The 121,896-nt window shown below is 42.8% G+C and overlaps 1 protein-coding gene, 2 long non-coding RNA genes and 1 other non-coding gene across 5 annotated transcripts; 2 read left to right on the top strand and 2 right to left on the bottom strand.

Annotated features, from left to right (window-relative positions):
* The first annotated feature begins 718 nt into the window (after positions 1 to 718).
* Positions 719 to 99,861, top strand: LOC128625988 (uncharacterized). Its single transcript, XR_008389859.1, has 2 exons — positions 719 to 801; positions 99,312 to 99,861. It is a non-coding gene; the product is annotated as an uncharacterized LOC128625988 (long non-coding RNA).
* On the bottom strand, positions 15,698 to 59,405 carry SLC16A1 (solute carrier family 16 member 1). 2 transcript variants are annotated; one of them, XM_037152431.2, is made up of 5 exons: positions 59,216 to 59,405; positions 32,342 to 32,602; positions 24,797 to 24,940; positions 18,979 to 19,845; positions 15,698 to 16,768 (listed from the first exon to the last, which is right to left on the bottom strand). In XM_037152431.2, exons 2-5 carry the CDS (start codon positions 32,556 to 32,558, stop codon positions 16,497 to 16,499), a joined length of 1,500 nt encoding a protein of 499 aa, XP_037008326.2. In that variant the 5' UTR covers positions 32,559 to 32,602; positions 59,216 to 59,405; the 3' UTR covers positions 15,698 to 16,496. The 2 variants fall into 2 exon arrangements, with proteins under 2 accessions (XP_037008326.2, XP_053511982.1); XM_053656007.1 differs by lacking the exon at positions 59,216 to 59,405 and adding an exon at positions 38,202 to 38,505.
* LOC119054535 (uncharacterized) lies at positions 59,517 to 64,562 on the top strand. The gene is made up of 3 exons (XR_005083531.2): positions 59,517 to 59,826; positions 63,146 to 63,223; positions 64,212 to 64,562. It is a non-coding gene; the product is annotated as an uncharacterized LOC119054535 (long non-coding RNA).
* A 1,150-nt stretch (positions 99,862 to 101,011) lies between the features above and the next one.
* On the bottom strand, positions 101,012 to 101,172 carry LOC119054608 (U1 spliceosomal RNA). The gene has a single exon (XR_005083549.2). It is a non-coding gene; the product is annotated as a U1 spliceosomal RNA (small nuclear RNA).
* Positions 101,173 to 121,896: the final 20,724 nt, after the last annotated feature.

Here is a 121,896-nt window from a genome sequence, read left to right as displayed (position 1 = left end):
TGTCACAAAAAGACAAAAACTGTAAGATTCCATTTATATAAAATACTTAGCCCTGGCTCAGTGCCAGCCTGTGATCTGAAAGGTCACGGGTTCAATTCCCAGTCAGGGCACATCCCTAGGTTGCCGGCCAGGTCCCCAGCTGGGGGTGGATCAGAGGGAACCGATGGATTATCCTTGTTTCTTTCTCTCTTTTTCTCCTTCCCTTTCCCTGCCTCTAAAAATAGATAAATAAAATCTTTAAAAAAGTACTTAGTGTGGTCAGATGCATAGAGACAAAAGGCAGCCTGGCGATTGCCAGGGTCGAGGGGAAGGTGGGAGGGAAAGTGTGACAAACACGACCACAGGCCCCAAACGGAGTCGCTTGTGCTGAGCTCCACGTCAGTCGCCAAACAGAGACGTGACTTCAGGACAGTCCTGGCCGTCCCAGCAGTGGGGTCTAAACCAGTCAGTCCAGGGCCGCCCGCCCGAGTTCCCCGCCATCCTCCGAGGGACGGGGACTTTGCAACAAGCAGCCTGCTTCCCGCCACCATAGCCTCCTTGTTCCCACGCCCGTCTGCCCCCCAAGTCTTTCACTTTGTGCACCTCCTTTCTGTTTGCGGGATTGAGAGCTGCCCACTTTAAATCGACTTCTGCTCAGATGGACTCTTTAAAAATGTCACTGTGCCCCCATTTATCATTTACCAAGAGTTACTGTTTAATGGGCAGAGTCTCAGTTCACGCGATGAGGAGAGTCCGGGAGGCGGGCGGCGGTGACGGCCACTCAACACTGGGAGCTTCGAGCCCCCAACCACGGCTAACGCGGTGAGATTTATGTTGTGTGTATTTTACCACCATGAGAGTTTTCGATAAAAAGGAGAGAAACAGTAAAAGCAAGGAAAACATGAAATTTAGGACAGGGTAACCTCTTGATGGGCAGACAGGAGGGAGTGGAGGGGAAGAAGTATCAGTTATTCGGTGACGTTTCAGCTCTCGTGGGTGGCAGGGCCGGGGTTGCTAACTGCATTATGCTTTGTACCTAACCATTTGTAAAATGCATTTTTATATGCACAGAATGTTGTATTTTAAAATGTGTTAGAAACTATTCAGAGACAAAAGAAGGAGGGAGTCCAGGTTGGAGGCAGGCCAGTCGGTAGTAGTGAACGTGGGCCGAGGCACCGTCGTGGCACCTGTGGGGGTGCAGCTCCGAGAGCTCCGGGAGGAGGGCAGCCTGGGGGCCCCAGGACCGGCCTCGCCCGCCTGAGGGCGGTCGCACTGCCCGAGGCGGGGTGGAGGACGAGTGTGAGGAAGACGGGGAGGAGAGCTGGGGGGGGCAGGCGGCAGAGTGTGCCCCTCCCTCCAGGCTTCCTGCCTGGTGCAGATGCGAGGGCCAGTGCGGAGTCCCTCTGGCGACCGAAACACGGTGGGCTTCAGGCCCCCAGGAACCCATGCGTCCGCATTGCAGTCAGGCCGCCTGCCAGGGGGCGGGGAGTGTTTGTTGAGGTGTGAGCGGTGCGCCTGTGCCCCGTGTTGGGAGTGACTGTCTCTAGGGGTGTGGGTGTGTGGGTTTCTCCGTGAATACAGTGGAGGGCAGGGGCGGGGCGGGGTGCGTGTGGGAAGGGCAGTTCCAGCCTGCCAGGCCTGGGCCTGGTACTGATGAGAAGGGAAACCTGAAGCAAGCTGGCCTTCCCTAGTACAGGAGCCCCCAGTCAGGAGGGGGCCAAAGCCTCGGCCTTCAGCCTGGCCCAGTAGGACTGCACTGTGGGGATGTCCCTGTGGGACTGTGGGTCCCCGGGCCTTCTCGTGCAGGCCGTTAAACACCCCCACGGTCAAGGCCACACAGCGACTGGCTGTCCCCTGCCCCGGGCTGCTGCTCCTGGGGGCCTGCTGCTGACCACGATGTGGCCGGGGGGCAGCGCCCAGCAGAGGTCTTGTGACCCAAGAGACACCCAAGGTCTCATTTTAGACAAGAACATCTTTTCTTCTGCAAATGGCCTGCGTGGTGTGGGGAGCCCAGGTTCGGGGGTAGCAGAATAGGCTACTCTGAAATCTGCGTCTCGGGCACGATGATGATTCTGAGAAACAGCAGACCCGGGACAAGTGCTGGAAACAGCATAGATTACTCTTTTGAAAAGGGAACTTATATTTATAAAAAAATCTTAATTTGTAAGGGTATCTCCCTTTCTCTGCTAGGAAGAGAAAATGACTTTAGATTGTAAGAGAGCATTACCGGTGGAGGGGGCGGCGACCTACGTCTCCTTCACAAACCTTCCCCCTGTTTACCCTGATTTTCCTGGTGACCTTCCATGACAGGCCTCCCCTCCACTCCACCTCTCTCTCTCTCTCTCTCTCTCTCTCTCTCTCTCGTCTTTAGCTGAAGATAGCATGAAAGTTGCTGGTTTAGGCCACCTGGGAGAATTAACTCATTTTCCCTGGGTACTTTCCATGTATACATGAGGTAAATATCTACAAACCTGCTCATTTTTCTCCTTTTATTCTGGCTTTTAATCCAGGAGTCTTAGCCAGGAACTCAGAAGGGAAAATTGCCTTTCCTTCCCTTCAGGGGGAACAGTGACCAGGGGCCTGGTCTTCTCCCCCCTCCACTGTGGTCGCCGGACAGTTGCTGCACGTGAATGAGCTCTGTCGGCTGTGCCCTGGCCTGGCGTCTCAGCCGGGGATTTCAGAGCATTAGGGCTGGTGGAACGCAAGCCCAGGGTGGCAGCCTCGGGCCAGCAGGCTGAGCCCTGGACGGTGTCCCAGTGCAGGGTGAAGACGAAGTCTTGAGGCTTCTCAGAGCCAGACTAGGAAGAGGAACAGCAAGCCCAGGTGTCCTGGGGTCTTGAAACACGGGGACAGGAGCAGGGTGCTGCACACCAAGGTGACCCCCGCTGGGGAGAGGAGACCGAGAACGGAGCCTCACAGGACTCGGGTTGGTCTCCGTCCTCGCCCGGCCTCCTCCCCAGCAGACCTTCCCTCCGTGGCCTGGGCTCGGGTCAGTGCGCCCCATCATTCCCAGGTGGCCACTCTCGGGAGTGTTGGGGTCCAGGAGCAAGGCTCGGTGACTGTGCAGTTGAAGGAAGCAGAGTTTGCCCCCTCCGAATACGGCTTTTGGGGTAATATTTTAAGCTGGTTATTTTAAAGTAACAAAAGACTCAGGAAAAAAAAAACAACTTTGACCTTACCCTCTTTGCCTAACAGAATTTGGACAGAGACCCTGCTCCAGGAAGGACACTGTCTCCACAGGGAACTGTCCTTTACCGTGAGCCGAGTGTGACAGGCACGGAGGAGCCGCCTGGCCCCCTTGGTCGGAGTCTTGCTCACTGGCCCGTCCGTCTGTCTTTCCTGGGAGTCCCGTTGTTAAGGACGGCACAGCCAGCGCTGGTCCCTGGCCTTTGCTTCCCCATCTCTGCGGCGTCTCAGCTGCTGTCACTGCTCGATCAGTCCTGAGGTCCCGTGTACTTCTGTACATCCGTACCCGGGGTACGGATGTAATGAATTCGGTTATTCCTCTGATTAACCTGCCGTGTTGACTTGGTTATTAGACCAGCCGGAGGAGCTCAGAAGGGCAGAGAGAGAGCCGCTTCTCTTTCCTCGTGTGGTCATTAAGTAGCAGGCACCACGTCAGGCCTGGGTCGATTAAAATTCCAGCTCAGCCACCTAGCAGCCACGTGACCTTAATGAGAACACTGCTTAACCTAACAGAACCTCATCTGCCAAATGGGAACAGTAATCACCTTGCAGAATGGTGACGGTTTAGAATCCAGGCTGTAGGGGCCTCAGTCAGTAGGAAATGCCGTCCTGTCACTATTTGCCAATGTCCAGACCCACTTCGGCTGATCCAGCTCCCTCTTCTCAGCCCAGACAAGAGCAGACCTGCAATTTACCTGCACGACTGTCAGAGTGAATGAACAGGAAGTCACTATGCAACCCAGGCAGTAATGGGACAAGAGCCTCTGGGAAGAGTGCCTTGAATCCAAGGACTGAATCTGCTCGGTGGCCGCAGCAGGGTGGCCGCAGCAGAGACCCGCTGGGGTCTCACAGAGGAAGGGATGCAGAACTTGCAGAGCAGAAGGAGACCGGGGGAGACTGCCTGCTCCCGCAGATTTGGGGCCCCGGGGCTTTGTCTAAGGCTCTGCTGGTGCCCCTTGTACCTTTCCTGTCATGGGGGTGACGGGTCAGGGGTCACGTTCTTCCAGTGCTTGCAGAGGAGAGGGCGCCTGAATGTAGGCTGTGTGTCCGTGGCCTTTACCTTCTGTTCGTGCGCCTGCGACATCCGGTCCCTGCTCCAAGCCTCCTCCAGCCACCCAGTTAAAATTCACTTAGGTGAGAAGCCTCTTTGGTTCCTGGCACAGGATAGCTGCTTAATAAGTGTTGGGGGCCCTCAGATGTGTGCCGGCCATGAGGGTGATGGGAGGGAAGGGGCTTTTATGAATTCAGCTCAGAGGCAGGGAATCTGGGGGTGGGCACCATCCTGGGACCAAGTGCCAGAAGTGCAGAGGGTCCCCGCCCCTCCGGAGTGCCCTCTTTCAGCCGATCACGCAGACTGCCTCAAAGTGGCATTTCTGAAACCAGAGCGGTAGTGATCCTTCTCTCTGCCAGATACCTGCTGTAGCTCCCCTTGGCCCACAGTGGTGTCCATGGCCCTGCCTTGCTCAACAGCTTCCTTTCTCACCCACGGGTCTGTGTCCTGGTCAGGCTGAACTGCCACCTGTGGACAATGCCAAGCACCCTTCACCTGCCAGGGTTCTATGTAAGTGTGTGGTCCCTTGAGGTAGTACTTAGCATCGTCACACACACGTACACCCCTTGTTTCCCCCTGCTTAGTTCAGTTAATTTCTAGTTCTTCCTTCAAGCCTCTGATGCCATACTACTGGATATCCGGGTACTACTGGGAAGCCGTCAGTGACCTCCTTACCATTGGCCTGCATGCTCCTCTCTGCCCGCCCAGCTCTCTGAGCTCCTGGGCTCATGTGACACACACTGACCATTTTCCTCTGTGATTCCACTTCACGCTCCCCAGCCTCCTCACTTCTCCAGGGGAGCGCCCTGTCCTGCCCGCTGCTGTGTGTCCTGGGGCCTGGCCCAGTGCTGGCATGTGGCAGGCATGGAGCCCCGACCACTGCAGGGCTCTGGGAGCCCACCTCCACTGTGCAGGCGCCGTGAGCCAGGAGCTGTGAGAGTGCTCTCCCCACACCAATGCCATGGACCCTTCTGCAGCTGAGGGGCACCCAGGACCCATTCCCACCCGTGTCCTGCCCTTTGGGGGCAGAAAGCTGAAGCTGCATTTTCCAGACGGACTCTTGGTGGGCTGGGTGCACATGGTGATCCAAGGCTTAGACCCTCCAGTGGGATGTGGAAGGTGGAAGGAGCCGGTGGCCCCTCCCTCCTGCTTTGGCTGCTCCCTTCTGGCAAGCAGGGTCCCACAGGCGTGCATCTTTTCCTGCAGTGTGCCCAGAGTGCACCCCCTCCCCGGCCGCTCCCCAGATCACAGCCATGCCAGCGCACCCCGGAACTCAGTAGTGCCAGTGACAACCTCCAGGTGCCCAGCTTCCTGTTCTGCCCAGGCCCAGGGAGCAGGTGCTCCAGAGATTCAGCCTCCCCTCCCCGCCCCCCCCCCCAGTCTCCCCAACTGCCCCACAAGCACCTAACCCTCTGTATCACATCATCACCGTTTCCTGCACTGAACTCTGGCTGCTGTGACTCTTACTCTCCTTATGTCCCAGATGAGCAAACTGAGGCACAGAGCCACACAGCCAGTGGGCGGTGGAGCCAGGGTATGAAGCCAGGTCTTTCTGTGCCCAGAGCCGTGGACCCATCTTGCTTTGGGGCAGGTGTGGTGTGCTGGGCGTGGGAGGAGGCCCAGCCGGCTCTCAGACCCTGTGCTGGGCTGGGCTGGGCTGGGCTGATCCAGGGCGGGGCCTGAGCAGGTTCCCAAGGTGTCTGCCCCTTCCTGAGGCACAAGCAGCTCAGGCTCCTGGTGGCTGTCCCCAGGCTGGGGCTGACCCAGATGGGATGCGTGGGGCAGGGGGGCAGCTCAGACAGGGCAGGTGTCTGGGTACCACATCAGTACCTCTGATGGTTGGGCCCGGGTTTGTCAACTCAGACAGGCAGTGTCTGCAGAGATCAGTGTGGAATCCAAAAGAAGCGGAGGTGAGGTGAGGTGAGGAGGCCCGTGGGTCTAAAGGCCAACTTGGGCAGCGCCTTGTTGGCGAACCAACAGAGATGTGGTCTGGGCAGTTTGTCAGGGTGGAACGGAGCCTGGGGTCCTGACACAAGTCTGACCCAGTGTGTACCAGAATCTGTGGGTGGCTGTGGCCAGCACTCGATTTGGAGTGTTCCTGCCAGTCTGCTGAGTATATTCTTTCCTGTTGGGCAGGTCAGAGTACCGGGGAGGCCAAGGGGCTGCCTAGTGAGGATCAAAGGAAGCCAGAGGAATCGTTTGGTGCCTCAGATATTTCAAGGACACCAGTCTTTAGTCTGAGCAGGGCAGCCCGTGTGTCTGCCCCCATCTCTCATTCATTCATTTGTATATTCAGCAAATGAGTGCTGTCCATAACAAGTCCATAACATACTCCCTGCCTCACGGAATTTACATTCCAGGGGAGAACACATTTCACTGAGTTTCCTTGTTGATTAGTCCTCTTTTCCAAATACTGCCTTTCAGCATATAAACACCACTTACTGTGCAATAACTTTGTGTGCTGACTCCCAAAGTGACTGTTTCAGACGCTGCAGGGTCGCCCCTGCCAGTAATGAGGACTTCCATCCCGAGAGAGCTGAGGGAAATCAGATACTAACTCTCACCGCAACCCGTCTGCCAGTAAAAGTCCAGCCTCCAGGAAGGAAGGGAGTGGGTCTGCGATGGGTGTAGCACAGACACTTTTCATTCATTCCTCCGGGGCCGCCCAGACGCTCACAGGCCTGTCCTCTGTCTTTGTCAGCCTGAGCTTGGGAACAACTCTGTCCTCACATCCTTGACATTAGGCTTCTGGGTTTTTCAGGCCCTCTCACACCATGTTTGATAGCGTTATGATTTTTCTGTTGCCCGAGCAGACAGAGCGTCTCAAACACAGAGGCCAGACTTCACCTCTTTCCCCACTGAGCCCAGGGCCTGGCATGTGTCTGTGTGCGACTCATTCCTGCCGGTTGGGTCTGCCACACAGCTCTCCCTGGATGTCCTTTTCCAAGAGAAACGTAGCCTTTTCTTTCTCCACCCTTTTCTTACAGAAGCTTCCCCAGTCCCTGAAGTCAAGCGGGATCTCTCACTGTGCGCGTCATTTCCTCTCATCTCAAGAAGCTCACTGTCCGGTAGGGGTTTACCAATGCAGACGACTGAGTACCGTCCACTGTGGTGCTAGAACAAACAGTGAAAGACCTAGAAACGTGCAGAGGGCCACTGGACGCTCTGTCGGCGGAGGGCTGCGTGTCCGTTGTCCAGGGTTCCAGGTTACCCAGTTCGCAAGGGCCTGCACGCCGGGTCCTCCTTTGCTGGGTCGTTTTGTGACTGCGGAGGTGGACGTTAACTTGGGGAGGGCTCGAGGGCGCGCAGGTGTTTCCTGTCTTACGTGTGATGCAATTGTTTTGGTTTGTGTCAGAGTGCACGAATTTTGGCCAGAAGAGAACAAGTCCAGTTTTCACTTGAAACAGTTGTAAAATCTTACTGGTTCCCTCCTTAATTAATGAGTTGTATGAACTTACATGTTCATTTTATCTACGGGAGAGTCACGATCGTACCAATTTGAAAGTTGTCCTGTAACAGCAGTCAGAGCTGTCTGAGGCGGAGGTAGTGGTAACACTTACTGAGCATTTATTCTGTGTCGGGTGCTGCCCAAGGATGTTATGGGCTTTGCTTAATTTAAGTCTCAGGGCAACGCCGTAAGGCCTTCTATTGCTGGTCTCACTTCACACATGTGGAAACCGAGTCCTGCAGGGGAAGTAACTTACCTGACTCAGAGTTAGTAACCGATCTGGAATTGGTGTCAGAGACCTGGGGTTCGACACAGAGACCCACACTCGGCCTGCGCTGTAGACAGAACGGCTGTGGAGAACAGACCGGGGCATCAGGTCAGGCCTGCTGCAGGCGGCCACGTGAGCCTCGTTGAAGGGTGGACGAGTGGGTGTGGAGGAGAAGGGAGGGAGGGGTTTGCGGGCACAAGTTAGCGCGTAGGAAGGCAGAGAGGTCTGAACCGAGGCCCGTGGAGCGGGGCGTGGGCGGAGGGCAGCGCAGAAAAAACTGGAGAGTTCAACAGCTGCTGATCCGAGGGCACCACGGACCAAACCGAGGAGTTTACCTTCACACTATAAAATTTTAAGCAGAGGAGTGACATAATTAGATGAGTTTCTTATTATTATCTTTATTGTTTTTATTAGAGTTCTACAAGCAACTGAGAGGTTTGGCCTTTAACGTTTTTTTAACTTATTTTTAGAGAGAAACATCAGTTTGTTGTTCCATTTATTTATGCATTCATTGGGACGACATTCTCACCAACTGAGCCAGCTGGCCAGGGTTGAGATTTGGCCTTTTTATTGTTTATTTTAACCTTGCCCAAGGACATTTTTTCATTGCTTTTAGAGAGGAAGGGAGAGAAACATCAGTGGGAGAGAGAAGCATCAGTTGGTTGCCTCCCATACACGCCGGGCCAGGGATCATACATGCCCAGACTAGGGGGGGGGGTCGAACCCACAACCTAGCTATGTGCCCTGGCCAGGAATCGAACCCGCAGCCCTTTGGTTAGGGCACAATGCTGAGTGACTCCCACCAGAGGTGAGATTTGGCCTTTGTAGAGAAATCATTCTGGCAGCACTACTGAGGCAGAACCGGAGGCGCTGAAAACAGAGGCAGGGGGCCGTTAGGAACCCAGCCCGGCTGGTGTGACTACAGGCCAGGTCTGGGCTAGCGAGAGGCGGCTGGTCGATATCTCTCACACATCGATATTTCTCTCCCCCTCTTTCTCCCTCCCTTCCCATCTCTCTTAAAGCAAATAAGTAAAATCTTTAAACAAGAAAGAAACCAAGCCTGTGGCAGGGAAAAGAACAGGAGGGGGTGGAAAGGAGGAAGAGTGAAGCAGTTTAACTACACACTTGGGCAGCTGCTGAAGTACATGGGTGGGGAAGGCCGGGGCCCGGTGGAAGGTAGGAGCCCTGGTTAGTGCCTCGCTCGGGAAACCCGCCGCAGGCCTGTTCTCGTTCACTCTTAGCCTTTGAGAAACAGGATGGCACTTGGGACTGAGAAGGGACAGGGCTGTTGTTGGGAAGCTGCTGCAGCTGCCATGCAGACGGACGAGCGGGTATTCGTGGGGCTGGGCACCGAGCACCCAGGCTCCACGGAAAGAAGCAACGTGGGGGAAGGAAAAGACAAACCACAATGATGACGAACATCTTGAGCCTGCCCCTGGTAATTCTGCATGTACAGATTGTTAGCACACCAGGTGATTTTTAAATCCCAGCCCAGTTCCCCTCCTGGCCTCTTAATGGCTACTGGCCACTTCCTCTTGGGACTGGGCCAGAGTGAGCTCAGGAAATGCAAACTTTTAATTCTGGAATCAGTAAAGTATATTAGAAGAGGAAATCCCCGAGTGAAGAAATCACATTTTGAATCCTAAAGCCAAGGAAAAAGATTGTTAGGATTGTGAATTTGTGAGGGATAAGACCATTTTACTCATTTTGGTGAGGGACCCCAGTGATTCGTTTGGCTATTTTTCACCTTCCAAGGTTACCCGGGACTCAGGCTCTTCCATTCCCGAGGGTGCCCAACTCGCATCCACTGCAGCCTGCGCTCCAGCCACCGAGCCGCCTGCAGTCATGCTTCTCCTGAGGGCGGCAGGGAGGTGGCCTGGGAGGAAAAGGCCCACCCACCTGGGGTTTTGCACGAACCAGATGAATGGATACCCTTGACAGGCCTTTGTGAACTCTGATGAGCTGTACAAACATTACCAGTTCTTCTGTCTCGTTCTGGTTAGTGATTTAACTGACACTTGCTACACTGCATTACAGAATATTCAAGTAGGTTCAGATTTTATTTTTAAAACCGCCGTCTGCTCAGTATACCGCTCCTATGCGGTCTGCGGTATGCTGTGTGCTTCCATGTTTAATCCTCACAGTAACTTCATTGTTTGCCAAGGAGGCAGCCAAGGAGGCTCACAGAAATCAGCTGGCTCAGGAATCTCCTTCTGAGGCCCTCCTGGTGCTGTGTTAGAGATCGTGGGTGCGCTGCCCCTCACAGCACCTACCGCACACCCTTCCCCACCACCCTGGAAGCTGTGGGTGCCGGGGGCGGGGTTTTGTTCATTGTTACGTCCCCTCTATCCATAGGTGGGCACATCAGATGTACTCCAACAACACTGTTTAGACAAGAGAATGAATGAATGAATGAATGCGTGGATGCATGAAGGCTGACCTCGTGGCCACCATTTTGTCCCCAACACAGCTGTTGCCTTGTAACCAACCAGGCACTGTCCTCCCCTCCCAGAATGTGAAGTGCGTGGTGTTAAAAAACAAAATTAAGCCAGGTATTTGAATATCTAACTGGCTATTCTTCCCATCTAACAACTGGAAGGGTGCTCGGATGAGTTGTACAAAACGAAAGGTTTTATAGGCAGAAAGAGGGTGGGACTGAGAAGTTAACAGACTGGATTTCAGGCAAGGCCAAGTCTTAGCGGACACCCGGGTCTTTTCAGGCAGATTGCTTCACAAGCATTGATCAGGAAATTCCAGGCTAATGGGTTAAAATTCCACACCGGGGAGAAGCTGAAACTGTGGTTAGTTACTGTGTTTGGGCTTCGCGATGTGGCCTAACAAAAGTGACCCCAGTTTGGCTCGCTGTTTCTGTTTCGACGATGGGAAGACTCAGTGTTTTCTTCGTGGCTGGACTCTCAAAGCCTTGACTAGTGCTGAGGACACAGTTAAGGGCCCAGTGAATGCTCGCTGGTGAATAAACAAGTGATAGATGGGCAGACAGGCAGGCTCTACCCCTGGCTTTTCCGTATGTGTGTGTGAGACAGTGGGTACTTTCCTGACGCTGATTCCAGGAAGACAACGTTCAGGACCGCAGTGCCGTGACCTGGGTAACTGGTGAACATGCTGGCTTCCCGAGTTCAACGGGCACTCGTGGCTGAGTGATGAAATCCTAACGAGACTACTGTGCTCGAGTCTACCTCCCTTTCTCAGGTACGACTCTTGAAGAGACAACAAACAAAATAACCTGCTTGTAATAATCATCAGCTTCATTTTCTATATCAAATGTAGTGTTTTATTTCCTTTGTAAACCAGCAGTATGTGCTACATTAAATGTTTTCTTTTAGTATACAAGTAACCATCGTATTAATAACATTTGGAAAGTGGAGAAAGTACAGGAAAAAAGTCACCCCCGACTTCCCTAGGCTCACAGAATGACCAGCGTGTCTGTGCATGACCTTTTCTCCCCGTGCTTGTGCGGGGCTGTTACGTGTAAGTCCATGGACACACGGCAGGGTGGGCTTACAGACTCCTCCTTCGTTTAGGATTGTGCGGTGTTTACCGCACACGGATCCATTTCAGTAGTTACTCATATACATTTTAGGATTTTTCCAAATAAATTGATAATTTCAAAGACAAAATTTTCTTTCTTTATTTTTAGAGAGGGGAAGGGAGAGAGAAAGAGAGAGAGACATCAGTTGGTTGCCTCTTGCACCCCCCAACTGGGGACTTGGCTGGTAACTCAGGTGGGCACCCTGACTGGGAATCGAACCAGTGACCTTTTGGTTCATAGGCAGGTACTGAGTCCACTGAGCCACACCAGCCAGAGCCAGACATAATTTTCCTGGCCTGGAATTATAAGTAAAAAAATGTGCAGTAATGGTTAACTTGACACAGATTGTGAAATTGCTTTGCCAATGCCATGCCAATTGATTCAGCTACCACCTGATTATAATTTAAATGTTATCAGCGTGTAGTATGGAAAATAAAAACCTCATCGGTCTTTCAGTTTGCATTTCAGAGCATTGCTAGGGGAAGAGAACCTGGATCATGACTGGTTACTAGTGGTATTTTAGATGACTCTCTTCTAGAATCATCAGACACTGAGGGGAAAGTCTGTCTGCTAGTTGGGCCCCTGTCCCTTCGCTGCGAGGCGAGCAGTTAGGAGCACACAGAGCGAGGGCTCTGGGATTCAAACCCACGTTCCTGAAGGAGCTGGACGTGCGTGCACCAGCCTGCGAGTGGTTACGTTTCTATGCATTTAGACTAAAGGGGGGGGTGACCAAAAACGAGAATGTGACCGTTTAGCTAATGTTCTTGTCTTCAGGGGTCTCTTGCACTCTCTCTGCAAGTGAGGGTCCGTCTTAGGAATTAGAAGAGCTCACTTTTTCCTCAAGTATTAATATTTTTAATCAAATTTTTTAATTGATTTTTTTTTTTTAGAGAGAGAAGGGAGGGAGGGAGGGAGAGAGGAAGGGAAGGAGGGGGTGGGACAGAGAGAGGGAGACACATGCGTGTGCTGTCCCACCCAGGTGTGCACCCACTGGGGATTCTCGCAACCAGCAACTGTGGGCATCAGGGCAGTGCTCTAACCAACCACACTGCCCAGCCAGGGCAAGTTTTATTATTATTTTGATTTTTAAAAGTGAGACGCTCACACTCATCATTAAGCCCTTGCTGAACATGTGATGTGACAGATAACTAGCCTTCACGACAACCCCAGGGAGGTTAATACTAATTATTACCAACACCTCCTAGAAGAACAAACCGGAGGCTTAGGGAGGCCAAGTAACTTGAGGTCACGTAGCCGCCTGTCTCTGAACCTCGTGCGCCCGTATCGTTAAGCAGCCAGTAGGCTGATTCCTTTGCAGCCAGCAAAGGACACTTAGTCCTAGCCTTCTCTGGCGAGTCCGGGTACAGCCAGCAAAATAAGTAAATAAAGCACTGCTGTCATACCAAGGAGAAAGACACCCTACCAGTCACTCTTAGGTGAATGCTTGTCACCACAGCCCAGGCTGGGTGGAGGAAGGGGTGACTGGATCTTAAACTCTAAAGCTGGAACACATTTCCGGAGTGATGATGTACCTGGAATCCTCTCAGATCACGGGTGGAAAGTAAACACAAGGCCTGTGGCCGACTCCTACCCTCCACCTTGTTTATCCGGCTCAGCACCTTGTTTCTACCCGGGGGCAGGGCTGAGCTCTCACTTCACTGTTAAGGAGCAGTTACGTTCTTCCAGTCCTGACATTACATTCGACCCTTTGAGGGCAACCGCAAGGCTGCTGTGGCCCCCGGTGGCAATGAGTGTGACAGCCCTGCCTTATTTAACTGAAGTTGCTTGGTTTACCTGCTCGCATTTGGGCAAGTCAGGCAACCTGCTGTCAGGCACTGGAGGGGGCTGTCAGCTGCTGTCAGGCACTGGAGGGATTTTCACAGTGACAGTCCACCATTGACCTCTTCAAACAGGCCACTTGCAAAGGGGGTGATTTGGTGTTAACCTGTCCTCATCTTCCCAACCAAAGGCGGGGGGAAGGGGACATGATTGGTTAAGGTTGTTATTATACTGAGAACCATTTGCTACGGAGGTGAGATCCAGACATTCAGATTTCTCAGACAAACCAATACCCAGTTTATCAGTCTGAAATTCAATACAACACAACATTGGCTTATACAAAAATATTAAATGGCTATTTTTTCCTTATTAAAATGCAGGATTAATACTCTGCACTAACATATATATATATCTGTGGTACAAACATAAAATTCCAATTTCAGAGAACCCAAGAATCCAGAGGCTTATTCGTGATTTAATCAGGAATAAAATACCTCTCTGAATTTTCCACAACTTGTCTTACCATCGTCCTTCCCTCAACTTCTTGCACAAATTATGCACTGACCTTGGCCAGCTAAGGTCACTGAGGCTGCCCACAGACCGAGCGTGGCCTGCGGGGATGTGCGGTGCCGTGAGCATCCTCAGGCATCTGACCTGCTGGTTTCCTGCCTTCCAGCTCTAACTTGGGACCGGTTCCTGCGTGTTACTCTTGAAGCCTTTTGGGGCATTACGACAATGTAAGAGCTGCGTGTGTTTTCTCGGACTGTCAGAAGGTGCAGGGCAGAGAAAAGAAAGGCGGGTACCCTGCATACACCTATTTTCCCAAAGCAGCCACTGAGACTGTGTGAACTGAAATAAAACTCTGTTCTCACATAGAGCAAGGGACACCGGACTGAATCCGGAGCCTCAGGGGCTAAATTGTTGAACGCAACACTGTAACACAGCGGATTAGCTGCCTGTGACCTGGAATAGATGGCACAGAGTAGACCTACGTTGGGTTTCAGTGTTGGCTCTGTTAGCCAAACTTAATGAATCCCTCAAGCCTGTATCTTCAGTGGGAGAAAGTCAGGGTTAGACTCGGCAATAAACAGTTTAGTCCCAGCTTTGAGCCAGTTTGTAACCCTTGCTTTTAATACAGTAGCTTCAGAAACTTTCCTTCTAGTGAGTGGTAATTAATCTGCATCACGGACCCCTCCCTTCACTAATGAGATTCAGTTATTGACCAAAGACCAACATAGCTCAACAAGTGGGACAGAGGAAAACAATCCTACACATGCACTTTATTCATTTCTCCTCCCCTCCCCTCCCCCATTTCCTTTACTTATATCCCCTCACTGACAGCGTTCCTCACTTTTATAGAAGGGGAAAGAGGCACGAGGTAGGTTATGGACTCAGGTCCATGGAAAATGGCAGAATCCAAACCAGAGCGAAGCTTCCCCCCTAAATGCCTCCTGCCTCCGCCTCAACACTCAGGCACAGGAAGGGGGTTTCACCGTGTCCTTGTGGGTGACTGCTCTGGACGCCTTCAGAGAGACTGTTTCAAAACTGCCCTTTCTTGCCTTTAAATAAAGAGGAAAGGAGAAAATAAAAATAAACCATATACACAAAGCCCAGAGCAGATAAACTGGATGATTTAATTTAATATTAGCAAGGGTCAAATTGAATCTTAGTAATGAAAATAAACACAGTAATATTTCCCTCAAATAAAACATTGGGAGGAAGAAGCATTTCTAAAAAAAGGGGAAAAAAGTTTATTTGGAAAAGCAAGCCTCTTCTTATACAAAGTTTTTAATCTATACTCTCACTCTGTCAATTACAATACTTTAAAATACATTGAATACAATATATAATTCAGTGAATGTCTATTACTACTGTTCTACCTCAGTTTAAAAGGTATTAGGTTAAAAAATATTTACTTTTTATTCTGGTCCTTCTTCCCTCCTATCTTTATACTAAATCCATTTCTCTACTTTTCAAATAAGTGAAAAGGGGTCAAAATATTTGTGGGGAGATTAAGAATGTGTCCAGTAATTCTAACCAAAACATAATTTTCCTTAAGAACGTCTCAGAAAAAGGGAGCTACTTATTGAACTAAAAATACTTCGCAGCATCCCTCCCAATCCTATCCTTACACATTTGCCTGAGGCCAAACCTCTGACCATATTTAATTAGCAGGCATTAAAAAAAAACAAAAAAAAGCAAAACCTAAACACTCTAAGACTGAATATTTCACACAGCTCTAAGCTAGACACAGATATAAATGGAACCACTATGAATCAAAGGGGAGAAATTACAGGAAAAACAACAACAAAAAGATTCTAAGTCTCACAGTTTAACTGAGGTTTTAGAAAAATCTAAGCTGAATTCAGCTGCTGTTTGAAATGTCTGTCTACATTTAATTAGATATATGTTGGATTTACTAAGGAGGCACAAATATATAGTTTTGTATATTTTAATACTAATTTTTACAGTGAAAAACAATACTTAGTGATCTCAAAAGGGACAATGATCTATAAACACACACACAAAAAAGTCTTTGAAAAGGGGTGCAAAAATAGTAATTTAATGAACTCAAGAACTGGGCTTCTAAAAAGCATCCTAAGAAGAGGTACCGGAAGGGTGTTGGTGAGCACAAGTGTCCAGAATAGCCAGCCAGGATATGTCCAAGGTTTTATGCCTTAAGTTTCCTAAATATATAGCAGGCCAGGCAACTACTGATGCTGGGAAAATACCTTCGCCAGGATTTTATAAAACTTTCAACCACTATTTCTAGTCAACCTTTCAGTGGTAATAATGTCTGACAATATGTTACAAATAACACTGAAGCAAGATTAATTTTAAATTTTAGATTTGCTTCAAACAAGTTATTTTTCTTTGTAACGGAATGCAGATAACTCAGCAGAATGGTTGAAAAAGTTAAGGCTCCCTAAAGATTCTAAAGACTAAAACTTAAGGCACATATGAAATCTTCATGACGCTGTTAAAAGCTAAGATTAAAAAAAAAATCCAACTTCTTCCCCTCCTTCTCTGCCAACCACTCCCTCCCCAAAGGATATGGCATCTTAAATTTGGGACAATGGTAAGGAGTGAAAGAAAAATTTCTTCAAGGAACACCCGGCAGGGTTTCCAGGCAAATGCCCACTGTTTGCATTGAGCACCACTGGGAGGCTGCAGGCCAGACGGTTTTCCGGTGTCTTGGGTCACAAGCTGCCTCATTCACCTTCGGCCCCGTGGTTCAGACTGGACTCTCCTCCTCTGCAGGGCTCCCCTCTGTGCCCTTCTGCTCTGGAGCTTCTGCTGCGTTGGTAACTTCTTTTGGCTTCTCAGTATCAACATTGGCCTCTTCCTCTCTTTCCTTTTTCCGCTGCCTCTCTGCTTCCTGTTCCTTTGCCACAAGCCAATAATTGATGCCCATGCCGATGAAGAGGTAGATGCCTGCGGCGATGAGAATGACGCCGCAGGCCCAGTATGTATATTTGTAGTCCCCGTACATGTCATTGAAGCGACCTAAAGATGTCCAAAAAAGACAGAAAACAACCACCAATAAATAGTTACGGGGATAAAAGTAATACCCGGTCCCAAATGAAGCTCAAAGATCTACACGGAAAGATGTCAACCCAATTTTCAAATGACAAATTAGTTTACAAAGGAACTGCTAACGGTGATCTGCCCTTTTCTTTACAATGTCACAGTGGATTTTGGATGGCCTTGCGCATTGTTATTTTTAACAACTTCACTCGTCCTGTGCTAAAAACTGCCTAACAGCAATACCTTCACAGCATTCACAGTGCTCAAACCTCACAACAGGCCGATTCTATCATCATTGTGCGGGAGCCTTAAGTAACTTGTCCAAGGTCACAGAGTTAGTAACAGGCTGGTTCTAGAGCCAGGAAGTCTGAAGCTGCAACTGTAACCTCTGTGCTACAGGATACCTCCCTAATGTTCCCAAAGTCAATTGAGGAAATGGCATAGCTTATTTTCTATTACGGATTCACAATGCATATTAGCACGTCGAGAGCTTTGCAAGGTCTTGTAGTAAAGAAATCTATTTAACTTGGTGTTTCCAAGGTTTTTTTGTTGTTGTTATAAAATCCTTGTTAACCCCTGTTACAGTAAAATTCATTAGTATCTCATCAGATTGGCATCTCACACAATCAACTCTGGACAATCCTACTCTACACTATCCAAAGAACCAATTCAAATACGATTCCACGTGTTTCTAACTCAGAGCATCACTTGCTCAGAATAAGAGTACTTATTGTGCCTCTCCATACACCAGACACTGGGTCTGCTGGGCCCTGAGGAGAAAGGTGAGCAAAGGATACATCTACAGTTTAGTGGAGGAGAGAAGTGTTACTCTAAAGAATTACACTGACTGTGACAAGTGCTATCGGGAAGGTTTGAAAGCAGAAAACAGTGTTGGGATCAGTCAGCAGAGTCAGGAAGGTTTCTCGAGAGTAAACTAAGGCCCAGACTTACAGGAGGAAGGAGCTACTGGGGAGAGAGGGATGGGTCAGGGATCCAGGCAGAGAACAGGAAGTACAAAGGCAGGTGGTAGGAGGCAGGCCAGGAGGTGAAGGGGGAAGGGAGAAGGGCCGGGCTGCTGGAGGAGAACACAGACTGGTGGTGGGGGCAAATGAGGCTGGAGGGAGAGGTGGGCCCTGAGGACCACATTAGGACATTTGATCTTCACCCTAAGAATGACAGGAAACAACTCTAGAAAGCAACTTGAGAGTTTTAATGAGCTGAAACATCAGATTTGCATTTGCAGGGGTAATTTTGCCTGCAGAGTGGGGAAGAGATTAAAGGCTAGCGAGAGTGGATAAAGGTAGACCAGTTAGAGGTAGAAAGCATGGATAAGGGAGGTACTGCAATGGAGAAATGTGTATGTTAGAAAGAGATGTAGGAAGTGGAACCTGACAAGATTTGGCAACTCACTGGGCATGGCAGGAAAAAGTATGAGTTACATCCAGAAGGGGGGCCAAATTACTTTTTCACTAAGTGCTGTCTATTGAGCTAGCAATATAAAAAACGAAGTATTTAATAACCTTAGGAAATAGTCCCCAAATTGCCCAATTACTAGCCTCCATGAGGCTCCTCTATGAGGAGGCTAGTAATTGTGTGATATAAGGCAAATTATTTAACTTTTCTTTATTTTTTGTCATTTGAATTTTTTATGTGAGTTTATTGGAGCCAAGCTGATGATATATACCAGGGAGCAAGATCTCAAAAACTCTTATTTCACTTTTCGAATCCTCTGTTTCTTCACTTATGAAGAAGGTACTCGAGTACTCTCACAAGGTGTAAGAGGATACGGAAAATAGGCCAGTGCATGGTGAGTTTACGTGGTAGCTATTATTATTACTACTAAAATAAACTCCATTATTATTTAATAAAAATGCAATTATGACTGGTCCTTTAGAGGTAGAGTTGTATTTTACATGTTTTCTTATAATAAGCACATATGTGTTACAGAGAGGAAACATTTTAAGAAACAATGCCATTTGTAAAAATATTTTACTCCCCTCCTAGCTTGATGGTTCAGTTTAATTCAACCCTGTGAGTATCTGAGCAGTTACGCTGTGCCAGGCACTGGGGGTAGAGAAACCCGCAAGACCTGTTCTCCTCCAGCAAGAGGCTCACTGGTCTCTGCTTCCCGTCACCTTCCCAGTCTCTGCCTGCTCTGTGTTAACATGGAGATAGGAGAAGTACTATACCTAACAGCGGCGGCCCCAGGAGGACAGGGCAGCACTCCACAATGGTCACCAGTCCCACGGCGCTGGAGAACTTCTGCGCTCCAACAAGGTCCATCAGGGTTTCAAACAGTACTGAGCTGAGCCACCCAAATGCAAACCCAAAAACCCCTGCATAGATACAGAACCCAATGTAGGTGGTAGACAAAGGTGCTAGCAGATGACACACTCCATTTGCAATAACAGAAGCAGCAAAAAAATACTGAACTCGAGGTCTTATCCACTTTGTGTTGGCTAGAAGTCCCATAGATGGTCTGGCTACCATGTCAACAAAAGCCAGGATGGAAAGAAGGAAGGCAGCCTTCTCACTAGAGAAATGCTTACTCTTGCCATAATTACTAAGAAAGACCAGAGGAGCAAACAGTCCAAAAAACATGATCATGTTTCCAGAGAGGTACAGCAAGAAGCCTCTGTGAGTGAACAGGGTAAAGTCCAGGAACTTATTAATTGTTTGGAAGACTGACTGCTTCTCCTTTTTGGGGTTTCCTCCAATGAGGTCTGTGTTTGCATCACCTGCCACTTGTTTCAAGTCAGATTTTCCAGCTTCCTGAAAGGTCTCTTTAGCGTGGTATTTCTCCGATCTGGTGGGCGGGGGCCCTATGGGTCGCATCAGGGCTCCGGCCACGCAGCAGTTCAGGAGGAGGCCTCCAAGAATTAGGAAGCTTCCTCTCCAGCCAAAGATACCAAAGAAAGTCTGATTGAGGGGGGCCAGAGTACAGAGGAACACGGGGCTGCCTGCCATGGCCAGTCCATTTGCTAGTGGCCGCCTCTTGTAGAAGTACTTGCCAATCATGGTCAGAGCTGGATTCAAGTTGAAGGCAAGCCCGAGACCTGGGGAGGAGTGGAAAAAAAGGGTCACATGCTGTAATCAGTGTCAGAGAGATACTTGGAATTACTTAACCAGACAAATAAATTAAAATAAAGGTGTAAGTAATGGAAGGAGGCAAACATCCGCATTACTGAAGGATGTGTTATGAGCTCTACGTCCAGACTACGCGGGCCACAGCTCGCATCACGACTTATTGTTTGTGTGATGTCACACACGTGGGCCCTCCTGTGACTGCTCCCTAATGTGTGACAGGCACACAGCACTGCTACGAGTAAAGCACCCAGTGCCTGGCATGTGGTAAATACTTAGTTATTCTTGTTATTGTTTATATTATTTAAAAGGTGAATATCTGTCAAATCTAGCAAAATCACCAATAACTATAGGGGACCACAGAGTAGGCTGTCATCAAATAGAGAGGAAACAGTATTCCAGCAGAAAATACAACATGAAATTAGCCCTTCTACAATAGCATCCAAAACTGTAAGTTGTGAAATTAATACTAGAATTAATAATGGCTACAATTCGGTAATTTACTGAAATGTTGGAGAATTAAAAATGACACACATAAGATGTTTGGATAATAAAACACAACACTGTCGAGATGTCAATACTCTCCAAATGAACACACAAACTGTATGTGACTCCAATGAAAACGTGACTGTGTTTCATGGTGTAGATGAGGTAAAATGACCTTGACACATACTTGGAGAATACATGGGAGCCAACCAAGAAATTTTTGGTGATGGAGAAGGAGGAGTGAGACTAATTTAAATGGACTTATGAAAGCTACTGGGCGTTATCAGAACAGTGTGGCTCCCTCTGACTCACTGACAGGTAAACACTGATCAATGAAAGTGGACAAAGTTCAGGAACATACCTGAAATATATAAACACTTAATGTTAAACAAAAGTGACATCTTAAATCACCACAGAAATAATTATTCAGTAAATAGTGCTAGTACAAATAAATAACTTCTACATGCCTTTCCCGCCCCTCTTGTTCTCCACCATTTGTGTTTAAGCTATTCACACAGGATTAAACCAGTTACCAGTACACCAGAGCAGGTCACTCCCCTATTTCAAACCTGCTAATGGCTTTCTATCCATGACCTTTATCCCAGCCCTTCCTCCCTCCCGAGCTCATACCAGACCGTTCTGACCTGTGCTAATGAGCATGCAGTTGACTTACGGCCAGTCTCCCCTGCATTTCCACAAAGCTAGTTCCACGTTCTTCCTCAGACCTCCATTAAGGTCATCTCTGAAGTGCGTCCTTCCTTCCCTGTCCAAACACTTCATGTTGAGGCCATGCACAGCATCCATCACTACCTGCTCCTTCCCTTATCCACCCGCATGTCCGTGAGTAGTGCTGTCTGCCTCCACCCATCAAAGACCGTGATTTGGCCTGAGTGTTGCTCTATCCCCAGCATCCAGAACAGTGCCTCACACAATACGGTCGTTTGCTCAGAGTATTTTAAGAGTAAATGAATAAAATGGCTAATCATGTGGGAACAAAATATTTCGTTCCTCTTATTTTATGTTAAATGTTTTTCATCCACAAGTTTTAAATGTAAAAAAAAAAGGGGGGGGGCATATTTTTACTTACTTATTTTTTTTAAAAAAGAGCATATTTTTTAAAGTAGGCAAATATTTTCATAATATTGGAGTGGAAAATAACTTTCTGAGAATAATATATAAGACAGAAATCATGGACTGAGAATACGTTTAATTATGGAAAAATATTGGAAAAGACTAAACTTTTTTCAAACAAAATTCAACAGTAAAATATTCAGAATATTTGTACACACACATTCACAGCAGCATTGTTCATAACACCTAAAAGGTGGAAGTAATTCGTGTCCATCAGCAGACAAGTGGGTAAATAAAATGTGGCGTACATATACGACGGAGTATTACTCAGCCTTACGACGTCTGGACACGGGCTGTGACGGGGTGGGTGAACCTTTACAACATGATGTTAAGTGAATTCACCAGTCACGTGCAAACAATAACTATGATTTTGGGAGAAGGTAATTCGCCCAGGACACATCTGATAAGGGGTTAGTACCCAAAATTTATTAGTACTCAACACCACAAAAGCAAACAAAAAGACAACTTAAACAATCCAATTAAAAAATGGGCAGAGACCTGGCTAGTGTGGCTCAGTGGGGTGAGCACCGGCCTGCGAACCAACAGGTCCCTGGTTCAATTCTCAGTCAGGGCACATGCCTGGGTTGCAGGCCAGGTCCCCAGTAGGGGGTGTGTGAAGAGGCAACCACACATTGATGTTTCTCTCCTTCTCTTTCTCCTCTCTAAAAATAAATAAAATCTTTTAAAAAATGGGCAAAGGATCTGAATAGACACTTCTCCTAAGAGGACATATGAAAAAATGCTGAATATCCATAATCATCAGAGAAATGCAAATTAAAGCCACAATGAGATACCACCTCACACCTGTCAGAACGGCTGTCATCAAATGGCAAGTGTGTATGGGGATGCGGGGAAAAGGAAACCTTGTGCACTATTGGTGTGAATACAAACACTACTGGCACAAACACTAGGGAAAACAGTGTGGAACTGCCTGGTGACCCAGCAGCTCCACTTCTGGGTATATACTCAAAGAAGCCCAAAACACTAATTTGAAAAGATAAACGCACCCCTATGTTCAGTGCAGCATTACTGACAACAGCCAAGATATGGAAGCAACCCAAGTGCCCAACAATAGACGAGTGGATCAGAAAGTTATGGTACAGACAGCGGTTGGCGAAAGTAGATTTGCAGTTGTTTGTATGGGAAAGACAAGCAGGTATGATTATTACAACAGCTCTATTAACTCAAAGGAATGTGACAACAACACAGTGCACTTGGGTACAGTCTGGGTATTCTCGTGACATTCTTTTGAGTTAATACAGCTGTTGTAATCATAACTTGTATGTCTTTTTTTTATGTATTTTTTTGCATGTCTTTTCCCATACAAATAGCTGTAAACCTAGTTTTGCCAGCCCCTGTATGTACAATGGAATATTACTTGGACATGAGAATGAAATCTTACCATTTTTAACAACATGGATGGACCTACAGGATATTATGCTGAGTGAAATAAGTCAGAGAAAGAAATGTGATTTTACTTACAGGTGGAGTCTAAAGGACAAACAAAATAGAAATGGACTCATAGATACAGAGATGGTTGCCAGAGGGGAGGGGGTTGGGGTTCTGAGTAAAGAAGGTGAAGGGGTCAAGTACAAATTGGGAGTTACAAAACAGTCACAGGGATATAAAGTACAGTACAGGGAATATAGTCAGTAATATTGTAATAAACATGTATGGTGCCAGATGGGATACTTGAAATATCAGGTAATCACTTTATAAACTATGATCATCTAACCACTATGCTGTACACCTGAAACTAATATAATATTGAGTAGCAAAAAAAATAACTAAATAAAAAACCCCAAAACCCAACTGTTTAATTCCACCTGTAAGAGGTACTTTGAATTGCCAAATTCAAAGACAGAAAAAAATGGTGTTTACCAGGAGCTTGCGAAGGGGGGAAGGGAAGGATAGGTGTGACTTAGTGGGTATAGAGTTACAGTTTTACAGGATGAAAAGTGTTCTGGAGACGAATGGTGGCGATGTGAATGTATGTCATAACACTGAACGGCGTGCGCTCTGGCTGGTGTGGCTCAGCGCTCTGCGTGCCCGCCTGCAAACCAAACGCTTCCCAGGCAGGGCACATGCCTGGGTTGTGGGCCAGGTCCCCACTGCGGGGCATGCAAGAGGCAACCACACACTGACGTTTCCCACTCTTTCTCCCTCCCTCCCCCTATGTAAAAATAAATAATTAAATCTTAAAAAAATAATACTGAACTGAACACTTAAGTGGTCAATAAGCATTTCTTTAAAAAACAGAGACACAAACATAAAAATATTTACTTTCCTAGTAAAGGGATGAAAATTAAAACTGAGAAATACTGTTTATCTGTTAAAATGGCAATGATTAAGAGAAATAATATCCTGTTATTGTCAAGGGTATATCTGTTTCATATATTATAGTGGAACTTATAAATAAATACAACCTTTCTGGATGGAAATTTAGCTTATATGTATTTAAAAAACATAGCAGTTTCACTTTTACAAATGTATCCTAAGAAAATATTCATATTTACAAAAGACTATCAACATAATACTATTTACTAATAATAGAGGGCAACCCCCCCCAAAGCCTAAAGATTCAATAAGCAACTAAGAGTCAAATAAAATTATGGCATATATCTATTCCATGGGGATAACAGAGATTAAAAGTTTTCTATCAGAACATTTAATGATAGATGTGCATAATCTATTAAGTGGAAAAAGACTGGCTATAAAACATGTTATCTGATCCTTTTTTGTTCTAAAAAAGGTTACTTGTGCAGAGAAGGAAATGTGCAAGGATACAGATCAAAATGTTAACAGTCATGTTCTCTGGATTGTAACGTTATGAGTAGTCTTTGGCCATTAAAAAGTGGAGAAGGATTATCAAGACGATCCTGTCCCTCAGAAATGTACGCAGACATTCCACAAAGTAATTCTCGCTTTGTGTTTAACACTCTCTCCTCCTCCAGTAGAAGCCCATTCCCCCTGACAGGAAGAGGTAAGGCGAGAGAATTAGAACCAGTGACCACCCTTGCAACAAGTTGCCAGACTCATTTTATCTACTACCACGGATTATTCTTAGGACGAGAAATGCAATCATCTCTTTCAACTTATTCATTCATCCAACAATGAACACCTACTGTATCACAGTAATTTTTTAAAAGATAATTTCTAGTACTTTCAATGTATTTACAGCTCTTTAAAATAATAATCAAGTAACTTCTGTAAGGAAGGAATTTCACAAGAGATCTCAAAGACAGTTGCAGGTGAACACCAAATAGCCAGCAATTAATGCTTGAAAATGAACCAACAGCAACTCACCTCCGATGACTCCAATACATACGTAAAGCTCCTTTACGCTGTTACAGAAAGAAGCTGCAACCAAGCCGCAGCCAGACAGGCAGCCACCAACAATCATCACGGGACGGCTGCCATATTTGTTCACAAGGATACTGCTGATAGGACCTAAGAAAGAACCAAAATTTAGTGGCACGGAGGAGAAGAACCTACCCCCTCAGATTTACACAAGGCGTTAGTGACACTAAATGACAAGTCCTCCAAAATAAATAGTACAACAGAAGGCACCTGTTTTCTGTAATTCCTTCATAGTCAGAAGTTTGTGTATTGGAAAATAAAGAGGGTAAAAAAACACCATAAATTGTGTATCTTGTATATCTAGATATACTGGGTGGGAGTTTACTAAAATATAAAAGACTAGACCCTTAATCCTTCTTTTATAAGGCACAACAGGCTGACAACATACTGGTAATGGACGTTCAGAGGCTCCGTGACGTATCTAGGATGCGATGGTTTAATGTTTGGACAGACACACTGATACAAGGAGATATTTTAGTGGGTCTGTCCAAAATTACACCATCATATCATACATGGTTTATTTACACTATCATAAATGTGATTTGTGTTATATATTTTTAAAAGACAAAAATACATAATTATTTTTTCCAAGTTTAGTTTTGCAGTTACATCTATATGTCTCAGGTACTGAGATTTGTGTTATGAATTGAATTATGTCAGGTTAGAGTTAAGTGGGTTCTATGCCCATGCTACCACTTTCTGTTGGCTAATACTGTGAAAAAACATGCTTGTAAAAGATTAAGTCAGATAATGGTCAAAATATCCTTGGGTCTAATGCCTCAAGAGGGTAGGAAGTGGAGTATTATCTAAGAAAACCAGATTAAATTTCTTCGGCTAAATAGATACATACAAAAAAGAAAGGTTTATCTTGAAGGTGAGAGGAGGAACCAAATAAAAAATGAATTATTAAGGGTCAAGAAGAAAAAGATTTTATGCATTTCACATGTCTTATCTGCTACCAGTAGGTATAATCTGTAATTCCCCATTTCCAAATTTGTCTTAATTATTAAGAAAGTCTTATCCAAAGCAAATGATGGTTTAAAAACTATAACACAATTCTTACAGACTAATGTTTGCTGACTACAAATTAAAATACATTCACTGAATTTTATGTATTTATACCACTTATGTCTCTAATTCATGAACATTCACTTGTGGGAATGAAAACTGTCTCCATCACACTGCAACTGTCTGTGCAAAAAGCCCACAGGGTTTTTCCGTAAGATGTGGCCGTAGTAGCACGTAGTTGTCTTCTAACTTCACTGGAAACGATTTTGTCAGATTGTCTTGTGACAGCTGTCATATCAGTGTGCATTTAAAAAGAACTTACCAAAATTGGTGAATTTTTATGTAGCCATTTTAATATTGAATATGGAAAAAATATACACATCTTCAGCATATAATGCTTTATTATTTCGAGAAAGGTAAAATGCAACTGAAATGCAAAAAAAGATTTGTGCAGTGTGTGGAGAAGGTGCCGTGACTGATTGAATGTGTCAAAAGCAGTTTGCAAAGTTCTGTCCTGGAGATTTCTCGCTGGACGATGTTCCGTGGTCAGGGAGACCAGTTGAAGTTAACAGAGATCAAATAGAATATTAACTGAGAACAATCAATGTATACCATGCAGGAGACAGCCGACATACTCAATATATCCAAATCAATAAAGTTATTGGTAAAAATGAAAATGTATCTTTTATTTTATGGAAAAAACCATATATACTTTTTGGCTAACTCAACAGAGGACTATAAATAAGAAAGGGTCACTACAGTGCAGCATTAGGGAAGGCTGTGTTTGAACTTGCCTGGTCACAAAGCTAGTGAGACCCAAATTACAAGTGTAGCCCATGTTCTTCCCATTATATGCATTCTATATTTTTGGAACTTAAGTTGTAAAACAGAAATCATACAAATCATATTTCTCTTCTATCAGCACAATAAATTATGACTTTATTTGGTTTACTATACACTTAGTAGTAAGTATATACACTAGAAGATAAGTCTTTACCATACACTACAAGATAAGTCTATTTTAAAAAAAACATATATAGAATGTATATAATTAGAACATATTGTTGGTCATGTGTTTACATATTTCCATAAATACCATGGAAAATTCTGCAGTTAATTATATTCTAATGGTAGTATTTAGAATGGCACTACGGTGTTTGATTTAAAGAACAGGCTCTGGCCGCAAGGAACCCAAAATCAAAATATGGTATGTATGTGCGTGTATATGTACATACACACTTAGTAAACATGCAGGAAGGAATTAATGCTTTGATACCCTAGTGTTTCAGAGGACCAATTCTCTCTCAGGTGTTGAGTCAATAACCAGCTGCCATGGCAGGCTTCAGGCTCAACCAAGTACACACAGAAAGAAGTTTTAATCGCCCTTCTAAGTCACTTCATACAAATATTAGATCACAGCTGGTTTGGAAACAGTTTGGATTGATAGCTTGTGTAAGGTGAAAGAATGAAATAGCTCCACCTAAATTACTCATGAAACAAATTTTGTATGGTCGGAATTAAAAAGATCAAAATATTGCCACATTGTTGACTCTTTGATCTTTAAGTTAATGTCCAGTTTCCAGTATTTTAGAGGGAAAGTTAAGATGCCATCACTGTAGAACTGAAAACATACACAGATTTACACTTTCATGTTAGAAAAACAGGAAACAACTCAAGCCAGTAAACAAATCATCAGTAGGCAACCAAGGTCTTCTCCCCTAAAAAGTACTCTAACAAGCATCAGTACATATCTGTGAACCAAAGCTCTACAAAAGAAAACCTCAATCACCCACAGCTCAAAGCATGACAGTGTTGAGGGTGTGGCCCTAATGCAGAAGTTAAAGGATTATGGCAGTTGGAAAAGTGATCATTCTTAGGGGACATACTATTTAGGAACCAATCAAAACAAAATAACCCATTTAGTAAAAATTCTGCCACAAGGCTCATGACAGGCAATTTGTCTTGCAGAGTTATTTCAGGAAGGATGGCCCTAATTAGCTATCATTAAAAATAGGGAGGGATACAGTTCATAGGCCTATTATAACAAAATTGGGAGAAATGTGCTAGTTATCGCTGGGTGAGGACAAAAAAGGAACAATTTTCCCAAAAGAAAGTATCATGCGCAATTAGCACAACTGACATCACTTACTTTTGATGCAAAATGCAAGTGGCTTTCAAGCTCTTTGGCAGCTTGGAATTACAATAGTGAACCTATGGACTGTAGTCAGCTTAAAGTTACACCAAGCACATGGAGACTCTCTGGATAATATTTATACCGATTTCTTCAAGCCGTCACAGTCAAGACCTGATTAGAAATCCTGGCAGATGGAGTTAAAGGCCTCCAAAATTATGAGCTCAGAACCTAGATAATGCTTTTAAATATTATCTAGGTTCTATTTTTTAAAAAATATTTTATTTATTTATTTTTAGAGAGAGGGGATGGGAAGGAGAAATAGTGGGAGAGAAACATCAATGTGTGGTTGCCTCTCATGTGTCCCCTAATGGGGACCTAGCCTGCAACCCAGGCATGTGCCCTGACTGGGAATCGAACCGGCGACCCTTTACTTCACAGGTCTGTGCTCATTCCACTGAGCTATGCCAGCCAGGGTCTGAGCTTGTATTTTAAAAGCACTTGAATACATTCTTTTAAAAAGTACTTAATTTAATTGACAAAGCAGGCTTATGTCCAAAATTTAAAAGACTCGAAAGGTATATACAGCAGAAAAAAATGTCTTCTCATACCTGTTCCCAGTCACCCAAATTATCTCAGAGACAACCAGGTCACCTGTTCTCTCTGTGCAATGAGATTATGCACTTAATTCAGTTATGACTTCAACTACTTATTGCTGTTTCATGAGTTTATGTTATTGTCTCAACAGGATTATACACGTAAACTTCCCAAAGGCAAGGCTCAAGATGAGTGTTCTCTGTCACAACACGTAATCTAGTGTGGAATATTTACGTAGTGCCTAATAAAAATTGGTTGTGCCCTGGCCAGGGAACCCAGAGTGTTGCCCCAATATGCCACGGTTGCAGGTTTGATCCCCCACCAGGACACATAAAAGACGCAACCAATGAATGCATAAATAAGTGGAACAAAAAATTGACCTTTCTCTTCCCTTCTTCTCTTTCTAATAAATAAAAATTAAAAACAAAGCAAAACAAAAACTGGTTGAATCTGCCACCAGGTTAGAAGCCTAAGGCCCAGGTTAACAGTTAAAATGGAGCCGATTTATACTGGTTATTAAAGAACTACATATGAAAATGACCTGAGGTACTAAACTGCTACCAAAAATAAGATTACCAGAAGTGAAAAACTTGCCCAAATAAGCAACGTAGGAAAGTGTCAATCCTAGTAAATAAATGCATTTGGCTTTTGATCTCTGCTAACTAAGCAACTATACATTTTAAGTAGTATGGTAGGTTTTGACTTTTACACATTAAATTATGGTTTGGTGTTCCAAGGTGAAACAAACAGTAATTAAAATGATGTTATTCATAGACTTCCAGTTAAAATGGCATAGGAACACATGCTTCACGCCCTTGCACAACCATGAAAAGGATCACAACCTCAAAACAAAAAACACCCAGAATTGCCAGAAAATTGAACTGTATGGAGGACTGACAACTAAGGATTTAAAGAAGCCAAATTCATCCAAATGGGTAGGAGGGGTAGAGACGGAGAGCCAGGGTGGAGAGGACGTGGTGTGGCAGCCCCCGCAGCGGGCAGAATGGGCGGCCCCACATTCACACGTGGTGGATAAAGTCAGGAGGGAAACCTTGGAAGACAGTGATCCCTGCCCCAGGCCACACTGCGCAGCACCAGGACAACGAGGCCTCACAACTTCTGGCTGTAAAAACCAGTGGGGGTTAGGGCTACAGAATAAACTGCCAGTCTCTCAGGAGATTCCGTTTAAAGGGCCCGCACAGTCCTAGAACTAACACAAATTCCTGCACGCTGGGAACTACCACTGGACAAGCAGCTAGAGGAACACCAGTAGCCTATGGGAATGGGGAAGTGACTGGAAACAGGGTAGGTGCTGAACAAGCCTCCAGCAGCCAGACAGCAGCATTCTCCCCTCTCTGACTCCTCCCCCCACATACAAAGTCATGAAGTGGTGAAGTGGTTTGCCCCACCTGAGCAAATACCTAAAAATTCCGCCTCACACAGCTTAACAGGTGCACTGAGAGTCAAAGCAGCTCTACCTAATACACAGAAACAAACACAGAGAGGCTGCCAAGTGGAGGAGACAAAGAAGTATGGCCCCAACGAAACAACAGAACAGAACCCCAGAGAAAGATCTAAGCAAAACAGAGGTAGCCAACCAATCGAACGCAGAGTACGAAACACTGGTGATAAGTATGCTCAGAGAACAACTGAGTACAGCAAAAGTCTAAGGGAAGAACTGATGGCTACCCTAAGTGAAATAAAGAAAAATCTACAGGGAACCAACAGGGAAGGGAAGGAATACAGGGTTCAAATACATGAGCTGGAACATGAGGAAGAAACAAAGTCAACCAGAAGAGAATGAAGAAACAAGAATTCAAAAACCTCACGGTTTGATTCCCTGCAACTGGGTTGCAGGCCAGTTCCCAGCAGAAGACACATGAGAGGCAACCACACATGATGTTTCTCTCCCTTTCTCCTTTCCTTCCCCTCTAAAGATAAATAAATTAAATTAAAAAAAAAAAAAAGAATTCAAAAACCAGGAGTGAGTAAAATGACTCTGGGACATCTCCAAAAGTATCAACATCCGAATCATAGGAATGCCAGGAGAAAAGGAAGAGCAAGAAATTGAAAAGTTACTTGAAAAAACAATGAAAGAAAACTTCCCTAATTTGGCAAAGGAAATAGGCATAGAAGTCCAGGAAGAACACAGAGTCCCAAACAAGTTGGACCCAAAGAGGACCCACCAAGACACATCATAATTAAAATGCCAAAGGTTAGAGTTAAAGAAAGAATCTTAAAAGCAGCAAGGGAAAAGGAGACAGTTACCTACAAAGGAGTTCCTGTTAGACTATCAGCTGATTTCTCAAGAGAAACCTTACAGGCAAGAAGGGGCTGGAAAGAAGTATTCCAAGTCCTGAAATGCAAGGACTTACACCCAAGATTACTCTATCCAGCAAAACTTTCATTTAGAATGGAAGGGCACTTGGCTGGTGTAGCTCAGTGGATTGAGCGCGGGCCTGCGAACCACACGATCGCGGTTCGATTCCCAGTCAGGGCACATGCCTAGGTTGCAGGCCGGTTCCCTGCAGGCCAGTTCCCAACAGGGGATGCACAAAAGGCAACCATACATTGATGTTTCTCTCTCCTTCCCTTCCCCTCTAAAGATAAAAGAATAATAATAATAATTTTAAAATCTTAAAAAAATTATATTTAGAATGGAAAGGCAGATAAAGTGCTTCTCAGATAAGGTCAAGTTAAAGGAATTCATCAGCACCAAGCCCTTATTGTATGAAATGTTAAAGAGACTTATCTAAGAAAAAGATGATCAAAATTATGAACAGTAAAATGACAACAAAGTCACAACTGTCAACAACTGAGTCCAAAAAACAAAAATGAAGCAAATAGAAAAAGATGTGGAGATCCTTTGGAGAGTTATCAGTGGGGCGGGGGAGGCAGGAGAATAGGGGGAAAGGTACAGAGAGTAGGAAGCATAATTGGTAGGTAAAAAATAGGGAAAAGTTAAGAATAGGAGATGAAGAAGCCAAAAAACTTAAATGCACAACCCATGGACATGAACTAAGGGGAGAACTGCTGGGAGGAAGGGGGGTACGAGGTGAAGGGAGGCAAAGGGGTTACAATTGGGACAACTGCAATAGCATAATCAATAAAATATACTTTAAAAAAAGGAAATAAAGAGCTAGAGCAGGGGTCAGAAACTTTGTAAAGGGCTAGAGAATAAATATTTTAGACTTTGGGGGGAAAAATAAAAATGATGTTATTAAGTCAGCACTAACTAAACTGTCCGCATTTCCTTCTTATGTCAAGGCAGAAGGGAAAACATGATAGAACTTAAGTTTAAAGTGCAGATGAAATGCTTTTAAGACCAATCAATAATATCACAAGGAAGAAGGGGGAAATTTTATTCTTTAATTCTAACACCATGAAAAGTTTTTTTATCTAAGACTTTGCACTAGCTATTCAGGTAGACCTGATTTACTTGAATTTTCCAACATCAATTTGAAGAAATCTTTTATGTTTACATCTCAAGAGTCTGGCAGAGAACAATAAGAAAAATCAGTTGTGCGTATGTAATTTTTCTGAGAGCTTTTTAAAGCTCAGTGATAGTGAAAGCAAATCACAATTTCTTATTTCTATTTCAGGCTACTATAGTGGAACAAATAGAGCAAAAGTTGTCACTGCTAATGGTAATGAAAAATATGACTCGAAACATAAAGCTTGAAGAAATAACACATCAAAACACCTGAATGAGACATAAAATGACCATTAAAAACGCAGGCCCCAGTGGCACTTACCCCCAGCATACATGACGGCCAACATGATGGAGGATATCCACGACACTTCACTGGTGGTGGCGTTGAATATCCCTTCAATTTCTTTGAAAAACACGGTAATAGACTTGGGGAATGCATAAGAGAAGCCGATGGAAATGAAAGCTCCAACTACCACTGCCCACCCCCAGCCTCCATCTGGGGGGGTGTATCCAACTGGACCTCCAACTGCTGGTGGCATTTTAAGGGTAGATGAGTTCCAAAATGCAGTTCAAATCCAAGTATCTGAAGGATATAAAAGTAAAACAGTATGTCAAGCAATAAAGCACTCCCACCCAGCACTGCCGACAACAAACAATCCACCCATCACACCAGGCACCGAACTGTTCTTCAGTGTTCCCTGACCAAAAGACATTGTCTTCTAAGGACATTATCACAAAAAGCCTTAATGCCATGGTACTGCCCAGTTTCTAGTAGCGTAAAGGAAGATAGCTCCTCACTGTGTAAGAAACCTCAGCTAAAATAAATCCTTTCCAATAAATGTAGCCTTTATATTCCAAATAAGCCTACCTGTTTTAGTAGTTAATAATTCCTCAAATTATTCAATTTGACAATTTGAGCAATTAACCGAATACCTCCTTTAACTTATCTGCTTGCAAAATCCATGTAACACATATCCTACAAAAGTCCTGCAGTTCAATATAGGCTTTGTAAGTTTTCCCCTTTGCCAAAATGTATTTTTCAATACTTTACTTTACCTTCTCTTATTTATATGCTGACTTAAAATATCAGGAAGTAGGTACTTGACTCAGTAGATAATATAACAATTTGCAAAATAGATAATTTTGAACACAAGCATTTCATTTAATGGGTTGGAAGACTATGTCAAAAAATGATAGTTTCGAATAAAAGATTATCCCTTTTTTTGAAGCCACCTAATAATGAATAGCATGTTTAGAAAATGAAACTTGCTGTTAGATTACGAATAAGGAGAAGATGGAAGTGATGGTGATCCGTCTACCCGTTTTCTCATATAGGTCTCCTTTAATTTATTCAAAGCCAGCATCCACCCTCTATTATAACTCATCGTACAGGGGTATGTTAGCATGTTCATTTCAAATGATCTCCATGTTCATTTCAAATGATCGCCATGACCTATATTATAGGTCACAGATGACAAGCTCACTCTTCGCTACAACATTCTTCAGACTAAAACACAATCCCAGCTCCATAGTGTAGTACTTGGGTAGGAGTCAGCTCCTAACTACTGTTCCTTCCAACCCATCTGAACACTTTGAACAATACAGCGCAATGGATGTTGTAGACGTAGTAAGGAAAGAGCCCATCGGGGGGGTCTCCCCCCAAACAAGGACATAGCGTCACCATTTCTACTCAACATTGTGGTCGAGGTTCTAGCCAGCAACTGCTGGCAAGAAAAAGAAATAAAAGGCATAAAGACCAGAAAGGAGGAAGTGAAGTTGTCTTTATTTACAGATGACATAATTGTCTATGTAGGCAATGCTAAGGAATATACAAAAAAGACACAGAACTAAAAATGAACTTAACTAGGACTCATCCTATAATATCAATAAAATCAACTTTCTATAAACCAATAACAATTACTATTTGAAATTAAAAAAATACCACTTACAGTAGCGTTCAGAAACTGAATATGGGTAAATGTGATAGATGATGTGTAAGGTATCTACACTGAAAACCACAAAATATTACCAATAAATTTATTTATTAAAAATATATTTTATTGGTTATGCTATTACAGTTGTTCCATTCCCCCCCTTTATTCCCCTCTGTCTGCAACCCCCCTCCCACTCACCCCCCACCCCTTAGTTCATGTCCATGGGTCCTACAGACAAGTTCTTTGGCTTCTCCATTTCCCATACTATTCTTAACCTCCCCCTGTCTATTTGTATCTACCAATTATGCTTCTTATTCCCTGTACCTTTTTCCCCATTCTCCCTCCAACCATTGATAACCCTCCATGTGATCTCCGTGTCTGTGATTCTGTTCCTGTTCTAGTTGTTTGCTTAGTTTTCCTTTTTTTTAGGCTCAGTTGTTGATAGTTGTGTTTATTGTCATTTTATTGTTCATATTTTTGATCATCTTCTTTTTCTTAAATAAGTCCCTTTAACATTTCATATAATAAAGGCTGGGTGATGATGAACTCCTTTAACTTGACCTTATCTGGGAAGCACTTTATCTGCCCTCTCATTCTAAATGATAGTTTTGCTGCATAGAGTAATCTTGGATGTAGGTCCTTGCCTTTCAGGACTTGGAATACTGCTTTCCAGCCTCTTCTTGCCTGTAAGGTTTCTTTTGAGAAATCAGCTGATAGTCTAATGGGAGCTCCTTTGTAGGTAACTGTCTCCTTTTCTCTTGCAACTTTTAAGGTTCTCTGCTTATCTTTGATCTTGGGTAATATAATTATGATGAGCTTTGGTGTGTTCCTCCTTAGGACTCTTTGAGCTTCCTGGACTTCCTGGAAGTCTATTTCCTTTGCAAGATTGGAGAAGTTCTCCATTATTTGTTCAAATAAGTTATCCATTGCTTGCTCTTCCTCCTCTCCTTATGGCACACCAATGATTTGCATGTTGGAACATTTAAAGTTCTCCTGGAGGTTCCTAAGCCTCTCCTCATTTTTTTTGAATTCTTGTTTCTTCATTCTGTTCTGGTTGAATGTTTATTTCTTCCTTCTGCTCCAAATCGCTGATGTAAGTCCTAGTTTCCTTCCTGTCACTGTTGGTTCCCTGTACATTTCCCTTCATTTCACTTTTCACAGCCTTCACTTTTTCCTACATTTTGCAACCATACTCAACCATTTCTGTGAGCATCCTGATTACCAGCATTTTGAACTCTGCATTTGATAGGCTAGCTATCTCTTTGTCACTTAGTTGTACTTTTTCTGGAGCTTTGATCTGTTCTTTCATTAGGGCCATATATTTGTGGTCTCAGCTCCCCTATTACACTGTAAGGAGTGGAGCCTTAGGTATATGCCAGGGTGGGGCAACCCACATTGCTGTGTTGTGGTGCTGTCTGTGGGGGAGGGGTCCAAGAGGGAACAATGCCATTTGCTCAGCTCTTGGCCAGCTTTCAGTCACTTCCCCCACTACTCTCAAGTGAACTGGGCACTTCTGGTGCTGATTCCCAGGTGGGTGGGTTTATGTACGTTCTAGGACCTGTGGGTCTCTTCAGCGAACTCTCCTGTGAGGCTGGAAGTTTCTTCCACTGCTGCAACCCCCACAGGTTTTTTCAGTCAGAGGTTTTGAGGTTTTAGTTCCCTGCACTGGAACCCTGAGTTGTGCAGTCTGTCTCGCTTCCCAGTTATCTGCATGCAAACATGAGGCTGCCCAGTCTGCCAGCCACTGCCTTGCTGTGTGTCCTTTCTGTCCCTACCAGTCTGAGTGAATATTTCTTCTTTAACTCCTTGGTTGTGGAACTTCCATAAGGTTCAACTTTCTGGGAGTTCTGGTTATTTTTGTTTTGTTTTGTTTTTGTTTTTAAATGTTGGTTGTTGTTCTTCTTTTGGTTTTGCGAGGAGGCAAAGTGTATCTACCTATATAACTCTATCTTGTCTGGAAGTCTAATATTACCAAGAAATTTATAAATTAAATAGATATTCATCTTCATGGCTTGAAAGACTCAATATTTAAATTAGACAAAGATTTCTGAAGGCGCATTGAAACACTTTTACCAAAAGTTTATAAATTGTGCTCTGGCTGGGTGGCTCAGTTGGTTGGAGCATTATCCCATACACCAAAAGGCTGTGGGTTTACTGGAGGTAATGGATTGATATTTCTCTTACATTTATGTTTCTCTCTCTCTCTCTGTCTTACCCCCCCTTTCTCTAAAATCAATAAACATATCCTTGAGTGAGGATTTATAAATAAACTTATAAACTGGATTTCAAGCTACAGATTGGGATACAAAATGCATATCAATAACATAAAAGAACTTCGATGGCTCAACAGCTGAAAGACTAACAACCCAATTAAAAAATGGGCAAGAGATCTGAACAGATACTTAACCAAAGAAGATTCACAGATGGTAAGCATATAAAGAGTGCTCAGAGTTATTAGTCATTTGTGAAATGCAAATTGAAATCATAATGAGATACCATACACATCTACTAGAATGGCTGAAATTAGGAGCAGTAACACCAAGAGTTGGTGAGCATGTAAAGCAATGGAACTCTCATACTGCTAGTGGTAAAGCAAAATGGTACAGCCAGGTAGGAAAACATTTTGGCGGTTCCTTATAAATTTATATATATATATGGTTTTTAAAATTTTTTTATTGATTATGCTGTTACAGTTGTTCTATTCCCCCCTTCATTCCCCTCCACCTTACCCCCCCATTCCCACCATTACCCCCCCTTTAGTTTATGACCATGTGTCTCAATTCCTTTAGATTCTATATTTCCCGTGCTATTCTTGCCCCCCCATCTATTTTCTATCTACTGTCTATGCTACTTATTTTCTGTACCTTCTCCCCCCTTCTCCTCCTCCCACTCCCCTGTTGCTAACCCTCCTTGAGATCTTCATTTCTATGTTTCCACTCCTGATCTAGCTGTCCTTTTAGTTTGCTTTTGTTTTAGGTGTGGTTGTTAATAACTGTGAGTTTGTTGTCCTTTCACTGTTCATGTTTCTTTAACTTCTTTTTCTTAGATAAGTCCCTTTAACATTTCATATAATAAGGGCTTGGTGATGATGAACTCCTTGAATTTGATCTTATCTGAGAAGCACCTTATCTGTCCTTCCATTCTAAATGAAAGTTTTGCTGGATAGAGCAATCTTGGTTGTAGGTCTTTGGATTTCATGACTTGGAATACCTCCTTCCAGCCCCTTCTTGCCTGTAAGGTCTCTTTTGAGAAATCCGCTGACAGTCTGATGGGGACTCCTTTGTAGGTGACTGTCCCCTTAGCTCTTGCTGCTTCTAGGATTCTCTCCTTCATTTTAATTTTGGCTAAGGTAATTATGATGTGCCTTGGTGTGTTCCTTCTTGGGTCCAACTTCTTTGGGACTCTGAGCTTCCTGGATTTCTTGGAAGTCTATTTCCTTTGCCAGATTGGGGAAATTCTCCTTTATTATTTGTTCAAATAAGTTTTCCACTGGTGGCTGTGCCTTTCCCCCTTCTGGTACCCCTATAATTTGGATGTTGGAGCGTTTAAAGATGTCCTGGAGGTTCCTAAGACTCTCCTCATTTCTTTGAATTCTTGCTTCTTGACTCTTTTCTGTTTGGCCATTATTTGCTTTCTTCTGGTCCACTCCATTGATTTGAGTCCCAGTTTCCTTTTCATTGCTATTGGTGTCCTGTGCAATTCCATTCATTTCAATTAGTTTCGCCTTCATATATTTGTCTAATTTGTGGCTATAATCAACCAGTTCTATGAGGATCCTGATGACCAGTGTTTTAAACTGTGCGTCTGAGAGTTTTGCTATTTCTTCATCGCTTAGATCTATGGGCTCTGGCGCTTTGAGATCTTGCGACATTTTTGGTCTGTTCTGGCCCTTTAAGTGTGAGAAGCGGTGCCTTGGACTCCCAGGTCTCTGGGTTGTGACGCTGTATGTGGGGGCGTGGTCAGAGCGGGGAAATGGCGACCCCCTCTGCTGTTTCTCACAGCTGGGTGAGGATTAGCGTCTTAGGTGGTTCACCTGGGCCGGGCCACTCAGAGTCGCTGGGTTATGACGCTGTATGTGGAGGTGGGGTCAGAGCGGGAAATGGCGGCGCCCTCCACTGCCGCCGGCCGCGGGGACCCGCTGGGCCCCGTCCAACCGCCCACTCCCTCACCTGTCCGCCCGCGCACAAATGCGCGACCACAGTCAACACGCAGCACCGCTCCCCCGCTGTCTCCCCCGCAGTCGCTCACCTGGTGGCTCGCTGGGTCGCTCACTAGGTCCAACCCTGCGCCTGGATTCCGCGCCTGAGTCCGGCTGACCGAGACCTCCTGTGCAATCCCACTTCACCAGCCGCTGGTTTCGCCCCTTACCGGTCAGGCTGAAGACTCTGTTGTTAACGGACTTCCGAAAAGTTCAATTTTCTGTGTTCTGGCTGTGTTTTCTGTTGCTAATATTTAGTTGTCTCTAAACTTGGTTGTGTGAGAAGGCACGGCACATCCACCTATGCCTCCATCTTGACGGAAGTCCATATATGTTTAACATATGACCTACTCATTACACTTCTAGGTATTATCCAAGAGCTAGGAAAACATATACCTTCAAAGATTTAAATGAGAATTCTTTTATTCTCATTTATTCTTTTTATTCTCATTTTATTCTTGATTTATTCTTTTATTGTATGGCTAGCTTTATTCTTATTAGCCCAAAGCCGAAAATAAATCAAATATCCACCAAGTGAATTGATAAACAAGTCATGGTATAGCCATACAATGGAATCCTCCTCAGCAATAAAAAGGAACTATTCGTGCAAGAACACAGATGAATCGCAAAAGCATTACATTAAGCCCTGGCCAGGCGGTTCAGCTGGTCGAAGCGTTGTCCTGTGCACCAAAAAGTTGCTGTTCAGTCACCAGTCAGGGCATGTGTGGGAGGCAACCAATAGATGTTTCACCGTCCCTCCCTCCCATTCTTTCTCCCCCTTCCTCTGTCTCTAAAATCAATAAACATATCCTTGGGTGAGAATTTTCTTTAAAAAGCATTATATTACGTGTAAAAAGCTAGATGTAACACTATATTCTATATGGTTCAACTATAATTTGACTAAATTCAACTAGTTGATTTGAAATAAAATTTCTAGAAAAAATATACTCAATGAAATTAATAATAGGTTAATCAGCAACTGAACACAGCTGGAAGGAGACAGTGAACCTGCAGGAACCTGAAGTTCTAGAAAAGGCAAAATTCTAGTAACAGAAAACAAATCGGGGCTTGGGGAGAGGAGGCTAACTGCAAAGGGGCATTAGAGAACTCTTTCGGGGATATAAATGCTCTGTTATGATTGTGGAAGTAGTTACTCATCATCCTGTATATTTTAAATGGGTGGTTTGTACTGTTACGTAAGTCATACCTCAGTAAAGCTGATGAAAAACAAAATAGTGTGAGGGCAGTAACAAGGGATAAAATCTCTTCAGTGGCACAGGGAGACGCTAGAGAAGCAGAAGGAGTTGGCAGGCGAATGTCTTCATCTTGGCTCTCTGGGCGGCCAGAAGAAAGTAGAAGAAAAGGCAGAGGGTGAAGAAGAGTGCAGAAAACTCTCTCCCCCAAACTCACGTCTGCAGTCCTGTGTGAGCTTATGCTTTGCAGGGCAATTCTGGAAAACCTCTGTTCTTCCAAGGATGTATTATGTTGGATTTTGCTAGCAAAGATTTCTCACAGGGAAAAACCCTGCCTAATACAAACTAACAATCTAAAATTTCAAAACACATCCAGAATCAATTACTGTATTTTGCCATGTATAACGTGCACTTTTTAGCCCAATTTTTTGAGGGAAAAATAAGGGTGTGCATTAAACACGAGTCTTGTGATTTATAATGATTTGTCACATAAAATTTCCTGTACCATAAAATGTTCAAAATAAATGCTGACATTCCTTTATAATACAAAAAACAAGTATCTAAATATAAATAAGAATGAATTAAAAAATTAAAATGTTTTCCCCCCTGAAAGTTTGGGCCCAAAACATGGGTGAACCTTATAAATGGAAGCACATTATACACAGCAAAACACAGTAAATGACCATAAGTGAAGTAAAGCCAATCCAGCGTGGTTGGACTAGGTACTCAAGAATGACAGACATTAAATATGGACACTTCAAATGGCTAAAAGCATGAAGGAAGGCATTAAAAACAGTACAAAAATTAATTCGGCTAACTGATTCGAAACAAAATTTCCGGAAAAATATACTCAATGAAATTAATAGTAGGTTAATCAGCGACTGAACACAGCTGGAAGGAGACAGTGAACCTGCAGGATAGGTTTGGAGAAAAAATTCAGAACTCAGTGGAGACTCCATTGTAAAGCAATGAGAAAAAGGTTTGCAAACACAAAGAGTTTAGAGAACGGGAGGATCCAGCATACGTCTAATGGGACTTTGGAAAAAGAGAATGGAAAGGCAATTTTTCAAGGGTTAATGGCTAAAGATATAGACTTGGTGAAAAATATTAATGTACAGTATAAAGAAACCCAACGAGATAAAGAGAAAAATCTTAAAAAATAACTACTGACCCTAGCTAGTGTAGCTCAGTGGACTGAGCACAAGCTATGAACCAACATGTCACCAGTTCGATTCCCAGTCAGGGCACATGCATGGGTTGAGGGCCAGATCCCCAGTGGTGGCCACGTGAGAAGCAACTGCACATTGATGTTTCTCTCCCTCTTGTTCTACTTCCCTTCCCCTCTCTTTAAAAATAAATAAAAATAAAACCTCAAAAAAAAACTATTGAGAAAATACAGGTTACATAAATAACCACAGTGACAAAACAGAATTCTCATCAATTTTGAAAAACTCAGCCACTGTGTCTTCAAATACTGGTCCTTCCCCATTCCCTCTTTCCACTCTTCTGAGATTCCAACAGGATGTGAGTGGGACCTTCCCACCGTATCTACTCTTTCTGTTCTGTGTTTTCCATCCTTTTGTTCCTCTGTACTAAGAATTCAAGGCCCAGGACATTATCTTTCTCCAGAGAAGATTTTCATTCACCTAAAGCTGTGTAAACCCCAAATCTCTAAGAACATCATTCCAAGGGTCAAGATGTTTTAGAGGTCGTGCGATTCGTCTGCGGACCAGGTTGTCTCCTATTCACCCTTTGTCCTATGGCACAGCGCTTTAGAATCCTAGCCCAGAAGAACAGGGTGTTATCAGAGCTCTCACTCTTGAAGCCCTTGACTGTTAACATTTGCCCCTTGGACCCACGAAGCTTTCCAAAGCACTAGTCGAGCCATTGGAAACTGCTCCTTGTATAACCAGAAAGCCTTTGATTCCAGTGTCATACCACTATTGCCACAATTAGGGAACCAGCAAGATAAGAAACTGCCAAAATCAGACAATCATTTAAATTGGGGAATCAAACTGGTGACCCTTTGATTCGCAGCCCGTGTTCAATCCACTGAGCTACACAAGAGCTAATCATCCAAATCAGGAAGTCACCACAATTAGAGGCCGTTAATGTCTGCTGATAGCTCTAAAGCCCTAAAACCACAAAACCACACCATCAAAAAAGATCCCACATGTCCTGTGTGTCTCATGATCTCAAAGCCAGTGCTTAGACATGGAGACATCTATTCTACTTCTGCCCTACAAATGTCACACAAATGCATTTGACTAACAGAACTCAAATCAAATCCAGAAATATAGTTGCAAGGGAACCTAGGAAATGTAGTTTTTATCCTTTTTTTTCTTTGTAGTTTTTAGCTTTAAAGCCTGGGCAATATAGCAAAGTACACTAGAAAAGAGGATGTAATAGATGCCGAGCCCTATTTCCAACATCCATAGACAGATGCAGTATACCATTTATATAAATTTTTCAATCATGCAAAACAGTATTATATCATTTATAGACATATACTTAAGTAATACAGTCCTGGTTGCTTTGTTTAATGATGGGTACACATTCTGAGAAGTGCATCCTTAGGTGCTATCGTTGTGCCAACATCACAGTGCACTTACACAAAAATAGATGGTATAACCTACTACACACGTAGGCTGTACTAAACAGCCTACTGCCTCTAGGCTACAAAACTGTGTACCATGTTACTGTATTCAATACTGTGGGCAACTTTAACACAATGGTATTTTTCTATTAAAGTATATCTAAACATAAAAAAGGTACGTTAAAAATATGGCATGAAAGACAGTGGTACGCCTAGATGGGGTATTTACTATGAATGGAACCTGCAGAACTAGAAGCTGCTTTAGGCGAGTCAGTGAGTCAAGGGGTAAATGTGAAGAGCTAGTACATTACTGTACATAATCATAGACTTTTTTGTTGAGAGAGGAGAAGGGAGGGATAAAGAGAGGGGGACATACATCGACGTGAGCAAGAAACATCAGCTGGCTGCCTCCCATGTACACTCTGACTAGGGAACAGACGTGCAACCTAGGCATGTGCCCTGACTGGGAATGGACCTGGAGACCTGACGCCCTGCGGGACAATGCCCAACCAGATGCAGACTTTATAAACACTGAACACTTGGGTTGTACTAAATTTATTTAAAATTTTCCTTTTATCAATAAATTGACCTTAGCTTACTATAATTTTTCTTTTATAAATTTTAATTTTTTAAACTTTCTGACATAACAGTTTAAAACACATTGTACAGCTGTACAAAGTACTTTCTTTATATCCTTATCCTATAACCTTTTCCTATTTAAAAATTTTTTTTATTTTTTCTTTCTAAACTTTGTAAACTTTTTTTTCTAAAAAGATACACACTCGCCTAGGTCTACATAGGGCAGGATCATCACTATCACTATCTTCCACCTCCACACCTCACCCCACTGGACGGTCAGCAGGGACCATGATACGCCCCTGGAGCTGTTGTCCCCAGTAACAATGCCTCTGGATACTCCCGAAGGACCTGCCTGAGGCTCTTCTTGAGCAGGTGTCACTCTTTTCAGAAATCTATCCGTGGTGGTTTGCTTGTTTTTGTTTTGTTTTTAATCATAGATTTACTTGTAAGCAGATAGTGTTTTCTATTAATGAAAACCTTTCAGTATTGGGTTTGTGTTTTCTAACTTTTTTAATTTTTAAAGATTTTATTTATTTATTTTTAGAGAGAGGGGAAGGAAAGGAGAAATAGAGGGAGAGAAACATCAATGTGTGGTTGCCTCTCACATGCCCCCTACTGGGGCCTGGCCCAAAACCCAGGCATGTGCTCTGACTGGGAATCAAACTGGTGACCCTTTGGTTTGCAGGCTCCGTCCACTGAGCTACACTAGCCAGGGCTACTTTCAAACTTTCAAAAGAGCTTATTGAGGTCTACAAAAGCTTATGCTAAACCCTTCACTGTGAATTTTCTTATGAATTTTGTTTGTTTTTCTTCTGCAGTTTTCTGTTCTTTTGCTTCTTCTTCAGCTATACATTCCCGTTCCAGTTCCAACAAGCCCTTGGTCAATTTCCAGGAACCACCTCTAGGTCATCCTCATCCACAGCAACATTAAAGTTGTGTGCCATTTCCACCACTGCCTTGTGGAATTTTGCAACCTCTTCATCCTCGGCAAATCTTTTAAGTCATAGATGTCTTAAGTCTTGAATGTCTTCTTACATATGCCATTCATATACTCCTTTGTGACATCACCCCAAGCCCAACCAAGGTGCTTGATACAGTTAGAGATGTAACCCTTCCAGAATTACATCAGTGTCATCCTCAGTTGCAGCAGTAGCTTGGGAAAAGGTCCTCCTCAGGTAGTAAGGTCATAAATGCTGCTGTAAACTCCTTGATCCATTGGTTGATCAATAAGATGGTATTTGGAAGAAGAAACACCACTTTGACATTGGGATGAAGATTACCAAGAGGAGAATGGCTGGGAGCATTCTCACCAATAAGAAAAGTCTTGAAAGATATTTTAATCTCCAGCTAGAACTTCTCCATTTCGCTGGCACTGAAATTCAGGAGAGCATCTTGGAAGAGAAGCTGGGTCACTCCCATGATTTCTTATAGCTCCTGCAGATTACTTACTGGCGGTGTGTGCTCACTGATATGCTTGAAGGCTCTGAGGTTCTCCCTGTGCCAGATGACAAAGACTTCAACTGGTGGCCTGCAACACTGTCCTCAAGCAGAACTGTTATCCTGTCCTTAAAAGCCTTGAAACCTGGCACTGACTTGGCTTCCTTATGGATAAGAGTCCTTTTAGGCATCTGTTTCCACAATAGAGAGGTTTTAGCCACACTGAATATTTGTCCTGGCAAGTAATTTTCTTCCACAATCAGCTATCTAGATTTTCCAAAATTCCTCAGTTTCCTTCACAACATTAGCAGACTCATCACTCACTTTCACATTATGGAGTGAATAATGACTCCTGAATTGTTTAAACCACCAGTAAATTCAACACGGGTCCAGCCTTTTTTGAAACAGCTCAAACAAACTTTTTGCTTTGGCCATAATCTTCATGGTGCTGAGAGGAGCTATACCTCTGTGTCTGGTCTTCAATCCAGATTATTGGAAGCTTCTCCTTGTTTGGCATACAGCCTTCCCGAATTTTTCTTAGTGTCACTGCCTTTGATGAAGCAGATCCTTGAACAGCTTCCATTACCTTGTTCTTGTTCTTCAACATCTTATCTATGGTGGAATGGGACGGGCAATAACCATCATTTATTTTCCACTTTCGTAGTCCTTAATCACCAGTAATTTCATTTCCAGGTCAATCACTCAGCTTGGCTTCTTACTGGCAACATTAGCAGTGGATTCTGTACACTTAGAGGCCATGACAAACAAAATTAACATGAGATTAAATCAAGCACAAGAGAAAATGATACAGTTAATGCAGCAAATTGGATGTATCATGCTGCTGCAGGCTTGACACACACAGTTTTACAGCAGACTTGGTGTACTTTTGTATGACTGGCAGAGCAGATTTGTTAACACCAGAACCAGCAAACACATGAGTAATGTGTTGACATTATGATGGCTCTGGTGTCACTGGGTGATAGGGATTTTTCAGCTCCATTATAATCTGGGACCATAGGTCACACTGAAATGTTTTTGTGTGGCACATGACTATATACAAACATAAGATGGCCGATGAAAAGCTGACGTTCCTAGAGGAACAGAGAATATACACTGTTTCCGCTTAGAAGAGGTTTACTCAGTATGAGCAGACGTTTCCAAGTTACTGCCAACCTCACCAGCACTGCAGAATGACCCCAGTCTCCTGAAGCATAATTCTCCCTTGTCAAAGGATACCATGTGCACAGCTAGCATTGCTGGCTTCTCCGATATCAGGCACTTGGCCCATCCAACGATCCTTAGCTTGTTCTCTATGTGATATAATATTCTTTTCCTTGGAACTCTAGTCTTCAATTAAGTTTTACTCCTAGTGTGCACATCATTGTATTACAAATCATTACTCAGAGTTCAAAATTTACCTTAGGGTTCACTCTTGGGTGTTATACATGTTATGGGTCTGGACAAATTTATAAGGACAGGCATCCACCATTATAGTATCACAAGTAGTTTCATGCCCCTAAAAATCCTCTGTGCTCCCATTGTTCATCCCTCCTTCCTCTTTAACCCCTGGCAACTCCTGGTCTTTTTACTGTCACCATAGTTTGCCTTTTCCAGAATGTCAAATAGTTGGAATCATATAGTATGCAGTCTTATGAGGTTGACTTCTTTCACTTAGAAATATGCATGCAAGTTTCTTCCATGTCTTTTCCTCACTTGATAGCTTATTTGTTTTTAGTGCTGAAGAACATTCCATTGTTTGGATGAACCACAGCTTATCCATTTACCTACTGAAGTACATCTTGATATTAAGCCTAATAGTTACAACATATATAATTTCTGGCATATTTTATATTACAGTCTATGTACTTTAAATGTATTTATCAAAGCTTTTGCCATAAAGATTTAGCCCAGCCCTGGCCAGGTAGCTCAGTTGGTTAGAGTGTCATCCAAAATGCCAAGGTTGCAGGTTTGATCTCCAGCCAGCGCACATACAAGCAGCAACCAATTAATACATAATAATAAGTGGGACAAGCAAATTGATGACTCTCTCTAAAAACCAATAAATAAAATTTAAAAAATAAAGATTTAAGCCCTGGCTGGTGTAGCTCAGTGGATTGAGCGCAGGCCTGTGAACCACACGATCGCGGTTCAATTCCCAGTCAGGGCACATGCCTAGGTTGCAGGCCAGTTCCCTATAGGCCAGTTCCCAGCAGGGGACACACGAAAGGCAACCATATATTGATGTTTCTCTCCCTCTCTCCTTCCCCTCTAAAGATAAATAAAATCTTTAAAAAAAAATAAAATAAATAAAGATTTAGCCAATTTTATGGAAAATACCATATAATCTAATTGGCCAGTCCATTTTTAAAACAATTAAGCAAGCTGATTTCCCTCATTTTCTTTCCTTTACAAAAAAATTTTAAAAATGTACTATCAGAGAGAGATTTTATTTACTTTTTTTTTTTTAGACGTAAAGGAATGAAGGGAGAGAAACATCAAAGTGCAAGAGACACATCAATCAGTTACCTCTTGCAACTGGGGGAGCTGGCCTGCAAACCAGGCACATGCCCTGCCTGACTGGGGGTTGAAGTGGTGACCTTTTGGTTTGCAGTCTGGCATTAAATCCATTGAGCCACATCAGCCAGGGTGCTGTACCTCATTTTCATTGATATAAATGTGTTGATATACATCCCTATGATTAACTATCTATTTTCTAAATCTAATTCTAACTTAGCAAATAGAAAAGGAAAGAGACTGTTGTCCAAATGAAATAAGGTACTGCTTTGCCCAATACTTCTGACCTCACCCTTCGCTGGATTTCTGTCATGGAGCTTTCTCCCTCTGGGACTCCCACACTTTGAAACATTCCCTTCTTTGTGGGAGGAGGGGCAGAGCAGAGAATTTTTTAGATTGGGGCACTGAACCACAATAAGAATTAGGATAAATGAGAGCTGTAACTTTATTTTGTAGTGGAGGTAAGGGCTTTCGGATAAAGCAAAGGGGAACAGGAAAAGCAGAAAACCTGGGCATCCATTTTTAGGAGATATGATTTTTAGTTAAGGGTACTTATGAATCTGACAATCTAGAGAATTCCCTTCAAAATATGACCCAGTTTAAAGATCTCTGTCCTAGGACATTTCACTTACCTTAATTCAGTTGGATAACAATGTAAGTTCGAACTTCCTAAAAATTTCTCTGGATTGAACATACTGAAAAGCCAACAGCTTGATTCTGCTGCAGAAAAGTCTGGACTCTAAACACATGCAACAGAAGTGCTCCAGGCATTAATTTTATGAGTTTTTCCTTCATTGAAGTATGAATAAAGAGAAAGGCACTTGAAATTTTCCAATCAAAGAACCACTAAAAAGATTAATTCGATTCAGAATGTTTACACAGAGAGAGACACCCACACACAGACGGTAGAGCTACTACTTAACATGTCAAGCTCTGACTCAATCAGCTAATACGTGCTGGACGTGATTAGGCTTTGAGCTTAGCTGCCAGCTATGATTCCTCTCAGTTAGTTAAAGCAGTAACAACTTTTAGTCACTAAGACTTGCCTCATCAAGTTAATAATGCCTTATTCCATAATGTCAGAACTAGATTTAAAACTTCAAGAAGCTTTAACCATTAACTCTATTTGATCACAAAAGTGACTGAATGTATAACATGGCTGACTTAGCTGTCAAAAAGGCTGATGCATATAAATACAGGAAAGGGTGGCAGGAGATGGTGCAGACTGGACTAAATCTTAAGTCTATTTGAATTACATATATATGCATTTTATAGTTTGATAAAAACTGTGCATATTTGTATAACCTCACTTATTAAAATAACTTTGATCAAGGATGTAACATTTTGCTATTCTTAGTTAAAAGAACTATTATAGAACAAAATAAATAATAAGTCCTGTCCTTTCAATAGTTCCTTGTATCCCTGGCCAGGTTGTTCAGTTGGTTGTAGCACTGTCCCACACACCAAAAGGTTGAGGGTTTGATTCCAGGTCAGGGCAAAGGCCTGGGTTGTAGGTTTGGTCCCCGGTTGGGGTGCATACAAGAGGCAACTGCTTTGCGTTTCTTCTCACATCGATGTTTCTCTCCCTCTCTTTCTCTCTCCCTTCCCCTCTCAATAAATAAATACATACATACATACATACATACATACATACATACATAAATGCAATAAAAAATTATCCTTGGGTGAAGGTAAAAAAAAAAGAAAAAAAGGGTTCCATGTAGTCCACCTGACATTTTCTTCTAGTCTTAAATACCATATATATTGCTAAGAGAGTATTTTCTGCCCAAACCAGGAATTTATTGAAAGTTTTTCTCAACAAGAAAGTTCACAAATATATACTTGTCCGGAGCCCTGAGCACCATGAAACAGATGAAACCTAACATTTGTGACTGTCTTCCTTCTCCTGTGATCTAGAAAAGGGCTGCACTGCTTCAAGTCAATGTATCATGTGTTAAAGGATAGGTGATGAAATGAAGGGTGTTTGTTAGATCTCAGGGCCCTTTCACCAGCCTCAAATAAGGCAGACGGGTATCAGAGATCGAGAAATGAACAACCAATGCCCTTTAGTTCCCAGCCTTTCTGCCACCTCCGTCCACTGCAGTCTTCTGTACAGACTGTTCAAGTGTAACCCTTTTCTACCTTGTGAAAGCTTTCTGTACAGGATCTTTGCTAGATATTAGTCAGCTACTTTTGCTTGAGTGAGCAAAACTTCAGGACTGAAATTTTTTTGAAAAGGCAGAAACACAAATTTGCCACTAAAAGCCCTGGTGTGGTTCAGTGGATTAAGCGCCAGCCTGCAACCAAAGGGGTCACTGGTTTGATTCCTAGTGAGGGCACATGCCTGGGTTGCAGGCCAGGTCCCTGGTGGGGGCTGTGTGAGAGACAACCACACATTGATGTTTCCCTCCCTTTCTTCCCTTTTGCCTAAAAATAAATAAATAAAATCTTTTTAAAACTGCCACTAACTGGAGATGTGCAGGCATAAAGACCCAACAATGAGAAAGATTTCCAGAGAATGAAATTTAGTACCACCAGCAAATGACATTCATCAGCAATACTCCCTGCTTGGTAGTGAAATGTGTTTAAGTTTTCCTATAGGGCTTCCTGGCAGTTGGTACATCACCTCTTACATGCGTGTATCAACACAGCATCAGTTAGAGCCGCTTCTGTTGTTCCATGAACAAAGCCAGGCAAGGTATTGCAATGAATGACACACGTAGGAAATAATGGCTATTCACAACTTCAACTAAACTCCATTAAAAAATATGAAATGTCCAACAAGACTTAATAGTTGAGTAAGAATCACTTTTTGTTTATATTTCTCTTGGACTGGGCTTGTATTTGATGCACAATTCCAATGAATTTACACTGACTCTGTTTAATACTCTGGCAATAGCCCTATGATACTGCTATTGTGGCCCTGATTTCACAAATGTCAACCCCAATTTTCTTGTAGTTGTTTTAGGGATGAAGATTAAAGTTTCATAAGTAGTATAGAGAAATGATGAAGCTGATCATATTTGCAAATGATCAAACTAGTATGCAAACTTGAGGTAGTGAATATGCATGTATATGTACATGTGTGTACATATGCATGTATATATTTACTTATCTCTTCTGTTTCAGCCAATGTCATGTTCAATAATCTGAATCTGTAAAAAACACTTTTAATTCTTCTTCTAAAACAATGATTTCTGGCATCTATGCATGATTTTATACATATGATTTTATAAGTAAGAAGGGGGTATGAGAAAGAAGTATGGTCCCAGTAATATGTTCTGGTTTTCCTGTTGAGAGTTAGTTTTAATATTTCATTAATTTCTTCTTCCGAACTAGTATAATTTCTTTCAAAAGTAAGTAATCTTCTTGTACACTACAGAATAAATACTAGGGTATATATTAACATGCATTTTAAATTGAAAGTGGGTTTTCAAAATAAGAAAAAGAAAAACTTCTTACTTTTTAAGTCTAATTTGCTGAGTATAAGCATAATCGAACAAAACTCCAATGAAAATATTTCTCCCTTTAGTAATTCAACTTAAAGCTTAAGATTTCATTAAAAATAATGAAATACCTATTAAATGTTTATTATAAAGAGATTTCAAGAAACTAGCCTATTTTTACTTCAGCTGACAATTCGCAAAACATGAGAACAGAGTACAATGATGAGACCCAACTTCACATCTTTTATTACTAGGGTTATGGCTCCAAATATCAAAGTAAATAAACATCTTTTAAGGGGAAACAGCATGAAAAATGTTAAGTCTCCAGGTTAACGTTGCTCCTAATAAACTAAGACTTCAAAAAGGAAAAAAAAATGAAGCCCAATAGCTACTAAACACACCCCCTAAGGTAAAAATCACAGTCTTATAGTAGCAGATTCATTATCTATTCTTGTCTAGAAGTTGGAGGATTTGTCCTTTGATGGCAGGTTCTGCTTGACACAATTCCAGGTTATATTCTGGAATACCTGTATCTATGCTGTTTTCTATAGCAACCCAAAAACATAGCCCGCATATTGAGATCTAAGTTGGCCTTTTCGATCTGTGAATGCATGACCTACTTTGTTACAGAGTTTGAAGAAGAAACATAGTGGCCAGATTAAAGTTATAAGTAAATGTGTTGTCAGGATTGTGTTGTTTATATTTCTTTGAATGTAAATGAGTATTTGAATATAACAGGAGGTATTTCTAGTAGAATCTACTTCACTTTGAGTATTCTGAAGCCTAATGGGAAGAATAAGTAGATTACAATTCATTAAAAGATGAAACAGCAAAGAAAGTCTTTTATTTTCTTGCACAAACCTGAGCTGAACTACTGGCTCATAGAAAAAATTTAACTCTATACTTAGTTTCACATAAAAAATAAGTTTTAAGGACTAGAGACAACACAGTAATATACATTATATAAACATAATTACAACAAGTACTCTGCAAGAAAGTACTGACTGTTATGACAGAGAAAGTACAGGTTCCTATGGGGAAAAATACTGTGTTGTGTAGGTGTGAAAGACGCAACTTAGTGTGGATACAAGCAGTGTGAGTAGGCCTTTCAGAGGAAATTCTATTTAGACCGAGACTTGAAGGATTCATATAGGAGCTAGCCAGGCCATGGAGTGATGGTTGGAAAATGCATTCCAGACATGAGTACTGAAGCTACAGAGTACAGGGTACATTGGAAAATTTGAATGTTACCAAACCTAAATGAGGGAGAGGCAGAAGTTGGAGAAGTAGGTACTATCTGATAGTGGAAAGCCTTAAAGTTACCTACAGGAATTAGGGAGGGGACTAGGAAAAAAAAATTTAAGGAGGCACTCTAGTCCTGAAGCTAATCCAAAGCAGTTGGTGGATTTTAAGTGGGGATGGATTAGCATGCTCCTATTTTGCATTTTTGGAGCATCACTCTATACAATGTGAAGGACCAGTTGGAGGGAAGCTATTGAAGTGTTGTGTAACTACAGTGACAGACAAGATGGACAGTAATGGGATGATGGAAGACAGAGGGGAACAGACAGGATTTGATGATGGACCAGATGCAGAAGATGGGGGGAAGCCAGGAGTTAAAGAATCTTCCACTGCCGGCCAGGTAGCTCAGTTGATTAGAGTGACATCCCAATTCGTCAAGGTTATGGATTCGATCCCAGTCAGGGGACATACAAGAACCAGCCAATGAATGCATAAATAAGCAGAACAACAAATCTCTCTCGAAAGTCAACAAATAAAAATAAAGAAACCTCCCAGGCTTCTAGTTTGAGCAAATAGGAAGGGGTTTATGAGTTTAACAGGTGGTATTTGTCTCCATTTAACCAAATGGGGACATTAAGATGTTATGTGACTTGCCCAGGGCTGCTCAGCTTGTAAGGTTTGGAAACAAAACTCAAAACCATTCCTGACCTATGTTTTTTTGATGTTATATTGATAGTAATGTTTTTTTCTTATTTTTTCCTTCTAAACAGTTCTTTATTTTTATTGTTGGCATTATTCCAAATTCTGTCCCTCCCACGCCCTAAACAATTTATAATGGCAAATTTAGAGCACAACCGAGAGCTACTACTGTTCCAACTATACCCCTACCTACTTCAGTCATACCTGGTACTCGTTGGCTCCAGAACTTGTCAAACTCTGTACTTGTCACATTTTGACAAGGAAAAAAAATGTTTCAGAACTCAGTGCTTGCTCAGGACTCATCGTATTTGCTAGAACTTATATGAGTCGTGACACCAGCACCCACCCTACATCCCCCCCCCCCACAAAAGAGACAATGTTCCATCCCTCAGTTCTCCTTGGTTCCAGCACCCATCATGAGTTCCAGAGCAAACTATGGACGAGTACCGAGGTACGACTGTATCTCTAAAAGACATGACTCTTTAAAAAAAATTGTAACCACGACACCATTATCCCACCTTTAAAAATTAACATCTCCAAATAAACAGACAGCGTTCAAATTTTCCTAAATTGTTTTAAATCATGTTTGATTTGGGGTACAAGCAAAGTCACAGATTACATTTGGTTGGTATGTCTTTTAATGTAAAGGCCCGCCTTTCTCTGTGGAATAGGAAGGGCAAGTTCAAGTTTGTGTGTTTTAATGCAAATGATTAAGACACCGTGCTTTTGGGAAGATGTATTTAAAAGTTTCAAGGTACTTCCTCTTTAAAAGCCAGTATTTTGTTAAAATGTTTTTATAATGATATTAACATTTCAAATGGCTTTCATTATGTGGAATATTTAGAATTTCTGTTCTTTGATAGGATTTCTTTTGGTCTTTTCTGTTTTTTCTTTTTTAAAAAAATTTTTACTTACTTTTTCAACTATATTTTACTGATTATTCTATTACAGTTAAATTTTATTTTTTACTGTTTTTTCCTCTCCTTAACCCCCACCCTGCGATCACCACACTGTTGTCCATGAGTCCTTTTTCCTTTTCGCTGTTCCTCCACTAACCAACCTCCTCCCCTCCCACCCTCAGAGCTGTCAGCTCGCTTTCTGTGTTTTGCTTGTTAGTTCAGTTTGTTCATTAGACCCCACATGTGAATGAAATCACATGGTATTTGTCTTTCTCTGAATGGTTTATTTCACTTAACATAATATTTGCCAGGTCCACCCATGCTATCTATCACAAAGGGTAGAAGTTTCCCCCCTTTTTGTGGCTGATTAGATTCCATTGTTTAAATGGCCCTTAGTTGTTTTATCCACTCATCTACTGATGGGCACTTGGGCTGCTTCCAATCTTGGTGATAGTAAATAGCACTGCAATGAACACAGGGGTGCTTATATTCTTTTGAATTAGCATTTTGGGTTTCTTCAGATAAATTCCCCCAAGTATAATCACCAGGTCATAAGCAGTTACATTTTTAATTTTTTGAGGCAGTATCTCCATACTGCTTTCCACAGTAGCTGCACAAATCTGCATTCCCACAACAGTGCAGAAGGGCTGCCATTTCTCCATATCTTCACCAGCATTTGTTGTTTGTTGATTTATTTATTCATTCGGTTTTTTTAAACATGACTTAAAAAAAAAAGATTTCATTTATTTATTTTTAGACAGAGGGGAAGGGAGGGAGAAAAAGAGGGAGAGAAACATCAGTGTGTGGTTGCCTCTTGTGCTCCCCCTACTGGGGACCTGGCCTACAACCCAGGCATGTGCCCTGATGGGAATCTAACTGGGGATCCTTTGGCTTGCAGGCTGGGCTCAATCCACTGAGCCACATAAGGCAGGGTCGTTAGTTGATTTATTGGTGATAGCCATTAAATCTGGTGAGCTATCTCATTGTAGTTTTAATTTGCATTTCTCTGTCTGTTGGCTATCTGTAGTGTTTTTTTCTTAAGGAGCTTATCTGTTTCCATAGTTTTGGGAGTATTCCTGGTAGAATCACTACCAAATCTAAATCTCTAGCTATAATCATATTACAGATTTTACATTCCTTCAAGACAGAGATTGACTACTCTTCATAAATGATCTCCTTTTCCAGTTATCTCTTAGGCATTTCAAATTTACTAAATTGCTTTTTAAAGCTCATTATCTCTGCCTGTTCTTAACTTCCCCTTTTCCTCTACACCCTAGCCTTGTCTTCTGTCTACCATTCTTCCAAACAGCCAGGCTTAAAACCTGAGCCCTCACGATACTTCTCCAATGGGTCCTCTGCCCTACCAAATGCAATTAAGTGCCAAACCTATCTCCCCTTTGTAATCTCTTATGTCCATTCCTCCCCCCTTTTCATTCTTATTACTGCTACTCAGTTTAGGCTGCTGCCACAGTTGGTCTGGGGGCTTTTACCTTTTAAGACTGCTAGCTCCTTTCTCCAATCTGTACTGTATATGCTGCTAGTTCTGACTGTGTCCTTTCTCTATCAAAAACTTCTCAAGGCTTTCCAGTGCCTACCACATTTAGTATTTGTTTGGACTGATTTAAGTCTGCTATTGCACAATTAATGGCTCCCAGTTACCTTTTTAGGTTGTGTATGTTTATTTTTCCTTTAATTTTCCCGGGTGAATTAAAACTTTTTTCCATGCTTTTTTCCACTGCATTTTTTCCCTCTTTTCCTTTTTGGTGGTAGGATTCACCTCATAATGGGTCTATACAACAGGTAGACTAGCTTAGATGATAAATTTTGAGCCCTGGAGTTGTGGATGAAAAAAGGCTTCTAAGTAACCTCACAGGGTAATGTGATCGTAAATTCCTAATTGGGCAGGTCATGGTCAAGCCCCAAGCATGTAACTATTTTAGTAGATTTTATCTTTGCCTTAAGCAGCCCTGACCGTTGTTTCTGCGGCAGTACCCAGCTCTGTGGGTTGTCCCCACTGCCCTCTTGCTACTCATAATTTTGTTGAATCTCCTGTATAAAGGAGAAATTCCTCAAAATATACAGGCATTACAAGCTGCATATTTGATCACTGGCTGAAAAATTTCTCCCCTGTGATTCTGATTACTGAATGAATAATAAAAGCCAGGTGATCATGCTCTGGTGTTTTAAACTACTTTGGATAGTAACAGTGTGGGGTTTTTTTTTTTTTTTAGAAACATCATTTTTAAAAATTTTTTATTTATTTATCTTTTTAGAAGGGAAAGGAAGGAGAGAAATATCAATGTATGGTTGCTTCTGGTGCATCCCTTGCTGGGAACTGGCCTGCAAACCCAGGCATGTGCCCTGACAGGGAATCGAACCACGATCTTTTGGTTCACAGGCCCCGTGCTCAATCCACTGAGCTATACCAGCCAGGGCTGGATAGTAACAGTGTTTTTTATAAGTTGCCTTATTGGGTTTTGATACCCAAGGTTAAATTTTTATTTTATTAACTTTTTCTTCTGTTCCCCTATCAGGGGTTTTTAACCTGGGATCTGCAAATTGATTCTCTATGGTGAATGGAATTCAAGTAGTCTGTGACCTTGGTTGGGGTAAAAAAATGACATCTTTCAGTCAGTCACTCTCTAAGTACAGTTTAGAATTTATTTCAACTGTGAATGTAGACAACAAACTATAGTAGCATCAGGAGTACCTGTGAACACATTTTCGTATCCTGACACAGCGCTTACAGTGATCTTGAAATTGCTAAAAATTATCACTATTTCAAAATTACTATGGTTATTACAAGATCTTATCTAATTTTTTTAAAAGCACATTATATCCAAAGAAAATATTTTGACAGTTATACCACTGTATTTTATCTTACGCATTTAAAAACATTATTCTGACAAGGGCTCCACAGGTTTTACCAAACTGCCAAAGGAATCCGTGGCACCCAATTGCCCACGGACTCCCACTCCTAACTCCTGCACTTCTGATGTAAGTGTCAAGTTAGCCAGATCCTATGATGCAACACAGCATGCAAATCATGTCACAGCACATGTAACCATGATGTCACACATTATGTAAATCCTTTGGCCACTGACTCTTGTGTACTAAATCATTATAGATTCTGATCTCACAAATGAGAGGGAACAAAATGCAAAACGGAGAATACAATGATTACCACAAGCTCAGGCAGAATAATTTTCCCTTTGTATTAAGAAAGTGTATGCTTGTATAACTTACAATCACTATTTCCAAAGGAGATCTATTTAAGTGCCGCAAGTTAAATAAAACAATGGGCATCTTCACTGACCTGTGGGATCTTCTTGCCCTCTTTTGGGTGCATCAGCAAATATGCTTGAAATTGCTTCAGATCTGGTCTTCAACAGCTTCCCAACCTTTTATGTAAGCTTTTATTATGCTAAACTAGGGAACTCTAAAGAGGTCGATGAACCTCAGGTTTGAAATACTTGCTGTTATTAGAAATACACATCCTCATTATCAGTCTACTTTGGTGTATCATGTTTGTATTTCCTCTATCACCTAGAAAACTGCTTAATGAAGGAGATGAAATACGAGTGGTTGAACAATTACAGTGTTTTCCAAAAAAATAAAGCACTCATTTAAAACCCATATTTCTTTTTTTAATTGATTTATTTAATTGTTGTTCAAGTACAGTTTTCTGTCTTTTACGTCCATCCCAGTCCACCCCCCAGTGCTCCCCACCTCCCTCCCATTTGAAACCCATATTTCTAATAAAGGCGCTGACAATTATCTCAACAACAACATGGTCAAGATTTATATACATTGTCAGCAGTGAAAAGGGCTGTGTGAGTTTAACTGGAGTATATTTCAAGGTAGTAATGCTGAATTTTTAAAAATACATCTTTAGTGTCTATGAATGTATTCTAAAATATGTAAACATTTGTGAATGGTGGATAATGTTTTAATACTAGACCAGCAATTTTCAACTCTCTCAACTCATGGCACAAATAAACTAATTAGTAAAACTCTATGGCACACCAAAAAATTTATTTTTTTTGACGATATGACCAAAACATAGGTGTAATTTTGATTCATTTACACAGGATAGCTATTGTTTCGGCTGTTATCACTGTTTAACTTGGCGTCTAAGGTAAAAGAAGTTAGTGCCCCTGACTAAAGAGTCAGGTATTGCGTGTTTAAAAAATTTTTTTTAACTTGTTGAAAATCGCTGTGCTAGACAAACAATACTCAATTTTAATACACATTTGCAGTTTGTCCCTTACTAAACAGGAAAACAACTTAGTTCTTTATTTGACATGAGGATCAAAGGTGGCATAATAATGACATGCAGATTTACTCAAGGGATATTTATTAAACAATTACTATGTGTACAAGTATTTACTAAAAAGGGAAGAAATATATATTTCAAAATATGGTTTAAAAACTTTTAGAATGAGAATAAAGCTTTGAAAGGAAATATTATATCCGAAGTCTCTCATGGTGCCTGGTAAGCCGTTAACAAATTGCTAAATACCTAAAAATTCACAAATCTCTGGTCTGTTTTTTCTCATATCCAAGTCCCACCTTCCTATTTCTCCTCTGAAACAAAACCAGAATGGCCACGCAGGCATTTACATACCACCTAAATCCTGCGTGGGAATGCAAATTATGGATTGAAAACACAATGGGAAAGAAGGATTTAAGCTGAGAAAAGTTATTACTCAAAATATCAATTTTCAGATATCAAAAATCATTTACACCCCTTTTTATGGCGTGCCAATCTGATTTTCCAATGGGAGTCAGAACACGTAATTCCCACCCAATCATTAACAAAAACTAGGATAATAAATCACGCCCTCTCCAACCTCAGTTTCTTATTCTGTAAAATAAGGGAAACTCCCTGTGCATTAAGATCTTTTCCAGAGTTAATATTATATGCATGAATATTTAAAAGGCTAAAAGATATGTAAATAATTGAAATACCAATCTGTTGGTTTCATCCTATGGTGGTTATGATCTTTTTTCCTTTTTAATCTGTTTAGGCATGTTATAGCCTATTATGGTAAGCTTACAACTAACTAAACCTTTAAACCTATTCAGCTATAAAAATCTCACAAAATGCTCCCCAGAACAGTAACTTGCATATTTAACAAGGGTCACTGCAGTCCCATGAAAGAACAGCATCTAGCTAAACCCTCAATTACTAAGGTATGCTCAACTTCTGTTTAATACCCACTACCTGTTTTAAGGGCTAGAAGTCTTGAGTTCTTTATCATTTCCCTGGCAGTTTGAAGGCACTCTGCCTCAGGGTGGAAGCCTTGGACTTATGGGTACTATTGAATGCTTAACTAAAAAACTTAACATACACAGACAGCTTCACCTCACGAGGCTGAGAGCTGACAACAAAATTCTTAATGGCTAATTCCTACTCGCACTCTTCCCAAGTCCTCACATAATTCCTATCACAACATTCCAGCAGTTACTAATCTCACGTTTATTTTATCAGGGCATTGACGTGTACATTTTATTCCCAATCCATGCTGTTTGAAAATTTTTTCAAAATTAGTTGTGATAAAGTGGCTTGGAAATATTTTACAGTAGACGCCTAGTTTATAAGCAGACCCTAGAAACTCGGCTAAAGTAGTATGAGTTTGTTAAGATACATTACAAACTAGTTTTAGCAAGTGCTTGTCGCACCAAATAAGTCAAGACAAAGAAATGAAACGTGAAAATGCACGTGGAAGAGGAGGATGTACTTGGAACAAAAAGCACGTATCTAACGCTATCCTTCAGATTCCTCAACAGGGTCGCCCCAAAGACCACGAGCGCCGCGGCTGACGTGCTGCAGCCACAGGTTGAATGACAAAGAGCCCCCGTCAGCACTGTCTTCTTGGCAAAGTCCACTCGAACCCTGCAGTCACGCCCTGGCTGCGGGGACTGCAGATTTCCAAACCACTATCGCCGGTTACCAGGTGGGACAAGGATTGGCTGGCCGAGGAGGTTGGGACGGGCGTGCCACGAGTCCAAAATAACTCGCGCCCGAGCGAGTCCCTTTCCTCGGAGCAGAATGCGGCCAAGAGAGTCTGGAGGAACCACGTGAGTCACCCCCACGTTGTCCCTTTTTCAGATCAAAAGCATCTCTTAAGGAGCCTTCGGAAGACTAGTGAGGAAACGACTTCCCCAAGGTCACCGGTACCAGGACCCAACTTCTCGGCCAGGCCGGTGACTGGCACCTGACCGCGGGGGCCGCAGCCCGTCTAGGAGAGGCGCTGTCCCCAGCGCCTCAAGGTCTCCTTGCCCAACGCGGCGCTCCTGGACCACGAGGCTGCTCTTGGCCACTTGCCCCCTGCCGGGCCACCTCCCTTCCCCGGAGACCAAGTCCCAGCTTACCCGAGGCTCCCTCCCAGAAGCCGAGGCAGCCAAGGCACCCCGGGGTCCGCACCCAGCGCCACGGGCGATTACCCAACTAACCGTTATGCGCGGCTCCGGCGTCAAGCGTGTGCGTGACGAGGCGAAGAGGCGGCGCAGCCCGAGCTCCGCGAGGCCCAGGGCCCAGGTCGCGTCCTTCGCCCGCTGCCTCCTTGACTCCCTCCAGCACCCAGGAGGCTGACTAGTCACCTCGCCGCTCGCCAGCACTTTGTCGGGCCCCGCCGGCGAGGAGGCTTTATAACCTGCGGGGTTAAGGGGGGGCCGGAGCATGCGCAAAGGGGGCGGAGTCAGCCTTCCCAGCCGCCGCCCCCCCCTCCTCCCCCACCTCCATACTTAACACTCCAACTGCCACTCGCGCCTCCACAGGGTTTCGGGCGCAGGCGCGCGCTCCGGGGCGCGCTCTCGCTCGCGCGCGCGGCGCCCCCTCTCCGCCACGTGACCTGCAGCTCGGCGAGACCCGTGCTCCGGTCCCCAGCCCAATGGCGGGGCCGGAGACCCTCCTCTCCGCGGAGGTAGTCGCCCCTCCATCGTCCGAGGAGTTCGTGGAGACCTGCACGCGTGCGGCACAGTAATGCCGGTCAGCCCGGGTTTCTGACGTAAAAAGGGGAAAGCCGCCAAGGACGGATGCCGCGCGCCCCTAGGGCCTGACTCAGGTGTGGGGGCGATGCGCGCGCGGAGGCGCGGGGAGGCGCCTGGAAGTGGAGGGACCGGGCTGGGTTAGAATGGGCGCGGGGGGCGGGGGGACTTCGGGGAAGAGGTGGAGGGGCGGCGGTTAAGAGCGCGGGCTGTGGGGTCGCCTCTGGAGTTCCCTGACCTCGGGGAAGCCATGGAAATCCTCGGGGCCTGTTTCCTGTTCTCTAAACCGGCAGCAGTAATGGAACCGACCTCATAGGCTCTTTGGGTGGTTTTGGCGAGAGAATTTATGGAACTTTCTTGATGAATGATGGCTATTAAACACGGAAGTCAGGACAGCAGAGAGGGTCTAGGGGTGACCACACTGGTCCCAAGAGGGGAGGGTGTGTATATCTGAAAAAGATGGGCAAATGAAATTGCAGGGCGAGGCCATAGTTTTAATGGACACTGAACGTTTGGGACCAAGTATAATTATCGCTAACAATTTGGAAGGGCTGGTTATACCCTTAGCAGTTCCCCTGAATTATCCTCATAACCTTACGAGTTAGGTCCTACGGCTACCGGAAAGGGGACCTGACCCACAGCGGGTCTGCCTCCCCCTGGCCTGTAGCATGTGGGTTCTTGACTTCATGCAGGAAAGATTTCACAATAGGAGTTTAAAGCTGGGGACAGTGAAATGAGGAAGGGTGTAGGATAGAAGAATCTACAGGGGAGAGCCTAGGCGGGGCTGCTTTAGCTCACTGGGAAGTCGAAAAAGAGGGGGCTTTGGAAACAGGTTCAGAGGGTTAGCCCAGATGGGCTGCCGCTGCCCATTTGGCCCCCAGGTTGCAAGTCTTGTGAGGTCTCTTAGAGTTTAGGAGACGTGCCCTGTAGAGGAAGAAAAAGGAGAAGCGAAAAGTGAGGAGTGTGCTGGGTCCTTGGTCTTGAGGGCTTTAGTTCTCTTGCAGGTGGGAATTTTATGGGAGGTATAGGGTAAGGGCTTTAGCAGAATATGCATCAGTTTTCCAGGTGTGTGCTCTTTCAGTTTCATGGTCTCTACTGATTGGTCAGCGCTAGGGGTGGAGATGGGGACTGTCATTTGTCACTGCAGCCGGTCCTGGTATCTATCACCCACCTCATTTTGCTGCTTTTCTGGGCCTGGAGCTGAAATATACCTGAGACCTGGATGTTATCTTCAGGGAGGTGACCTTCTGTCTGGCTGCGACCTGCTCAGCTAGTTTGTTCACTTGTCTGTCTCAGTTTCCCCATTCCACTTGCCCAGAAATTCTCCCAGCTTCTTACTATCCTGCCTCACTACTACTATTAACATTTTACAAATGAGTAACCCGAGGCTCAGAGAGGTTAAGTAGCTTTCCAGAGGTCACAGAATTAGTAAGTGGGCAACTCTAGTCCAGGATCTGATTGTGTTAAAAGAGCCATTGTAGGTTCTGGAGCAAGGTCAGGTACCAAAGTGTATAATTATGGAGTGTCTCTGATGTCCAGGATTTTCTTGTGAAGTTGATTTGAGAGAGAGAAACCGATTTGTTGTTCCACTTATTTATGCATTCATTGGTTAATTCTTTAATGTGCCCTGGCTGAAGATCGAATCTGCAACCTTGGCATATGGGGACAATTCTCTAACTAAATTAGCCGTGCTACCCAGTCAGGGCAGGATTTTAGAGAAATACCAAAATGTATGAGCCCAGGCCCCTGCCTCCCAAGAGCTTCAGAGTTGTTTGGGGAGATCACGTTGGGCAGAAATCAGCCACATTTTGATGTGTGCCCCAACCCTGTCCTCCCCTGTGCACACACGTTTAATCCCGACAACCCTGTGGGGGTGGCTGTAAGTATTTGCTCTGCAAATGAGGAACCTGAGATTGTGGTGGTGTGGGTATGAGGGACCCAGTTCTGAGGGCTCCCGTGTGCTTTCCTCTCACCCACTAGGTCTCTTTCAAAAAAACAAAAACCTTTCAGTACAGTTCAACTTGTTAGCAGAAGACAGTTTAGAATCTTGGGCCAAGTACTGCTTATGAATGATAATTACCTAGGGGAAGGCACTTGGGGTCATTGGGGTGGCTGGGACTTAGAACAGCAGTGCTTTGGGATTGTTAGGGCGCGGCAGCGTTTAGGATAGTTGGCAGGAGCGGGGAGTTAAGGAGACAGTCTAGGACTGGTTCAGACCGGAACTGATCAGGGCCTGAACTATAGCATGTAGTGGGAATAAGGTGATTCACAGGAAACCTTAAAAGAAGGCTCGTAGAGAAGCATAGCGTGGTAGATTGCAATCTGGGCCTGGCAGCCAGGTTTCCTCAGTTCCAACTTGGCACTTCCTAGCTCTGTGTCCTCAGGCATGTCATTTTACCTCTCTGAGCCTCATTCTCTGCTTTGTCAAACAAGAGGGTTGTTACGATAATAGAAGTTAGTATTGACTTCAGTGTCTGTCATATAGTCAGCACTAAATAAAAGTGCAGTGGTGAAAAACCATGAAACTGAATTCTAAAGGCCCCTCAATAAGATCCCTAACAATTCATTTGTAGTATCTTAGCATTTGTTGTAATTTTTTATTCCTTTTCTTGAAGATGTTCACCAAAATTATACATGCCTGAGGCCCCACAGCATCTAGATCTACCCCTAGAAGGAACTGTACTGTTGTGGAAAGAATATGGGCTTTGTTCGCATAACTTACTATCTCCGTTACTTTGGACAGTTAATTCACCCAAGTATTCCAGGCCTCAGTTTCTCTACCAAGTAAATTAAAGGTAACATCAGCCAGTCTGAGCTGTTGTGATAATCAAATCAGGTAGTACTTGCAAAAGTGATTAGTAAAACTTGGACAGCATTCTATAAATGTTTACAAATTAATATTATTATAATTTGTCCATAAAGTGTATAAGAGGCAAGGATCAAAAGCAACACCAAGGTTTTTATTTGAAAAAGTAGAAGGTGGGTGAGCTAGCAAAATTGATAAAATGATACAAGTAACAGTCTTTCTTTTCTGCCAAGTTTTCTGTCTGATTGATCCATGAGACAGTGAAGAAATGAACTACTAAGCATGCAATCAGAAATTTAGAACTGAAAGGAAGTTCAAAATCATTCAGCATAACCTCCCTCCCACATTTTATGAAAATGGAAATTAAAGCCTAGAAAGGCTAAAAGATTTTCTAAGGCCACACATCTAATAAATGGCATGATCAGAAGAACCAGATCTCCAGGTGCCAGAATCTTACTGTGACAAGTGCAATCTTTAAAAAAATAATTTTATTAATGGTTTTTTATTCAAAATCAGGGAAGGCATGATGCTTGCTCTAGTAGCTTTTGTCTTTGTCACAAAATTCCCCAGATTTACTTTTTGTTTTAAAGGTTGATAGACTGGATGAGGCATGGATGATCTACTGTTCACAAGCTTGTTCAGTGAGCAAAACTTCTGCAGATTTCAAGGTAAGAGTTATAGCTTCAGAAATTAGTAATGGGATAAGCACTGAAAATATAAAATTTGAAAATTCATAACTGGTTACTATTCAAGCTGTGAACGTTACTCAATTGCTTTATGTGGCAAAGGAGAATAATAAAATTACAGAGTGTTTACTCTGGAACTCAACTGCTTCACTTATATTCTCAGTCACTCCATCGTTTCTGGGAGGTAGGAGATAAGAAGGTGCTATTATCTCCATGCCACCAAATAATCAGGAAAGGATTTTTTTAAAATACAATAATACTTAATTAAGAACACTCCCCCATTTACAATTCATAACTTAATAAGGGAAATGAAAATGACATTTGCTTTTGTACCATGTATGGGGGGGGACCAAAAAAACCAGTAATTTATCTGTAAAAAATTGTGTATTCTTACACGTTTAAACTTCACTCACCTTCAAAGTACTCTCCATTTGATGCAATACACCCATCGAGACTATTTTCCACTGTTCAAAACAGTTTTGAATTTGTCAGTTTTGATGTGTTTAGTGCTTCTGCCATGTTTTGTTTCACCTCTTCCACATCAGCAAAATGTTTCTCTTTGAGGACTTTTTTCATCTGGGGAAGAAGAGACATTGGGTGAATAGGGAGGGTGGGGAGTTATGCCAGTTTTTTTGTCAAAATCTATTGAATACTCAGCGTGGTGTGGGCAGGTACACTAAAAAATCACCCACCATGAAATGGGAAAATACATTGTAAGAGTCTTCAAAAAAAAAGTCACCGAAGCCAAATGCAGCCTCTCACAATAATGCTGGCTGGTACACTGATACAGATGTCTTCCTAGAAAACTCATCTAGTGAGGGAAACATGTATTACAAGGGGCGCCTTCCAGAAGATAATTCCAGTTTTTTGGGGGGGTGGTCCCCCCTCACATGAAAAAGAAGTTTGCCAGGCAAATACCTAGGGTAAAGGAGATAATGCCAATTCTAAAAAAAACATTCTTTCTTTAAAGGAGAGAACTCTCATTCAGAACATCTTCCTCTAGTTTCATGTTCTATGTCAAGTGTAGTCCTGCCGCTTCCCAAGGGCTGGATCTGGACCTGAGATGAACTCGCCACTTGTTGAAGGAAGACTCACTCCGAGTTGGTGTGATGCACTCCAAGCCCCTCCCTGACCTCTTCCTGCTCTGTTTTCGTTCTTCCCTTAATCTCACTGGCCTGCAGTCTGGCATTCTAATCAGTTGGCTTCTCTGGGTTTCTGCTAGCAGGAGATAATAGGGGCAGAAGAGTTTGGTAGAAAACAAATTGGTTGCAATAAAAATTTCTTCAATATAACAAATTAGTAAAAAAATGATTATTTCCAATCACTGACTTTTCATGTGTTTGATAATTTTGGTGGTCAAGGATTAGCTTTACTGCTTCTTTGGGTTTTTGAGAATATTTTCGTGCACAAATATGTATTTTTCAAGGATTCATACTGTATGTACTATTTACCCAGTGGCATATTTACATGGTTTTTAAATATCTAAAACGAATTTACTGACGGGCATTTGGGCTGCTTCCAAATCTTGGGTGTTATAAATAATGCTGCAATGAACATAGGGGTGTACATATTCTTTTGAGTTTGTGTTTCGGATTTCTTCGATAAATCCCCAGAAATGGAATTGCTGGGTCATAAAGCAGGTCCATTTTTTAAATTTTTTGAGGTAAGTCTGTATTGCTACAACAGTGGCTATATCAATCTGCATTCCCACCAACAGTGTGCATCAGAAGATAAGTGAATAAAACAACTTTGGTACATTTACACTATGGAATACTACTTGGCTGTAAAAAAGAAAAGAAAACTTTACCCAGTGCGACAGCATGGATGGACATGGAGAACATTATGCTAAGTGAAATAGCCAGTCAGGGAAAGATAAGTACCATATGATTCCACTGAAATGTGGAACCTAATGAACAAAATGAACTAAGGAGCAAAATAAAGACAGACTCATAGGTAGAGAGCCGGCTGACAGTGTCAGGGTGGTGGGAGCTGGAGGGAAAAAAGAACTCAGGAACATGGACAACAGTGTGGTGATGGAAAAAAAGGAGATCTAAAATGAATTCAGATTAAAAAGCACAGTTTTTTGGGGGGGATTAAAAATTTATGATAAACTGATAGTAATGCTTAAACATTAAAGGTTATAGGATGATCCACGTGGGTAAGGTGTAGTTTGTTTTTAAACACGTTGCCTGAGGCGCTCTGCACCTGTGGCAGTCCCGGGCCACGCCCCTAGTCCATTCCTCGGGAGTCCTGCCTCCTGCCTGCTAACACAGGGAGAGTTTGGGCCTATGTTCTTTGTAACCTGCATCAGTGTGTAGGATCTTTCTAGCAAATATTTCTTCTAAGCATGGTCCTACATATTTGCCAGACCTGCCTACCTCCTTGACCTTGGCTAACCCTGAGCTCCTTTCTTTTTTCCCTCCCTTTCTTTAGTATTTTGGGCAGATGGGGGTGGGTGAGTACTACTGCTGATAAGGATAAATTGATGATAGCTAGGATTTAGGAAGTACTTATTATGTGTCAGGCATTGATCTAAGCATTTAATACATATTAACTCAAAATTTTGTAAACCAGGCACTCTGATAAACCTCATATGCCAGATGGGTGCAGAGGTAACAGAGGTTAAGTAACTTGTCCAATGTCAAATTATCAGTATTGCCTGGAATCATCAGGAAGTGGTCATTGTTTAGTTCTCACCAAAATATTGTGAATAGAAATTATCATTTATAATTATTCATGTCATAGGATACTAATTCATAGACTTTGAAGAATGTCTTGACTCAGGGAAATCCTGTTTTATGTTCCTACTGCCCCTGGTAGAGCTAAACATTTATTCTGAAATCTGTTGGCCATGAAAGCTGCCTCTAAAACCAAAGGGTGCACTTCAGGGGACTATGTCTGCTTAAGTGAATATGGGATAGTTGTGAACTTAGGCTACCAAGCTGGGGGACATCTTTTTTCAACAGCTCATTGAGTGTTCTGGAATCTATACTCCATGTTGTGAGCTCTTTCAGTGTGAGACTTTGGACCTTATGACCTTTACCCAGTAGCAGCCAGCAGTTGGAACTCCCAAACAGCCCCACCTCAAGCCTGGTGTGACTCAGGAAGCCTTTTAGATCATAATGACTAGCTTATCCACCTGCTTGGGAAGCCAGACCTGGGTGTTATAACTGGACCTTGATACTGCTATACTGAAGAACAAGGGAAGGCTTAAATGAAGAACTCGGTCTATAATGACTTCTGAAAACCCTGAATCTGTCAGTGTAAACCACATGGTACCTGTGACACCCATGCCTGGGTGAGGTCCAGGGGCTGTCAGCCCCCCTTCTGAGCTCTGTGTTAATGGATTGACACCCCTCTCCCACTTCCTTACCTTTTGCACAGGCCACAAGTTCAGATGCTATGCCTATTGAATTGTACTCTGATAGGACTGTTCGGGGGGGTTTGCTGTCATAGAATAAGGCCATACCCCTTATTTAGGGGAACCTGTAAAGTTTTCAAATACTGCAGCAGAGATGAAGCTGGAACAGACTAGCCTGCTGCCATTTTTAGGGAAACCAGGGTAGATGTTATTAATAATTCAAAGAAGAATCTTCAACACAGAGAAACTTGGAACATGGTAATAGGCGGAACATGGCACTTTGCCTTTTTAGGGTTTGTTTGGACTTACCAGGAGTTGAGTGTTGAGGGCCCTCCTCACTGACCTGGGAGCCGTTGCCACATAGCTGCCTAGTAGGAGCCAAGCAGACACGCTTTCCTGGAGACCCAGAAATGAAGGTAAATATTCATGTTCTGTAAGTCTGTCAAGTTCAGTCTAAATCAAGGATTCAAGCTGAAAAGTCTTCAAGGACTTGGAAAAGTTCATTGGCCCAGTGTAAGATGATAAGGATTGATGGGCAGTACGGTGAAAGGAGGTCCATACCCATCGAGGCATCCAAGTTTCGCATGTACTGCATGAAGTGCTTCCCCCATACAGCACTAACAGGCATTTCTACATGACACGTTATTCAGTGATTAAAAGAAAAAAGGATTCATTAAACTAAACACTTTTTAATCAGTGTAAAAGGGAAAAACAACAATGGCAGAAAATCTGGAGGTAAGAAAGTGAGAAGTAGGCAGGCAGATGGGAAGCTGGGCTGCAAATACTGCAGCTGGCTATTCTGTTCCATCCTGGCCTGCTGTGGCATTTAAGGAGCAGGCGACAGGGTTAGCGGCCCCCTCCTGGGGCATCCTCGTGGTCTCCATGGTGATCTGTGAAAGACCCCAAGGAAAAGTTTAATCTCAGACCGAGGGCCTTAGTACCGGGATCTGGCAGTTCCTGTGTGGAGCTTCTTCCACTGTCACTTTGGCAGAGCAGGATTCTGTTTGGAGAGACCCGGTGGGTTTCTTTACAACTTTATTCGTGGGGGTCTTCCAGCCCAGCCCCGTGGTTCTTTCTCATCACCACAGCGACAGTGACTGAAATGACCCACTTCATCCTGTGCAGTGGACAGCCTTTCAGCCCCAGACCCAAGCCAACCACTTACATTCAAGTTCTTTGCTCTCTGGTGTCTTCAAACTTGTGGTCATTGAGGGCTTTGATTTTATTCTGCTTTCAGAAAGCCCTCTTTAAGTCTTCAGGTGCACATATACTTCTCACTGCTTACCATCTGTAATCTAGACGCAAGAAACTGGAAAATCTTGTAGCAGAAGAGAATTCTTTGTTCCGTGCTACCGATCTTCAGGATAGCTGGTCCTCTTAGTGCCCCGAAGCCAAAAGTGTAGTGATTCTCACTAAGCTCTGAGTACACCATTCCCAAGTACTCACACCTCTTTTTGGTGTCTTACATGTACTTACCATAGCCATGCCAGCAGAGACCAGATTCTAGACAAAGCTGCATACCGCTTGAGGTCAGCAAGAGGCACAAAGCCATAAATTGCAAACAGCGCATCAGGGTGGAAGGCTAGCTATGGCCTACATCTCATGTTCCATCAGGTCGAGACTGAGTGATGGGTCTGCTCATTTTTCCGTTGAAAAGAGAAGGTAACCTGGGAGCTTTACAGCTCCCTCACATGCATCCCCTCTGGTTCAGTAGTCATTCCTTTGATCAACCCAGGAGAGACCACGTCATGCGTGCAGCAGCTCAGCTATGTCTCAGCCGTAGCATGGAACAGTTCAGGCTGTGCTGACCACCAAGCCCACTTACAGGGTTCAGTGGAATAAGAGGTGTGGACTCCAGCAGTTGCTAGGGGGACTCCCAGTTGCTACAACCACACTCCTACACAGGAGGGTGGTTTTCTGCCAAGAATCTGGGTGTAATCCTATTCCATCTCCCCAGATTTACAGGTATGTCACTGAGGTATTCTTCGGCTTAGTCATAAATTGGGTCACTTTTAGCTTGTATCTCAAGAGGTATAAACCTAGGTGTACTTAACGAATAGCCTGCTCTCCTAAACGTTAGGCTATTTTCATATATTTTGTTGAAAATCCTGAGACAAGTAAAGATCAGGATGAGGAGGAGGAGGATAAGAGGCAGGAGATGCAGGATTTCACAGTGTCAGCCCTGAGCCTTCAGCCCGTGTATGTGCTGTTCCTTCTTGGAATCACTTCTACGAGTGAGAGCTGTTTACAGTAACATGGAGGTGAAAGAAGCAGATAGACTAGCAAGAGAGCGGTTTAGTAATCCTATTATTCAAACCTCTTCATAATCCAGTTTAGCTTCCTCACTAATGTGAATTAATAAGATTTCACAATTACCATATTCACTAACAAAGTTCTTTCTACATAATTACTGTTTACACTCTAATAAATTGCTTAGGAAGGCCACCTCCAAATTCAAACTCAATACAATGTGTTCCATTTTCTATTTCTTCTCTGGGGGATGCATGATTATTTTGGGAAAAGCACTGGCTTATGAATTAAATTCTGTGTCTTGCCCTACGACCTCTGGAAGACCTAGATCTCTCTCTTCCCCCTGCTTATTTTTTTAAGATTTTATTTTTTAGAGAGAGGGGAGGGGAGGGAGAAAGAGAAGGAGAAGAACATCAATGTGTGAGAGAACCATTGGATTGATTGCCTCTCACACACTCCCAACCAGGACTCCCACTGGCCCCTCGGTGTAGGCATGTGCCCTGACCCAGAATCGAACCTGCAGCCTCATTGGTTCAGAGACCAGCACTCATCCCACTGAGCCACACCAACCAGGGTTCTCTCTTTTAACATTATAAATGTGTAAGTCTTACCAACCCATGGAAATGGCTGTTAGTGGACCTCCTGAAGTATTAAGCACCTGAAGCAAAAATGTATGCAATCTTTGTACTTTAAAATTCAAGAATTCCAAACTCCTTAATGTCTTGTCTACTGTTAACGCAAAAGCCATACCATTCAGAAATTATTGAAAGAGTATTGGGTAGCTATATAAAGCTTTTGTAATCTAATGTCTACATTTTCCATATAGACACCTTTTCCTCAGGTTAGAAAAACAAATTTTTCCTTTATTTTTCACATAGGAGAGAACATGGGGAAGCGGGGTGAAGGGTGTATTTAAAGGAAGATTAGAAAGGCCTAATCCCCCAAGGATTTTCTGTCTATAGATTGGAGGGAAGTTGAAATGAGCTGTTTGATATCACCTCCTGTCAAACTTAGAAAGTTAACTTTTCCAGGACGGTCTCTATGAGAAATTGGGACTTTGTTTTCAAAAAGATTTTTGCTTACTCCTTTTCAAAGATGCTAGATAATTTTAACTCACTGAAGAACATTTTTTGCCTCTCAGTTATCAGTACAACGGTTAGTATACATCCCTTGAACCCTCCTCCCTTTGCTTTGTAGACTGAAATGTATCCAGAAGCAAAGGGTTTCAGAAGTGGAAGCACACAGAGAATGAAGGCAAGAGAGATTCCTGTGTATGCAGGTTTCTAGGCAGGTTTCTATGGCAGTCTTCCTCCTGGCCTCTTCCTCTTGGTATTCTGTGCTGACTTCCTTGGGGATTTTGATTCTTGTGTTCAAAATATATGTAGATGGCTGAGCGGGTGCAGTTCGGGGGCTTGCTCCCCTTCCCCCTCCTAAGTTTTTTTGTAGGTTTGACTCAGTTAATTTTTATGAGATCAGAATTGTTGAAAAGTGGAACATTATTACACTTTTCTATTTTAAAGTGTAATTTGTTTCTGTTTTAAATATTCATGATCTCTGTTTCTAACTCATTTGGGAAAGAATAATAGGCTTTGAACTTGCCTCAGCTTTTGATATGGGACTCCAGCTGAACTAGCAATGGATATTGCCTCAAAGAAACGAAATATATTTTTCTTTACAATTTAACTTTTTATCTTTTCTCCTTCAAAACGTATCACTATAAACTTAGAAACAGGGATTATTTCTTTTCTTAGTATCATACATACTGCTTGGTAGGTCTGCATATATGGCTAATAAAAATTTGTTGATTATTTCAAAATAGTGTCAAAGTAATAAATGATGATAAATAGCCGGTAATATTTATACAGCATGGGCTCTGTGCCAGGCACTGTCGTAGCATTTTACAGAGTTGCTCAATGTAAAACCACTTTTATCTGGTTGTCTTTAGTTATCTGGCAAAGCTCTTTAAGAATTCGTGCTGCAGTAAATTCCACAGTTCAGCCCTCACCTCCCCAACAAGAATAACTAGAATTCCAATGTCTTCCCTTTATTATTTTGACAAGAATAACAAGAAACGGTAACTGTTTAGATGCGTGTTTGTCTCCAAGGCTTGATTGGAATATACAGCAGGTAGTTGCTTTGCTTATCGTAGGAGTCTTTGGATGTAAAGGGGTAGGCGAAGCCTAAAGTAACTTTGTACTTTGTAACTTTGTAAAAACCTGATTGGCTTCAGGGAAGTAAGAGATGCAGTAAAAATGTTGATTTCAAGTCAGTGTGCTCCACCTTTCATAATTTTTTCAGAAAAATGTGCGCCAGGGCCAGCATCCTCAGCAAATATAGGAATGTATGTATACATAGTTTCTTTTATATATACATATATATAATGTATGTTATATATATATAGTTTCATATCTTTAAGAAACTTTCTTCTCTCTTACAATGTAAAAAGTAATAAATTTGTTCAATTCAGAAATCTAAGAAAATGATAGTAGTTTTTGCCCTTCAATTCAGACTTTATTTTTGTTCTTCTTTTTTTTTAAGTTTTTACTTATTTATTTTTAGAGAGAGGGAAAGAGAGGGTGAGAAATATCAATCAGTCGCCTCCTGCACACCCCCAAATCAGAGACCTGGCTCGCAACCCTGCATGTGTCCTGACTGGGAATCAAACTGCTAAGCTTTGATGTCATTTTGCAGGCTGGTGTTCAACGCAGTGAGCCACACCAGCCAGGCTATTTTTGATCTTAATAAGCCATTTGGTTTCATGCAATTATGAAATTTCACTATTTAGCAGCATGGTTGGGACCTGACATTTTAATAATAGAGTTAATACATTTTCTTCTAGACCACAAGAGCTGTTTTTGCTAGTGAGTAGTAATTCTCCCACAGATTTAGAGGATGGAGGATAATCTGGCTTTGCTTACTTTGGAATTTTTAGAGCGCCAGCCTAGAACCAATAATAAAAATGTTCTTCTCTCAACCAAAGCCCTTTCCTTAGCTATATCACACTCTGTTGTTTCTGAAGGCATCTATAGGAAGCTTGCTACCATTGGCACACTTAACCATGCTATACTTTATGGATTCCATCGGCTTTATTAATCCAAGTGCAGGTTTAAGACATTCATTCATTTTACTTAACTCATCCATTTATTCACTCCATATTATTGAATATGTACTAGGTGTAGTAAGACTTTTATAATTCTGCTTTTAAATTGTTAATTCCTGTATGTGGAAGGAAAATTTAAAGGTACAAAGGAATACACAGTAAAAAGGAAATCTTGCATCCCAGTTCCCCAGCCATTCACCTCACCTCTCCAGAGTCAACTAAATATTACCAGGAGCATGTTTAGATGTTACTGTGCTATCCTTCTCAAGGCATTGTATAAATACATACATAGACCTTCCATGCAATGCTACATACTGTATATATGATTCTGTACCTCTTACTATTTCACTTAGCAGTTTCTAGTAAATATTTATTGCTCTTTTGGTATATTACATACGTTTCAATATAATAAGCAACAAATTTTAATATCATTAAAATGCTAATTACAAAAATATTCCCCACCCTGATTGGGTGGCTCAGTTGGAGCATCGTCCTGTAAACCAAAAGGTTGTAGATTTGATCCACGGTCAGGGTGAATACAAGAGGCAGCTGATCAGTGTTTCTCTCTCTCCTCTCTCTCCCTCTCTTCCTGCCCTCCACCCCAACAAAATCAATAACCATATCGTTGGGTGAGGATTTTTAAAAATTAAAAAAATTAAAAACATTCCCCAGAAAAGACCCGGAAGTGATTTCCTGGAAATCAATAAGGACAGTGTTATGGAATCGAAGAGGTAGCACAACTTCTACCTTTTCAAGAAAACAAATTCTAAAAATAGTTGTACTTGTGAAACAACCAAAAAAAAAACCCCAAAAGGTAAAAAAGAAAAAAAAAGAATAGATATATGCCCAGAAATGAATAGATATAAGCTCAGGTAAAGGTAAAGGGGAAATAAACTATGTGAAATGTGCTCTGTGCTCTGTGCCCTGGCTGGTGTAGCTCACTGGGTTGAGTGCCAGCCTATGAACCAAAGGGGTCGCTGGTTCAATTCCCAGTCAGGGCCCATCCTGGGCTGCGGCCAGGTCCCCAGCTGGGGGCATGGTAGAGACAACTGATCAATGTTTCTCTCTCACACTGATGTTTCTCTCCCCCTCTCTCCCCCTCCCTTCCCTTCTCTCTAAAATTAAGTAAAAAAAAAAAATCTTTCAAAAGAAAAAGATGTGCTTTGTTATTTCATACATGGCCAGCATGTTAAAAGTTGATCTTTTGATGTTCAATTACCAACAATAACTCACCCAGTCAGTAGTTCCAGAGTCCAGTGAGGGGGGTTCTATGGGTTTTCATAGATTCTAACTTAGTGTTTTTCTAAAGGCTCTAAAGAGCACCCTGTTTGTCAGAACAAAAGCTTTTTGTTTGTTAAAAAGTTCTAATAAGGGGAGGGAATTTCAGGGGAAAAGGGGAAGGATTTACAGGAACTAGTATAAAGGACACATGGACAACAACTAAGGGGGGTTGGAAATGGGAGGGAGGTGGGGAGCACTGGGGGGGTGGGCTGGGATGGGAGTAAAAGACAGAAAACTACTTGCACAACAAGTAAATAAAAATAAGTAAGTACGTAAATAAATAAATAAAAAGTTCTAATGAAGGTAGCCACTTCCAAGGTGTTTATCTTTCATTTACCTAGCTAGTCTACCTCCAGAATCTGATGAATCAAATTGTAGGGACATATCTAAATATATATGTTTTGTTCTTTTGCTGCTAAGTTTCATTTATATATCCTAGTAGGCTGTACATTTAAAAATTGTAAAAAAATTAAATTCCTGCAATGTGCTCATGTTCATCCAATGTATCCAATATTGGCCTGCCAATGTTTAAGATTTATTCATGTTTCCATGCATAAAATTAATGGAGTCTATATATTTTATTAAAAATATTTCATTATTAAACTATTGATGGAAAAGGTATTCTAGAATAGGCTCCTAAAATGATTTTACTAGTAGGTTTGGGATTTAAAAAGCAGAACAAATTCATAAAATAATTTGTGGATAGGCTAAAGGAAGACTGTTTAAAAAAGGACATTAATTGAAGTTTTGGTCTGGGACCATAATTACAGTGTGGTCATTTTGATGTTCAAATACAACTGAATCTCCCTAAACCTGCAAGGCACCTTGTAAGCTCTACTCCATTAAAAATAATAAGGCATTTAAGGCATCTTAAAAAGAAGGGAGTAAACAGATAGGAAATGAGCAAAAGAATGGAGTTGGTATCTAACCAAAAAAGGAGTGCAAATGACCAAAGCAAAATTCAGGAAAATGTTCATTGATATTCAAACATGGATATCAACAAAGTTTTCTCTGAATTACTAAGCCCAGAACCGCAAGAGTTTTTCATGTGGGGATTCTTTAAATTATAAAACCAGTTTTATTACCCTCAAGGTGTCGGGAAACCATCACCATCATACATTCATTGTAGGTGTAATTTTTCCTTTCTTTTTAAAAGATTTTATTTATTTACTTATTTACTTATTTTAGGGAAGGAGAAAGAAGGAGAGAAACATCAGTGTGTGGTTGCCTCTCACTCACCCCCTACTGGAGACCTGGCCCATAGCTCAGGCACGTGCCCTGATTGGGAATGGAAATCAGCAACCCTCTGGTTTTCAGGCCCACGCTCAATCCACTGAGCCACACCAGTCAGGGCAGGAATAATTTTTCTTATAAGAAGTTATCCTTAGGATATAATCAGTTATTCTTGTACAAGTTTGTTCACTGCAGTATTATTTATAATAAAGAAAGACTATAACCTAGATGGCTAACACTTACAGGTGAGCTTTTCTGGTATTTCTAGACGATGGGATTACAAATGCAGCCATGGAAAAAAATCATGCTTTAGAAAATATGAGGAAATATTTATGATGTAACATTAAAGAATGTGGGTTTCAAAACACTAAGTACAAAGTGATCACAATTTTATTTTTAAGTAAGTAGGCGTAAAATTTGGGCATAAAAGGAATACTAGAAGATTATAATTCAATGTTAAGACCGTTTATCCTTTAGAGGTGAGATTATAGGGTAGGATTTCTTTTCTTTATATCTTTATATTTGGATAGTTTTATAATTTTAAGTAGTACCATGACCACCTGAAAAAAAGGGCAGACATGCTATATAGAGAGAGCTATCTTATTTTGAACATCTGTGGGAAGTGACTTAAAAAAGTAAAACGGAGAGGATTGAGTATTCCATAGACAACAATAAGGATGACAAAAGGGGAGAGTTTGCCTCTCAGATGAAGTCATAGACTGTCCAGACTGAAGGATGAGTTAGAAATAATTCAGTCCAGTTATTCCCTTTGTTACTAATGAAAATTAAAGTCCAAACTTATCCAGGGCCACATAAATAGTGTTTAAAATTGAAGCAATGATAGGATTTTCTAATTTCTAGGATTTTTATCTAATCTTTCTTTTTCCTTATATATATAATGAAGTAGTTGGCAACTGTGTTCTTTTAAGTCTAAAAAGAGAAGTGGAAAATTTTTAGGGTACAGAGGAAAACTATGTGTTAAATAACTTGGTAATACAGCTTTTCCCCCCTTATTTTGGATTAGCATTTGCCCTCCTTCCTCCAAATACTTAGTACTTATCTTCAGTATAGCCCATTTGAAGTAAAACCTTTAAATACAACTTTATGATGCTGATTTAAATATTTTTTCCTCTTACATCTTTTCTTTTCCCCCAGCTAGTTCCATTCATTTTCTTCAAGGCCACAGACTGATTATTAAAAGTGAAGAATTAAAATCAACTCTTACTGTGGGCCCAGCTAAAATCTGAGTTATTGATGGCTAATGTTGAAGTGTTTAATGTGGTGTGTGTGTGTAAAGATTTTATTTTGTTTTCTAGGGAGAGGAAGGGAGGAAGAAATAGAAGGAGAGAAACATCAATGTGTGGTTGTCTTTTGCACACCCCATACTGGGGAATCTGGCCTGCAACCCAGGCATGTGCCCTGACTGGGAATCCAACTGACAACCCTTTAGTTTGCAGGCTAGCACTCAATCCACTGAGCCACACCAGCCAGGGCTTGATGTGGTTTTGATCTACAAATACAATGTGGTTGTCAATGAATGTAGTGCACACTTGTATTAGAAGGGTAAGGTCAGATATGTATTTGTTCATACAATCAGTCATATATTTAATCAATGTTTATTGGGCTTCTACCATGAGACACACTGTGTTATCCCTGGGTATAAAGTGGTAATTAAAACAGACCCAAAACTTGACCTTGGAGCTCACAGTCTACTGTATTAATAATCTCTACTAAATTATATATTATAAGGCAGGAATTATAACTTATTTATCGGTACAATGAATGTAGTAGATTTTTTTTAATATTGTAGTCTGAATGAATTTACCAGGGATTACTTCACCCTAAACATAACTAAACATGCCCTAAATGTAACAGGCATAAACTTGTGGGAGTTGATGAATAAGTGGACTGAGAAGCCCTGAAATGACCTCACTATTAATTTTAGCATGCTCCTTCCAAAGCCAGCCAGTCATTCACATCACCCAAAAGTGGGTCTTATGCCTGATTATGAAGAGATTTCTGACCAAAATAAAAATGGGATCAGCAAATAATAAAACAAGTAGCCTTGTTGCTGCTAATAGACTGCTGTCATTTAGAACAGACTTTTTTTATTATTGCAATTTTGTTCTTTAAAAAGAAAACACTTTGACACTTGTTTTATAATGGTTCTGAGAGTCGCAGGAGATAATTTGGGGAAGTAATCTGAGAGGCTATATGACCCAGCATTTTTAGAAGCAAGTTACACACTTCAGCACCAATACTTAATGGGAATCTCCAAAGTAATGTATTTTTAAATGATCAGAATAACAGGAACTTTGAATTTGGGGGGAATTTTTTAAAAGATTTTAGTTTTATTAATTTACCTTCAGAGAGAGGGGAAGGGAGGGAGAAAGAGAGGGAAACGTCAATGTGCCAGAGATATGGGTACGTCAACTTGCTTCTTGCCTGCCCCCAGCTTGTCGCTTCCTGGCCTTCTATTCAGGACTTCTCATCAAATAATAGCTTAACCTGAACTCAACATCTCTCTTTCAGAGGAAAGAGAATAGATTGTCCTCTGGGCCGATATAAATGGGGGAAGACAGCAGCTACATGGATGTGCCCTTGTGTCCTGACAAAGTTCTGGCATCGGCACAGAATTTGGCAGCCTGTGATGTGTCTTATAGCAAGTACAGAGACCAGGCACTTGGGCCCAAGACTGAACCATTCCACAAGATTGTATATTTCCTTGAAGGTACGAGAAAGGGGTGCCAGTATTCTCAGCATTTTGTTACCATCCTCACAAGAGTTTTAGAGTTCAGCTAATGAGCAGGCACCATACCAGGAAGAGATACATGAGCTTGGATATCGAAAGGTATGTGCTCTGAAGCTGAAATCATAAACCAGAACATCTGATGTGTGTCTCATGCACAATGAGGGAGGGAGGACTGCTGATGGAAATGTCACATGCAGCTGCTTTTAGCACTTGGCTTTCAGCGGTGAGCTTCCTCCTCCACCCTCCACCCTGCCCTCTCCTGCATGAAAGCCGTTCAGGGCTCTGCGCTTCTGCACTTCTGCACTCAGTCTAGCTGTTCGGTGTGCCTGATGGGCTCTGGGAGTGATGGCCTCAGCTACTCTCTGGGTCAGGAAGGACTCTACCTTAGACAATTGTGTGTCCGGCCCTAAAAGGTAAGGAATATGGCCTATGGTCCAAAGTAAGCCACTTGTTAACATCCTTTGGACATTTTCTTCTGCCACTTCTCCAGCTATATGATTATGTAATCCTGTGTGACTCCGCAGTAGGGGTTCTGAGTACAAGCTATTCCCTCCACCTGGAATTCTCTTCCCATCACTTGTTCATTGACAAATTGTCCTTATACTTTGGATTTAAGTTGAAACAGCAATTTATTACGATTTCCCCCAACCGTACTTTTGTACCATTCAAAACCAGGAAGTCCCCAGCTCATCACACTATAGCACCTGGTACTTCCCTGTGTCATGCTTATTCTGCTGGTTGTTAAGTGTCTGTCTTCCCCAAGCTCCATCAGGGTAGGAGTTATTTCCTCTTGTCTGAGTCTCCAGCACCGAGCATTGTGCTTTGCACATTTTTGGTGCTTAAAAAATATTTGTTGACTGAATGTTGAATTACATCTCCTAATCACTTTGAGATTCCTCTGTGAGAACCCAGCATTGAACTTCCTGTGCCGCCTTCATCCTGCAGACAGTAACTTACCGTATGGTTCCCCATCCCCTACCAGTGCTTGCCTTTTTCATATCACTACAACCTAGATGCTGATCATCGTGGAAAATTGTGCGACTTTCTCTGAAGATTGCAACCTGTTTTCATTTTTAAATGAAAGCAAAAATCAAAACTGACTTTTGAGTCAAGTGTTTTGTGCCCTCATATTTTAGTCAATTTAAAAAATCATTAAGCTCCTAAAGAAACGATGTCATATAATCTAATTACATTTGAGAATGAGTTTGCCAACTTCAAATAATTTCTTACCAAAATACCTCCTTGTAAACTTTAGATGTTTCTTAAATACTAACCTGAACTTGAGTGTCTAGTGGGGTTTTTTTTAAAGGTTGTATTTATTTATTTTTAGAGAGAGGGGAAGGGAGGTAGAGATGTTTCCCTCTGGAGAGAAACATCAATGTGTGGTTGCCTCTCATGTACCTCCTACTGGGGACCTGGCCTGCAACCCAGGCAGATTCCCTGATTGGGAATCAAATCAGCAACCCTTTGGTTCAAAGGCTGGTGCTTAATCCACTGAGCCACACCAGCCAGGGTTTGAGTATCTAATTTGATGTAGTGAGTTTTCAGAGTTAGATTCATTGTTGAAGTGAGGAAAACCAGCTTCAGACGCCATTTATTCATTGGTTTATTGATTCAATAATTAGTAGTGAACACATAAGCCAGGCACAATGGAAGATAATTGGGAATATCAATAAATTCTTGCCCTGAAGAGAACAATTATAGGACCATTGTGGTACAGATGTTACTAATCAACTATTCCATTGCGCCTCTGCTTTTTCTAGCTTCTGTTCAGTCAGGTTGAGGTCATGTGATTACTTCCAGTTACTGGCCTGTGAAGGAGATGACTTGCATCACTTCCAAGCTAAGGAATTGATGTGCCTTCCTTCTTTCCCCGTCACAGCAACCTTGAAGTTTACATGTTCCATGTAATTCATCTAAAAGATTGTGGGTCTTAAGTCTTCTTGGCTACCGAGCAAAGGTGTGGAGTAGAACTTTCCAACCTGCACCAACCTGTGCTAGATACATGATGCAGGAGACATACACTGTTGGCTAAGCCACTGAGACTTCAAGGTTTGCGCCCTGGCCAGTGTGGCTCAGTTGGTTGGAGAGTCATCCCTACACTGAAGGGTTATAGGACCAATCCCCTGTGGGGCACGTACAAGAAGGCACCCAATTGGTTTATTCTCTGTCTCGGAAAGCAATGAAAAAATGCCCTCGGGTGAGGATTACAAACAGAAAAAGAAGAATTCAGGGTTTGACCACTAGGAAAGCCAGCATTAACTACCCTGAGTAATACAACAGCTATTATTTATTTGGTACCTTTTATGTGCTAGATATAATACTAGGCTATTTGTAATAGTGATTTATTGTGGTTAAAGCCCTAACAATTCTTGCCAAAAGGGAGGCATTTTCGGTATTCATCCTGAACTACTGTTTTCATTTTCACCAGATTTCTCTCTCTCTCTCTTCCTTCTCTCTTTCTCAACAGTAGCACTAGGATTGATATAAACCTGGAAATCTTAGAGGGAAAAGAGGATTTTAGTTCTATTCTGGAGGTCTGAGTCCTTACCCTGACACTGTGGCTCTTGGAGTGCGTTATTTAATCTGCTTTACTTTTCCCATGGATAACATTTGGACTAATTTTTTTTTATTGTTCAATTACAGTTGTCCCAATTTTTCTCCTGTTGCTCTCCCCTGCCCCACCTACCCCTTGCTCCCACAGTCATGGGCTGATATTTTGCTCCTAATATTACAAGGTTATGATAATGACCAAAATGTGTTAACTATTTGAGCTGTTAACTGTGAAGAATTTACACAAATACAACGTGACCATTCTTATTGAACCTAAGAGACTACCAGTTGTAGGGCCCACCATTATTTTGTATGCCACTGAGAAAGAAAATAATACAGCAAGTTAATTCATGGCACAATGCTTTCTTATCACTCAGCCCTTATGAAGGACTTATTTAGGTTTATTTAAACATTGTGGTTTTTTTAGTCATCTATCATACTCGGGTATTAATGAAAGGGAAATAATTCAGATCAGGTAGTCCAAATGTCTTCACGTTCAGAGGCTGTCTTCTGAATCACTTTCGAACTGAGTCACGGGTGTCTGTTTTCAGTACAGGGTCCCCCTCTGCGCCATCAGGGCACACGGGTGATGCACCTTTCCTTACGGAGGGTGCTGTCGTTTTTTCCTGAGATTGCCCTCCAAGCTTCTATCATTTGTTTGGCAAGTTTTGAGGCCGGTGCTTTCTTGATTGTACTAGAAGGTGTCCGTGGAAGGTTTTCAGGCATCAGCTGGATCGACTCCTTGCATCAGTGGTGCTGAAGTGATCTCTTTGACTGAAGTGTCCGTGGGTGTCAGTTGTTCAGCGATGCCACCAGGACTGCAAGCAGACTTGCAGATGAGCAGACAGTAGCTGTGTCGGTGGCAGAGCAGCGGAACAACCCAACACACCATCAACTGTCTCAATTTCAGATACTTTAAAATGTGAAAATACATGTATTTGGAATAGATAAAGTACTGGTGCTTTGTTTTTTTTTTTTTTTTTTTTTTTACAAATAAGCATATATAACAAGCCCCTAAGCTCAGCTACCCAGGATCTCACCAATCATTCCTTGACCTGCATCCCATTGTTATCTCCCCAATCCAGGCCATCACGGCCTTTAATCTGAGACCACACAGTGAGAAGGGCCTGCGGTCTAGGGGTGAGAGGACTGGCTCTGGTGTCTGGAGACCTGAGACTGACTGGAAGCCCTGCTGCTTTTCTGATGGGCCACTCTGGGGGCAGGTCACTGCTCTGGGGGAAATACCTCATTCAGAAGATTTTAGGGAGGCCTTTGTGTATGCAGAAGCACTTTGTGAACTGTCAAATCTCTGTGTAAAAGGAAGAGAACTAGTATTTGTTGAGTGGCAGGAACTGTGCTTGGCACTTTGCACGCATTGTCTCATTTTATCTGATATAAATTCTGAGTCATATAGTGTCTTGAGCTCGTCACCTTGCCATCTCCATTTTATATTATATTAATCTTTTTCACAAAATACCCCTTTCATTGCCTCACTCCTTAAAGCAGAAATCTCCTATGGTAACTGTTTGGATCACAAACAAGTTGATGACTCTGAGTTCATATGAGAGCTGCACCCTCTTAATTGCTTTTGCCTTGTGGCCAGAAACCTTTCAAATAAGAGATCATTAGGTTACCAGTGTATTGCCTGCTCTTTGACCTCGGGGTCAAAACTATCCCCTGAGGACCATGCAGAAAGTTTTAAGACCAAAATGAATCGAAGAGTCAGGGTGTTAATCTAAATAAACATTAGATAATTTAAACAGATTTAGGTGCACAGAAAGTTGGTGTCCAAACATCTGGCCATAGAAGTCAGAGGCCCCAGTGACAAGGATATAGTTTTGAGACCTATAACTCTGTTCATGGAAGGACAGGTTACCAGCAACTAATCTAGTTCTGAGGAATAGAGTATAGGGCAGAAAACTCCCCAAAGACCGGTTGCCTTTGAGACTGACTTTTTGAAGTAATAACCTACTCTCACATTCTTCTAGCAGGAAGAATTTGGAGTTTTTAAATGGGAGTGAAGTTTAACCTACAAGCCAGAGATAATTGATGCAGGCCCAAAGGCTTCCAGCCTTTGCAGATGAGGGGTATGAGGTTAAGAGCTCAGCACGTTATCATACTGAGGCATAGACCTGGCTGTCTTGAAATACTTGTGGGTGGAGAGGGGGCAATTAAAGCAGTAACTATTGCATTTCAGGTGTCTGCAGGACAGAGGACTTTGCGAAGCTTTAGAGGGGCAAAGACCCACAAAATTGGGAGGCTTCCAGACCTGGTATCGCACGGCCACCTTCTTTAGGACACCTTCCCCAACAGCGTTGTTGTAATATTCGATTTGTAACTTAGTGTGACACTCATGTTGTTCTCTGATTAATTTTATTAATAGGAAGTCAACTCACATTGACTTTTTATTGAGATTTTAAACTTAAGGGTAGTAATACTAACTTTTTAAAATAGTCTGCATGTACTATACCTAGCATAATGCTAAAGTAGCACTAAGAAAATTGATTAATGTCACCTCTTCCTATTTCAATCTGGCCAGGATTGTATCTTACATGATTACAAAGGTGAGAACACAGGTAACTCTTTGCCATTCCAATACATGTTTTTCTGAGAACTCAGCCACTCCAGAAAAATCGATCTTATTTGCAGAACTGTTGCAAAATCTGACACTCTTCTTCACTGCACTGGAGAGCCCTTGTGATTGCCCAACGCTGCCTTGCCACATGGAAATTCTCGACCAGACCTATGGATTGCCAGCTCTTGCAGTTGTTGGCCCTTGGTGTCCAATGTGTCTGTAACATCAAATCAAGTAATATTTCTTAAGTAAGACACTGGGCTAGTTGGCGTTAAAGGTACAGGCAAACCTTGTTTTATTGTGCTTTGCTTTATTGTGCTTCACAGATCATTGTATTTTTTACAAATTGAAGGCAAGACCCTTCACCATCCGAAAGATAACTCACTTTATTATAATACTGGCTCTACTGTGGAGGTCTAGAACCGAACCTGCAGTAGCACTGAGGGCTTCTTGTATAAGGGTTTTAATCTCTGGCCTCACCTAGTTTATAGGTGAGCTCCTGTAAAAGCAAGTGTGAGTATTTAAATGGTAGGTAAAGACAACTCACAGTTATAAGTAGGAGAAGGGCGCTGATACAAAAAAATGGCTTGAAGGATTCACTGGAGGTTGAGATGGCATTCCCACTCCTTCTGCCTAGAAACCCGGAGCGTCCAGTGCAGGAGCTGCTCCTGCCTGCTTTCTCTTGAGTCATTCTGAGGTGCACCTGCGGGAAAGGCACGGTGTCCTTGTCCCATACAAATCTCTTGTGTACCTTTGACCATCTCCTGGGTTTGGGGTTCTCACCTCTTGACCTGAGGTTACTGGGGAAAGGTCCTCTTCCTGTCTTTACTACTAATTCTGTTAGTTAGAGTCCATGCTCTTGTTGATTTTGTTTTGTTTTCTGAACCTAAGTTCCTTGGACTGGTACTAGGCCACAAATATATATTTATTCATGCTGTCACAGGACTTACTCTTATTCCTCCAGCGTGTATCCAGGACTTCTACTCATCCCCATCATTCTGCCTGAAAAATATACTCTTTCTTAAACAGCTTTTTCTTCTGAGATGAAGGGACTTTGTCAAAAGCGGTGCAATAGCCACTACTTCCTATTCCCTCGCCTCATTTTCCCTGTTCCGTTCCTAAGTTCTCTCCCTTGGCAGCTTCATCTGTTTGCCTGTGAGAATGAGGGTTATCGTATTCCAGGTCTTCAATCAGTGTGTTCTAAAAGGAGAGAGAGCCTAAGAGTATGAGTCAACGTTATTCCTGGTACTGAACCCTGTCCTCCAGTTAGTTGGCCTGAGGAGCAGGGAAGGGATGTGCAGTTTCTGTCTCTCCGGCTGTGAAAGGGCAATGAGTGGCAGTCTGTGCGTTGGATTAATTTAAAAGAGAGTGATAGCACTCTGAGCTCCTGTTATATGCACACGGGACATTACAAAGCGTTTTTGGTGCTCAATATGTTACTGTTGTTTGTTCGTTTTGTTTTTAACCTTGCTTTGGCTTCTCGGGCAAAAACAGAATCAGACTGCCCCAGCAGAGAGATCAGCAGGCATCTGCCTGCTGGCCTGCAGATGCAAATGCTCTCCTTCCACTTTTCTAGGTGTGGAGAGTGTAATTGCGGCCTGCCCTTCCATCCCCACCGTGAGTTACAGTGATTTGCGGTTGCTCCTATGTCTCCATTAGCATGTAGCCTCCTTGTGGGGGCGACTTTTCTCCCAAGTCCCCCCCGTGTGCCACGGATGAGAGTAAATATGACTGAGACATGATGTGATCTGCTTAGGGAGGAGAAGTCACCATTTTCCCAGAGGAAAAAGGTCGTGAGCAGTGGCCAGTTTCTCAGGAGAAAAGGCCAGCAGCAGCCAGTTTCTCCGAGGAGAAAAAGGCCTCAAGCCTCCTCCTCCAGGGCCTTTTATTGGGTTGTAATACACAGGAACACAGGGCAGCAAGGATCAAACAGTAGATAACATTTCAAAGAAATCTGATGGCTTAGTATGAGTCAGAGTCTGTCAGGAACAGAACTTTAGGGTTTCCTGCTCAAACCCTTAACATATGAATGAAAGCACTCTCAGCAGAGCAGATTTCACAGGTTTATCAGCAAGTCTTTGTGATGCCAGATTTTCCCCAGGACAGGCTCTAGCAAGGCAAGGAGCTGCATCCCTTCCCATCAGGTATTCAGGCTTAAGGGGATTAGAGCCAGGAAACACTTCTCCCAGGGAATATGGGGACTCGGGCTTTGTCAAAGCCAGGGGGCGAGAATCCATTGCTCCCTCTTTGTTGCAGCGCCCCAAGTCCTTCCATGAAGGCCTCCCAAGTGACAGAGTCTGGCTTAGGTTGCCCCCCACTGTGAGGGGTCTTACCCATCATTGACTTCCGACCAAGCTTTGGGGGCAGGGAGAGGAAACTGAGGCAGAATTTGCTAGTTTGCTACCAGAGACAAGCGTTGTCTCCTGAGGCTCGCATTCCAAAGGTCATCCCTCGCCCTTAGCCACAAGGGATGGAGATACAATTCCTAGAACCAGGCAGAGCGGTCTACAACACTTCCTCAAGGCGAGAATCTGTTTCCTGATCCATCTTTATTTCCCTATCATCAAGTGCTCAACAAACATTTGAAGTCAGTCAGTCAGGCGAGCCTTGCCAAAGCGGTAGCCTAGCTTCGTGGAAGTCTTTCAGCTCTGCATGCCAGCTCTCCAAGTGTTAAAAACAACAACAACAACAATAGGACTTCCCCATGGCAGTCATGAAAGGCAACTCCCCTGAGAGCCAATGACAACAAGTGCAAGGGCCCGGAGCCAAGCCGAGCCAGGGAGCAGCTCCGAGGAACTGCGTCCAGAACAGAGCCGCTGGAGAACACCCACGTTCAACATCAGCGTCTCCGATGGTCAGCACCCGGCAGACAGCCTCCCAGAGTCTTTGCTCCGCGTCTTCCACTGCGAGTGAGAAAGGGAGACTCTGTCTCGGGCCCCAGCCTGTAAACTGGAGAGGTCTGCTGACACGAGGACTGCTGAGAGGCTGAGCAGAGGGAGCAGGAATGCCTGTGCTCTCCCTGACTGCCTATTTTGGCCTTCTCCCTGCTTTTAGACTCTGCCGGAGAAAAGATCTGGGCTCTACCTTGATGGGTAGGGCCAGTTAAGACAGGAGGGGAGTACACAGAGGGGAATGTTCAGAAAATAAACTTTTTGCAAGAATCCGGAGTCACAAATGGGCCAAGTTCCACTTGGTTAACCCTTGAACACTGGTAGGAGCATCATTTTAATGTGTAGATGTTGGAGAGAGGCAGGAAATGGTAAGAAATGATATATTGAATGAGTGGATTTGACAGTCTAGTCCCCCCACTGGCCTTCAGTGCAGAGAATCAGTAACTGTAGCTTGACTTCCTGATCAGCCCCACCCTTCTCTCCCAGCATCATCTAGAAATCCGCCCAGGGAGAGGCCGTGGACATAATCCGGTCCCTCCGGTGTTCTGTATGCGTGTACCAGTTCTGAGTCTGCCGGAGAGTCTTTGCATCCTACAGAAAGGAACTAGGAAAGGTAACCCTCGAAAGGCAGGGTCTTTACTTCTTGTCCCATCTCAGTGTGGCAGCTGGAAAAATTCTGCGCCTCAGGATCCCCTTCCTTCTCCTTGTTCCCTGAAGACATGTAAGCCCTTCACCTGTAGGAGAGGCGTGGAGTTTGTTCACACTCTTCTTGCCCTGCGTTCTGCTGTGCATAGCTGGCAGGTAGCACACACGGGCAGCGAGGCATTTGTTCCTTGACTCTAACCTCTGCAATCACCTGGGTCCAAAGGTTCTGGGAATAACTGCCCTCCTGTTAAGTCTTGGCTACTCTAACTGGTAGGGCTTCCAACCTTCTCTTTGACTAGTTCCAAGCATCCCTGCTGTTATCAGCAGGAGACTCCCAGGCATTCTGGAAGCTCAGCATGAGCGTAGGAACCACTGCCGGTGCTGTAGCTGTCTGGACCCACAGCAGAGAGCCAAGAAAAATCACTTTGCACCATGTACACTGACTTCCCCCAGAGCCGACGCAGCCAGGGAGTCTGCAGAGCCGTGGAACTCTTCCTCCAAGCAGTGTGTCTCCAGTAGCTGCAGAAGCAGGGTCTGTTACCTGTTAGTTTTCTGTAGATGGCTGAAAATCGATGCTAGCTGTCTCTGTTTTCTAACAGTGGAGAGCCAACCAGCCAAACCTTCGGAAGGGAGGAGGCAATCCCACCCAAGGGTTCCTGTCTACTTTTGTCACAGTTGGTACTTCGGGGCCCAGTGAGAGGTTTCCCCTATGAGACCTTGGAATTAAAGGTGCCCTTTTAGATTGAAACCTTAAAGAATGCATAATGGATCAAAGTTTATTGTCAAAGTTTTTGTGAAACCGTAACCTGAAAAAATTATCCTAAATTCAAGAAAAAGCAGCCCTGAAAACTGAGGGAGAAAGAGGATCTCGGAGATAAACTGGGTGGTGTTTAACCAAGTGTTTTGGGCCAGACGTTACCCTGGCCTCCAGCTCTGGAGGCAGGCAGACTGCTGCTTTGGAGTTGGTTGGGTTTGCCTCTATCAGGCATTCAAATCACAGAACAGACTCCCTTGTTTCTCATTCCATGCTCTGCAAGCAACCATCTCTTACCATCTGATTCCCAAGTGCTGGTCACAGGACATGAATGCATTGGCCCCTGGCCAATACACTTCTATTTCTATTCATAATTTTCATTATGAATCATAACTGGTATGCTGGTTTTGGGTACCAGTCTGTGGGAGCTCGAGTTCACTGTGGGAGCTGAATCCACCATCCCTGTGTTCACAGACTAGATTTCTGTGCATACAGGGCTGAGGACCAGAACCCCAACCTCACCTTACCTTACCTCATCAAGGTAAGACCATGCCATGGAAGATGCCAAGGAGCTCCCTGACGGGCTGGTGGTCAGTCTCCTTCCCATTCAGACTCATAAAGTTATCGGACCTAGTGAGGGTTCTGTCTATATTCAGGGACTGGCAGGAGAGAATTTTGTTCTGGGTCCTGGGCTGGAGTCAAATACCTTTGGTGTATTATCCGTTTTTCAGTTGATATAAGCCAGTTGCCTAAACTCTCTGTGCCTCAAGTTTCTCATCTGTGATTTGGGGAAAGCAGAGTGTATCCTTCAGAACATCGTTAAGAGAAAATGAGACAGCATGTTCAGTCTACCTGAAGTGGGTAACGTAAAATGATGCTGGTAAATGCTAGTTACTCTTATTTTTAGAGCTCTCACTAGATGCCAGGCACTGTGCGTTGACATATTTTCATGAAGTCAAACAGCTGGCAAGCGGGGGAACTTGGGGTTGAATCAGGCCAAAGCTAACGTTTTTGACTACTAGGTTAAACTGTCTCTGACTGTTTGACAAACATGGCAAAACCTGCACTTTCAAATGTCTCTTCCCCTTTAAAGGAGTAAATTTGGAATACTGTGTACTTATTCCTAAGCCTGTTTGGAATTCCTCTTTTGGACTTACCTGAGAAAGTGAAAATTTATTTATTTATTTATTTATTTATTTATTTATTTATTTATTTATTTATTTATTTATTTATAGAGAGGGGAAGGGAGCGAGAAAGAGGGAGAGAATCATCAATGTGTGGTTGCCTCTCACATGGAACCCACTGGGGACCTGGCCTGCAACCCAGGCATGTGCCCTGACTGGGAATCAAATCTGCAACCCTTTGGTTCATAGGCCTGTGCTCAATCCACTGAGCTATCTATACCAGCCAGGCAGAAAGTGATATATTTTTAAAACATCCTTAACAGGACAAATCTTTGTTCATAAAGAGATTTCATCTTTCTTGGTAACCAAAACTTACGTGCCAAGCCCAGTAAATAGAGTGGAGAACTATAGAAGACATGGTATAGAGAGCAATTTCACAGGTTTGACAAAAGTAGCAAATACTTTATTGTCACAAAGCATTTTCTGTTGTTTCTGACTTTCCTATCATATTGGTCTTATATGGAGTAAAGTATGGAAATATGTACTGTTATTAGTAAATTGGGCTAACTACAAATGGGTTAAATTAGTGTAACTAGTGACTAATTAATAGGTTAATATAAACAAAGGTTGCCAATGAGGGCCTTGTCATTTCAACAGGTTTGTCATTAACATGAAAGTATGCTCATTAAACCTGTGAATCAAAGGGGGAAATGGGTGATTTTCAAAAGGAGGGAGGGGTTGAAAATTAAGTTTAACAGAGTTAAATGTAAGATCCTACACTTAAGCTAGAAAAACTAACTGAGTAACTGCATGTACAGGATAAGCAATATTGCCTAAGAGAAGCAAATGAGAAAAAATACTCAAAAGTTTTGGTAGAGAGGAACTTAATCTGAGTGAATGACTGCCAAGAAAAATACTGAAATATTGGGCTGGATTAAAGGAAGCACAGATTCTAGAACAAAGGAGGTGACACATTGACTCTACTCCAGTGATTATACTTCTAGAAACTGTGATTTAAGAGAAATACGGTCAGACAACTATTTAAAAGAGAGTAATTGGGACGGGAAAAGAATATGAGAAATGTTGAAGACTTAGGAGATATGTTGTTTGGAGATGAAAATAATCGAGGGGCAGGATTGATTTCTTTAAATATTTAATGTGCAATTCTCAGGGGGAAAGGATTCCATTTATTCCATGCAGTAGCGAGGGATAGGATAAGAAAAGTGGGTGGAAGCTTCACTGAGAAAGATTTTTAGGTAAGTGCAAAAGATCCGCACAGCAGTGACAGAAAACTAAAAATGAAATGAGGTTTTGGGAAAAAGATCTTTCCCATCACTCGAGGTGCTCCTGCAGAAACTGAAACTGCACAACTTCTCACTCTGTCCCCGTGAGAGGGCGTGTGCTTCTCAGATCCTATTTATAACCGTTGCTGTCACCCAAAAGCAACCGTAAAGCCCCCGCATCTGCTGTGACGCTAGAGCGACCCGCTGTCCTGATTTTCCCAGGACTGAGGGGTCTTTTGGGGTGTGGGTCTTTTAGCTGAACCTGGGCAAAGTCCCATGCAAACCGTAAGGACTTGATCACCCCAGAGGTGAGGCAGTTTGGAATGGAGTGGGTTCTGGAAGGCGTGGTCGAGGCAAACTTAAAAGATATGCAGGCAATCCAACCTTCACTGAACCCACATGTGAAAAAATGAAGGCCTGGTCTTTTCTGTGCAGGGCGGGGCAAAGTAGCAACTTACAGCTGTTCACGTGGACAACAATACAATAATTAATAAATGATAATACAAGAATAAACTTGTGTACTCACAACTGTAAACCTACTTTTGACCCACTTTGTATAAATAAAATTTCTAAATATTTGAAGATTACTCTTTTAAAATGTATTTATTGATTTTTGGAGAGAGAGGGAAAGGGAGAAAGAGAGAGAAACATTAATTTTTTTGTTCCACTGGTTGATGCATGCACTGGTTGATTCTTGTATGTGCCCTGACTGGGTACTGAACCTGCAACCTTGGCATATAGGGACAGTGCTCTAAAATGAGCTACCTGGCCAGAGCTTGAAACTTACTCTTTAAGTACCAACAAATTTATACATATTATATTTAAAATGTCCAAAGACATATTATTTAGTTCCCTGTGCTCTTTATCAGACAGTAAGAAGTGTAAATTTATCTTTTTCAAAAAGATATCAGCAAAAAATTTTTATTAGAACATAGGACAAAAACACAAAATGGTTAAGTTTTGACAGAGGTGGGTTTGAACTTGCTTCTGTAAATTAGAGCATGTCACATAACTTCATCTATATCTTAGTTTTCTCACCTGTAAGCTGGTGATAACATTTATACCTACTACACAAAACACAGCCGAGTAGACCATAATAAGTGCGCAATAAATGGTATTTTATCATTTTTAATAACCAACAGAGTTATTGTCAGGGCTGAATAGCTCCGGGCAAGTTGTATTGTCTCCTAGGCCATCTGAACAGACTCTACCGTCTGCTCTCAGTATCTCTGCTCTGTGCACTTAATCTGTATTTTAAACACAACTGAATGGCTATGTGAGGACACTTAACCCTTCTAAGGAGTAAAGCGCATGCGCTTTTTGATGGTTCTTCATTTATATCTGGTCCTCGGACTCTTTTCCAAATACTCAGGAGTTGTGGAAACATTACCTAATACTAAGTGTGGCATTATAAAAATCAATCAATCTGCCAATATTACCAGCAGTTTGATGTTAAAATAGTAATTTGCCAACATAGTTTTATAAAAGGCTTTTTTCATTGTTTTACCACTCATTTTGTCCCCCCAAAAGTTCTTATTCTTCTCTGTGGGTCCTCAGATACTGAAGAATCACTTGGACAGATGTGCATCTGAACTTTATTAGTTTTCTCAAGAAAGCCCAGGAAAGGAACATTCCTAAAGTGTAAGAATGAGAGTTTAAGATAGTAACTGTTCTCCCTTACAACTTCACCGTTGACCCGACACAGAAAGAGCCGTCGACAAACATGTGAGAGAAGTACGAGAAGGCTCTAAGTTAAGAAGGGAACTTGGAGGCACACTCAACATGGCACTGCGTAATTCCCCTGCCTTCTCTCTCCTCCCACCTGCAGATCTAACCATTGCAGCCCAAATGTGCAGGGCACTACTTAATCCGCTGCATTCCTCACTTTGGGACTAGATTAAAGTCATTGTTCTCTCAAATCCGTGGTATAGCCCCGAGGTGTTCCCTGAGAGAGGGGACAGACTTCAGAAGTGCCAATCAAGTCATGTGTGCTGGCATCATTCACGTATCTGTTTGAAAGATGCAGAGTGTTTTAAAATCTCTTCAGTTCAAAGTTAACCTATTTGAAACCTCTGGGAGTTGGCCTCCTGTTAAAGGTTTAACTGTAGGTAAACAATCTAAAAAAAAATTTTTTTTAAAGACCTTGTTTTTGATCAGACTGTTCAAAGAAAGATTTTTGTGGGTAAAAGTTCACTAGGCTGAAACAACAGAAACATTTGGGAGTAGAATTGGCCTTTCCTCTTTTTCTTTAGTTGTAATTTAATGTGGAAAACTGAAGACCCCGAACAAACCAAATTCATGTAATATTTTCTTTTCTATTTTACATTTGCTAAGTTGCCATTGCGTTTTTTTTTTAAATTCAATATAAGTGGACATACAATGGCCTTCACTCTTAAAGCAGAGGTCTCAGTTCCCCTTTGCTCGCCTCCTTCATGTGAGAACACGGACACAACTGGCTTCCCAAGCTGATCGCTGATACTGGGAGAGTCATAGAAGGTACTGCACAGTGGGCATTGATCTCGGTCTAGGAAAAGCTGGGCACAGATTTCAGAAGGGTTGGTCTTCACCTGGCAAACAACTTCCTGACTGAATCATCTGGCCAGAGCTTATTTAATGATTAGAAGGCAAAAGGAAAAAGTAGCAGGGACTTTCCCACTCACAGGGCTCTTTATTGATCCCATTATAGATTGCAATAAAAATCATCCAGAACTGAAAAAGGAAAGATAGGCAGTCTGACCCATCTCCTGATTTAAACCTTACTTTTAATAGTTAAGTGCTAGAACTTAATCCTTTATCCATGAGCCCAGTGTATTACTATTTCAAGAATATGAAGGTAGCCCTGGCTGGTGTGGCTCAGTGGATTGAGCACGGGCCTGTAAAGCAGAGGGTTGCTGGTTCGATTCCCGGTCAGGGTACATGCCTGGGTTGCAGGCTGGGTCCCCCATAGGGGACACATGAGAGGCAACCACATATTAATGTTTCTCTTCCTCTTTTTCTCCCTCATTTCCCTTATCTCTAAAAAGAAATAAATAAGATATTTTTTAATTAAAAAAAAGAATATGAAGGTAATTACATGTCCATGAGTTTGCCTGTGTGGTTCAGCGTTTCACATGTCCTAAATTATTCAGGAAAGCCCTGGCTGGTGTAGCTCAGTGGATTGAGCGTGGGCCTGCAAAACAAAAGATCGCGGTTCAATTCCCGGTCAGGGCACATGCCTGGGTTGCAGGCCAGTTCCCAGCAGGGAACACATGAGGGGCAACCATACATTGATATTTCTCTCCCTCTCTGCTTCCCTTCCTCTCTAAAGATAAATAAATAAAATCTTTAAAAAAATTATTCAGGAAAGACCATGATGTTTTACATATCGTGAAGTTAAAATTTTTTCAGTTTGTGAAATGTGATTATTTTAGCTGTAGCCTTAGAAGCTCTTTCAGCAGCAATGTGCGAAGCTGTTTCAGGCTGAGGGAAGGCTGCTGAACAGTCTGCTTCCACCGACTTATGCCGTCTTACCCATGTAGTAACAAGTCTTATCCTCTATACGATTTCAATGCACCTGAAAGGGATGGGGCTTGTTGCAATTAATGCTAGAATTATCCTGATCTCTGTACTTCATAATAAGTGGAGAAAAGAGGAGAGATGGAATGGTTTATGTCTCTTCTCGGTCGTCCCCCTCCTAGTTGGAAATGGCATGCCTTTCCCAGGTGCCTGTGGCACCACATGTTCTTCACCAACCATGTGCTCCATCCAGGGTTGGACTCATGACGTGTGAAGCAGGGCACACTTCTCTTTACAGCTTCATCCCTGTAGTCTCCACACCTCCACTGCACAAGGTGGTGTAGGGCTGTTGGACTGAGGGAACAGTTGGAGTGACTTGAGAAAATCCCTATAGGAAGGGAAATAAAGTTTTAACTGAACATGAAATGTGCCCTAATTGCACGACTCACAGTGCGATTTGATAGGTAGGAACTCTACGTGAGCTGTCTTCCCGGTAGTCCCATTCATACTTCCACTTAATTTCATTAAGTAGAAACTTAGTCTCATGGCCAGTAGAGCTGCGGCTTCAAGAGTGAAGTCCATATTCCACTCTAAACATTTTCATGTCACTGTGATTTTAGCCTGGTGTCCCCACAAAAGACTATAGAAGGGAGGCCAGCAAAATTCAGTGCTCCACCTTCCTCTAACCATAAGAAGTCAGGGGTTGCTGAATATATTAAGGGCATCTACGTAAGCATAGGACGCCGCCTTCATGCAGAGTCTCATTACCAGGACTTGCCCACTATTTCAACTATTGCAACTTGAATGTGCCAACATGCTTTCTTGGACACATTATCTACCTCCCTAGATGTAAATCCAGATATCAGTGACCTAGTGTCTGACAAGTCCATAACAGAGTCAAGGAAGCACTGGCGATGTGAATGTAACATTATGGCATACAGAGAAAAGTACAAGCAACCCATACAATATCCAGCAAAATGTGGCTTCAAATGTCGTGTCAAAGCTTTACTCGCCGGTCATTTGAATAATGTTCCTGCAATGTTGGCTCCCTTTTGCACAGGGAAACTGACGTCTGAAATGTGTATCACAGTTTGGATTCCTAAGGAGAAAAAACTTCAGAGAAAGGGGAGATATTTTAGTGTTCGATCATTATATTGCCAAGTGTATCAAGTTGTAACAGAGATTAATACCAAAGAGCACGTAATGCCACTAATCCAAACATATTCAATGTCAATGACTTTTACCTGGTTAAATCATGCTCTTGTAAAATGATCTTGTATTGCCACAATACATGATAAGTTTGTTATCAATATAGATTTCTCATCGTGGTGTAAGTACTGTAGCTCAGGGGCCCAGTATGCATGGTGTGCAGAATTGGATGCCTTTCTTGGATGTGACGAATTCTTTAGGACAGGGAACCTTATGCCAAAGTAGACCCCATTTATTATACAAGGTATGTTCAACCTTCCCTGTCAGTTACCTGGTGGATTGCCTATGGAGGACATAAGAACCTGCATACATGGTGCCGGCTCTGCTGGGGAAGGGATGAGATGAAAGTTGCACACCATAATGGCCTCTTGCTCAAAACCTTCAGCTCTTGAAGAGGTTGGGGTCAAGGGTGTTATTCTTGACCAGGATGACAACCAAACAATAATAGTTACCTGTGCTGAACAAGAACAAAGGACAAGTCTATGGAAGAATGCTGGAATCAGTAAGAAAACATGCAGAAGTGAAGGGTCATACCTTTAAAAGGGAAGAATGTTGGGCGAGTGATTATACAACTACGGAAAATGGAAGTATTTTAAGGGAACCATAGTACCTAATTTGTTTAAGATCATGCCACATGTTTCTGATAGCATTGGTGGGATTTTACCCAATACCTATTCCAAGTTTGGATGTACTGTTTCATCACAAGAGACAACTGCCAAAGCAGATCATACACCGTGGAGAACAATAATCAAGGGTATATACTATATCACTGAATTTACCATCCGAACAGACCAAAAAGTATGGAAGGATGTGAACCACACCATCGCTTCATCTGTTACTGGGCCTCTGCTGGGTAGGCTGCCAGTGGTTGCAGTTGCTCCATCTACTTTCTTCTGTGGAGTGGCTGGTCCACAACCATTGCAGGTTGCTATCATCACTGCCGGAGTAGAAGAGTGAGTACTTCTGAATATGATTCACCAGCTTACTCAAGTTTCCATCCCATCATTAGGGATGTAGATAGCACTTATTACTGATCCAACCTGCCTAAACATTGCACAGCTATTAAGGCCTGAGAAAGTGTTAAGAGAGTGGGTAGAAAATGCAAGTATCGTCTAACGTCAGATCTGCGAGGCTGCCTAGCCTGTTGGCCCCATCACTCAGATATGTCCTCAGTTCTTGCAGCTGACCTAGTACCTATGACTCCATTATACCCAGGAATTGTGAGTGCAGTATTTGAAATGAGCGATGTTGCCTGTGGGCTGTCATTATTAGAAAAATTTCAGACATCAAGTACCTTTCTAGCAACAAGCCAGGAACTCTGTTTTGGTGTCCTGGTATACGAAAGGGATATAAATACAAGGATGAGGTTATGATGCACCTAATGGGCAGGGCTATTCCTGATTCAGTTGACATTTTGTCCATTGTTCTTTCAAATCGCAGTGCGTAGGGTACTGATATACTCAGATGATTTGAAGGAGTCACCGTGCCCTTTATTGCTGAACAAATTCATATTACTATTAAGGTCGGTCCATCTGCTGTTTATCAAAGTATTGTATTCTTGCCCTGGCCAGGTTGCTCAGTTGTTAGAGCATAGTCCCAACACACCAACTTTGCCAGTTCGATGCCTGGTCAGGGCACATACAAGAATCAACCAATAAATGTATCAATAAGTAGAACAATAAATCTCTCTCTGTCCCCCCTCCCTTTTTTTCTTCCTCTAAAATCAATAAATTAAAAAAAACTTTTTTAACTATTCTCCACCCTACAAAAGATCAATTGTGTGACAACACCTGCTGAAGGCAGGAAAGTCCCTAATGCGTGTTAAAGTTCAGTGTGGCTCAGTCAGTGATCTGTCTTTCATGCCAGTAGGCATATCGGTGTGATGACAGAAAGCCTGTTAGTGTTGTCAGGCTGGTTTAGAATCACAGGAGTGGTATCTCCAACTAACTTTGCTACTTAAAAGACTAGTAAAAAGATGTATATAGAGTTCTACCTGGAATTATCAGTGGAATAATGACTGACTATTTAGCAAGTACAGCTGAAGACAGGACTGTTTGGCAGTGAAATTGGAAAAGCCAGCATTCCTGCTTTCTGTCACTACCAGAACCTGTAAGCAGAGACAAGGATTGAATCTTTATGGGTGCTTTATTCAGATGCCAGTGATCTGAGAAGACAGTGGGTTATGTACCCTTAAAAACCATCTTAACATCTCATCTCAAGCTAACCTTTTTATAAGGAGAAAAGAGGGTAGGTAGGAGGTCTGGAAAAAAAGTTAATTAGATAAAAGCTTCAGTCCAGAGGTGATTTTCCTAGTACTTCTTTATCATTTGATCAATTCTTTATCTGTGTCCTTCCCTGGAACACAGTGGCTCAGATACTACAGCCGATCATCTGCAGACCCTTAGGGCACAAGGTTGAATTGCTTGTTGACTTCCTGGAGTTATGAATTCTAGTTCCTAGAATAACAGCTTTCCACATGCTTTAATCACTTAAGCATATCAACTGTGACTAAAGCAAAATCTTTTTAACTCTTCAGTTCCACTATCAGCAATATGAACACCATATGCACTTAAATGTAATACTGATTCCATGACAAACTACGCAAAATCTGGTGAAGACTATGCCATACACTTGCAGCAGGTGTTAATTCACAGGTGCAACTTAATCACAGCTGCAGTCCATTCTGGGAAAGGTAGATAGAACATTCTTCTTAACCGAGTCCTGTAAGTCATGTACAAAAAAAAAATTGTTTCAGAGTAATTCTCTCATTCAACCCCTAGTCTATTAAGGTCTACCTAATTAGGTCTACCTAATCTAGTGACTTCATCTCAACTGTCTAGCACTACTACATCTACGGAGGCAGACAGTAATGACCCATATGATGCAGCTGCACAACTCATTGTTGATGAGGCATACAAGGGATTATGGGTAGAGTCTAGAAGACCAGCAGTGGGTCTCTCCTCAGACTCAACCCTGACATCATTAGAATATCACTAGCTCAGTGTAGCTCAGTGCTGCTTCATATTATAGAAGGTGATGATTAAGAAGATCCGGTTCCTAGTGCTGAACTCTAAGCTGGATGCACAATTCACAGATTATATGTGGTCTATCAGATGTGACAATGCCATTAGTCCAACAGTCAGATGGTTAATGACAGCTAGAGAAGACGATGTGTTCCATGAACAACTAGAAATGATCAATGATATGTTCAAAATGGGATTTCTTGCTTTTCCAGACAGGCAAGGTATTCTGATGAGGCTGTTAATGACATCGCATTCAAACAAAACATACTATGGAGGAACACTTGTTGATTTAAACCAATAAAAGTTACATGGGAAGGCATATGTCATGAGGCATGAGATGGCTATCGCATCATTGCTCAAATCTCATTTTTAACCCTGTACTGCTTGAGACAAACACATATATTGTTAAGGGACCTAATTGCAGGCATATGGCTACAGTAAGTCTGCCTTTTGAAGGGGAGTTAATGTCACTCTGTCACAGATGACATAAGTAATCTTTGTGTCGAGCATACTGTTGACATTTCAATTTTGTGGACAGATGTCCCTTCTGTAGTTTGTTTAGACCTTTGTCATGTAACACATCATGTTTTTTACTTGATGGGGGAGGTGGGTAAATGCAAGGGTTGCTGATGCTGAGTTATGTAATGCAACTTGTGAACACCTAGAAATAAGACCTTCTCAATTTTATACCAGATCAAAGTTATGGGTTGACCTAAAACAAACAAACAATGCGTAAATATATGGAACAACAAATCAGTGTTTCTCTTTCCCTTCCTCTCTCTAAAGTCAGTAAATAAAAAAGTTTTTTAAAAAGAAAATACAGCCCTGGCTGGTGTAGCTCAGTGGATTAGGCACAGGTCTGTGAACCAGAGAATCGCAGTTCGATTCCCAGTCAGGGCACATGCCTGGGTTGCCGGCTGGTTCCCTGCAGGCCAGTTCCCAGTAGGGGATGCATGAAAGGCAACCATACATTGATGTTTCTCTCCTTCTCTCCTTCCCCTCTAAAGATAAATAAATAAAATCTTTAAAAAAAAAAACACAAGTAGAATATAATAGAAATAAGGTAACAAGATGGTTGGTTGATTCAGTTCAAAAAATGGGTTGCTGAAGTCACCTTTACCATGACGGTAATAACCACTGTGAAGACCGAGGTGCCAGATGTCCAGTTTCCACAAGTCTGGCCATTTTCAAGCAGATATATATCTATCCCCATTAAAAAAAAATAGGATCCAAAAAAAAGAAAATAAAGGCATAACTGAAATCCAGGATGGTCCAATGAAGAAAAGTTTTAGTGCTTAGTTGATGGCTTTTACTAACATCTCAATAGAGGGTGGACTTGTCCTGTGATACAGGAGAGTCTATGTGCTGTTTCAATAGACTATACATCGGAACAGATAGGGAAGTAAAACAAATATTGTATAAAGTCAGGCACATACCGTCGTATAGTGTTTGTTGAGAAAACAGTAGAACTGATAAAATCAGGGTGTGAATAAAGCACATTCTTATTTTTAAAAATACTGTACAGGTGTAGCTAGTCTAATATAGTATAAATGACCATGAACTCAGGTCATTTTGCTAAAAAGCAACTCAGAGTGAAATTTAAGTTTAGCTATTGCATAGTCGCAGTTTCTTACAGCTTGTCTTCCTTCTTTACCCATGATTCCTGTGCCAACATTTGCTTCTTGTATCATGCTTCCATCACTACCACCATCACCAACAGCCCATGTTACAGGTTTCTCTGGTGAGGTTATACCTTGGGTTTCAGCAGCGGTGCCATACGACAGCACAATGCAGCTGAACAATTTCCACAAACACCATAAGTTTTTCATGTTCCCAGAGTGCAGGAGAGAGACTGATCCCATCTACCACCAGCACATGCGGAATCACGTGATCCTCTGTCATTCTTGTGGCAAGCTGCCTCAACTGTTCAGCACATTCACTGCCTGATTCCTTGTTTATAAGTCCAAGGATATTCATAGTTAGGTGGAAATGTCCACATGATAAACTCACAGTAACAGCTCTTTCATGTTTCTCTCCATTAAGTACCCCATACTTTGATACCAGCCATTCTCAGTGCTTCAGTAGTTTCTTGAACTTTATCTTGTAGTCTGTCTTCTACTATAACTCCAAATAATACCAGATCTTTCTCCATGAGCTGGAAGACATTTGCCAATTTCTCTTCTGGTTGCTGCAAGACAGTCCCGCTTCAAACAGGCGTCTGTTACCTCATACTCCCTAGCTGTGAACTGTTTATAGGCCGTGCACAGAGGTCTTAAGCCTTTCAAAGCAAAATCATCTACATGAATTCTCTTTTTTTCTATTTGTCCACCTATATGTCGGGAGAATTGATGATTCAATTTAGTACCAATGATGGCTATAGAAATAAGGATTGCTAGATAAATTATCAAAAATATATCCATTGATTTTTCTACTCCAGATCATTTCTGTGACTTGCTCTTGTAATTTAATGCCATCTTTGTTTCCATTCCTGTGTTTAACATATAGCAACACCCAAAATTTCTTTTGTGTTTTTAAATCCAGTTCCACAAAGCATGACATTCTGGCCCCCAGAGGTCTTACAGCTTCTTCCATTTATTGAATTATTACCATCCATCCCATGAATGCGTACAAGCCTGCTTCTGCTTGCCGATATCACAGCTACAGGAGTGTCAGCTTTTTGTGACACTGCTGTTTCTAGAACTGCGACATGGGTCTTCAAGTTAGTTTCTCCACCCAAACTAGCAGTGGCAAGGAGACAAGAATCATCAAGTAAATCTGGGGACAGAAGCACCAGACCTGCAGGGAAATTTCATCTTCGGCTGTTTGAACAACAGCATCATCCACCTGAATGTTTTTCCATCTCGGTTCCACAAAGCTACCACTTCGAACAACGTCAACAGGAGAACAGGGGCTCCTTTACTTCATTATCTGAGTTATGTTGTAACCAGTCTTCACATCCCTGCTTTATGGTGGCCACTGCTATCACAAAGGATAGTGGAAGTCCACTGGAATTTGGACTGGTAGGTGTATCATCAATCATAATCTGAACCAAAAATGTAATAAGAAAATAAAAGTTTGCCACTCTTCTAAACTGTTCAAAGAAGTTCTTTGGAACAAAATTCCATACAGTATACTCAGGTGAAATGATCCAGCTCCCTGTAAATTCCTGAGGTGTGTGAAGGCCATTTTGAGCAAACCTGTGGGCTACGTAAAAATTCTTGCATCACTTTGATGCAGCAGGTCAAAACCCAGCTGCTGCTGGACCCAGCGCTGCATGCCCCCACCATTGCTGTTCAGTCCTGTGGGACATGGGTGAGGGTCTGCAGGTGGAGGCTGAGGAGCCAGAGGGGGATGCGGGGGAGCCCCTCTTCCACCACCACCTCACTCCCAGGAGCACCTGGTCCCCATTTCACCTGGTGGCTGAGGTCTTACAAGCATGGCCCCTGGCCTAGTACAGCTGAGTTTGCCGCTGCACCGAGACCACCTTCATTCTAAACTGAAGTTTTGCATAGGTGGGTATGCACTGGAAAAACCATAGTACATAAAGCGTTCCGCACTACTGTGGTTTGAGGCATCCCTGGGGGGTTTTGGAACATATGCCTTGGGTAAGGTGTGCTGTGTCCTATACCGTGTGAACGTATTTCCTTTCCCCCTTCTGCTTTTAAACTTTGTCTCCTGAATCTTTAATTGTAATAGGCAGTTTGCTCAGCTTCTCCCAAGACACATGAAGTTTTTAAATGTTCCTTTAGGGATCTAGGTAAATTCTCAGCAAGACTTATCCTCTCCCCCAACCTTTGAACTACTGACAATGGAGGGGAAGGTTGTCTCTTCTTTATTTTTTCAATGACAGTTGACATTCAATATTTTGTACTAATTTCAGATAGGTTTGATTCTTCAGGTCACATTCATAATAGTAGCCTTTCTCCAAGTTCTTAGTATTCTCACTGATTTTGCTTGGAATACTGATAATTGGGCAATAATTCCTTCAGGATTTCATTTAATAATTTAAATTAGTTTTAATTTATTGATTTGAGAGAGATAAGCATCAGTTTATTTCCCACCCATCTATGTATTCCTTGGCTGATTCATGTATGTGCCCTGACCAGGGATTAAACTCACAACCTTGGCATCTTGGGAAAACACTCCAGCCAGCTGAGTTGCCAGGCTGGGGCGCATTTAATCATTTTAATTTCTTCCTATTATACCACAAAACGTTTGGATATGCTTACCAAATTTTTTTTAAGGGGAGAGTGCAAACGCAGTTCCCCACTAACACAAATTATGCAGTCGAGTTTCCCACGTTTGGGGACATCACAGGGGTCAGCACATCTGGAGTGCAATGGACAAGCTGCGCCCTGAAACCACCTTCCTGGTCATGGTGTCTCTCCTACTAGGTAAGTCTTCAGCGAAGGTTTTTTGAACTCCTACTATGAGACAGTCATACTCGTACAGCAAATAGAGCAATAAACAAAATAAAGCTCCTCACCCTCATGAGGCCTGCCTTCCAGTAAACATTTTCAGTAACCCAGTAGAGAGCCTCTTGTTGATGCCTGTAATGTTGAAGATTTTCTATACTCTGGCTTTGGTTCAGAATTACCTGTCTTGTATATACATCTTTCATGTAACCAGGAGATTTCATCTCCACTCCATTGAAGTAGTTGCATGTTATTAAGCACCAATTTAGTAATGAGATGTTCAAATGTAACAAGTCTGTGACAAGTTAGCTCAGTAGATAGGGAAGAGTATCATGACATCAGGGTCATTAACTCTTGGGCTTATTCTTTTCACAAATTCATCAGTAGCCTTCTGGCTCAGAGCCACAGACGACTCTGCTAACCTGGGCAGTCCTCTGTCAAGAGGCCTGCAGCTGGGAGCAAGAGAAATCCGAATGGGAGATTAGCTGTCTATTAGCACTGTTGAAAAAACAGCCTAACAATTTACTGGGGCCTGGTGAAGGTACTCTAAGAGGCTTGCCAGACAATAGAGTCATTGTGATCAAACGTGGCTCAGGGCAGTCTTCACTGGGAAAGCTCCCCAGGCTGCCTTCTGTCTCCCCAGCTGGGAAAATCAGGAGGGAGTTCTTTACCCTGGATGAGCTCCTTGGCATGGGATTGTAGTCCTTTTAGTTCTGTGCTGCCTCTGAGGTGTGGTCTTCAGGAGTTCCTGAACGCAACTGTCCGTGTGGATGATTTAGAGAATAACAACTATGATGAGGTGTGTTGAGAATTTAAGCTGACGTGTGGGTACTCAGAAGAGTCTAAAGGATTTGGTTCTGTGTGTCTTGAACGTCTGCAGAAAGAAATTGAGCGGCACAAGCAGACCTTCAAGAAACTCAAAGATCAAACTAAAAGTTCATACATAAGTGCTCACAGTTCCCATAGAACTGTTCCCACAGTTCACAGCTCCCACAGTTCCCACAGTTTCCACAGTTCCCATGGCTACATATTGGCCGCTTCTATGAAACCATAGTTTGGGTAATTACTGTGTTTTGCCATGTATAATGCATACTTTTTTGCCTGATTTTTGAGAGAAAAATAAGGATGTACATTATGTATGGGTATAATGAGTATAATCCCATGTATAATGCACCCAAAACATGGGTGTGCAATATATACAGCAAAATATGGTAATATCCATCTGTGCTGCCAACTGATTATAATAATAAATTGTCATCGTGAAAAAAAAGAATCATCGGTGGATGCTAATGCTAGTGGGTGAAGTTTGATGAGGAACAGGGTATTTGCATAGTCCCAGCATGTCTCCCCACCAGATACTTGTCAACAATAAAGGGAAAAATAATTATTTTATTTTTTAAGAGTTTATTTGAACCAAACTCATGACATATTCTGGGAAGCAAGCTCTCAAATACTTCCTGAAAAGTCATAATTTTGAAGTGCAGAAACGTGAGAGACGTGCTCTTCACCGAGTCACTGAAGGTAATTTCGACAGTAAGGGAACAGATCAACCCTTGACACTATGTGCCGAGAAGATCACAACGTCACTTCTGTGGCATTCCTTCTGAGAATGCATAACCTGAATCTAATCACAAGGAAACATCAGACAGCCCAGGCTGAGAGACGCTTTGCAAAACACCTGGCATGTAACTCTTCAAATATGCCAAGGTCATGAGAGACGACAAAGTGGAGAAAAACTATTCCAGGTTAATGGAGACACTAAAGTCAACCTCATGCAAGGTCTGACCTGGCGTTTTCTTTTACTATATAAGAGACATTATTGGAGAAATTTCAAAATTTGAATGAGGTCTGTAGATTAGGCAATGTTACTGAATCAGTATTGACATAATTTTCATAATTGTACTGTGGTTATGAAAGAGAATTGTTCCTGTTTTTAGGTAATACACTCTGAAGTAGGGGAAAGGGCATCATGTCTACAACTTATTCTCAAAGAGAAAAAAACTTCCAAAACAATTTATAAATTAATATATACATACACCAAGAGAGAAAGAAAGAGAGTGCATAGGCATACACTAGGCATTGGGCCTAGGCTGCTAAAAAAAAGAATTGAAAGTAACACACAGCTTATTCATGACTAATGTCGGAGGTCCTTTTTTTATTTTTATTCAAGTACAGTTGTCTCCATTTTCCCCCCACCACTCCCCACAAACCCCAGCCATCATCCCTACCTCCCACCTTCGGTCCTACCCCGGTGTGACTTTGTCCATGTGTCCTTTATACATGTTTCTTGACAACCCTTCCCCCTTTTCTCCTCACTGTCCCCTCCTACTTCCCCTCTGGTTACTATCACTTTGTTCTTCATTTCAATGTCTCCGGTTATATTTTGCTTGCTTGTTTGTTTTGTCGATTAAGTGGCACTTATAGGTGAGATCATGTGGTATTTTTCCCTCACCGCCTGGCTTATTTCACTTAGCATAATGCTCTCCAGTTCCATCCATGCTGTCACAAAGGATAGGAGCTCCTTCTTTCTTTCTGCTGTGTAGTATTCCATTGTGTGACTGTTCCATAGTTTTTTGATCCACTCATGTACTGATGGGCACTGAGGCTGCTTCCAGCACTTGGCTATTGAGAAGTTCTGAGAATATGCCTCAAAACCCTGTTATTGGATACCCGGTACAAATTTATGGTGTAAGTTAACCAATGTATTTTTAAAGATTTGTTTATTTGAGAGAGAGAGGAAAGGAGAGATAAAAAGAGGGAGAGAGATAAACATCAATTTGTTGTTCCACTCATTCATGCATTCATTGATTGATTCTCATATGTGACCTGACTAAGGAGCGAATCCACAACCTTGGCCTATTGGGATGACGCTCTAACCAACTGAGCTACCCAGCCAGGGCTGGTGTAAGTGAAGAGAAGCAACCCGCATGGCAGGAAGTCTTGAATAACAGTGAGTCATTACCGATGTTCAAGAAAACTCTCCTAACCCCGAGTCAGTTTAGCCCATCCCAACTTCAGTTCCACAAATTCCTCTACCAAAAATTGTTTCTTTAACTTCATATTGAGTCACTGTGGTCACGTATTCCACCCAACTTTCCTGCTTGAACAGCAGAATACTCCATTTTCTGATAAACAGGCTTAATCCCCAGAAACACTAGACAGTTATCTAACATAAAGGTAAAATATCTAATACAGGGATCAAAGTCAAAGCTGATTAAAAACTAACATGGATGAGGTCGAAGCACCAGCAGCCTCTCTCTGCTCTATTATTTCTGTATCATTGGTGGGCAGGAAGCAGCCATACTGAAACACAAATTTTACTTGTTTCTTCAAAAATAAAAAAAGAAAAACAAATAGATGGTTTATTTTGAGGACGTACAGGAACTTATATTCTAAACGTCCAAAATTACATATTCTAGGGGCTGTTACCACCTCAGAACCCCACTGGGGCTTCCTTTTAATCTTTTTAAACATCCTGCCATGAGGCTGCAGCTGCATCCACCTATAGCAGGAAGCTGAAGGAGCTAATATTGGTCAAACATCAAAAGCACTTGGGTGGTTCTGACGTAGACCGTCAGCCTTCTCTTCCACCAATGCCACGTCCTTATTTTTTCCCCAAGCACATTAATGTATTTTTTGTTTGTTTGTTCTTTTTCTTTCCCCCTGAGTAAGTACTATAAATTGTTGCCAAGATCAGGGATTTTTTCTCAGGAAGAGACCACGAGTGTTAAGAAAGCGGACAAACAGCGCCTGCCTATAAGATGGGAACTGTCAGGCCCAGCCTTCTCTTCCATCTTTCTCTACATTGAACGGGATCATCAGTGGACTCGCACGCCCTTTGTCTGAGGGAGAGGCCTGACCTGTGCGAGGGATTTCCTAGTCGCTTTCGAGGGGCGAACGGGGAGCTGTCCTTCCCACCCGGTGTTGCAGTAAGAACCGCACCAATTGCCTCATGAGGACTGCAAATCTAATATGTACATGTACACCCAGCAAGTGTTTCCTGGTCATAGAGTGTTAGCGTGAGAAGAGTTTTAGAAGGTCTTTAGCTTGACCTCTGGTCCAGCACAGGCAGTTCTTCCGACAAATGGTCTCCGGCCAAGACTTTGTTATTTGTGATAACAAGGAGCTAGCTCCCCACGGTGTCGGGCAGCCCACCTCGGTGCTGGACAGCTCTCCTTGTAAGGCTGCTCGCTGGGGTTCCTGGGAGCCTCACGGACACGTCTGTGCCCCTCCCGTACCACAGCCCTTCGCACATCGGGGCCGCTGCAAAGATGTCCCAGTCACCAGATCTCATTGCGATTCTTCAGATCGCACTGAGTAAACAAGTGCACAAACATTCGAAAGTTAACCATGGTTAACTCTGGAAGTTAGGATTATGCTTATGTTTTTTTTCTTTTCTAAAATAAAATTTTATTTTTTTACAGTAAATATTTATTTAGTGACAATGACAACATTAATTCTTTTATTGAGTTTATTCCAGATGCCAGTCCTGGCACCCATATATAATTTTCCTGCAATAACCCCAAGAGGAACTATGACTGTCCCCTTGCACAGAGGCAGAAACGAGGACGCGGAGAGGTTAAGGAAGTTTCTGGGGACACACAGCTAAGTGAGTGGCTAAAAAGAAATCAGAAGCCAGGTTTGCCTGACTCTTAACCATTCCTGTTATAACAAGAAAAACCATTTCTTTCTGTTTGTTTTGTGTTTAGTGTGGTGTCCCGAAATTAATATGGCAGGCCAGGTTTGATCTGAGCAGCATGAAGTACACTGCAGTCACTGTGTCCTTGGGTTTGCACGCAGTGCAATCTAATAATGTCCCTAGGACTGTGTTTGATGTTTCACCTGTGACGTGAAGTTACTGACTCGTGTAGAGCTCTCAGGAAATGAAATCCTTCGGTTTTTTATTTTATTTTATTTTTCCTCTTGACTCACTCACTCTTCTCCCCTCCTCCCCTGTCACCCCATCAGTTCTTACACCTCCAGCAACCACTTTATCATCCTAGCTGTTAACCTTTTTCCCCACGCTCATATAATCACATACAGACAAATAACACATGCACACATATTCAATATAGATGTTGTTGTCGTTTAAAAAGTGACTACATTTTGCCTCTTGTAATAAAAACAATTGCTTGTGTAAAATCTCTCTAAATCCACTGGTCGAGTACAAATTTGTTTCTTTTAATAATGTCCTAAAATGTGGCTGTACTGTGATTTTGCAGTCATTGCCCTATGGAGGGGCAGGGGTAGTATTTACAGTTTGTGTGTGTTGCCACGTAAAACGCTGCTCCAAAAAATATCCTTGCATGTATGTTTCATGATGTTTTCACTTCAATAGTGTTATTGAAACTAGTGCTTTTATTTCAGTAAAATAGATTCTCAGAACTGAGGTTGCTGGGTCAAGGAGTACAAATGTTTTTAAAATAATAGCTCTTGCCAGATTGCTTTCCATTTTCTATTTCAGTAGCAGCACGTGAAAATGCCTTTCACCCCACATCTCTGCAGCAGTGGGTATTACGGTGCATTTAGCAGGCATTCTGATTAAATCCCGGTGAAACAAGCAATCAAAGGAAGCTACTGTGTTTAAAAATATAATAAAGATTACTTACTGCAATTCACCAGGAATTCTAATCCTAACTGGCAAAATAGTAAAACTTGAATACAAAATCAGGAGCCAGACATTGAGCTTTTAATTAAATACATCTCCCAGGTCTTTTTGACTCTTAACTTTAAAACTGATGTATAACACACATGTAGAAGTGCGCCCAAGATCAATGGATTACTACAAAATAAACACCTCCATATCACCACCCCCCAGGCCGGAAATAAACATTACCGGCACCTCTAAAGCCCTCCTCATGCCCCTCCCACTCATTGCCCCCTTCTTCCTTGCTCACGAGAACCACAGGATACGTTTGCCTGGGTTTGCAATCTGCGGAAATAGAGTCGTGCATCTAGACTCGTGTGTGTGTCTCCTTTGTTTCCCACAGTGTTGTCTTTGTGAAGTTTCTCCAGGTTGCACATAGTAGTAGTTCACTCAATTTTATTTCTGCACCACAGTTTGTTTTATAAATAATATACCACAATTAGCTGTCCATTCTATTTTTGAGAGTCTTTCAGGTCCTTCTGAATCTGAAACCGGATCCAGTATATTAGCCACCAATACCACCAGCTTTGTGTCAGAAATTTGGATGGTTACACTGTTTCTTTCTTCATAAACCATTGACTTTCACTCCTGTGACAGGACCAGGCAGGTCCGTGTCAGCCAACCAGAGACCTGCCTGCAGGTCGACCCCAATACACTGATCAATATTGTTTGGACAATTTGTTCAATTACCTAAAACTACAGATGTTCGTAGTTTCATGTAACACACATTTCTGTACTTTATCCATTTTCCTTTAACAAACATTCATGGAACGTTTACGATGTTCCAGGCACAACATGGCGATAAAGCAGTGAACAGAACAAATCAGATCCACCCCCTTGTATGGAATTTACATTCCAGTTAATAAGATACATGCAAACAAAACCAATTTAGATAATTTTATTTAAATTCATAAGGAAAATGAAAATGGGCAGCATGATAGGGAGTAACGAGGAGGGAGACAGACAGCTATGGAAGGAGCTAGCCCCGGAGGGCGGCAGTGTAACAGCCCAGGGGGCGAAGGTGAAGGCCCTGAGGAGGAGGAAGGCTAGTGAACCCAGAGCAAATCGTGGAGAAAAGCAAGTGGAGGAGAGGTGGACCAGAGCTGGGTCATTAAGGGTCTGGAAGTCCTAAAATTTGATATGAGATGGGGAAGGGGATGCAACACCCAGAGCTCCCTTGAAGGAGGACTTGAGGCCACGCCTTGAAGAGGCCACGCCTGGAGCTGGCGGCTCTTTCAGGCTCTCAGCTGCTGACAGCATCGCTGCCTGAGGGCACATTCTTGATGGGGGTGGAGGGTGGGCAGAGCACTTCCGTGCCTGAGTGTGGGCGAAGGGAACAGGTTGCAGGCCCCAGCATTTTGGTCTGGCATCCAACAGGTCTGACCGACAGTACTCTCAGAGCTTTCTGATGGCTTGGCCGGAGCTTCGTGGGGTCTGTGTCACTATGGTTTCTCACTCCGCCCAATCTGGTTTCCTCCTTTTTCCCTTCACAGGTGTGAAGCCCTAATCCACATCCTGGATCCCAAACTCGGTCTCCACGTGATAGAGAATCCAGCCTGTAACAAATGGAAAGCCACTGTCTGGTTTTAAGTAAAGAATTCAAATGGTTTAATTTTTAGATCACTCCAGTGGCTGTACAGAGAATGGACTGTAGGAGGTAAAAGGAAAAACACGGTGGCTCTGGTAGAGATGGTTGTGTCCTAGTCCAGAGAGGGGCCAGAAGTTTGGGAGTAGTGGGTGGTCTTCACATAGAATTTGAACGAAGTGTATTTCACCCCAAGTGTTTTGATCAGTCGTCTCCCTGAAAACAGATTTGTGTGCCTTTGTACCCATGCGGTAATCACTGACCCATCCTGTCCAGTAATCACTTCAAAAAAGGAAATTGCAGCCTGGCCGGGTGGCGAAATTGGTTAGAGTGTCATTCCCGAATGCCAAGGGTGCCGTTGGATTCCCTGTCAGGGTACAGGCAAGAATCAACCAATGAGTGCGTCCATAAGTGGAACAACAATTCAGTGTTTCTCCTTCTGTCTCTCTCCTTTCCTCTCTCTAAAATCAATCAATGAATTATTTTTTTAAAAAGGAAATAACATTAGTTAGTGCCTGTGTGACGTGACCCCACAGTCACGTGGACAGTCTCATTCCGCGCCCCCCCCCCACCTGTTTACTGTCCTGGCCACCTCAGCCTCTTCTTTTCCCTGCCTGCCAAGTCGGTTGCTGCCCCAGGCCTTTCACTGGGGCTGCCTGCAGCACTCCCCACTCTTTGCCCACCTAACTCCTGTCGATGCTTGGGGACTCGGATTGCATGCTGCTTCCTCCCAACAGGATTTCTCTACTGCCCCCTCCCACAATGAGGCTAGTTCCTCTAATGAATTGCTCGCATAAATCCCTGTGTTTTCTTTCATAGCATATCACAGGTGGTCATTACGCTGTAATATTTTAATATTTGTTATTTGTCTTCCTCATGAGAGCCCCACAGTGGGCAGGAACAGGCCTATTTTGATTTCTGCTTCATCCCTAGTGCCTTGCACAGTAGCTGGAACCCAGTAGGTGCACAGTTTATATTTGTTAATGAACACGCCCTTAGTGGACTCACGTTAACACTTAGGGTCAACTCCTTTAAATGCTCATAAAACATCTTTTAATAATCTGTGCCCTGATCTCCCAGGGATCGTTGAGATTTTTAGACCATAGTTTTTAACGTCTCTCTCTCTCTTTTTTACCATATGAAAAACATTTCATTGGGTAAAATTTAGTTATTGTATTATATGGATAAAATCTTAAAGTAGTATTAAGTATTTATAATGAGAATTCTGCTCTACTCCCTGCTCTGACACTCTAGATAGGCAACTGCTTTAAACTAAGCAGTGTGGTCAATCCTCTATCCTTAAAAGAAGCCCTTTTTTCACACTAGAAAATCAATACGTTTCACTTTCTTATGCTTTTCCTGCTGCTAGTAATGTTTATATTGCCATTTGTGGTTTACAATCATGTTGGCAATTTCTTTCACTATCTTTCAGTGTTTAGGACTGGAAGTCTTGATTTGTTCCAAGTGACAGAACTTCTCTTTTTAAAAATATATTTTATTGATTATGCGATTATAGTTGTCCCATTTTCGCCTCTTTATTCCCCTCCACCTCCACACCCCCTCCCACCTTCATTCCCCTCCTTCTGTTCATGTCCATGGGTTGTACATAAAAGTTCTTTGGTTTCTACATTTTCTGTACTATTCTTACCCTCCCCCTGTCTATTTTCTACCTACCATTTATGCTACTTATTCTCTGTACCTTTTCCCCCTCTCTCCCTCTCCTCCACTGATAACCCTCTATGTGATCTCCATTTCTGTGATTCTGTTCCTGTTCTAGTGGTTTGCTTTGTTTGTTTGTTTGTTTGTTTGTTTCTAGGTTCAGTTGTTAATAGCTGTGAGTTTGTTGTAATTTTAGTGTTCATATTTTTTATTTTCTTTTTCTTAGATAAGTCCCTTTAACATTTCATATAGTAAGGGCTGGGTGATGATGAACTCCTTTAACTTTACCTTATTTGGGAAGCATTTTATCTGCCTTCCCATTCTCAATGATACCTTTGCTGGATAGAGTAATCTTGGATGGAGGTCCTTGCCTTTCATGACTTGGAATACTTCTTTCCAGCCCCTTCTTGCCTTCAAATTTCTTTTAGAAATCAGCTGACAGTCTTATGGGAACTCCTGTGTAGGTAACTCCTTTTCTCTTGCTGCTTTTAAGATTCTCTTCTTATCTTTAATCTTTAGCAATTTAATTATGACATGTCTTAATGTGTTCTGCCTTGGGTCCAACTTTTTTGGGACTCTCTGAGCTTCCTGGACTTCCTGAAAGTCTATTTTCTTTTTTAAATGTTGATTTTTTTGCTGCTCTATTTTTTTAAAGATTTTATTTATTTATCTTTAGAGGGGAAGGGAAGGAAAGAGGGAGAGAAACATCAATGTATGGTTGCCTTTTTGTGCATCCCCTGCTGGGAAGCGGCCTGCAGGGAACTGGCCTGCAACCCAGGCATGTACCCTGACTGGGAATTAAACCGAGATTGTCTGGTTCACAGGCCCGTGCTCAATCCACTGAGCTACACCAGCCAGGGCCTGAAAGTCTATTTTCTTTGCCAGATTGGGAGAGTTCTCCTTCACTATTTTTTCAAATAAGTTTTTCATTTCTTGCACTTCCTTTTCTCCTTCTGGCACCCCTATGATTCGGATGTTGGAACATTTAAAGTTGTCCTGGAGGTTCCTCAGCCTCTCCTCACCTTTTTGAATTTTTGTTTCTTTATTCTGTTCTGGTCGAATGTTTATTTCTTCCTTCTGCTCCAAACTGTTGATTTGTGTTGTGGTTTCCTTCCCGTCACTGTTGGTTCCCTGTACATTTCCCTTTATTTCACTTTGTATAAACTTCATTTTTTTCCTCTAATTTGCAACCGTATTTAATCTGTTCTGTGAGCATCCTGATTACCAGTGTTTTAAACTGCGCATCTGATAGGTTGGCTATTTCTTCATTGCTTAGTTGTATTTTTTCTGGAGCTTTGATCTGTTCTTTTATTTGGACCTTTTTTTTTTCAGTCTCAGTGTGCCTGTTACGTAGTAAGGGGGTGAAGCCTTAGATGTTCACCAGGGTAAGGCAACCCACATGGCTGTGTTGTGATGCTGTATGTTGGGGAGGGAGTCAAGAAGAACAGTGCTGCTTGCTCCGCTCTCTGCCAGTTTTCAGTCACTTCCCCCACTGCCCACAAGCAAACTGGACCCTTCTGGTGCTGATTCCCGGGTGATGGGCTTGTGTACATTCCAGGACCCTGTGGGTCTCTCCATTGAACTGTCCTGTGAAGCTTGGATCTTTTCCCACCACTTCAATTCCCACAGGTGTTTTCAGTCAGAGGTTTGAGGCTTTATTTCCCTGCACCGGGGCCCTGGGTTGTGTGGTCTGTCTTGCTCCCCAGTTGTTCCTCCCAGTTTATCTGCACACAAATGTAGGACCTTCTGCTCCACCAGTTGCCACCTTGCTGCAAGTCCTCTCTCCCCGACTGCCCATCTCCACCCCTCCTACCGGTCTGGGTGAGTGTTTCTTCTTTAACTCCTTGGTTGTCAGACTTCCATACAGTTTGATTTTCTGTCAGTTCTGGTTGTTTTTTGTTTTTTAATTTGTTGTTGTCCTTCTTTTAGTTGTGTGAGGAGGCACAATGTGTCTACCTATACCTCTGTCTTGGCCGGAAGTCAGGCAGAACTTCTCATTATTGCACATGTTGAAAATTTACCTGTGCTTGTTCTTCCTCTTCCAGCATGAAAATTATCTCTTTTTCTTTTTTACTGAAATATAACATACCATCAAATTCACTTTAAAAAGTAGCTTCATAAAGAATGTGGAAAGAAAAGTGCACCTTACATGGTTCATCAGCAGATATGTCACTTTTTTCTAGAAGCACAGATTGGCCTGGGCTTCAAAGCCAAGGTAGGGAGGGAAGGCAACAGTGAGAGCAGATATGTAGAGGCAGAAAAAAGCAAGGCCTTGACTTTGTTTAATCAGAAAGAGATAGAGGATTCCTTTCAACAGTTTCATCTCATTCCTTAGTTTGTCATTCCTCATTCACATCAGATAGTCATTTATCAAGTATCCTAGACCGACTCAGACACACACTTATTTTTTATGTGGTTTGGAGTCTATGCTGCCCAAGTCCACCTTAAGTGCCTCTTCTGCTCTAGACATTGATGCCTTCGGAGAGGCTAAGTAGTATCGTATATACATATTGAAGTACATAATCATATCCCAAAGCAAATATCAAATTTTGCTGCCAAATTTTGACAGAATTTTGTGTAATTTTCCTTTGAAATTATTAAACTATGAATAAATAATGTTTAATTTATGCTTGGTTATTTTTTGTCAAAAATGATATAATCTTGTGGATTTATATAGAATGAAATAAAAATCTAAACTTGAAATACTTTTCAAATGTAATAAAACTTCTTTGGCGTATTAATTTCATAATTAGTGAACTTTACATGTTACATATGTAGACATTTAAAATGTTATTAATCAAAAGAATGTGCACAAGCACAAGTTTTGTTTTAAATGTTTGTATTTTTCAAATTAAATACATTCACATGGTAAACAAATCCATCAGTCAGTTCAGAAAAGTAAAATCCTTTTTCTTATCAGCTATTCTCATTTTCTAGAGTCTAGAAGCAACCACTGTTGACAGTGTCTTGTGTGTCCTTGAAGAAAATTTGCATACATACCCCTGCATGATATATAGCTATAAAAATACACAAATAGCCCTGGCTGGTGTGGCTCAGTGGATTGAGCGTTAGCCTGTGAACCAAAGGGTAGCTGGTTCAATTCCCTGTCACGGCACGTGCCTGGGTTGCAGGCCAGTCCTGAGTTGGGGGCATGTGAGAAGCAACTGATGGATGTTTCCCATTCCTTCTCCCTCCTTTACCATGTCCTGAATATTAATAGATTAAATATTTTTTAAAATACACACATGGTAATGCATGATGATTATTGTTATCCATCATGCTATTCACTTTGTAATTACTATGGGTTTTTTTCATACCTATAGATTCATCTCATTGTTTTCAAATATTGCATAACATTTTACAAGATGAACTATATAAATATCTTTCTGGGGGTAGTTGTGTTGTAGATGACCTTTCCTATCTTTTATTTAGAACTAAATGTTGCTGGACTGTTGATGTAATTAATCTTTTTTTTATTAAAGAAGAAAAAGAACCATCCTCTAGGGTATGGTTGTGGTAACAAATTCAATAGGGCACAATGGAAGTCAATAAAGACCAAGAAGGGGCATCTGAATTGCCCATTGAGGCGCAGAAATTGCTCCTGATTACATTTTCAGTACAGACCAAAGCCAAGTGAAAAGGCGAAAATAACTGCCAGGGCAGGCCGTTTGTCAGAGGAGTTTGCCAAAGACAGGTGGAAACAGGACAGAATCTTTAAAGAGCCATAACGTTGAGCAAAACCTTAGTTCGATGTTGGAAAGGCACAGACCAAACAGGTGCAAGCTCTGCCCCCTGGCTGTTTCAGCTGTGAGCCTAAAGATGACCGGATTGACCGTGGAGAGTTGCTAGCATGTAAGAGAGCGTCTTTACCTTTTCCTCCCATTTCTTTCAAAAGGAGCGCAGGGCAAGAGTCTTCATAGGTGATGCTCTGGAGAAGTCAGACACAGGGCACTGGGGCGGGGAGAGAGCCACGCAGTTGTAAATGCCTCAAATTTCACCTGTTTGTGTCACGCTGGCTCTTCTGGAAGGTGGGGGCTGTCGAAGTAAGTTACACTTCAGAACCTGAAATCAGATTTGCTGCAGTGAGGCTCCCCCAGAGCTTTCCCAGGAGGGTGTTTGTGGTGAGGAATTGGGTGGAGAGAACAAAATTACTGGAAAAAACAGTGGCTAGATTGATGAGCAGAAATGCCTTTAGGCAAAATTATCAGTTTGGCAATCACTGTTTTTCTGTGAAGTTCTGGGAGTAATGCCCCCTTCTTTGCTTACCTTAGGGATTACCCCTCACTGGGAGGCATTTCCTGTTAGGCCCCAGGGAAGGAGGTGCCAGGCCAGGGCAGATCTATTTTAGACAAGGCTTTGCATCTTTCCACACTTCTCAAAATAGTTTAAGGCAACCGTTAATAAGCCTAGTAGTTAAGGCATGTAAAAAGCTATTGTTTCAGGAACTGCAGATACAGCCCCCAGCCTGACTCCTGGAGACCACCAGCCATTGACCTTTGTGCTCCCGAAGAGACCACAGGCAATCAAGGTGACATCTGAGCCATTGTGTTCCAGGGAAAGACAGCCTCCCAGGACACCGATAAAGAAAATCAAATAGGACACCTGGACACAGGACAGAGATAAAGAAAATCAGTCAATGGATGAAAGGATGTTAGGGAAATTGCTGGGCCACAGCATTTATCTGATTAACCTCTTTTCTGAGTCCCAAATCCCTTACTGTTGATTTTTTTTCTCTTGAATTCCAAATCCCTTACCTCCAATTGCTCCTTATAAAAAAGCTGGCTTGAAAGGAAATGTAAGACAGTCTATGAGGGTACAAACCTGCCATCTTCTCAGATCACCGACCATAGGAATAAAGCGCCCATGAAGCTTCCATCCCTGTCTCTTCTAATACCTAAAACTCTCACTGTTTAGGTTGAATCCAGGTCTTTTGGGTATTTTATGATGGTCAGGCGGGCTGGCAGGGGTGGGGAGTCAGGGGGTAGGGAATCAGCGCAGGGAGAAAAAGTGACTTTTCTTGAACATGCATTGTTTTATTTAAAAAATAATAAATTGTTAGCCCTGGCTGGTGTAGCTCAGTGGATTGAGCATGAGCCTGTGAAGCAAAGGGTCACCAGTTCGATTCCCAGTCAGGGCATATGCCTGGGTTGCAGGCCAGGTCTCCAGTAGGGGACACATGCGAGGCAACCACACATTGATGTTCTCTCCCACTCTTTCTCCTTCCCTTACCCTCTCTCTAAAAATAAATAAATAAAATATTTGAAAAATTATAATGATAAGTTGTTTTAAAGACTTGATTAAGGTCAAGAAGAGAAATTTTGGTTTTGTTCTCTGGTTGATGTGGGAAGCTTTGGAAAAACCTTTGTTCACCCAAAACCCCAGGCACCCTGGGAGAGCGATAAGGCCCTCTGGGAAAAGCAAACAGCAGGATAGTCACAAGGACTGGGGCTAGCACCCCCACTGATAGAACTAATTTTCACATTTAGCCTTTGTACTCTGCTTCTGCCCCGTAGATAGAACTAATTACCGCATTCTGCTTCTGTATCCCGCTTTGCTATGTAGACAGGAAGACCCCGTAGGCTATATAAACCCCAAGAATCCTTTGTTCGGGGCTCAGAATTTGGAGATTGACTCCTATGGGCCCGTACACGTTAATAAACCTTGTACTCCAGAATCCCTCGGTGTCTGGTTGCTTCGTTTTCCTATAACATGGTCAGCATAAGCTCCTGGACTTACTTCATCTCAGACCCTATTGTTAGGGTGGTCAGTGATCCTGTGAAAGAATTCACAGAGGAGAAAGTGCAGAGAGGACAGTGCCCCCCTCTCTCGGAGAGGAGAGGGGCATGGTGTGGAGAGACGCAGGTACCCCAGCAGCGAGGGGCGGGGGCTTTGAGCTTTTACTGGATTATAATTGGAGTAAACAGGGGGGCGCTGTTGTGAGGCCCCTGGGCTGTTGTAGCAGGAGGCTGCATTCTGTTCCATTATTGTCTTCTGCCTGTGGCCGTGGGGAGCAGGTAGTTCTGTTCTTCAGGTAATTTCCAGTCCTGGGGACACGAACTCAGAAGAGCAAAACGGCGGTCAGGTTTAACCAGGTCACAGGCCTGCCAGGCAAATGGGGCCACAATAGCAGGTGGTGCTGACTTTTATCCTTTCACCTAATTTGTTTCTGTGTGTGTTTTTAATCCTCACCTGAGGATATGTTTGTTTATTTTAGAGAGAGAAAGAAGAGAGAGAGAGAAAGAAGAGAGAGAGAGAGAGAGAGAGAAATAACCCCCACATCGATGTGAGAGAGAAACATTGATCGGTTGCCTCTTGTATTCACCCTGGCCAGGGATCGAGCCTGAGACCTAGGTAAAGTATGTGCCCCAACCGGGAATGGAACCTGCACAGGACGATGCACAGGATTCAGGTGCACAGGACGATGCTCCAACGTCATGCTCCATTTGTTTATTTGATTTGTGACCTCACAGTGTGACATTTTTATTTAGGGACCTCTTTTGGTCAATTTCTGTGTGCCATCTCTTTCTGCCACCGAACTTTTGTTGTTGTTTTTTTTAAAGATTTATTTATTTTAGAGAGGAAGAGAAGGAAAGAATAGAAACATCAATGTGTGGTTGTCTCTCATGAGTCCCCTGCTGGGAACTGGCCCACAACCCAGGCATGTGCCCTGACTGGGAATCGAACCTCATCATGTGGTTCGCAGGCCTGCACTCAGTCCACTGAGCTACACCAGCCAGGGCTGCACTTTTGTTTTTATCAGCAAACAAAACATCTTGTTCGACAGGCAGAGTCACCTCAAGCTTGAGATCAGAATCACAGGCAGATGCCAGCCCGGCTGCTTAGTGGCTTTGTGACCTTGCAGATCACGTAAGACATTTTGGAGGGTGTGGGGGTCGTAGAGGGGGTCCAATACATGGTGCTGGAAGATGCGACTTTGGGTGGTGAGTACACAATGCAATATACAGCTGATGTGTTACAGAAATGTACACTGGAAACCCACTGTCACTCCAATAAACTGAATGAAAAAACACTCCAGGATTCAGTTTCCTCGTGTGGGGCTGTGGAAGGTGTTACTAGGTCAGGAGTCAGAGGGCAGGGGTTCGACTTCTGGTTCTGCCGCTTTGCTGCTGGGATGCTGGACAGGCCGGGCCTGTGAGCTTCAGTTTCTGTAAAACGGAGATGCATCTTATTACAGGGGACACTGAGAAAGTGAGATGAGAGGTGTGTGTCCAGGACGCATCAGCTGTCAAGCCATGTTAGTGTCCTTTCTTCCCGTTTTTGTTCTGTTTTCTTTTAACTTTGTAAAACCTGCCTGTTACCGAGATTCCTTACCTCTCAGGGCACTTTATAAACTGGAGAGCAGAGTATGTGGTTGGTTTGGCACCAGGCAGACACAGGGCCCCCAGGCCATTAATTTCTTTGGCCTCTCAAAATTGGGCTTGAAAGCCTTGGGAGAGCTCTGTTTTTCTAGATGGAAATTAGGTAAGCCTTGCCAGGAGCTCCACCCCGCAGCATGCTGGGGCTGGGGCTACCCTCCAGAAGTCCTCCCCATCACTACCAGGGAGCCTGCTGGGTATTGCTTTGAGGAACCACCTGGTGGCTGGCTTCTCCCCCAGGGCGAAGGAAGCTTCACGGGCTTTTAAAACCCAGTTCACACAGGGAAGCCCAACTGATGAGGATGGTGATATTAATGATGCTGATACTGTTAAACCACACCTGCCGCTCACCGAGTGCACTACAAGCTGGGAGAAGTCAGGATGCATTCAGCCCAGTGTTTAATTTGATTATTAAAGGTTTTACTGCTTGTCTACCTCCTCTGAACTTTTACTTCTGCAAGGCACATCAAGGTGTAAATTAAAGCTCTGAGCCAGACACAGTGAGAAGAGGGGAAAGAGAAGGCTGTTAACCTAAAAACTCGTAATTTGGTCACTTTAATTAGTTTAGAAATGAGCCAGAGGTACAAGCGGAAATTTAGAAGAGTTCGTTAAGATACTTAGCTCTGCCACTCAGTGGATTTGTAAACTTTGTTCAACTAACAGCTCTTTCTGGGCCTCAATTTCCCTGTCTTAGGATGAGAATTGGTAACATGACATCTAACACTTCTTAGCTCCAACTTTCCTAGGCCAGATTCTTTCAAATTAAAGTTCTTCAGGGTCAGCCCTGTCCTCTTCTGGACAGGGGGGCGGAAATGAAGTGTCCTAGTTTGGATGGAGAAACTAGCATATGCCGGGCACTGTGTGCGGGATTTTGTGCGCATCAATGTATATAGTAACTCCTGGCACAGAACTGCTCTCATTTGACTAGTGGTCTTCAAATGAGTCAGCACCCAAACCATCACAAGAAAACAAAGTAATCCATAGACAAACGATAAGTGTGTGTGTGTCCAAATTACATTCATATATAATTATAAATAATTTATAAGCTATATGTTTATGTATGGTGCATAATTTAAGTTTTACATTAGGGGTGCAAAATTTTTAAAACGAGAGTTGAGACATTATCCTAGACACTAGAAATAAGATGGTCACAGTTAACTTACCAAACAGATGTTTTACTTAGGAGTAGTTTAGAATTCATAATATGTCTAAATCCAGTTTCATGTATAAATTACAGGTGAGCTGTTTCTCAATTTCTTCCTCCCTTCCTCCCTCCCTTCTCTTCCTTCTGTCCTTCCCTACTTAACAGATTTGCACATGTCATTCACTATCGTGAAAGTCATTCTCATCGTGAAAGAGTCCAGTGGCACAGAGCAGAGGGTTCCGGTCCATTCCCCACCCTGCCCTCCTCCCAGCCCCCAACCCCTTGCCTCACTCCCTCACCCCCCCCAAGTCCTGTCACTAGGGATAAGCACAGTTAGTATCATTGTGATGTGTATTCCAGGCCATTTTAAAATTAAAGTTTTATTCCGGCTTCCATGAAGTTGTTGCCTTAAGAAAAAAAGAGACTGGAAAGAGTGAGGAGCAAGTCGGATTCAGTAACCACAACACATTTTAGGCAGGACCCTTTTCAAAATGCACCAGGCAGAACTGGAAGCCGCATGTGGTTTCCAGGGCAGGGCGTCAGGCCACCTCCACCTCGGGAGACACTGCTCATTGACTGCTGCTGGGTCCGGCAGGCCGGCCAGAGGCAGCCCAGCACAGGAAGCCGACAGCTCGCTAGCGTTTTTCACTCCTTTATTTTTATTCTTTATTACTTACCAGTCTTCCCCGTGCCTGATAATGGGTGGGAATAGGAGTTTCTCTTTCTATACAGTCTAGAAAGGACATACTTTCTCGCCTCTTTGCTTCGGAAGGGTCAATGTCAAGGACATGTTCTGGCCTGGTCAGAGAATGTTACATCAGAGATACTGCTGCTATATTTACCCGCACTTGCCTTTCAAGCAAAGCAATTTATATGATGAAAAACAGCAGACGGACTGTCCAGGGTACCTCCAGAGAAGAAAAACACTGAATGTTGAAACCGCGTATCATTTTACACTGCAGTAAATTTCTCGGAGGCTGAATTTCCTTTTTCTCTTTTGGTTTTTAAAAATTCTGTCGTAGGAGAGAGTTACAGAGACTTTGTTACTTCACCCCAGGCCTAGAGACGTGCTGTTGCTGTTCGGGGTCTAACCTGTTCCGAGCTGTCACCGCAGCCTGGAGGTGAGAGAGACTGAACAGGAGACAGACCAGCAGAGTGGTCACTGATTTGCTCTGGTCGGGATGTTTGCATACTGGCCTCTGTTGCGTTCCCACCCCAACCCCCGCTGGACCAATTATTTTTATTTTCCAGGTTTCAGTTTCCTGCTCAGTAAAATAGAACCAATTTGGTTTCACTTGGAGGCGTGTTGGTAGGTGAAGAAATGTGAATAAGATTTTTAAAAAGATTTTATTTATTTTTAGAGAGCCAGGAAAGAGAAGAGGAAATAGAGGGAGAGAAACATCAATGTGTGGTTGCCTCTTGCACGTCCCCTACTGGGGGGCTTGGCCCACAACCCAGGCATGTGCCCTGACTGGGAATGGAACTGGTGATCCTTTGGTTCACAGGCCGGTGCCCAATCCACTGAGCCACACCAGCCAGGGCTGAGTAAGGTCTTGATGAAGAAGGAAGAAGTTATTCAGCCCTAGTTCGACTCAACAGTCACTTTCTGAGTACATTTTAAGTGCCGGTAGGCCATACTATCCTGATTAAAACATTGTACCTATCCTTAAAGGGTTAACAATCTGATAACTGGTTAAAAAAAATTTTTTTTTTACTCCCTGACTGCAATGGCTCAGTAAGTTGGGCATCATCCCACAACCTGAAAAGTTACCAGTTCAATTCCCAGTCAGGGCGCACAGCACAGTTGTGGGCCAGGTCCCCATTTGGGGGTGTGCGGGAGGCAACCGCTGATGTCTCTCTCCCTCCCTCTCTCTTTCTTCCCCTCTCTCTAACCATCAATAAATCAATCAATCAATCAAATATTTTTAAAAATTTGTTTTACAAAGAACCTTAACCCCCAGGTAGCAGACGATAAGAGCCCAAGTTTCACAGGAAAGGATGTTGAAGGAGTGAGAGGACGGGGGAAGCTCCGCAGGGAGGGGAGGGGAGAGAGGACATTCCAGGTGGAGAGTGAAGGAAGGTGTGGAGGAGCCTGCGCTCAGCCTACGTTCTGAGGACGGCGAGTGCAGCTGCCCGTCTGAGTGACAGGCGCCGCCCTGATGCTCACATTGGCGCGGTTGTGTGAGGTCGGGCTCTGAGCTCAGTTCACAGGCCTCACAGATGTTCAGCGGAGGAGCCACCTGATGACAGTCGTACCTTAAGGCAGTGTCTGTGGCAGTTGTGGCGGTGGCGGGCACGCGCTGGGAGAATAAAAGGAACAGGTGCTTGAGTGGGGGTGATGGTGTTGCCGGTGGGAGTGGGGTCCGTGGGGTGTCTTGAGAAAAGCCTTTTTGGGGACTCACAAAGGAAGATGTGGTCTAGTGGTAAGAGTTATTTGTGGCGCCAGATGCAAAATTAAAGGAGTGGCCCTGGGTTTCCAATATCCCATCTCTGTCCTGCGGTGGAAAAAGTCCACCAAAAATCCTTCACCAGGCCCAGAAATGGGGCCGGAGTCGGAGATTCTGTGCCAGGCCAGGCTAGTCCAGTGTAGCCTTCCTCACCGCCCGGCTGACTCAGTCTGCGTCCAGGCTGCGCCGGGCTGGCTTGTGTCCAGACCTGCACTTGGAGCCCGCGCAGTCTGCGCTGGCGCCCCAGGCAGCTGCCAGGGCCCCACGGCCGCTACAGAGAGAATGTGTAGTGTGTGTCACCCAGTGAGAGAGAGAGGAAGCTCTTTGTTAGCTGGGATTGTATTATCTTGGGAAGGACCAGGAGCTTTTTCAAAATAACCAATCAACTTCCCAAGCTTTAATGGGCCTTTGATGGTCCACCATCTTTTCTCAGGCTAGACTGACGTCCCCTACGATCACCATTTGGAATCCTACTGATCACGTGCGTTCCTCCCTTTTTATTGTTCTACCCCCCCCTCCCCCCCCAGTGATCTTCGGTACTGACCCGTGGTTCCCTGGGGAGTATGTGAAGCTGCAACTTCTTAGGGAAGCAAGCCTGTGCTCCCTGGTCGATTATACTTAATAATGCCTGATTTCCCTTGCTCTCTTCCTTTATTAATATCTAGCTAACCTATGCTAACAATGGCAGCAAGGAAGGCCAAAGCCTTCCTTCATTAGTCACCCACAACAGATGGATTGAGAGGCAACCAACAGATGTATCTCTCACACACTGATGTTTCTTTCTCTTTCTCCCTACCTTCCTGTCTCTCTAAAATAAATACCATCTTTAAAAAAAAAATACTTTCCTCCTAGC

This window comes from Artibeus jamaicensis, unplaced genomic scaffold (assembly GCF_021234435.1).
Source record: "Artibeus jamaicensis isolate MK-2021 breed Jamaican fruit bat unplaced genomic scaffold, CSHL_Jam_final scaffold_1689, whole genome shotgun sequence".
In the NCBI taxonomy this organism is placed as follows: Eukaryota; Metazoa; Chordata; class Mammalia; order Chiroptera; family Phyllostomidae; genus Artibeus; species Artibeus jamaicensis.
This window is presented reverse-complemented; position numbering and strand designations above follow the sequence as displayed.

Bases quoted from the DNA above. Each gene is read 5' to 3' on its own strand.
- SLC16A1 (XM_037152431.2), bottom strand. From the start codon at position 32,558: ATGCCACCAGCAGTTGGAGGTCCAGTTGGATACACCCCCCCAGATGGA. The intron at 24,941-32,341 runs GTAAGTGCCACT...GTTCTTTCTTAG, and splicing joins GGCCGTCATGTATGCTGGGG to GTCCTATCAGCAGTATCCTT. The intron at 16,769-18,978 runs GTATAGTACTTC...GGACATCTTTAG, and splicing joins CCTGGGGCCGCCGCTGTTAG to GTCGCTTCAATGACATGTAC.